Raw genomic sequence first — 129729 nt, 5'->3', positions numbered from 1 at the left:
TTCTCTCTCCCCTCCCCCTCTCCCCTCCCTCTCTCCCCCGTCTCCCCCCTTCTCCGCCCCCGTCTCCCCCTCTTCTCCCGCTATGTGCTAGTTTGCTTATCCCAATCTATATGAAAGTTTAGATTCTCCATTAAAATTACCCAGCTTTTGCTGCATGCTTGTCTAATCTCTGCACTTGTGCAATCTACCATCTCACAGCAACTAACAGTAGGCCTACACACCACTCTCACTGCAGTTTTAATCCTTTTTTGTTTCTTAATTGTACCCATAAAGACTCCACTGCCTGCTTACCTCTTGTTATATCCTCTCTTTATCAGAAAGTGATTTCATCCTTAATCATTAAGGCTACTCTTTCCCCCACTTCCATTTTCTCTAACTTTCTTGTAGACCTTATAACCTGGTATATTTACTTCTCAGTCCTGACCGGCTTGCAACCATGCCTCCATAATGGCTACCATATATACCTTCCAAGTTGAATTATGCCTGAAATTTATTCAGTTTGCTCCTTATACTCCGAGCGTTTGCATAAAGAGTGCTTATTTGGGCTACAGAGGAAATAGCTTTCTCTATCTAGTCTATCAAAACCTCTCATCATCTTGAAAACCTCTGTTGGATCTCCTCTTAACCTTCTCTGTTCCAAGGAGAACAGTCCTAGCTTTTCCAACCTCTCCTCAGCACTGAAGTTCTTCATCCCTGGTAACATTTTGGTAAACCTTCTTTGTACTCCGTCTAATGCCTTTGCATCTTCCTGAAGTGTGGAGCCTGGAACCCAAGTAACCCATATACTTTTTTAATCACCTTATCAACTTGCTCTGCCACCCTTTTAAAGATTTATGTATATCAACACCAAGGTTGCTCTGCATACTGTCTTTCCATATTAACACTCTCAAAATGCAGTATTTCATACTTCTCATGCTTCTTGAACTCAACTTCCATGCTTCTGCCAATTTTACCATCCTGTGATCATCATTCTGAAGCCTATCTTTATCATGATCTACTTTAGCACTTTTCAAATCATTTGCAAACGTTATAATGCTGCTCTCTACACCAGAGTCTAGGTTGTTTATAAAAATTGCAAAGAGTAATGGAACCAAACTGACCCTTAGGGAATACCATTGCAAACCATCTCCCAGTCTGAAAAACATCCATCCACCGTCACGCTTTGCTTCTTGTCACTGAGCCAATTCTGTATCCAAATCACCATGTTCCCCTTAATTCCAGGGCTTCCCTCTACATAATAAGTCTCCTGTGTGGCACTTTGTCTTTTCTGCCTTCCGAAATTCAATATATACATCTACTGCACCACCTTGATCAACCTTCCCTGTTATCACATCAAAGAATTCAGTCAAGTTAGTCAGATATGATTTTCCTCTGACAAATCCATGCCGGCTCCCCTTAATTAACCCATACCTTTCCAAATGAGAGGTTATTTGTCCCTGATAATGATTTCTAGTAACTCCCCCCACCATCAATGTTAGGCTGACGAGTCTGTAGTTTCCTGGTTTATCCCTCTCCCTTTTCTTGAATAGTGGTATAAAATTAGCAATTTCCAGGATTGAGAGATTGTGACCAATTCCTGTGCTATTTCTACCTTTGCTTCTTTCGGCAACCTGGGATTCATTCCATCTAGATCAGGTGGTTAACCAACTTTCAGTCATGTTAATCTTTTTAGTAAGTCTTCTCTATCTATTATAATATTGCCATAACTTTGTCCATTTTAGTGTGACATCATCGACTTTCTTTGTGAAGACAGATGCAAGTATTCATTTAATACTTTTGCACTGTTCTCACCTCTCCATGAAGATTTTTCTTTGGGTCTTTAATAGGCCCAAACTTTTCCCTAGCTAACTGTTTACATTTTATGGGCTGAATTTTATTGGGTTGCTGCCATCCACGGCGGTGCCCTTTGAACTCGGCGGGCTCCCGCATTCGCCAGCCGCTGCCAAGCTGCCACGATATTAATCACGGGGACTCATTAGAATCACGACGCCGAGCCGCCCTCCCCATATTACGCGGGGTGAGGCAGGACATTTGGCGCAGTGAGAGAGTCTTTGACAGCTGTGCTGCAGGTGCTGGGGCCCTATTTTAAGCGATCCAGCACTTGCTTCCTGACAGCTGTCAAAGAATACTTACCTGACTGCTGAAGATTGGGGCTGCTGTCAATCTGGCAGCAAAGCAGAAAGTGCTGCAGAAATCCAGCAGGTCAGGCAGCATCTGTGGAGTGAGAAGCAGAGTTAACTTGTCCAAGTTCACAGACCTGGAAGTTAACTCTGCTTCTCTCTCCACGAATGCTGCCTGACCTGCTGAGTTACCCCAGCACTTTACGCTTTGCTGCCATATACTTACCCTGCTATGTCCCACTGTCCTGTGAAGTTGCGATCCTCTTCCACTCAAGTGTAACATTCCTTCTTGTAGGCGAGCCATACTTGGGTGAATAATCTTAAATTTGCACATTCCAGGACGTGAGACTTAAATAGACCATAAAAGGTATTACAGAGGTTTACAGAGAACACACTGACGCAAATGGGAATGTACAGGTGTCACAGCAATGTAAATACGTCTTTCACTAAATGTTCCTCATCAACATGTGTGTCTTATTGTCTGTCGGAATGATGTGCGCCAGCATGTAGTGCCAGTGTCACATCCCTGTGCACCGTTGGCCCTTCAGGTGAGCCAACGTATGCAATAACAGCATTGCCATACCACCATTACTCATGAGCGTCTCCATAGATTCAGTGACATGGACATTGGCTCAGCCAGCTGCTATCTCTAATGGTTTGCACAGGGATGCTGCAGATGTAGACTGGTGCACAGCAGGTGAGTGAGGGTGATGTGTGGCTTGCAGGGCTGATGTCAATTCCTATGGAGCAGACAGCCTTTGTCTGATAATCCACTTCCGTACATCTCTAGCTCACTGCTAGCCCTACCTGTAGAGCCTGGGTGCCATCCCATGCGTCTTTCACGTTGTAGGTCTTCAGAGTCCGAGGAGGAATCCTGTTGATGTCTCTCCTCATCATGCAAGGCCTGGCCCCTTTTGGGTGTGTAGTTGTGCAGAGCAGCAAAGAAAGGAGCTGGCCTTTTCTGCCCGTAGTACAGGGCATCACCCTATTCATACAGGCATTGGAGGCGCTCTTTCAGCATGCCGATCTCAGGCTCAATGGTGGCTCATGTAGCTCGGTGGCTGGCGTTGTATCTCTCCCCTGCAGAAGTGGTGGAGTCTCTCACTGGTGTCGAGAGCCATGTCTGCAAAGAATAGCCCTTCTCTCCAAGAAGCCATCCCTCCATCTGAGCCAGTTCAGTGAACAGCGGTGGCAGCCGGGACTGACACAAGACCCAGGTGTCATGGCAGCTGCTTGAGAAGCGGTCACACATTCGCTGGAAGCAGCTGCAGTGTTCGCATACCAGCTTTACCTAGATTGAGAGGGCTCCTTTAATGGTGATGTCTGCAGGTGGTAGCCTGGCAGTAGGCCTGATGGCCACATGAGTGCAGTCTATGAACATTATAATCTATGGTTCTCCAGCATTGGTGCCAGAACCACTGGCCCTCTGGGACTGGCTGTGAGAGTCCCTCCTGAAGCGGACATCCTCACTGGCCCTCCGGTGAAGGGCATTGGTGACCTACCTGATGCAGCGGTGCACTGCTGACTGTGTGACCACACAAAGGTCTCTGGTGGGCCCTTAAAAGGCTGCTGAGGCATCAGGCGTGAGAACCGCTGCCACTATGAGGAACAAAGGCATGGGGTGTCCACTGGAGCCCATGGGCAGCAGGTCACCCTTGAACAGGGCACAGAGACCTGTCACCACCCTCTCTATATGCGCAATCTCCTCTGACACTGGTGCTCTGACATCCGATGGCATGTCATGTTGGTCCTGTAGATGCACGGCAACTATTATGGCGGGATCCCCTTGGGGGCTGCTGCTCACGACCGGGGGCCTCTACATGGATTGTACCTGCCTGTTGGTATTGCCTCTGGCGCACACGCATCTCACGAGCAGGGGATCACACAATGTAGGATGAGCCATATCTATTTCCAGGTGATAAATAAAGTTGAACCCTGACTGTATTTGAAGGTTCCTAACAGCACAGTGTTGACGGTACATCAGTTGCTTTCCTGGGTCAACTATGTGGCGTGCCATGGCATTGCCCATCTTGGCCAACACTCAGAGTGGCACAGCATGACCACATCAAGATCCTATCAGCTGAATCGATTGCCCCTACCATCTATTTAACCTTAATGCTGCTGCCCTTTCTGGCACCCTCCCCACACACAGGGTGCTTAGTGTGCCATTGCCCCCTCACAAACACAGAGCGTACACTGTTTAGGGTGGCACAGTGGCGCAGTGGTTAGCACCGCAGCCTCACAGCTCCAGCGACCCGGGTTCAATTCTGGGTACTGCCTGTGTGGAGTTTGCAAGTTCTCCCTGTGTCTGCGTGGGTTTTCTCCGGGTGCTCCGGTTTCCTCCCACATGCCAAAGACTTGCAGGTTGATAGGTAAAGTGGCCATTAGCAATTGCCCCTAGTATAGGTAGGTGGTAGGGAAATATAGGGACAGGTGGGGATGTGGTAGGAATATGGAATTAGTGTAGGATTAGTATAAATGGGTGGTTGATGGTCAGCACAGACTCGGTGGGCCGAAGGGCCTCTTTCAGTGCTGTATCTCTAAAACTAAAACTAAAAAAAAAACTGTTGACGGAGGGATGGTACACGGTACCTCCCTTCATGCCAGTGCAGTTTTCCATCCAATAATCCCAGCCCCCCCTCCTTTCAGAATGCAGAGTTAGACCCCTGTGTATCCCCCTCCCACCCTCCTCCCTTCTGTAATGCAGAGTGAGGACCCCGGCGGCTTTTCATATCGTGAACGGGACGGCCGACCGTTCACCGAAAAATCTGGCAGTGTCAGTGGAGAGGCGGTGGGCTGCATAATCAGCATAGTTAAGTAAGCATTACCATATACTAATTGTGGTGCTGCCGCCGTGTGGCGAGGGGGTCCATACCAAGGTCCCACCGCCAGCGGTAAAATGCGATGGGCCCGTCTTGACGTCTCGGTCCTCTCCCCGCAGCATTTTAGCAGCCCCACATTGTGACCCGCAGCATCGAGGGGCCGGTAAAATTCATCCCTATATGTTTATAAAATTCATATGCTTTAGGGTTCAATTTAATGTTACCTGCTAATCTTTACTCATAATCTCTCTTTGCCCTCTCACATTAACTTTCTCAATTCTCTCCTGTACTTTCCATAATCTTCCTGGTTCTCACTCCTGACATTTTCCATAATCTCCTTTTTCAGTTTTATTTCAGCTTTCATTTTCCTTTGTCATCCAGGGCAGATTTCGCTGTGGATGCTCTACCTTTTCCCTTCAAAGGAATATGCCTAGTTTATACCAGAACTGCCTCGTCTCTGAATGCCCTACATTGCTGCAGAATAATAGAAAAGGAAAAAGAGGAGGGGGAAATAGTAGTATTGATTAAGGATGATATGATTTACTAGATGGTTCTAGTTTTATTTGGCTTGAGGTGAGAAACGGAGGAGGAGCTGTTATACCTTTGGGAGTTTTTTGTTATAAAGCTCCGAACAGTGAGAAGGAGATGGAGAAGAAAATTGGTCTGCAAATTTCAAAGGTGTCTAACAAAAATATTTGAAGACGTTAATTACCCTAATATAAACTGAGAAAACATAGCGTTAAGGTTAGTTAGGGAAGGAGAGGAAATTCTGATATGTGCACAGGAGAACTTTCTTGATTAATCTGTCTCCAGTCCCACAACAAAGGAAGCAATATTACAAGAGCAAAGTACTGTGAATGCTGAAAATCTGAAGTAAAGACAAAAAGTGCTGGAAGTGATCAGCAGGTCAGGCAGCATTTGTGGAGAGAGAAACAGAGTTAATGTTTCGGATCGATGACCTTTCATCAGAACTGGGAAAAGCAGGAAATATAATAGGTTTTAAGCAGGTGAGATGGGGGAGCATGGGAAAAAGAACAAATGGGAAGATCCGTGGTTGGGTGGAAGACAGGAAAGATTAAATGACAAAAGAGTTAGTCATGCAGAGCCAAAGGGAGTGGCAATGGGACAAGAAAAGAAACAAAAAATGTGCCTAGAGCAGTTGTGAATGGCAGAATGATGAACAGCTGCTGTCTGAAAACAAAAACAAGCCATAAACCGAAACATGAAAAAGAAACAAAATGGGGGCAAAGATTATGGTCTGAAATTATTAAACTCAGTGTTGAGTCTGGAAGGTTGTAAAGTGTCTAATCGAAAGGTGAGGTGCTGTGCCTTGAGCTTACATTGAGCTTCATTGGAACACTGCAGGAAGCCGAGGCCAGCGTGAGAGTAAGGGGGAAAATTAAAATGACAGGCTACTAGTAGCTCGGGACCATGCTTGTGGACTGAACGGAGGTATTCCGCAAAGCGGTCCCCCAATCTGCGTTTGTTCTCCCCAATGTAGATCAGACCACCTTGTAAACAGCGAATACAGTATATTAAATTAAAGAACTACACTAAAATCGTTGTTTAATTGGAAGGAGTCTTTGGGGCCTTGGATGATAAGGAGAGAGGAGGTAAATGGGCAGGTGTTGCATCTCCTGCACTTGTATGAAAAGGTGCCATGGGAAGTGAAGGGGGTATTGGGGCTTATTGAGGAGTGGACCAAGGTGACACTGATGAAATAGTCCCTTCAGAATGCTGAAAGGGGATGGGAGGGGAGGTGAAGATGCGTTTAGTGGTGGCATCACGCTGTAGGTGCTGGAAATGTTGGACGATGATCCATTGAATATGGAGGCTGGTGGGGTGAAAGGTGAGGACAAGGAGAACGCTATCATGGTTCTGGGAGAGCAGAAGTGCAGGAAGTAGAACGGACATGGGCGAGGACTCTCAACCGTGGTGGTGGTGGTGAGGGATGGGGTTGGCGGGAATCCTCAGTTGAGGAGAAAGGAAGGCATATCAGAAGCGCTGGTATGAAAGGTTGCATCATCAGAACAGATATGACGGAGGAACTGGGAGAGCCCCAATTTTGTTAATTAGCCTTTTATGTAGTACTTTGACATCGGCTTTCTTAAAATCCAAATCGACGACATCCATTGCTGTCCCCTCATAACCTTTTCTGTTACTTCATCAAAAAAATCAAGTAGATTAGTCAAGCACAATCTGCCATTGCCAGTTCTGTTGAAGGGTCACTGACCTGAAACATTAACTCTACTTCTCTCTCCACAGATGCTGCCAGACCTGCTGAGTATTTTCCAGCACTTTTTGTTTTTATTTCTGCCTTTTACAAATGGCTCTCCCTAATTAACTCAAACCTCTCCAAGTGCCTGTTGATTTTTTTTCCCTGATTATTGTTACTCATCACAGATGTTAAACTGTCCGGCCTTTAGTTACTCGGAATGTCCTGCCCCCTCTCTTGAATAAGGATGTCACAATTGATACTCTCCAGTCCTCTGGCATCTCCCCCATATGTAGGGAAGATTATGGCAAGCCCTTCCACTATCTCCACTCCCACTTGCTTTGGCAACCTGGGATGCAAGCCATTCGGATCAGGTGGCTTATCCGCTCTAAGCATAGCCAACTTTCCAATACATCTTGTCTATCAATTTTCACCTCATCCATTATCTTTACCATCTCTGCTTCTACTGATATTTTATTGTCATCCTCTACTGTAGTAAATACTGATTCAAGTACTCAGTAAGTATTCTAGTCTTGCCTGTGCCTCTAAGCATATATCACCCTCTTTGTCCCCACCCCACCTCCTACAACCTGCTTACTATTTACATGCCGGTAGAGGATTTTTGCGTTCCCTTTTATGTTGACTACCATTCTATTCTTATATTCTCTCTTTGCCAGTCGTATTTTCCTCTTCACTTCCCCTCTCAACTTATTGTATTTAGCCCAGTTCTCGCTTGAAGAATTCAATTGACATGAAATATACACCCTCTTTTTTTGTTTCATCATATTCTTTATCTCCCTCATCATCTAAAAAACGCGTTTCCTGCATGACAATAGTGACTACACTTCAAAAAGTAGTTCATTGGCTATAAAGCGCTTTGAGATGTCTGGTGGTCGTGAAAGGTGCTATATAAATGCAAGTCTTTTCTTTTCCAAGGATTCTTGGTTTTGGTTCCCTTACCTTTTGCTGTTGTTGGAATGTACCTAACCTGTACCTGATAGATCTCCTCCTTAAAGATCACCCATTGCTTCGTAACAGTTTTTCCTGCCAATTTTTGGTACTTTTTTAACCTGGCTAGATCCCCTCTTATCCCATTAAAGTTAGCCCTCTTCCAATTTAGAATTTCTTCTTATTCTTCTCCATTGCTGCTCCGGTTCTGGACTTGGTTTTACGTAATGAAGCTGAGCAGGTGGAAGGAGTGGCAGTGGGAGAGTATTTTGGTGGTAGTGATCATAATTCAGTTAGTTTTAACTGAATTATGGAAAAGGACAGAGATAGAACAGGAGTTAAAGTTCTAAATTGGGGTAGGGACAATTTTACTAAACTGAACGCATACTGTTAATCCGACTGCTCACCGCCTCTGGTCCAGTACACCTACTCAGCATCTATGCTCCAACACTCTGCTCCCCACCTGAAGCTAAAGACCAGTTCTACGAGGAACTCCATAATATCATTAGTAGCATCCCCAATACCGAACATCTGTTCCTGCTGGGAGACTTTAATGCCAGGGTTGGGGCCGACCATGACTCATGGCCCTCCTGCCTTGCGCGCTATGGCATTGGAAGGATGAATGAGAATGGACAGAGACTGCTTGAGTTCTGTACCTATCATAACCTCTGCATCACCAACTCGTTCTTTCACAATAAACCCTGTCACCAGGTTTCTTGGAGGCACCCAAGATCACGTCGTTGGCACCAGCTGGACCTCATCGTCACAAGGCGAGCCTCTTTAAACAGCGTTCAAACCACACACAGCTTCCACAGTGCAGACTGCGACACCGACCACTCCCTGGTGTGCAGCAAGGTTAGACTCAAACCAACGAAGCTGCATCACTCCAAGCAGAAGGGCCACCTGCGCATCAACACGAGCATAATTTCTTATCCACAGCTGTTACAAAAATTTCTAAATTCACTTGAAAAAGCCCTTCAAAACACTCCCACAGGGGATGCAGAGACCAAGTGGGCCCACATCAGAGACGCCATCTATGAGTCAGCTGTGACCACCTATGGCAAACATGTGAAGCGGAATGCAGACTGGTTTCAATCTCACTTTGAAGAGCTGGAACCTGTCTTAGCCGCTAAGCGCATTGCACTGCTGAACTACAAGAAAGCCCCCAGTGAGTTAACATCCGTAGCACTTAAAACAGCCAGAAGCGCTGCAAAAAGAACAGCCAGGTGCTGTGCAAATGACTACTGGCAACACCTATGCAGTCATATTCAGCTGGCCTCAGACACCGGAAACATCAGAGGAATGTATGATGGCATTAAGAGAGCTTTTGGGCCAAGCATCAAGAAGATCGCCCCCCTCAAATCAAAATCAGGGGACACAATCACTGACCAACGCAAGCAAATGGACCGCTGGGCTGAGCACTACCTAGAACTGTACTCCAGGGAGAATGTTGTCACTGAGACCGCCCTCAATGCAGCCCAGCCTCTGCCAGTCATGGATGAGCTGGACGTACAGCCAACAAAATCGGAACTCAGTAATGCCATTGATTCTCTAGCCAGCGGAAAAGCCCCTGGGAAGGACGGCATTACCCCTGAAATAATTAAGAGTGCTAAGCCTGCTATATTCTCAGCGCTCTACAAACTGCTTTGCCTGTGCTGGGATGAGGGAGCAGTACCACAGGACGTGCGCGATGCCAATATCATCACCCTCTATAAAAACAAAGGTGACCACGGTGACAGCAACAACTACCGTGGAATTTCCCTGCTCAGCATAGTGGGGAAAGTCTTCGCTCAAGTTGCTTTAAAAAGGCTCCAGAAGCTGGCCGAGCGTGTCTACCCTGACGCACAGTGTGGCTTTCGAGCAGAGAGATCGACCATTGACATGCTGTTCTCCCTTCGTCAGATACAGGAGAAATGCCGCGAACAACAGATGCCCCTCTACGTTGCTTTCATTGATCTCACCAAAGCCTTTGACCTTGTCAGCAGACGTGGTCTCTTCAGACTACTAGAAAAGATCGGATGTCCACCAAAGCTACTAAGTATCATCACCTCATTCCATGACAATATGAAAGGCACAATTCAGCATAGCAGCACCTCATCAGACCCCTTTCCTATCCTGAGTGGCGTGAAACAGGGCTGTGTTCTTGCACCTACACTGTTTGGGATTTTCTTCTCCCTGCTGCTCTCACATGCGTTCAAGTCTTCAGAAGAAGGAATTTTCCTCCACGCAAGATCAGGTGGCAGGTTGTTCAACCTTGCTCGTCTAAGAGCGAAGACCAAAGTACGGAAAGTCCTCTTCAGGGAACTTCTCTTTTGCTGACGATGCTGCATTAACATCTCACACTGAAGAGTCTGCAGAATCTCATCGACAGGTTTGCGGCTGCCTGCAACGAATTTGGCCTAACCATTATCCTCAAGAAAACGAACATCATGGGACAGGACGTCAAAAATGCTCCATCCATCAATATCGGCGACCACACTCTGGAAGTGGTTCAAGAGTTCACCTACCTAGGCTCAACTATCACCAGTAACCCGTCTCTCGATGCAGAAATCAACAAGCTTCCACTGCTATGTCCAGACTGGCCAAGAGAGTGTGGGAAAATGGCGCACTGACACGGAACACAAAAGTCTGCGTGTATCAAGCCCGTGTCCTCAGTACCTTGCTCGACGGCAGCGAGGCCTGGACAACGTATGTCAGCCTAGAGCGACGTGTCAATTCAGTCCATCTTCGCTGCCTCCGGAGAATCCTTGGCATCAGGTGGCAGGACCGTATCTCCAACACAGAAGTCCTTGAGGCGGCCAACATCCCCAGCTTATACACACTCTTCGCTGGCGGGCAGCCATAAAGTCAGCGCGGAAGTGTGGCGAGTCGAAGAGACTTAGCAGTCGGCAGGAAAAAAGACAGAAGCGCAAGGGGAGAGCCAACTGCGAAACAGCCCTGACAACCAATTTTATCTGCAGTACTTGTGGAAGAGTCTGTCACTCTAGTATTGGCCTTTATAGCCACTCCACAAACCACTGACCACCTCCAGGCACTTACCCATTGTCTCCCGAGACAAGGAGGCCAAAGAAGAAGAAAGAAGGAAAAGCGATTTAGCAAAAGTGGACTGGAGTCAGCTACTTGAAGGTAAATCAGTGCCAGAGCAATGAAAGGCATTCAACGGGGAGATTCAGCGGGTTCAGAGTAAACATGTTCTCACAAGAAAAAGGGTGGAACAGACAAATCTAGAGCCCCCTGGATGTCAAGGAGCATACAGTGTATGATAAGGCAGAAAAGGAAAGCTTATGTCAGATACCTAGAACTCCATTCTACAGAAAGATGAGAGGAGTATAGAAAGTGGGGGCTGAAATCAAAAAGGAAATTAGGAAAGCAAAGAGAGGGCATGAAAGAATATTGGCAAATAAAATCAAGGAGAACCCAAAGATGTTTTATCAATACATTACATTCAGAGTAAGAGGATAACTAAGGAAAGAGGAGGTGGAGGTTGTGGGTATGGTTCTTAATGAATACTTTGTATCTGTCTTCACAAAAGAGGGTGACAATGCAGACATTGTAGTTGAGGAAGAGTGTGAAGTATTGGATGTGATAAACATAGGGAGAGAGGAAGTATTAAGGGGATGAGCATCCTTAAAAATGGTTAAATCACCAGGGCTGGATGAAATGTACCCCAGGCTATTAAAAGAAGCCAGGGGATAGACTGAATAATTACAGGCCAGTCAGCCTAATCTCGGTAGTGGGCAAATTATTGGAATCAATTCTGACAGACAGGATAAACTGCCACTTCGAAAGGCATGGATTAATCAAGGATAGTCAGCATGCATTTGTTAAGGGAAGATCATGTCTGACTAACTTGATTGAATTTTTTGAGAAAGTAACAAGGAGGATTGATGAGGGTAGTGCAGCTGTTGAGGTCTACATGGATTTTAGCAAGGCTTTTGATAACGTCCCACATGGCAGACTGGTTAAAAAATAAAAATCCATGGGATCCAGGGGAATGTAGCAAGCTGGATCAAAATTGGCAGGAAACAAGGGTAATTGTTGACGGGTGTTTTTTGCGACTGGAAAGCTGTTTCCAGTGGGGTTCCACAGGGCTCATTCCTAGGTCCCCTGCTTTTTGTGGTATATAGTAACTATTTGGACATAAATGTAAGGGGAATGATCAAGATGTTTGCAGACAACACAAAAATTGGCCATGTGGTTGATAGTGAGGAGGTTAGCTGTAAACTACAGGAAGATATCAATGGACTGGGCAGTAAAGTGGCAAATGGAATTTAATCCAGAGAAGTGTGAGGTGATGCATTTGGGATAGGTCAAACAAGGCAAAGAATACACAATAAATGGGAGGATACTGAGTGGTGTAGAGGAAGTGAGGGAACTTGGAGTGAATGTCCACAGATCCCTGAAGGTAGCAGGACAGGTCGATAAGGTGGCTAAGAAGGCGTATGGAATCCTTTCCTTTATTAGCCGAGGCATAGAATATAAGAATAGGAAGGCTATGCTGGAACTGTATAAAACATTAGTTAGGCCAGAACTGTGCGCAGTTCTGGTCTCCTCATTACAGAAAGGATGTAATTGCACTACAGAGGGTACATAAGAGATTTACGAGGATGTTGCCAGGACTGGAAAATTGCAGCTATGAGGAAAGATTGGATAGGCTGAGGCTGTTCTCCTTGAAACAGAGGAGGCTGAGGGGAGATTTGATTGAGATGTCCAAAATTGTGCAGGGCCTAGATAGAGTGGATGTGAAGGGCTTATTTAACTTCGCAGAGAGGTCAGTGATGAGGGGGCATAGACTTAAAGTGATTGGTAGAAGGATTAGAGGGGAGATGAGGAAAAATGTTTTCACCCAGAGGGTGATGGGGGTCTGGAACTCACTGCCTGAAAGGGTGGAAAAGGCAGAAAACCTCATCTCATTTAAAAGGTGCCTGGATGTGCACCTGAAGTGCTGTAACCTGCAGGGCTATGAACCAAATGCTAGATAGTGGGATTAGGCTGGGTGGCTCTTTTTTTTCAGCTACGCAGACACGATGGGCCAGTGGCCTCTTTCTGTGCTGTAAACTGTCTATGATTCTATTGCTAATATAAACCTTATAAAATGATCACTCTTATCCAGTGGTCCCCCAACAGACACTTGGCCCACCTCATTCCCCAGCACCAGATCCAGCAATGCCTCCTTCCTAGTTGGAACAAGGACATACTGGTCAAGGAAGTTCTGAATCATTTCAGAAATTCCTGCGCTTCCTTATCCTTTATTCTAACATTATCCCAATTGATATTTGGGTAATTAAAGTCCCTCAATATCACCACTCTATAGTTCTTGCATATTTCTGTGATTTCCCTGCAGATTTGCTCCTCTAGCTCTCTCTCTCACTATTTGGAGCCTGTAGAATTACCCCAGTAACGTGATCATCCCTTTTAATCTTCTCAACGCTAACCAAATAGATTCTGTCTTTGCCCCCCTCAAAGACATCCTCTCTTTCCAACACTACAATGTCTTCCCTAATCAGTACTGCCACCCCACCTCCCTTTTTCCTTCCCTATTTTTTCTGAACACTTTATATCCTTTACTATTAAGGACCCAGGTCTCACCATTTTTTAGCCACATTTCCATTATTGCCACTACGTAATATTCCCACACTGCGGTTTGTTCTTGTAGCTCACCAATCTTATTCACCACACTTTGTGTTTTTATATACATGCATTGTAAACCTGTCTTTACATTCCTCGTAGTCCTTCTTAGTCTTCTCCTGTCTCATATGGTACTACTTCCTTCTCTGGTACTGTTCACCACTCTCGCTCCTTTATGCACATTATTCCTCTTTTCTATTTCTATATGCTGGTGCCCATCCCCCTGCCAATTTGATTGTAAATTGCTGGTTCCTGGTCAATCTGTAAACTTCCTTCAGCAACTGTGAGCACGACATGGCTGGAATTTCTTCTTTTTATATGTATTTTTAATATTGTTCAGTTGTGATTTTGTTGATTCATCCAATGTGTGACAGATTCTGACAATATTTATATAAGAAAATAGATGTGTTCCTTAGAAATTACATTTTTGTGAAACAAGTTTGAGTATTATGATTTGGGTTGCCTTGCTGCAACTGCTGTGTGCTGTTCGCAACTTTTCTATCAGTCAGCTTTAGTGTCTGAGCCTTTATCAGTCTGTGTGGATTAGCAATTAATTTATTTAAGTTTTAAAGCTCAGTCCCTCACAAATTTAGCTCATTGACTGTGAACTCTGAACTACCACAGGGAGAAGAAGTGGGTGACGGTGGGCGACACGTCACTGCGGATATTTAAATGGGTACCAGTGACTGACCCCAAAGAGGTGGGTAGAGATGAAAAGTCATGCATTTATAGCTCATGATAATTCACTTTAATCGATGTAAAAATTGAAGTCTGTGATGTCAAGGTTATATGAGAAATCGGTTTAGGCAATCTCGATGCAGTTTCTGGTGGGTTTGGACCTACAACTCAAAAATGCCCCTACTTTAACATTAAATGCCATGGTGCACACAAAATTTCAGAGTGTTGATGTTGGGGCTAAGGTTCGTTGTTTCGATAGGGAGCTTTCATCTAAGTGTGCTGTACCTCACCTGTGAGTGGTTGATGCTGACACTGGGTGCTCAAAATATGAAAGTGTTCAATTTCTCAGCAGAAAATTCACAAAGCAAAACTTAAGTTGCACTAAATGTGTATTATCACGACCACTAGCGGAGTGGGGGAGAAAGATACTTCACTTTTTGGATATAATTGAGATTGCCATTTTTCTTTTTAACTTGTTTCTCTTGTTTTGTTTTGAGTGTTCTGTGGATGCTGGAAGACTTACTGAAAGAAACTGGTTACTGAACTTAACAGTATGATATTCATTTCAACTGTGTGGTCCTTTGCCCCAAACTCATGAAATTCCCAACCACTCATTTTCTGTCCTGGACTCTTGTTTTGACTTTCTTTTTCACAGACACTATCCGCCTCCCTTCCAAATATGCTTTCATCATGCCCCTCCTCCAAAAAACCCAATCTCTGGCCTTGCAAACTATTGCCCCATCCTCTCAAACCCTGGATGTGTTATCATATACCAGGTTCATCCTTATCTCTCGCACAACTCGGTTTGAATTTCTGCAACCAGATTTCTGCCTCCTATATTACCAAAGTCACAAACCACATTGTGACTGTGGTGCTTTATTCATCCTCATCCTTTCTGCAGCCTTTGACATGGCCATCCACAGTATCCTCCTCCAGTGCCTCTCCTCTGTTGTCATGCTAGTGAGACTGCTGTCACTTGGTTCTATACTAATCCCATTATAGCCAGAACATCTCTACCAATGACATCTTGGCCCTTTCCTCTACCTCATCTACCTGCTGCCCATTTGGAGCCATCATTCACAGACATAGGTCAGCTTCTACATAAATGCTGATGACAGCTATCTCTATCTCTCTACCATATCTCTCCTCCAACATCAACTTCCTCCATTGTCTTTGGCCCCCACCACAAACACTTTACTGTTGCCGTCGACTTCATCCCTGACCACTGTCTCTGTCTGAATCAGATTGTTCGCAACCCTGTTATCCTATTCAACCCCAAGCTGAGCTTCCAATGTCATATTCTATCACAAATGCTGCTTACTTCAACCTCTGTAATGTCACCTGCCTTTGCCCCTACTGCTGCCACTGAGACCCTCATTCTTGCCTTTGTTACTTCCAGACCTGACTATTTCAAACAAAAACAAGAAATGCTGGAATCACTCAGCAGGTCTGGCAGCATCTGTGGAAAGAGAAGCAGAGTTAACGTTTCGGGTCAGCGACCCTTTCAATGTTCTTCTCGTTGTCCTGCCATCCGCCACTCTCCATAAATGTCAATTCATCTAAAACTCTGCTTCCTCATATACTATTCTGCACCAAGTCCAGCTTGCTCATCACCCCTGTTCTTGCTAATCTATGTTGGTACTTGGTTTTTTTAGCAGCTCAAGTTAAAAACTTTCATCCTTGAGTTTAAATCCCTTCATGGCCTCGTCCCTCTGCATCTCTAACCTTCTCCAGCTGTCAACCACATTCAAATTACCCCTTTCTTGACTCCTGCCTTGTGCATCTCTGCCCTACACCTCCCATTTCCATTGTTCTATTATTGATGCTTGTCCTTTCAGCCTTTTTCTTTACGCATTTGTGAAGCACCTTGGAACAATTTTTCAATGATAAAGGTACAAATATAAGTTAACTCTAATCCCTCACACTGGACTCAGTAATTCCTTAAAATCAGTCAGTCTTAGTGATAGCAGTCACTAAAGAAATAATTGTTATAATTGACAATCTTTGACTCTCTTATTTTTCTCTTTTTTCCCCCAAAGGACATCCGAGCTCCCCGAATGGCTCAATTGGTAAGTGTATTGACCTGTGTAGAACCAGGAAGGTCCCAGGTTCACTTCCCAGTCTGTGCTGAATTGGCTGATTTCAGCTCAGCTTCTTTCAGAAATGCTACAACTGACCTTAGTGAGCTTGTGTTAGCAAGGGTGTTAAAAACCATCCTGGGTTCTCACTGTGATCATTATCCAGTGACTCCTGCTGAGCTGGGTATTGGTAAGGGCAGGGACTGGTTTGACTGTTTCTCCCACTTGGTTGAATTGCCCCCTTCATCTGTTTAAATTCACACATGAAGAATGGTCACTTAGTGATACCATACTTCAGTGCGAGTTAATGCCTTTGCTACATCTGCAGGAGAGGTAGGAGGAAACCTAGATGAGAAGGGAAAGACAAAAGGACAAATGTAAGACTCCTTTGGGGTCACCCCAAAGATGGGATTGGAAGCCGGGTTGGGGGGGCGGGGGATGGTCCCAAAAATACTAGCACTAGGCAGCGTGTCAATTTCAAGGCGCCGATCTTGACGTCGGCAATAATCAGCAGTGCTGGGAGTTGGGGGGTGCGGTGGTGGTGGTGGGTCAGGAATCCTGCTCTCCCTCCAATTTAGGATAATTAACATAGTTTAGAAGCTTGTTCAGAGCTTGTAAGGGGTTTAAGTTCTAACTTCTAAAGAGGTGCAAAGGTAAGATACGCCTTCTGAAACAGATCGGCTGGGGGAAGGCAGGTACACAGTGGGAAATCAGTCATGGTTCCCCCAGGGCATCACCCCGGTCCCATAAGAGGGTCAGCGGGGCAAAGGGGTACTCAGCACTTAATAAGACAGAGCTACCTGGAGATGACCGAGACCCATTTCCGCAGGAGACTGCGACTCTCGAAGCAGATGGTCACAGAAGACCTCACACCTCGCAGCACTGGTCAACAGAGAGGTGCCCTTTTTTATTTCCAAAATATACTTTATTCATAAAAAATCTGTAAAAAAAAAAAATACATTACAAAACAGTTCCAAAAAGCACCAAGTCAAACAATACAAAGAGTGCAAAGGAGATCAGTTCCCTTCAATACAGGAGTGAGTTGCCTCACAACCCTTCCATTTCATTTTACATGCCATGTACATTTTACAGCAAACAAATATTTTCTGGATACAGTTTGAGGGGTTTCCCATGGATCCAGCCCCTCAGTTCACCTTGGTGGGGGGACCTTACACAGTGGTCTTTCCCCATTGAGCCTTTGCCGCGACTGCCCCAAGCTTTAGTGCGTCCCTCAGCACGTAGTCCTGGACCTTGGAATGTGCCAGTCTGCAACATTCGATCGTGGACAACTCTTTGCACTGGAGAGATGCCCTGCTGCATGACATGGTGGTGTCCTCCTGCCACCCTCCGGGAAGAGAACCTCTCTCCACTCCCTCACAGCCCCGTCAGTGGCTGTCAAAGTCACTGTGACCTTGAACCTCTTTGCTTCTGTCTTCTTCCAGAAACAGCTGCAGACCTTGGTGGCATCTCAAAAACAGCTGCCACCATTACATCTCACTGATGCCCTCTGACAGAGCTGGACAGCACATTCATTTACTGACAGATATGGCCTTGCTGAGACAGGGCATTGGGTTTCGCCTCCTATCACCAAGTGCATAGCATTATCAATTTGCATCCATGTGGTCATCAAGGCACCAGCGACCGGCCAGTGAGATCTGTCAACAGGAAGAGCATCCAGTCCCTCAACGTGCAACTGGTCCGCAACCACAACAGGAGCTTCCTGCATGTGTGTGCTTGCTTTCCTGGCAGCTGCCATGACTCCTTCATCTTCTGCCAATCCTAGCTTTCTCAGATCTTCACTCCAATCCCAAGTGCGTGGATGGATCAGAGGGAATAAGGGATATCCCTCGAAGAGATGGCTACTGGCCCCAGATAAAGGCACAGAGGCAATACAACCAATGCCACCTGCTCCCTAGGACAACCATTGAGCAGGCCATTGCGCTTGTGAAGATGCGGTTCCGGTGCGTGGACCGGTTGGGTGGTTCCCTCCAATACCCACCTGCAGTGGTCTCTGTCATTGTGGTGGTCGGCTGCACTCTCCATAACCTGGCTCTCCTGAGATGTGTGGATCTTGAGGACAATGAGGCCCTGGAAGGAGTCAGCTCATCAGGGGAGGAGCAGGCGTCGAGAGGAGGCGGAGGGAGATAACACTGAACAGAGAGGTTCCCCTCCTGCACGACATGGTGGCGTCCTCCTGCTACCCTCCGGGAAGAGAACCTCTCTCCTCTTCCTCACAGTCTCCAGTATTAGATCGAGGTCAGCATCGATGAAGCGAGGGGCTGCCATGTCTCAGGTGCCAGGCTTCCGCTTCCCCTGTGACAAATTGCTTCTCTCTGGTGCAGTGGAAGGCTTTGACAGATCTTTCCCTCAGCACAACCAGCAACCTCATTGATGGCTGGCGTGGGATTCTAAATGAGTCTCACACTTCATCATCTGACCCGCCTCTGTTCCCACCCCCACTAGCTCTTAAATGGAAAGGAAACCCGTCTCCATACCAGTTAAAGGCTCACCCCCATGAAAATCTGAACTTTAAGCAGTTTCCTACCAGAGGTGGGTTTCCGACCCAAAAACTGACCTGGTTCCTGTTTCCTGCTTCTGTGGCGAGAATTTAGCCCCATGTGTCAAGAAACAAATAATGGATCAGACGTGTCACCAGTGACACCAACTCTATGTATTTGTGTGTTCCAGTGTTGTCACTAGTGTTAGATTAGATTAGATTAGAGATACAGCACTGAAACAGGCCCTTCGGCCCACCGAGTCTGTGCCGAACATCAGCCACCCATTTATACTAATCCTACACTAATCCCATATTCCTACCAAACATCCCCACCTGTCCCTATATTTCCCTACCACCTAGTGACAATTTATAATGGCCAATTTACCTATCAACCTGCAAGTCTTTTAGCTTGTGGGAGGAAACCGGAGCACCCGGAGAAAACCCACGCAGACACAGGGAGAACTTGCAAACTCCACACAGGCAGTACCCGGAATCGAACCCGGGTCCCTGGAGCTGTGAGGCTGCGGTGCTAACCACTGCGCCACTGTGCCGCCCCAAAGTGGTACCAATATATTATAGGAAAACCAAATGCCCCTACAGCTCTCTGCAGAGACATGTTTATAAGGGCATATTTTACAATTATATCATTGAATACTGTCACAATTCAAGTGAACTTAGCACAAGACAACCACAGACAAATACAAGCTCCTTTTTGAGTCATGAGAGAGGAAATAGCTGTGAATTCATACAAGTCTGTCTTAGCTTCAAAGTTTTTTAAATTGGAAAATCTGGGGAAGGGCCAAAGTGCAGGACACTGGCAAGGTTGCAAAGAGATTGTAGGAGGGAGTGAAGACTGAGGGAGGCAAGGAGTTCCACAGTTTTGATGTCCTGGAAATCATCAGTTATAGTAGGAGACAAAGCTGTGAGTCTTAAATTCAACACATGGAGGGTGCAGAAAATGTAAGGTGGCATATTTGTAGCTTAGGAGAAGCAAGAAAGAACAATTCAGAAAGCAATGATCACAATGATAAAATAGAGAGATCACAAGGTTAAAGGCTGTGAATGAATCAAGGCTGATTTATTTAGACTATTATCCCCTTCCCACTTTCAGTACTTAGAAAGGAGTTTTGTTTGGAATAAAGAAACAATGCATGGTAATGGTATCAAATGCTATCTTAATTCCCAGGCAGCTTGTGTTGAAAAGTGATATGGGAAAATGTGGCGCCTATGGCCTTGCCTGTCCCTATCTCTAACCTGCTCCAGCCCTAGAATCCTCAGAGAACTGTGCGTTTCTCCAACTCTGGCCTCTTGTGCATACTCCACTCGTTTCTCTTCACCTTCACCTCGCTGCGCCTTCAGCCATTTGGGTCCTGCACTCTGGAATTCCTTGCCAAAACCTCTCCATCTCTCCACCTCTTCCTCCTCCTTTATGACTCTCCTTAAAACTTGCCTATTTGACCAAGTTTTTAGTCACCTGCCTTGATATCTCCTCCATTGGCTCAGTAGAAATTGTAATCTTCTTAAACTTCTTTGAAGTGCCTTTGGGTGTTTTAATATATTAAAAGTGCTATATAAATGCAACAACAACAACTTATTTTAATGTAATAAAACATCCCAAGGTGTTTCACAGGAGTGTTACAAAACAAAATATGACACTAAGCCATATAAGGAGATATTAGGTCAGATGACCAAAAGCTTGGTCAAAGAGGTAGGTTTTAAGGAGTATCTTAAAGGAGGACCGCGAGGTAGAGGGGCGGAGAGGTGTAGGGAGGGCTTTAGGGCCTAGGCAACTGAAGGCGCGGTCACCCATGCTGAAGCGATTAAAATTGGAAAAACTCAAGAGGCCAGAATTCAAAATGTTCAACAAAAATACATTCCATTGAAAAACAAAATCTCAGCAAGAAAGATCCATCTGTGGTTTACTAAGGAGGTTAAGAATAGTATTAGAATAAAAGAAGAGCCTTGTAATGTTGCAAAGAATATTAATAAGTCTGAGAATGGGAGTGTTTTAGCATCTAGAAAAGAGCCAGGAATACAGATTGTAAGAGTTTTTACAAGTATATAAAAATGAAGAGAATAGCTAAAGTAAACATTGGTGCCTTAGAAGCAGAGACAGGAGAAATTATCATGGGAATGAGGAAATGGAAGAGAGATTGAATAAATATTTTGTGTCTGTTTTCACAGAAGACACAAGTTACATACTAGAAATAGACGGTAACCTAGGGGCTAATAAGAGTGAGGAAATTAAGGTAATTAATATCAGCAGAAAAAAAGTATTGCAGAAACTTAAGGGATTAAAATGCAACAAATCCTCAGGATGTGATGGCCTACATCCTAGGTTTCTAAAAGAGATAACTGCAGAGATAGTGGATGCACAGGCTATAATTTTCCAAAATGCCGTAGATTTTGGAGCGGTCCCAGCAAGTTAGCAACTGTAAGACCGCTATTCAAGAAAGGAGGAAGAGAAAACGGGCAACTACAGGCCAGTTAGCTTGACATCAGTTGTCAAGAAATTGCAGGAATCTATTATTAAGGAAGTCTTAACAATGCACTTAGAAAAGCATAGTATGATCAGAACAAGTCAACATGGTTTTATGAAAGGGAAATCCTGTTTGATAAATTTATTGGAGTTTTATGAGGATGTAACTAGTAGGGTAGATAAAGGGAAACCAGTAGATGTAGTGTACTTGGATTTCCAAAAGGCATTAAATAAGGTGCCACACAAAAGCTTAATACACAAGATAAGGGCTCATGGAGTTGGGGGTGACATATCAGCATGGATCGGGGATTGGTTAATGGACAGGAATCAGAAAGTAGGGATAAATGGGGCATTTTCAAGTTGGCAGGCTGTAACTGTTGGAGTGCCACAAGGTTCAGTGTTGGGGCCTCAGCTATTTATAATCTCTGTTAATGACTTAGATGACGAGACAGAGAGTAATGCATCTAAGTTTGCTGACGATACAAAGCTAGGTGGGAATGTAAGCTGTGAGGAGGACACAACGAGGCTGCAAAGAGATATAGACAGGTTAGGTGAGTAGCCAACAAGGTGGCAGATGGAGTATAATGTGGGGAATTGTGAGGTTATTCACTTTGTTCATAAGATTAGAAAATGAGAATATTTTTTAAAAGGTGTGAAACTTGTAAATGTTGTTCAGAGAGACTTGGGTGTACTCATACAAGGAACACAAAGTTAGCATACAGGTACGGCAAGCAGTTAGGAAAGCAAATGGCATGTTGAACTTTATTGCAAGGGGATTGGAGTACAAGAATAAAGAAATCTTGCTACAATTGTACAGGGCTTTGGTGAGACCACACCTGGAATACTGTGTGCAATTTTGGTCTCTATATTTAAGGCAGTACAGTGAAGGTTCACGAGTTGGTCTCTGGGATGAGAAGGTTGTCCTATGATGAGAGGCTGAGTAAATTGGGTCTATATTCTCTGGAGCTTAGAAGAATGAGAGATGATCTCCTTGAAACATTCAAGATTCTGAAGGGACTTTACAGTGTCGATACTGAGACATTGCTTCCCCTGGCTGGGGAATCTAGAACAAGGGGGGGACAGTTTCAGAATAAGGACCAATCATTTTGGACTGAGACGGGGAGAAAATTCTTCACTCAGAGGGTTGTGACTCTTTGGAATTCTCCACCCCAGAGGGTTGGGGATGTGCCATCATTGAAAATATTGAAGGCTGAGACAGCCAGATTTTTGGTCTCTCAGGGAACCAAGAGATATGGGGAGCAGGCAGGAAAGTGGAGTTGAAGCCCAAGATGAACCATGATCATATTGAATGGTGCAACAGGCTCGACAGGCCGTATGGCCTACTCCTGCTCCTATTTTAAAAAAAAATTAATTAGATATCTTGGAGCATTGTAGGGCTGGAGGAGATTGCAGAGATATGAAGGGGAAAAGCCATGAAGGGATTTGAAAACAAGGATGAGAATTTTAAAATCAAGATGTTGCTTTACGGGGAGCCCATGTAGGTCTGTAAGCACAGGGGTGATAAGTGAATGGGACTTGGTACAAGTTAAGACGCGGGCAGTAGAGTTTTGGATGACCTCAAGTTTACGCAGGGTAGAATGTGGGAGACCAGCCAGGAATGTGTTGGAATAGTCAAGTCTAGAGGGAACAAAGTCATGAATGAGGAATGCAGGTTGCTGTTGTTGAATGGGCAGTGAAGAATGCTGTAGTTGCTTAAATATTTGCATTGTTTTACTGAAGAGCAATTGAAGAAACCTCTCACCTTTTGCTTATATTAGACAAGTTCAGAAATAAAATGTTTAATGCATTTTTCTCTGCCTATTCCTATTTTATTTGAAAACGAAAGTCTTTTGTCACCATGGTGTTGCCATCACCTCAAGATCCTCATGATTATGCAGGCAACTAATTGCACAATAGCCAAGGTGCAACCAGATGTAGGTTCTGGTTCTACATATATGCCTGGTGGTTGGGGCGGGGTGGGTGGAGATGTCAGAAGATGAATCAGGGCAGAGAAAGGAAGTATCTACAGGAATGGCTTTCATCATCCTCAAAAGCACTTTCTGTTGACTGCAATAAAAATACCTGGAATCACTTCGAACTCTTCTGGTGAAAGAATGTGTGAGGTTCAATTTCTGTATGGATGGAAGGAAGGTTAAGAGGAATGAGTATAAAGTGCTTTGCTTTACTTTGCAGTCCTTGTTTGCTTTTCTTTGCTACACCCTCTCTGTTCCACTTAGGAGAAATCAAAATCGAAGAACAGTCTTGAAACAAAAGGTACAAAGGGAGATAAAGGATTTCCGCTGATGCCTGTGTCTGACAACAGCTCCTCTCCCATTCTCCTGGAGCTGAATGGTGAGTGTATTTAAACTCTGTTAATTGGTACTCTGAGATGACCCAGTGCACTTGATTTATTTTGTTTATCTTTTCTTTGGGTATAAGTAATGCCGGGGAGGTTGCATTTATTGTTATCTCTAGTTGCCCTGAGAAGGCAGTGGTCGGCTGTCCCCTTAAGAGATTTATTTAATTTTTTTTTACACAACTGTGGCTTGCATGTAGTATGGGACAGGAGTCACATATAGGCCAAGCCTGGTACATATGGTAGGTTCCCTTCCCTGAAAGATATCATGAAACCATTTAAGTTTTTCATGTCTTTTTTTTCCAGTGTCAGTCCACATATTATGGAATTAAACTTCCCAACTTGCCATTTGAGTTGCTGGTCAAGTCCTGTACCATAACCACTGTACTACTGTACCCCTAATGCTAACTGGTAAAGAACTGTGCAAAATCTTAGCATTTTATATTTTCATGTGTAATGCTACATTGCAATAGGGCATTCCTATAATCAACTTACTCCTAGACATAAAAACTTTGTTGTCATACAAACATATGAATTAGGAGCAGGAGTCCACTCAGCCCCTCAAGCCTGCTGTGCCATTCAATAAGATTGTGGCTGATTTGATTGTAACCTCGACTCCACATTCCCACTTACCCCTGATAACCTTTCACCCCTTTGCTTATCAAGAATCTATCTACGTCTGCCTTAAAAAATATTTAAAGACTCTACTTCTACCGCCTTTTGGCGAAGAGAGTTCCAAAGACTCATGACTCTGAGAGAAAACATTTCTCCTCATCTCTGTCTTAAATGGGCAAGCCCTTATTTTTAGACAGTGGCCCCCAGTTCTAGATTCTCCGACAAGAGGGAAACATCCTTTCCACATTCGCCCTATCAAGACCCCTCAGGATCTTATATGTTTCAATCAAGTCGCCTCTTGCTCTTCTAAACTCCAGCGGATACAAGCCGCGCCCGTCCAACCTTTACTCATAAGCCAACCCGCCCATTCGAGGTATTAGTCTGGTAAACCTTCTCTGAACTGCTTCCAATGCACTTACATCCTTCTTTTAAATAAGGAGACCAATACTGCACACAAGTAGTCCAGATGTGGTATCACCAATGCATATAACTGAAGCATAAGCTCCCTACTTTTGTATTCAATTCCCCTCACAATAAATGATAGCATTCTATTAGCTTTCCTAATTACTTGCTGGTCCTGCATACTAACCTTTGCGATTCATGCACTAGGACACCCAGATCCCTCTGCATCTCAGAGATCTGCAATCTCTCACCATTTAGATAATTTGCTTCTTTTTCATTCTCCCTGACAAAATGGACAATTTCACATTTTCCCACATTATACTTCATTTGCTAGACCTTTGCCCACTCACTTAGTCTATCTATGTCCCTTTGTAGCCTCCTTATGTCCTCTTCACAACTTACTTTCCTACCTATCGTTGTGTCATCTGAAAATATAGCGACCATACCTTCGGTCCCTTCATTTAAGTCATTTATATAAATTGTAAGAAGTTGAGGCCCCAGCACTGATCCCTGTGGCACACCACTCATTATATCTTGCCAAACAGAATTTTTTTAATTTTTATTTAGGAGGAAGGTGGCGTTGTGGTAATGTCACTGGATTTATAATCCTGAGGCTTATGCTAATGCCCTGGGGACACGGGTTCAAATCCCACATTACAGCTGGTGGAATTTAAATTCAATTAATTAATTTCGGGCGGCACAGTGGTGCAGTGGTTAGCACTGCAGCCTCACAGCTCCAGTGATCCGGGTTTGATTCTGGGTACTGCCTGTGTGGAGTTTGCAAGTTCTCCCTGTGACCGCGTGGGTTTCCGCCGGGTGCTCCGGTTTCCTCCCACAGCCAAAGACTTGCAGGTTGATAGGTAAATTGGCCATTATAAATTGCCCCTAGTATAGGTAGGTGGTAGGGGAATTGAGGGAAGGTGGGGATGTGGTAGGAATATGGGATTAATGTAGGATTAGTATAAATGGGTGGTTGATGGTCGGCACAGACTGGGTGGGCCGAAGGGCCTGTTTCAGTGCTGTATCTCTAAATAAATAAATAAAAATAAATAAATAAAATGACCCATTTATGTCTACTGTCTGTTTCCTGTTAGCTAGCCAATCTTCCAACCATGCCAAAATGTTATCACCTACACCATGAGCTTTTATTTTCCACAATAACCTTATCAAATGCCTTCTGGAAATCGAAGTACAGTACATCCATCGTTTTCCCTTTATCCACAGCACATGTTACTTCTTCAAAGAATTCCACTAAATTGGTTAAGCATGATTTCCCTTTCTCAAAACCATGTTGTTGACCTCTGCCTGATTGCCTTGAATTTTTCTAAGTGCCCTGCTATAACGTCTTTAATAATAGCTTCTAACATTTTCCCTAGGACAGATAACCTAACTGGCCTGTAGTTTCCTGCTCTCTGTCTCCCTCCCTTTTTGAATAAAGGAGTTACATTGGCTATTTTCCAATCTAATGGAACCTTCCCCAAATCTAGAAAATTTTGGAAAATTACAACTAACGCATCAACTATCTCACCAGCCACTTCTTTTAACACCCTAGGATGAAGTCCATCAGGACCCGGGGACTTGTTAGCCCGCAGCTCCAACAATTTGCTCACTACCCTGGTGATTGTAATTTTCTTGAGAGTTCCTCCCTCCCTTCCATTTCCTGATTTACAGCTATTTCTGGGATGTTACTTGTATCCTCTATAATGACCGATGCAAAATACCTGTTCAATTCATCTGCCATCTCCTTATTTTCTCAGACTCACTTCCTATCGGACCAATGCTCACTTTGTTAACTTTTCTTTTTAAAATATCTATAGAAACTCTTACTATAAGTTTTTATATTTCTAGCAAGCTTTCTCTTGTACTCTAATTTTTCCTTCCTTGTCAATCTTTTAGTCATTCTTTGCTGCTTTTTATATTCTGTCCAGTCTTCTGACCTTCCACCCATCTTTGTACAATTATTTGCTTTTTCTTTAAGTTTGATATTATCTTCAACTTTTTTAGTTAACTAGGGATGGTGGCTCCTTCCCTTGGAATTTTTCTTTCTCGTTGGAATGTATCTATTCTGTGTATTCTGAAATATCCCCTTAAATGTCTGCCACTGCATCTCTATTGACCTCTCCCTTAATCAGCTTTGCCAGCTCACTTTTGCTAGCTCTGCTTTCATGCCCTCATAATTGCCCTTATTTAAATTTAAAATACTAGTCTTAGACCCACTATTCTCTCCCTCAAACTGAATTTAAAATTCAATCATATTATGATTGCTGCTGCCTAGGGGCGCCTTCGCTATGAGGTAATTAATTAATCCTATCTCGTTGCACAATACCAGGTCTAGTATAGCCTGCTCTCTGGTTGGCTCCAGAACGTGCTGTTCGGAGAAACTTTCCTGAAAGATTCTGTGAGCTCCTCATCTGGGCTACCTTTGCCCATCTGATTTTTCCAGTCTATATGTAGATTAAAATCCCCCATGATTATTGCCATACCTTTCTGATGAGCACGCATTATTTCTTCCTTTTATACCCAATCCTACTGTGTGGTTACTGTTACGGAGCCTGTACACCCACTCCCACAAATGACTTTTTGCCTTTATCATTTCTCATCTCAACCCAAACCACTTCTACATCCTCTCTATTGTGCTAATACTATCATTAATTAACAGAGCCACCCCTCCACCTTTTCCTAGCTTCCTGTCCTTCCTAAATGTCATGTACCCTTCAATATTCAGGTTCCAATCTATGTCATCCTGCAGCCAAATCTGTAATTGCTATCAGATCATATTTATTTCCATTTGCGCTATATGTGCATTCAGATACAGAGCCTTTAGTTTTGTCCTTTTATTATTTTTGTAACCTCTAGCCTTATCTGTTGATTTACTCTTCGATTTGTACACTCAGTCCCTTCCTGTCATGGTTTGTTTATCTTTTCCCATATTAATACCTTTCTTTCTTGCCTTGTCTGTACTCTTTGATTTACCACATCTTCCCAAATTTGATCCCTTACCCCCACTATTTAGTTTAAAATCCTCTTTACTTCCCTAGTTATGAGGTTCACTGGAACACTGGTCCCCGCACTGTTCAAGTGTAGACTGTCCCAACGTTACAGCCCACACTTTCCCCAGTACTGGTGCCAGTGCCCCACAAACCGGAACCCACTTGTATCACACCAGTCTTTGAGCCACACATTAATTTCTCTAATCTTATTTGCTCTACTCCAATTTGCATGTGGCTCAGGTAATAATCCAGAGATTATTAGTTTTGAGGTTCTGCAAGGAGAAGCAGTGCCATTGCAAAGAAAGATTGGAGCACATGCCACTTTTGGATTGTGTAGCACACTTAAGGTGGCTAATTGTAGAACAGTACAGGTAGAAGTGTTGGGGAATAATGCACGATTGAAGTAATAATTGGAAATATGGAATGGCTGACCTCCAGTACAACTAGTGCTGTGACCTTTGTCACGTTCACCACGAATTAAATAATTAATTGACTATAATTTTTTAAAATAGCAATACCATGTGAGTAAATGCACTGAATGTCACTGACTGTGTATAGAACCCAAAGGTCGTGGATTTAATTCTTGCTCTGTATCTAATTAAATGGTATTAGTGATGTCAGGGTGCACTGGTGTGTTTGGTCATAAAGTCCTTGGGCTAAGAAGGAAGAAAAATTGGGTCGGATTTTTCTTACTGATTGACCAGGAACACCTCTATTTTTTACTTTTCCCTCCCCTACCCTCCCTCACTGAAAAAGTGCAGGAGTGGACACCAAGTGAGGGCAGGGTTTGGGTTGGTTGTCATAGCCTCCACTGTCATCTGGGCTGCCAACACTGACTGGCTATACTTACGGAATCATCTCTAGACTTAAGCTCTTCCCTTAATGGAGAGAGGAGTAGACTCCTCTAATGGGACCAATTGATAAGAGCAGCATTCAACTGAGCAACATACCAGCAAGTGCCAGGTTTGCTTCCCAGCAGGTATTGAATTACTTAATCTGAGTGATGGTGGCAGTAGTGCTGTATGATGAGTCTTAACGTCCCTGGGCTAGGGATGGAAAACTGTTGGATTGGATGAGGACAGAGTTGGGCTTGGCTCTGATGCCATGTGTAACGGAACAGCTTGACAGTATGCACTGTCTAGCCTTGCACATGGAGAATGGTCACTAGGAACAATAGAGCACCCTGGACCTGTATCCTAGGAGGAGTCAGTGCCTCCAGGGGAGCAGGGACAGAAACTAGGGAAAGAGATTTTAAAAAGCTTGTTGATGACACTAATGGGGACACATTGGACTTAAACTTTCGGATTGTTTTTCTCCTTCCTAATCATTTCAGATTAATTTAAATATGTCTTTCATTCCTGATCTTTCAGATGAGACTAGTAATCAGAGCTCCTTGTCAGATGCCTACCAGGTAAAAGTGGACAGCAGTACAAACTCGAGCCCCAGCCCGGAGCAAAGTGAACCTGTCAGCCCAACGCTTCTGTCTGATTTTAAAGCAGATGACTCTCAGCCTCCCATGCTTGGGCAGGAAAGCATGGAAGGTATGGAGAGCAATAGGAATTATCTTTACTGTTACTGTGTAATCAGTGTGAACTTTCAGAACTATTATTGAGCAGTTAATGGGATGAGAGTTCAGAGCAGTATGCAGAGAATGCTGAATTGTCAGAGGGGCCATTATTTGGTTAAAATGTTATCCTTCCTGACTGCTCAGGTAGTTGTGAACATTTCTGTGTCACTTCAAAGAAGAGCAAGGAGTTCTCCTGGTGTCCTGACCAACACTGTTCCTGCAATCATCACCACCAGAAACTGAGTAACTGGTCATTCATCTCATTGCTGTTTGTGGGATCTTACGATATAGAAAAACGGCTGCCACATTTGCCGAGATAACAACAGTGACTGACTAATTATGTGTGGTGTGCTTTGAAATGCTCTGAGATGTGAGAAGACACTATACAACTGCAAGCTCTTGATCACAAAAGCAATGGCCGTGATATACTGACCTGTAGAACATGAAGTATGTAAGAATAGGGCTCACTGCAGATTTGAATGTGTCTCAGTCAGAGCCCTATGTGAGGGTCACCTATCCCCATTGTGACCATTTATCCCGTGCAGCTCAAATCAATTTTTTTTTTTCATTTTAAACCTGCCCATAGTGACGACCTTAAAAATTAAAACAGATCCCTGGTTGCCATCTAAATTTGGTAAATGGTGAGAGTGGTTGCATGGATGGCTAACATTGCTCATCATTGACAAAATTGCACGTGAATGTATGAAGGAGAACTAGATTTGTGTAGCCCAATTCATTTATCTTCTAAACAGAAATTTTAAAAGAAGAGAACAAGTTAGTCTGGCCAACCCCACACTTAAGCTTATGACACATTGTTCTGAAGTCCTGTGGGAAAGTTGGCCAGACTAATTTGTTTTCTTTTTTATAAATTTCTGTTTAAAAACATGCAGACTGCAAACGTGTTGGGATGCGTATTTTACATGCAGACAGTGTGCACATTGTTGGGATTTGGCTAGCACAAAAGGGAATTCAAAGGTATTCTGTAGACGTATTAACACTAAAAGGTTTTCAGAGGAGTTGTGGGGCTGATTATTAGTGGAGGCAGAAGGCATGGCTGAGGTACTAAATCTATCCGTGTTAAGGAAGAGGACTTTGCCAAAGCTACAGTAAGCAAGAAGGTTGCCGGGATACTGGATGAGATGTATATAAATAGAGGGAGTACTAGAAAGGCTGGCAGTACTTAGAGTGGATAGGTCACCCAGGCCCGATAGGATGCATTCTAGGCTGCTGAGGGAAGTAGGGGTAGAAATTGTAGAGGTACTGGCCACAATTTTCCTTAGATATAGAGGTGGTACCAGAGGACCGGAGGATTGCAAGTTCAAAAAATGTTCAAAAAATGGCAGAAGGATAAACCTGGCAGTTGCAGGCCTGTCAGTTTAATGTCGGTGGGGAAGATTTTGGAAACAGTTCTCCAGGAGAAATCCCGATGAGCATGAATTAATAAAGGAAGGTCAGCATGGATTTGTTAAGGGCAAATTGTGATTGACTAACTTGATTGAGTTTTTTGATGAGGTAACAGAGAGAGTGGATGAGGGCAGTGCAGTTGATCTTGTGTACATGGACATTCAAAAGGCATTTGATAAAGTACCACAAATAAGCTGCTTAGTAAAATTGAAGCCCATGGGATATAAAAAGGCACTAGCAGCATGGATACAAAATTGGCTAAGGGATAGACAACAGTGTATGGTGAATGGCTGTTTCTTGGAAAGGAGGGAGATATACATTTAAGGTCCCCAAGGTTCAGTACTAAGAGGTATAAGAACAGAGAGGGCGGGGGGTGTGGTGGTAGTGGGGGCAGTGTTTGTGCGCGAACCTTTAAATGTGGCAACATGGTTAACAAAGTAGTTAATAAATAAAATGGGAACCCGGGCTTTATAAATAGAGGCATAGAGTACAAAAGCCAGAAAGTTATGCTAAACCTATATAAAACACTAATTCGACTCCAGCTGGAGTCTTGTGTCCAATTCTGGGCACCAGACTTTAGGAATGACATGGCTTTGGAGAGGGTACAGAAAAGATTTATGAGAATGGTGAGGGATTACAGATATGTGGATAGACTGGAAAAGCTGAAATTCTCCATAAAGCAGAGAAAGCTAAGAGAAGATTTGAGACAAGTGTTTAAAATCGTCAAGGGTTTAGGTAGAGTAAATATACAGAAACTGTTTCTAATGGTTGAAGGATTGATAACTAGAGGACACAGATTTAAAGTGATTGGCAAATTAACCATAGGCAACATGAGGAAAAACTTTTTTTATGCAATGAATGGTTAGGCTTATGAATGCATTGCCTGATAGGGTGGTGGAAACAGTTTCATTAGCAGTCTTCAAAAGGGAATTGGATAAATACTTGAAGAGGGATATGAGGAAAGAGCTGAGCTTGTGGGTCTATCTGGTTTGCTCTTCGAAAGAGCCAGCGCAGACTCGATGGGCCAAATGCCCGCCTTCTGTGCTGTACTATTCTATGATTCTATGTTATGTATTCTACATGCAGACAGTTGGGATATGCAATCTCCATGCTTCTAGCTGTAGGCACAGCGAGGCAACGAGTGTTCTTTTTCCTTTACCTACATTCACGAACACAAGTATAGATAAAGGAGATCAGTCATCCCATTACTGTCCATCCTTCCACAGAAATCTACAATTTCCCCCTCCACTACCTCACCTGGAAGACTATTTCAGGTATAACTCTCACATTTTTTGTGAAGAAATGCTTCCTGACATGAAGCCAGAACTTGCCTTTTGTTAGTTTATACCTATTGCCCCCTGTCCTGCTGTTGTGGTTTAATTTGAAACAGTGTTCAGAATTGACCGTTTCTATTTCATTTAGAATCTTGTATACCTTTTATGAAGTCCCCTCTTATTTGCTTACTATCAATGCTAAAGAGTCCAAGTTTTTCTAACCTTTGCTCATAACTAAGCCCTTTAACAAAGACCCATGGTCCTTCTTTATATCACATAGTGTAACTATAAGAAGCTATAAGAACCTAAGAAATAGAAGCAGGAGTAGACCATATGGCCCCTTGAGCCTGCTCTGCCATTCTGTATAATCATGGCTGATCTTCTGCCTCAACTCCACTTTCCCCTCTAGTTCCCCTTATCCCTTGATTTCCTCAAAGACCATAAATCTGTCTAACTCGGCCTTAAATGTATTCAATGATGGAGCATCCACATCCGCTGGGGTAGACAATTCCAAAGATTCACAACCCTCTGAGTGACTGCTGGAGGTCGTTTTCCAAGACCATCTGCAGTCTCCTCCAATGAAAGTCAGCAGCCTTCCACCAGCCATTGTGCAGCCACTTGAGTGCCACTGCATAGGAGCACGAGGACAGGCAGTAAGGGAATGTGCGAGAATGATTAGTTGACATTTGTAAGCAATAGGTCATAATTTCATTTATAAATTTGGTTTAGAATGTTTATTTTGTGGTGGCTTTTATCTTTTCATTGTGGCCAAGCGGATGCTGTGATAACAACAAAAGAACATAAGAAATAGGAGCAGGAGTGAACCATGTGGCCCCTCGAGCCTGCTCTGCCATTCAATACGATCATGGCTGATCTCATGCCTCGAGTGCGACTAGGTGAATTGCTCTTGCAGGGAGCTGACACAGACATGACGGGCTGAATGGCCTCCTCCTGTGCTGTAACCATTCTATGATTCTATGAAATTTCTCATCTCAGTCCGAAATTATTGACCCCTTATCCTGTGAATGTGCCCCCATGTTCCAGATTCCTCAGCCAGGGAAACAACCTCTGTGATTACCCTGTCAAGCCCCTTCAGAATTTTGTCTGTTTCAATGAGATCGTCTCTCATTCGTCTAAACGTCAGAGAGTAAAGGCCCAAGTTCCTCAGTCTCTCATCATAGGACTACCCTCTCATCCCAGGAACCAATACAGTGAACATTTGCTGTACCGCTTCCAATGCAAGTATATCCTTCCTTAGATATGGAGACCAAAACTGTGCACAGTACTCCAGTTGTGGTATCACCAAAGCCCTTTACAATTATTAGCAAGGCTTCCTTAGTCCTGTACCCTTGCTATAAAGGCCAACATATCATTTACCTTCCTAATTGCTTGTTGTACTTGCATGCAAACTTTCTGTGTTCCTTATATGAATATAACCAAGTCTCTGTGAACATCAACATTTAGAAGTTTCATGCCTTTTAACAAACATTCTGCTTTCCTATTCTTACTACCAAAGTGAATACAGTGCAGAAGCTTGCAATTTCAACTTCTGTCTATGCTGAGTTAATTGATCTAATTGGCCTCACAACACACACACTCCTGTGGTGCCATTCATGATGAATAGCTTGCTGACACCAGCAAAGAATGTCTAGAGCCATGTATGAAGAGTAATGGTTTGGGAGAGGTACTGGAGAGTATTTGGTTTACATGGAATTGTACCCCAACAGGAGCCAGCACATTTCTGAGAGGAGGGGATAACAAAACAAGTGTTCCAATGTATGTACACAGTAACAGTGACACTGTAGACCTCATAGTTAGTAATCAGCTTTCTTATCCTCCCTGCAGAAAACACTGAGTCCCACTCGGGCACAGTTTTACTAGACTGCAGGTCTCCCATTGAGTAGCTTGTCTTAATAGTCATTTTGAACACTAATACCAATTGTACTGCTCCAATGGAGATCATCGAACCCAGCCTAGACCATGAATATCAGAAGGCTATTCCATCGTCACTGTATAGTAAATAGAGTGGGAGCCCTGGCTGGTTATCCCCACTCCCTGTTCAGGGCCACTGAAGCTAGTTTGTAGTGTTCTTTCTATTGCATCAGTATTGAATTCAGCAAGCTCTGTATAAACAAGGGAATAGTAATTCTCCTTCTCCCTAGGCAGTTTCCATTTAATTTATTAAAATATTTTCATCCTGATAGCTTTTTATACAGATGATTCAAAGACTACTTTGAAGAAAGTGCAAACTGGTGTTCCAATTTCCTAGTTATTTCAGTCAGGGTTTCACTATTCTTTCTCCTCTTGCGAGAATCTTTACCATTTCTCTGTCTGTTATTCAGCATGTGGATGGTATGGTTATAGCAGTTGTAATTTCTCAATTCTCTCTCACAGAACCTTCCCTTCCTTCCTCAGAAGTAGGAGATGACCCTCCAATGCTCACAAAGGAAGAGCTGGTTCCCTTGCAGCCTCAGGTAAGCCAGGAACACATTGTACACCTACATTCAGGGAAGATTGAGCTTATATGTACATTTTTAAGTAGTTAGAGCAGAGCATACATTTGAGTTGAGTGCCAAACCCATCTTTGAACTCTTTAAGTGGCACTTCTCTTACTTGGGTTATTTAGCTCCGTTTGAACATGTAGGAGTCAAACATGCACATCCCAGAATTTTATTTTAGAAAAATTTTAGACCAATGAACGAAGGATAGCCTTAGGCTGTGTGTGCATATTGCCATTTTCATCTTGCTATAAATGTCCCTGCTTCAGTGCCAGGTCAAATATCGGGCTGAATTTTATCAGCGCGCCGTGCTGTGAAAGCAGCGACCTGCCAACACAGACACGCTGTCGTCGAGCCGCCATGATATTGCGCGCGGGGGCTCATTTAAATGGAGGTGGCCGCTGCGTCCCTGGTAATGGCGTCCGGCACCACCACACAGGCGCCGGCACCATTTTTAAAGGGCTTCAAACCCTTCAGTAACATTATAATATTTAAAGGTCCCGGTCTCCGGGAAATAAAAATAAAATTTTATTTCAACTCTAAATCCCGTCTCCCAACCCCCAATGGGTAATTTATATATAAATTGCCCTCTCCCCCTATAATAAATTTTCATTGATATCCTGAACTTTCCCCCACGAAATTTGTTCCCTTTGACCCTCAACCCCTTTCCACCATCCCTGCAACCAATAATATGTTTTGCCTCCCCGCCCTGATAATTTTATTCCTCCCCCCTCCGCACCAGTGTCTCGCCTCAGAATTCCAACGGAGTTCCAAAGGCGTGTGAGTCCCATCTGGTTAGCCGTAAAATCGGCATGGGATGGCCGTCGTTGTCAGGTAAGTTAATTTAAATGTTAATTTGCCTCATTTTAATATTTTAATGAAGGTCCCACCGCCAAGTGGCGGGGGGGAGTGCCACACCGAGGCCTTGCTGCCGCCGCTAATATCCAGTGGGGCCTTCTCAGCGTCATGGGTCGAGGCGGGCCGCTCCCGCTGGCATTTATACAGGCCTCCCCACCGCAACCCACGGCGTCGAGGGGCTGATAAAATTGAGCCCATCATGTAGCCACAGTGGAAGAGGAATGATTAATTCCTTACAAACACATGGGCGAAACTGGTTCGAGCAATTTTAACCATGGTGCAGGAGCATTGGTTTATAAATTAAGATAGCAGATGCCAACACCTCTACTGCTAAAGAGAATAATAAAGCTGTAAAAACTTTTATATAGAATAGTTTTATAAATGCTAAAAAAAAATTGAGTTTTGTGACTGTAAACCTCATACTTGGGCTTCCTGGTGATCTAGTGGGTAAAAATGACAGTTGGGAAGCTATAGTTGCCCTTAGTTATGGAAGGAAAAAATCATAAGTTCCTGATCACTTTTCCTGTGATCTTTGCTGTAAAATTGATATTGGGTAAGGACAGGCAGGGTCAAGCTTGCTGTGATGCTTTTCATGGTCAGTTTGCTTGCAGATTCCCTGTCTTTAGGCTTGTACATGTATGGCCACTTTGGTAAGGTGTGGGAAGTGGCTAACCAGCTAGGATCAATGACTAGTAGAGCAGGATAGAAATTTGGAAAGAGGGAGCTCCCTGCAGTGTTGATCCAGAGAGCTGAACTAAAATTCAGTTTGGAGTTTAAAAATTATTGCTATCAAACCCAAACTAAAAGGTGGTACTCGTAACTTTCAGAGTACAAGGAAGTGCAGTCTCTGTGGCTGTTTATCTCTAAAATGTTAAATTCCACTGGCATTAAATTGGTTTGTGACCATCAAGCTGATTCATTGAACCATTCAGAATTTTAAAAATCATTTCATTTATTAATTCAGTGGAAGAATATTCAGGCAGGAGGCTGAAAATCTCACAGGGCTACAGAATTTTACTGGGAAAAGAAAACTTTTGTACTTAGCAGCAGTGGGATTTACATTTTTCCAGTGTTTATTTCATAGGAATCAATTTCAGAATGTTAATTCAGATGTTTTACAGTGAATTTTGGTTTAAATCAAAATTTTGTAGCTATAATAGGACAGACTTTCTGAAAATACTTTTTGATTCTTTGTATCAACTCTTTATATGATTTGTTAACAGGTTGTGGAAGAGGAGGATGACGAATATTCAGGGGCACCACCACTGAAGAGGGTTTGCACTGGACAGAATGCTGTGACCCAGCCAGTAACTGAGAGCTAACCCAGAATCTCAGCTTGGCTCTTTCCCATGGTACAGTCTGACTTACCATCACATGACTGACTGACTTTGAAGAATGTGATATTTATTTTCTACTTTTAATGAATTGTGATGGTTGTGACTTTGAGTCCGAATTTAAAATGTTTCTGTATTGCAGGATGGTGTATCTTTTGTAATGCAAAAGGTTGGGTGTGGTCTATGGCTCCACAGGGCCTTCCTAGTTGAAGACACTTTTATATTGATAGTGTCAAAAGCAGCACTGTAATATAAAGGAAATGTCCTGCTCAACTCTTAATTATGTCCAGCATTTGGCTTTTCATGGGTCTTAAGAATACCTATTGGAAATAAGAAAACATGAGCCTCCTTCTTATTGACCTTTGACAGATACCGGCTGCACACTGGTACAGTACAAAAGATGGAGCTGAGACTAGGGCTGCTCTTATGGAGCCCTAGCATCAATATGAAAGTGCCTTGACACTGAAGTGCCTCCAAGTCTTAATCAAGGTTAAGCGAGCTGACTGACGACAGATTTATGTTGATGTTGATTCTTGACTTTATCCATAAATATGTAGTCATCTTATTCATTATACAAAATTGGGCTTTGTCATCTGCAGCCAAGGAAGGCACAATAAGGTGCAGTTCTATAATCAAATTGTTGAAGTTGTATGGAAATATTTAGTACATAAGAAATAGGAGCAGGAGTAGTCCCGATGACCCCTTGAAACTCAGAACATAAGAAATAGAAGCAGGAGTAGGCCATTTGGCCTCTAAAGCTTCTCCGCCATTCAATAAGATCATGGCTGATCTGATTGTGGCCTCAACTCCACTTTCCTGCCTGCCCCCAATAACCCTTGACTCCCTTGTAGATCAAACATCTGTCTAACTCAGCCTTGAATATATTCAATGACCCAGCCTCCACTGCTCTCTGGGGAAGAGAATTCCAAAGATTAACAACCCTCTGAGAGAAGAAATTCCTCCTCATTTCCATCTTAAATGGGAGACCCCCTAATTTTGAAACTGTTCACCCATGTTCCAGATTCCCCCATGAGGGGAAATATCCTCTCAGCATCTACCCTGTGAAGCCTCCTCGGAATCTTATATGTTTCAATCAGATCACCTCTCATTCTTCTAAATTCCAATGAGTATAGGCCCAACCTGCTCAACATTTCCTCATAAGACAACCCATAAGACAAGTATTTTTTAATGACTTGCATTTTCTGGAGTTCATTATAATAAATTTACTTAAGCAAAAGAGATTGAAAAATTTGTGGAGGAGCAGGTTGCATCTTTAAACTATATTGGGTATTTGCTGTACCTTTTGCAGATTGCAGAAAATTATGCACTTGTTTTCAGTGACACTGGACCAATTTTCTGTACCTTGTTAACCAGGACTTGCGATTTTTTTTTCTGGGGAGAACCCTATAGTGGCACACCGATGATTCAGATTTGCTAAGAAAATAAACATTCTGTTTTTGGGCTGGAGTAGTAGTTGTGTCACTGTAATTGCCCACAGTGGAAAACCAGCCAGGGTTCCTGCTCCTTATGACTATGTCGTTAGTACATATGTATAGACGACATGAGGACTGGATTGGATTTAACTGTAATTCCCTTGAATAGTCTGTTGGCACTGACTGCATATGCTCACACATGAAGAGTGACCACTTTAGCAGAGGGCTGCCGGCACCCATGGAACAGTATCCCAGGAAGGAGTGAGCACGTTGAGAGGAGGAGGGAAGAAAATTTCCTCCCAGCCACCAAAATAAATCACATCCTTTTACTTTGGTCATTAAATCAAACTGTCAACTGTCTTCTGCAGCTGATTTTACTTGAAACAGGCTGGTTTCTAACTGGAGACGATACTAGATTAAATGCCAGCTGCGTAAAATGGCGTGTAATACTGATCATTCAACCAGTTTAAGAATAAACAATCCGACAGTTTTATGAAAATCCTTAAACATGGTCATGATCCCAGTGTATTACACTGGTTAGCATATGACTACATTTTAGTATTTATTGAAAATATCACTGTTTAACTATGTTAATTATTACCTGAGATATTGTCAACAGATGAGTATTTTGTGAAAACACATTGGGCTTACATGAAGAATTAAAGAGTGTGGGACCAGAGGTCTGCAGCGCGTGTGGACCATCCCCAACCCCTGCAAGAGTCAACGCCTTCAGAAAGGAAGAAAGTTGGCAAAAATAAAACCTGGGCTTCTGTTGTACTGAATTTATTTTGTCCCATTGTGTACCTCTCACTTCCCAAAATGTTTTTTCTGTACAATTTCCTTATTGCCTGTTTTGGCACAAGAGTGCAGGAAATTCATTTATCAATTGAACAATAAAAAGACATTGCATAGTAATGTGTAATAAATATCTTATTATACACATTATCCTTGGATTGTGCCCTTCCTAATGGAAGTTTTTCTCTGCATATAGTGCTCCTGCCTAAGCATCACCTCTTTCTGCCCTTCACAGACAACACAAAAACTTGTGTTCTCATGATGTCCCCCAGTTAAGCCCTGCCCCATGTGTGCTTGCTACCTGGCCTAGCTGTGAGTACCAGTGTTTGTTCGGGATTTAATTTCTCATCCTGACTTGCTGTTGTCCTCATTCTATTTTAGACTTTTCTATTTAGTGAACATGATCCTCCCCTCTTTTATAGATCAACCCATCTACAAACCTTCTCACCATGCGTCTCAAATTGGGTAATTATAACTTTTATCACCATGCGATAAGCGGGTAATATTGAATCGGCAGCCCATTTTAAACCTGTCCGATTTTCATTTCTACTGAAGTCCATTGAAAAGAAAATCAGGTGAGATGTAAAATGGGCAGCTTATTCATTATTGCCTGTTTTTCACCTTGCAATTGAAGTTCAAAGTACCCTACCCCATCTCTTCTTTACAGAAGTGCATCTAATTGCATTTGTACACCATTGTATTGTCTGCTTCAGTATCTCGCCCTTATATTTTATTTCACAGCTCTATTACTCTTTGGGTGAAAAAGTTCCACCTGACTCTACTTCTTACTCCTAACTTCCTAATTTTTAACTTGTCACCCCAGTGAACAATTTGTATGTTTTAACTTTATCAATTCATTTTTATGATCTTGAAAACATTAAAATGTATTAATATTTGTATGAATAACAAAAATATGAACTTTTTAGTATCAGATTAAATGGTGTGGCCTCCCACCCCTAACACCCCAGTGGAGATTCAATATCCCTTGCTGCTGTGGATGGTGGATCTTTTAACCACGGGGTCTTCTTTCAGAATCTCTGGAGAGCAGAGATTTCCTAATTACAGTATGGACACACCTATCTTGCTGATAAAGATTTTGCTTTTCATGGAAGTGAAGCCAGGAAAATGTGAAAAATATTAAAAGATTGTAATTTCAGAAGAAAAAATGCATAAGAGATATATTTTTGAATACAAAGAGCTAAATAGACTAATCGATTTGTACGTTGAATATTTTTCTTTTAATTCCACTTAGCTTACTCTTTTTGAAGATTACCGTCATTTTTGCTACTGTTTGTTTTTGGTCCAGGACATTACATCAAAAGTTTGCTTTGTATGCATGGAGTGTTGTGCAATGGAATGGAAACCAGCCAGAATGTTCTGGGGCATTCAAACAGGCTCACACTTTTTTCGTAACAAAGTTTGAATGGTAATAAGTGAATTTTCCTAGGATATAACGGGCAGTTCCTTTTTTGGTGCTGTAATGGACTATAAGTCCTTGAGTTTTATACTGATAGTTCTGATTTGTAACTCGTTTTTTTCAATCAATCTCAGACTACACAAATGTAGAGGAGGGTTTCTAAATGTCTGTATGGAAAGCTTTGACCATTATTGGATCAGTGAGGCAATAGGCAATGCTTAAAGAAGGTCTATGTACACAGCTTATTGCACACATGTGCGTAGCAACCAATATTAAGAATTAATTCACGAGTCACTTGAATTTTTAAGTGTTTTAAATGGATCAAAAATGTAATTAAGTTTCTTTCATAATTTAAAAAAAAACTTTGTTAGCTTTATTGCAAATATTGTTTCTGGTTTTTTGTGCCTCAAGTGAATTTGTCCAGGCATTAAAGAGAAATTGTCACAATTTAGTAGTGTGACATTCCAAAGAAACCTGATTTGAAGGGTAAATGTTGACTGTCAAATTGAGGTCTGGTGCCTAGAATGCACTCTAGTTACGATAGCAAACTTTACACACACCATTTATACAGCACTCAATTTTACAAAATGACTAGTTTGATTCTATTGCACAGCCCAAATTCTAAACAATGTTTTTTTTCAGTTAAGTGTTTGATTTAAATGTTTTTCATGTTTATATTTCCTTTTTAAAACTTTGAAAAGGTAAGCACCAACCTTGGCAATCGGTATAAGCACATTGTGTATATTTTTAAAAGTATTTGTATATTATGGCCATTTGCATACTCTGCTTCTGTTTAGGATAAAATGCTTAGTGAAAGTTATTTACTGGGGCACCCCAGAATGGGTGCTGATCCTCTCCTATTGCCTTCACTGTGTTATTGACTCTAAAATCTGCCTATTCATGAATACTAAGACAGAAGCAAACAATGTATAAATCATTGGTGCATGCCTCAGTGATAGAAATTTGCTGACGATGCAAACCATAATGTCAAAAAATACTTTTTTTTACCTCAGAGGTTAAGTGTTGCCTTTCATATTGTAAAACATGAACGACTATTTAGATTGTTATTCAAAATGCTTGTGAAAATAAAGTGTTGCGATGGATTTTAAAAAACACATTTTACTTTGACTTTTTATATTTATAAGTGATAACACACCTGGTATCAGAGTAGCGATTTGTAGTTTAAGTAACACCCCCCCCCCCCCCCCCAAACAGAAAGAGTAGGCAAGGTTTAATGCAGTAGGTGTAATATACTTGGGTTCTCAAAAGGCCATAGTAGACTCGTGACTAAAGTGGGGTCAGGGGATAAATAGCAGGATGGATAGCAAGCTGACTACAAAACAAGAAACAAAGTCGGGGCTAAAGATTCAGACTGGTAAGGTGAGAATTGCTGTTCCGCAGGGACCTGATCATTTACATCAATACTTGCCACCAAATTGGGGGTTTAGTCAATGCTAATAAAGATTGACGAAATACAAGAAAATGTTGACTTGCAGAATAGCCATGTAAACAGCAAATGATTTTCAATGTAGATAGGTGTGAGGTGGTACATTTTGGTATGAGGAATAAGGAGACTTCCTACTTGCAAAATAAAAGTAAATATACAGATTTACAAATCATGAAAGTAACAACGTAGGTTAACAAGGCTATAAAAATGCAAACAAAGCACGGGTTCGTTACTAGATGAATGGAATTGTAAAACAGAAATTACGTTGAACTTGTACAGAAACTTGGTTAGACCACACTTTGGAGTACTGTACATATTTCTAGTCTCCACATTACAAAAAGGATTTAGAGGCACAGCAGAAGGTGCAAAAAAGATCTAAAAGGATGATACAAGAACTGAGTGGTTACAAATATCAGGAAAGACTGAACAAACTGGGGTTCTTTTCTCTAGAAAAGTGAAGGCTCAGAGGTGACCTGATAGACATCTGAGGTTATGAAGGAGCTTGATGGGCTAGAGGTAGAGAAGATATTTTAACTTGTGGAGGAATCGAAAACTAAGGCACATGAATATAATATAGCCACTAATAAATCCAGTGTGGAACAACAGCAATAATAATAAAAACAAAAAATGCTAGAAATACTCAGCAGATCTGGCAGCATCTGTGCAGAGTCATGATCCTGTCTTTTTTTTTTCTCCGGGAAATATGTGGTGTGTCTTTAAGACAGCAAAGGAGTCATATTGCTTTAAGAACCAGCAAGCCTCAGGAGTTCGAGAAAGTGCATTTTGGTTGCCGTTAGATACAAGCATATGGAGAGGGAACCAACCAGCTTCAAAGACTGCATCCTGGTTACCCAGCAATAGCCATTCAGGGACCAAGGACTGAATATGTTGCAATTATCTTTTGAACTGGCTTTTTAGTTGAAAACGTACTATTCTAGCTGGGGACACAGAGAGACAGCTATGTGTTAGCACCTGAAAGAAGAGCTCACGGCCCATTTCAACTGAAGGAAGAGAATTTAGTCTGTTTATTTATTATTCTCTCTCAAAATTCTTTTTTTTAAAAAAAGTCAAGCCAAAACAGAGATCTCTGATCATTTAAACTGAAGGAAGGGAAGTTAGACTGTGACAATCTTTTATCCCTCAAAAACTCTAAATTCAGATTGATTCTATTGAGAATGTTTGCAAGTTATTAATTGTTCAAATTCATCGCTGGAGAAGGAAAGCAGCACTTACTGCTGAAATTAGACTACGGACTGTTCTACCATTGAAGAACCTTTTTCCTCCATCAGACGGCTGTGAGGACTTCAAGCAACATTGGACTGTAAATTTGCAAGGACTCTATTTTTTTCTATTTTAAATGTTGTTTATGTCTTAGGAGTGTTTAAGAATTTAGTTTTTCCAATTAACCAATTAATTTGTTGATTTAAAGACACCTGGTTTAGTTAGCCTCATTTGGGGATTAATAGATGGTACAATTTGGCTGTGTCTTTCTTTAATTTGGAAAGCTTAAAATGATATGTTAGGCGATCTGTGGAAGGACAGGATTGAATTAACAGTGCATTTCTCCCCACCACAATCAGAATTGTATATTATGATTGGGGGCTTTGACTGGAGCGGTCGGTCGTAACAGGAGAGAGTAGCAGTGGAACAACAGCAACCTGACTGAGAACACCAAACTGCAATTCTATCAAGCCTGTATCCTCAGTGCACTCCTCTACAGGAGTGAGATCTGGACAACTAATACTAGACAGGAGAAAAGGCAGAACATTTTCCACTTTCAATGTCTCAGATGTATCCTCGGTATCTCTTGGCAGGACAAGGTCACCCAACTCCGAGGTCCTGGAGCATTCTAATTCCATCAGCATACACATTACTAAACCAACGACATCTGCGATGGCTTGGCCACGTTCATCAAATGGATGACCGCCGTATACCCAATGATTTTCTGTATGGTAAACTGGCCACTGGGTCACGACCTTCCGGATGTCTATACCTTCCGCTACAAGGACACCTGCAAGCGAGATATGAAGATGGCAGACATCGACACAGAGAACTGGGAGACAGCCGCCAACAGCAAGGACCTCTGGAGGCTGACTGGATGGGCATTGGAAGAGGCAAGGAGAAATGGAAAGCTCAACTGGCTGAGAAGGCAGCCCAGAGAAAACAGAGGTCAGGGAATCCTGCACCTTCTCAGCCCATTACCTTCATCTCCAGCAACTACAGCAGAGGCTGCCATGCCAGAGTGGGGCTCCTGAGCCACACCAGGCGATGTTTAACAGTTGACAACCAAGGCGCAAACCATTGTCTCACAAACACTGCTAGACTAATAAATCCAATAAGAAATTCAGGAAAAACTTCTTTGCCCAGAGAGTGATGAGAATGGAGAACTTGCTACCACATGGAGTAGTTGAGGCAAATGGCAAAGCTGCCGTTATAGGGTATCATAGAAAGTTTACGGCACAAAAGGAGGCTACTTGACCCATCATGTCTGTGCCAGCCGAAAAACGATCCACCCATTCTAATCCCACCTTCTAGCGTTTGGTCCGTAACCCTGCAGATTATGGCACTCGAGGTGCATATCCAGACTTCTTTTGAATGAGTTGAGGGTTTCAGACCCCCACCACCCTCTGGGTGAAAAATCCTTTCCTTATCTCTCCTCTATTCTTTCTACCAATCGCTTTAAATCTATGCCCCCTAGTCACTGACCTCTCTGCGAAGGTATATAGGCCTTTCACCTATACTCTATCCAGGCCCCTCAAAATGTTGTACATTTCAATCTGATCTCCCCTCAGCCTACTCTTCTCAGGAGAACAACCCCAGTCTATCCAATCTTTCCTCATAGCTGCATCTTTCCAGTCCCAGCAACATCCACGTAAATCTGTTCTGTACCCTCTCTAGAGCAATTACATTCTTTCTGTAATGAGGTGACCAGAACTACACCATAGCACTCAAGTTGTGGCTGAACCAATGATTTATACAGTTCCAGCATAACCTCCCTACTGTTATATTCTATACCTCGGCTAATAAAGGAAAGGATTCCATATGCTTTCTTAACCACCTTATCGACCTGTCCTGCTACCTTGAGGGGTCTGTGGACATTCACTCCATTAATCATGTATTCCTTTGCCTCGCTTGACCTCCCCAAATGCATCACCTCACAATTCACCAGGTTGAATTCCATTTGCCACTTTTCTGCCCATCGGACCAGACTATCAATATCTTCCTGCAGCCTATAGCTATCCTCCTCGCTATCTACCACACGGCCAATCTTTGTGTCGTCTGCAAACCTCTTGATCATGCCACCCACATTTACATCCAAATTGTTAATATCCTTTTTGGCTTCCTTGTCTCGAGAGACAATGTGTAAGCATCGAGAGGTGGTCAGCTGTTTGTGGAGCAGCGTCTGGAGTGGCTATAAAGGCCAATTCTAGAGTGACAGACTTCCACAGGCACTGCAGATAAAGTTGATTGTCGGGGCTGTTACACAGTTGGCTCTCTCCTTACACTGCTGTCTCTTTTCCTGTCAACTGCTCAGTCTCTTCGACTCGCCTCTCTTCAACCCCACATTAAGAGCTGTCCGCCAGCTCTGGCGATGGCTGGCAACTGGCTCCCAAGACTTGTGGTCAATATCGCAAGACTTCACGTCGCGTTTGCAAACGCCTTTAAAGCGGAGACATAGACGGCCGGTGGGTCTGATACCAGTGACGAGCTCGCTATACAATGTGTTCTTGGGGATCTTGCCATCTTCCATGCGGCTCACAAGGCCAAGCCATCTCAAGCGCCGCTGGCTCAGTAGGGTGTATATGCTGGGGATGTTGGCTGCCTCGAGTACTTCTGCGTTGGAGATACGGTCTTGCCACCTGATGCCAAGGATTCTCTGGAGGCAGCGAAGATGGAATGCATTGAGACGTCGCTCTTGGCTGACATATGTTATCCAGGCCTCGCTGCCATAGAGCAAGGTATCGAGGACACAGGTGTGAAACACTCGGACTTTTGTGTTCTGTGTCAGTGCACCATTTTCCCACACCCTCTTGGCCAGTCTGGACATAGTAACAGACGCCTTTCCCATGCACTTGTTGATTTCTGCATTGAGAGACAGTTGCTGGTGATGGTTGAGCCCAGGTAGGTGAACTCTTGAACCTTTTCCAGAGTGTGGTCGCCGATATTGATGGATGGAGCATTTCTGACGTCCTGTCCCATGATGTTTGTTTTCTTGAAACTGATGGTTAGGCCAAATTCGTTGCAGGCAGCCACAAGCCTGTTGATGAGTCTCTGCAGACACTCTTCCGTGTGTAATGTTAATGCAGCATTGTCAGGAAAGAGGAGTTCCCTGATGAGGACTTTCCGTATTTTGGTCTTCGCTCTAAGACGGGCAAGGTTGAACAATTTGCTATCTGATCTTGTGTGGAGGAAAATTCCTTCTTCCGAAGACTTAAACGTGTGAGAGATCAGCAGTGAGAAGACGATCCCAAACAGTGTGGGTGCGAGAACACAGCCCTGTTTCACACCACTCAGGATGGGAAAGGAGTCTGATGAGGCATCGTTATGCTGAATGCACTACCTCACACTTCTCCATGTTGAATTCCATTTGCCACTTTTCTGCCCATCTGAACAGACTATCAATATCTTCCTGCAGCCTACAGCTATCCTCCTCGCTATCCACTATACGGCCAATCTTTGTGTCGTCCGCAAATCTCTTGATCATGCCACCCACATTTACATCCAAATCGTTAATATATACCACAAAAAGCAGGGGATTCCCCTGCCGCTGGGCAAAAAAGTCATTAACATATTTAAATAAAGTATAATGACTGCATAATTACATTTTCACTAAGTCCATTCCACGCCGATATTCGGTTCAGAGATCTGAGGTGCAACACAGGCCAGGAGGCAGGAGTGAAAATTTCAAGGTGGGGAAGAGTGGGGAAAACTCCTGTTGGCTGAGGGGATGGTGGGAAGAGGTTGAAGGGCAAAGGTAACAAAGTTTGGAGGGAAAATTGGGGATGGGAAAAAAATGTGTGGAAAAGACATGGAGTGGTGGGAGAGGGACTTCGATCTTTTATTAAAGTTATAACTGTAAATGTTCCAGCCATTTCTGTTTAAATATTTAAATTGACGGTAAGGTCTTGAAGGCCTTGATTTTGAGCTCGGGTATAATAAAAACGGAAAGTACTGGAAAAGCTCAGCGGATCAAGCAGCATCTGTGGAGAGAGAAGCAGAGTTAACGGTTCAGGTCAGTGACCTTTTATCAGTATTTTGCTTTTATATTGAACTCAGGCCTCTGGAGTAGGGCCTATTTTGATAGAATGACCCTCTGATCCAGAGGCCACTGAGCCACGGCTACGTTTCTATCAATATCTAACCGCCGTGCCAACATGTCCTATCGAGGTGAGAGGGTATTTGCACCGACAGGAAAGCCGCTGCTTCCGACGAGCTCACCGAGGCCTTGTCCGTTACCAAGGGAACCGCTGACAGCCGAGGTTCTGGGACTGAGGCCCCGCCCCACGTTCCCCCAGTAACCGGACAGGGGCGGAGCGAGAGGGCATGGCGGCCAACTGCGGCGGTGACAGGGTGGAAGCCATTTACCGCACTCGGGATCCGGTGCAAAACCTCCGGATCCGGTAAAAGCACGATTCCGAACGCATCAAGGTCCGCGGGGGGAGGGGGATTAATGGGGGAGGGTCTGCGGGGGATTAATGGGGGGGGGGGATTGATGGGGGTCCACGGGGGAAAGGGGATTAATGCGGGGCCCGCGATGGGAGGGGGATTGATGGGGGGCCCGCGGGGGAAGGATTAATGTAGTGTCCGTGGGGGGAGGGGGATTAATGCGGGGTCCATGGGGGAAGGGGAGTTAATGCAGTGTCCGCGGGGGGAGGGGGATATATCGGGGGTCCCTGGGGGAAGGGGAATTAATGGGGGGCCCGCGCGGGGATTAATGCGGGGTCCGTGAGGGAAGGGGGATCAATGGGGGGCCCGCGCGGGGAAGGGGGATTAATGCAGTGTCCGCGGGGGCAAGGGGGATTAATGCGGGGCCCGCGGGTGAGGGGGATTAATGCAGGGTCCGCGGGGCGGAGGGGGATTAATGCAGTGTCCGCGAGGGAAAGGGGATTAATGCGGGGCCCGCGGGTGAGGGGGATCAATGCAGTGTCCGCGAGGGAAGGGGGATTAATGCGGGGTCCGTGGGGGAAGGGGGATTAATGGGGGGCCCGCGGGGGGAAGGGGGTTAATGCACTGTCCGCGGGGGGGAACGGGAATTAATGCAGTGTCCGCGGGGGGAGGGGGCTATATGGGGTGTCCCTAGGGGAATGGGGATTAATGCGGGGTCCGCGGGGGGAATGGGGATTAATGCGGGGTCCGTGGGGGAATGGGGATTAATGCAGGGTCTTGGGGGGAGGGGGATTAAAGCATGGTCTGGGGGGGGGGGGGGAAGCGAGACTATGCAGGGGGGAGCGAGATTGATGCAGGGTCTGTTGGGGGGGGGGAAGTGACATTGATGCAGGCTCTGTGGAGGGAGTGAGATTCATGCAGGGTCTGTGTTATCACGGAGTGAGGTTAATGCTGCGTGTGTGGGGGTGGTGGTGCTGAAGTGAGATTAATGCAGGATCTGTGGAGGGGGTGCTGAGTGAGATTAGTTTCGGGTCTGTGGGTGGGGAGTAAGATTAATGTGTGGTGGGGCATTCAACTGTGCCACTTTACAGAATAAAGGACGTAAATGTGAATAATTGCTTTGAGGCTTCAATGCAAGAGGACACAGATTCAGGGCTTTGGAGAAAAGAACATAGGAGAGACACGGGAAAACCAGCAACTGAAACCTTTGTTAGATGAGTAGTTGCCCAGGTCGTTCAACTCATTTAAAAGCAGCTGGATGCTAAGATGGGAAGGCTAGATTCCTAAAGGATGAGATCAAATGGGCTCTCTTTATCTGAATCTAGCCTGTGAAATGTTATTATTTCCTGAACTTGCCCCTTGCTGAAGGTGTGTGTTTATTCCAGTGTCCCTCTGTCCTGCCTACTAGCAGGTTTTAGTGGTATTAATGGATTTAACATCTGCAACCCAATTAGAATAATTGAAATCCAAGGTTTTATCAAGGGAGAAATTAAGTGCATTTAATTTTTTTTAAGGATATGGCTTCACCGGGTAGCCCCAACGGCACTCTTCACTCAGCATGTTCTGCAACCAGGAACTCAACAGGAGAAAAGTCTTATTGAAATGACGACGTTTGACACCTCGACTTCAGAGGGCGAGACCAGTAAGCTCCATATTTGTCACATATATTCCTTTTGGGGTGCTTGCTTTTAGAACTACAAGTTTTGTTCCAAAGTGAGTTTGACATGAGATTAGAGCTATAGGCCACTGCAAGTAATAACCATTTGGCTGAGAATGCGTAAATGTGTTTTGCTGCAGAGCATTTGAGAGAGAAGGCTTTTATCCCTTCAGTCAACTGTTTTTTAAGAATTTCTATTTTTCCCTCCCTTTTGGTATAGTCTCCCTATTCTCCAGATTGGCTATACATTGAGCAGCTCTGCTATATAGCTGGGTGATGGAGGGTGCCCACAGACTTTCTCTTTCTCTGAAGACCAGTGCCTGGTTTGCCCTTGGCTCTGCTCCACAAAGTTAGTGCTGTATTGAAAAGTGCCTTTGAACAACTGTGGGTATACTTGGTTTACTCTACATGATACAACTGTGCAAAAGGTGTCTGAGTTGTGTTGGACATAGTGAAAAGTGCTTCCAAGCCAGATTCAGCACTATTAGGGAAAAAGTCAGCTGTCCAATAACCTTTGAAGTTTGTGTCTATAGGTGTCTCTTGATGACAGGACTGAGCTCAGTTGTGGCATCTTTACAGTCTGCTCATGCTTGCTATCTATGCTTATACATGAAGAGTGGCCACTTGTGAGATGTCCCTGAAGTTTCTAACACCTGCTGACAGCACAGTTAGTGGGTGTATCCCTGCAAGAGTTAGTAGCTTCAAGTGAGATGGAGAGAAAGTGCTTCCAAATGTTGTAATAAATAGGCAGTGAAAGTGGAATAGAAATGAGTTCCATTGCAGGAAGGCCCCCACCTCAGTCAAGGAGCTACACCAGCCTAAGGTGAGAGGAGGTGTAAACGCCATGAAGCCTCACAAGTACTTCTTGCTGTGTGATCATCTCCATGACTGCATCGCCCTATCTAGTGCAGTGTCTCTGCCATATGTCTGGCATATTCCTCACTCTACCATTATCATCAAGCCAACCCTGGACCAAGATGACCAATCCTGGTTCAGTGAGGACTGTAGGAGCATGCCAGGAGCAGCACCAGGTGTCCCCAAAAATGAGGTGGCAACCTGGTGCAGCTACAGCATACGACTATATGACAGCTAAGCAATCCCAACACCAACAGATGAGATCAAAGCTCTGCAGCCTTGCCACATCCAATAGTGAATGGTGGTGGACAATTAAGTAACGAAAGCAGGAGGAGGAGGGCTCCATTCCTATCCTCAATGATGGCAGAGCCCAGCACATGAATGCAAACGACGAGGCTGAAGCATTTGCAGTGGTATTCAACCAGATGTGCTGAATGGATGATCCACCTCAGCCTCCTGAGAACCCCATCATCAAAAAAGCCAGTCATTAGCCAATTTGATTCACTTCACATGGTATCAAGAAATGACGAAGCACCTTGGGTATAGTAATGGCTATGGGCCCTGAAAACATCCTGGTTGTAGTGCTTAAGACTTGTGCTTCATAACGAGCTATGTCTCTAGCCAAGCTGTTCCAGTGCAGCTGCAACACTGGCATCTACCCGACGATGTGGAAAATTGCCAGTTATGTTCTGCCCACAAAAAGCAGGACATAGCCAATCCGTCCAGTTACCGCCACAACAGCCTGCTCTCAATCATCAGCAGTGTGACAGCGGGGGTTGTTGAGTGTGCTACCAAGTGGCACTTAGTCATAAATAACCTACTCACCAATACTCAGTTTGGATTCTGCCAAGACCACTCGACTCTAGACCTCATTACAGCCTTAGTACAAACATGGCCAAAAGAGCCAAATTCCAGAGATGAGGAGAGAGCGACGTGGGCGGGACGTGGAGAGAGCGAGGGGGGACAGGCCGGGAAGTGGAAGAGAGAAAGGGGGCGGGACGGGGAGAGGGAGAGAGAAAGGGGGCGGGACGGGAAGTGGAAGAGAGAAAGGGGGCGGGACGGGGAGAGGGAGAGAGAAAGGGGGCGGGACGGGGAGAGGGAGAGAGAAAGGGGGCGGGACGGGGAGAGGGAGAGAGAAAGGGGGCGGGACGGGGAGAGGGAGAGAGAAAGGGGGCGGGACGGGGAGAGGGAGAGAAAGGGGGCGGGGCGGGGAGAGGGAGAGAGAAAGGGGGCGGGGCGGGGAGAGGGAGAGAGAAAGGGGGCGTGGCAGGGAGAGGGAGAAAGAAAGAGGGTGGGTCGGGGAGAGCGAGAGGGGGCGGGACGGGGAGAGGGAGAGAGAAAGGGGGCGGGACGGGGAGAGGGAGAGAGAAAGGGGGTAGGTCGGGGAGAGCGAGAGGGGGCGGGACGGGGAGAGGGAGAGAGAAAGGGGGCGGGACGGGGAGAGGGAGAGAGAAAGGGGGTGGGTCGGGGAGAGCGAGAGGGGGCGGGACGGGGAGAGGGAGAGAGAAAGGGGGTGGGTCGGGGAGAGCGAGAGGGGGCGGGACGGGGAGAGGGAGAGCGAGAGGGGGCGGGACGGGGAGAGGGAGAGGGAGAGCGAGAGGGGGCGGGACGGGGAGAGGGAGAGAGAAAGGGGGCGGGACGGGGAGAGGGAGAGAGAAAGGGGGTGGGTCGGGGAGAGCGAGAGGGGGCGGGACGGGGAGAGGGAGAGAGAAAGGGGGTGGGTCGGGGAGAGCGAGAGGGGGCGGGACGGGGAGAGAGAGAGGGGGGTGGATGGGGGGAGAGGGGGTGTACTGGGAGGGGTGGGAGAGAGAGAGAGAGAGGGGGCAGGACGGGGAGAGAGAGAGAGGGGTGGACGGGGGAGAGAGGGGGTATACTGCGGGGGGTGGGGGAGAGAGAGAGAGAGAGTGGGTGGGGATGGAGCGGATGGGTGACGGATTGCGGGAGAGATGGGGAGAGAGAGGGGTTGGGCAGAGATAGAGAGAGAAAGAGGGAGCGGGAAGGGGGGAGTGAGAGTGAGAGGCGGGCGGGGGGGTGGGTCAGGGACCGAGAGAGGAGAGGAAGAGCGAGGAAGGGGACCGAGAAAGTGAGAGGGAGGGAGACGAAGGACACACGAATATACGAATTAGGTGCAGGAGTAGGCCACTCGGCCCCTTGAGACTGCTATGCCATTCAAAAATTTCATGGCTGAACTGATTACTCCACGTTTCCACCTTCCCCGATAACCTTTCACCCCCTTGCTTATCAATAATCTGTCTACCTCTGCCTTAAAAATATTTAAAGACACTGCTTCCACTGCCTTTTGAGGAAGAGTTCCAAAGACCCACGACCCTCTGAGAGAAGAAATTTCTCCTCATCTCTGTCTTAAATGGACGACCCCTTATTTTTGAACAGTGACCCCTAATTCTAGATTCTCCCACAAGAGAGAAACATCTTTTCCACATCCACCCTATCAAGACCCCTCAGGATCTCATATGTTTCAATCAAGTTGCATCTTACTCTTCTAAATTCCAGCTGATACAAGCCGAGCCTGTCCAACCTTTCCTCATAAGACAACCTGCCCATTCCAGGTATTAGTCTAGTAAACTGCCTTCAACGCATTTACATCCATCCTTCAGTAAGGAGACCAGTACTGTACACAGTACTCCAGATCTGGTCTCACCATTGCCCTGTATAGCTGAAGCATAACCTCCCTACTTTTGTATTCAATTCCCCTACGTGATAAACGATAACATTCTATTAGCTTCCTAATTACGTGCTGTACCTGCATACTAACCTTTTGTGATTCATGCATGAGGACACCCAGATCCCTCTGCATCTCAGAGCTGTGCAATCTCTCACTCTTTAGATAATATGCTTTTTTATTCTTCCTGCCAAAATGGACAATTTCACATTTTCCCACATTATATTCTATTTGCCAGATCTTTGCCCACTCACTTTACCTATCTATATCACTTTGTAGCCAACTTATGTCCTCTTCACAACTTACTTTCCTTCCTATCTTTGTGTCATCAGCAAATTTAGCAACAATACCTTTGGTCCCTTCATCTAAGTCATTTATATAAATTGTAAAAGGTTGAGCCTTAGCACAGATCCCTGTGGCACACCAATCGTTACGTCTTGCCAACCAGAAAATGACCCATTTATGCCTACTCTCTGTTTCCTGTTATCTGGCCAATCTTCTATCCATGCCAAAATGTAACCGCCGACACCATGAGCTTTTATTTTCTGCAATAACCTTTGGTGTGGGACCTTATCAAATGCCTTCTGGAAATCAAAGTACAATGCATCCACCGATTCCCCTTTATCCACAGCACAGGGCGGCACAGTGGCGCAGTGGTTAACACCGCAGCCTCACAGCTCCAGCGACCCAGGTTCGGTTCTGGGTACTGCCTGTGTGGTGTTTGCAAGTTCTCCCTGTGACCGCGTGGGTTTTCGCCGGGTGCTCCGGTTTCCTCCCACAACCAAAGACTTGCAGGTTGATAGGTAAATTGGCCATTGTAAATTGCCCCTAGTTTAGGTAGGTGGTAGGAGAATGGTGGGGATGTGGTAGGGAATATGGGATTAATGTAGGATTAGTATAAATGGGTGGTTGTTGGTCGGCACAGACTCGGTGGGCTGAAGGGCCTGTTTCAGTGCTGTATCTCTCCATGACATGTAACTCCCTCAAAGAACTCCAGTAAATTAGTTAAACATGATTTCCTCTTCACAAAACCATGTTGGCTCTGCCTGATTACCATGAAATTTTCTAAGTGCCCTGCTATAAAGTCTTCAATAATAGTTTCTAACATTTTCCCTAAGACAGCTGTTAAGCTAACTGCCCTGTAGTTTCCTGCTTTCTGTCTCTCTCCCTTTTTGAATAAAGCAGTTAAATTTGCTATTTTCCAGTTTAATGGAACCTTCCCTGAATCTAGGGAATTTTGGAAAATTAGAACTAACATAGAGTCATAGTCATAGAAAGATATACAGCACTGAAACAGGCCCTTCGGCCCACCGGGTCTGTGCCGACCATCAACCACCCATTTATACTAATCCTACATTAATCCCATATTCCCTACCACATCCCCACCTTCCCTGAATTCTCTGACCATCTACCTACACGAGGGGCAATTTACAATGGCCAATTTACCTATCAACCTGCAAGTCTTTGGCTGTGGGAGGAAACCGGATCACCCGGCGATAACCCACGCCGTCACAGGGAGAACTTGCAAACTCTGCACAGGCAGTACCCAGAACCGAATCCGGGTCGCTGGAGCTGTGAGGCTGCGGTGCTAACCACTGTGCCGCACCACTTGTATCCTCTGTAGCGAAGACTGAGAGAGGGAGAGGACGGAGCGAGAGAGAGGGAGGGAATGAGGGGGTAGGGGGAGGGAAGGGAAGGAGGGAGGGGAAGAGATGGAGAAGGAAGAGATGGAGAGGGTGGAGCCGGTGTGGGAGGGGGCAGAGTGTGCGAGAGGACGAATAGAGAGAGAGCAAGAGGACAAATAGCGGGGGGTTGGGGAGGGAAGGAACAGAGAGAGCCAGAGTGTCATAGAGCAATTTATTTATAGTTGAGAAGGAGGCCATTCAGCCCATTGAGTCCTTGTCGGCTCTACACGAAGCTGTGCAGTCAGTCCCACCCCCGTCTCGATTCCCGTAGCCCTGCCAGCCTATGTCTCTCAGGTGGCCATCCAACTGCCTCTTGAAGTCATTGTTTGTCTCCGCTTCCCGCACCCTTGTGGGTGGCGAGTTCCAGTCATTACCACCTGCGGCATAAAAACTGCTTCCTTCCCCCTGCATCTTTTGCCCAAAACTTTCAATCTGTGTACCTAGTTCTGGGGGTTGAGGGGGTGGTGATGGCGTTGGGGAAAGAGACACAGAGAGAGCACAGGGAGAGGGGGTTGAGAAATCAAGGTCTCTCTTGACAGATGGAAATCTATCTAAAATAATCTGCATTGCTACATCAGGTGTGTGGGCAGAGATTGACTACTTATGCAAGCAAAAACAATGCCAGGTGTATCACTAAATCAGGTTTCAATATAGTGATGAGAAAGTAAGTCAATAAATTAGTCTTCTCATTTAAAGCTTCATCACAGAAATGCACATTAGTTAGTGTTTTGATTGGAGGGTAAATTTTTAATAGCTTTATCTTTCCAAAATTTGCTCACCGGACCCCTATGTAGGGCAAAAATTGTAATGTGGCCCCCACATGAAAAAGTTGAACACCCCTGACCTAGAAGAGGGCAGCAGGCACATGGGAACATCACCACCTCCAAGTCGTATACCACCCTGACTTGGAAATATATTCCCATTTCTTTATCGTCACTGGGTTGAAATCCTACTACTCCCTCCCTAAGCCATGTGGGAGTGCCTTCACCACATGAAATGCAGCAGTTCAAGAAGTTGGCTCATCACTACCATCACTTTCTCGAGGGCAATGAGAGATGGGCAATAAATACTGTCCTTCCCATCAATACATACATCCCTTGAATGAATAAATAATAAAGGTGCTGTTTTCCTTATGGATTATTGTACACTTTGGCAGGAAGTCATATAAATCAGAAAGGACCTTATTTCAATCCCTGATCTCCTGTGTTTTGCTGAGTCAGTGAAATGTCCTGCGTCAAATCACTGCACATTCACTCCTGATGGTAAGTGTAGTATAGACAACATCAGGCTGTTATAGTGCCCCAAACCAGCAAGCCTGCCAAATAGCCTCTAGATATTGTCCAGCCTCCCACTTGACGTCATACCATTGGGTATTGTAATATGGGGAAGCCAATGCCACAATCCTGTATATCCTGCTTGAAAATCTGCATATTTTGGCTGTTGGATGAGGGCAGGATTAGTCTGAGTTGTGATGCCCTCCACACTTGAATAGCCTGATACTGGCTGTCCATATTCATGTGAAGTAGCAGTGGACGTTCAATCCTCATCGAATCATATGAGTCACTGTCATCAGGAAAGGAAGGTCAGGGAGAGAAATAAAGTAAATATTTATCCTTGCAGAGAACTGTGTGAGTGAAATGTAGTGGGATTGAAGTGTTAATCTGTACCCACCAGATGCAGATGAAACTCTTCAAAAAGAATGCAAACTTCCCAAAATTCTTGCACACAGAAAGGGGAAAATATTGTGTGTCTTCTGTCACATATTAATGTGGAAATAATATAAACTTTAGATTATAAATGATCATGGTGAGACTTGTATTCCAGGTTTTTGGGTTGAATGGTGAAGGGTCTGTTACAGCCCTTATATGAACATAGGAGCAAGAAAGGACTAGTAGGCCCAACAACCAGTCTCTTTATAATCTCATTCCCAACTTGTCACCATATCTTCCAATGTTGCCACAATTCAAACACACTGGCCCAGTTGCTTCTTGAACCCTTTAAGATGGGGCTGATTAATGCCCTCTTTTAACCTGGCCTCATTCTATTCTTACCTCTACTGGGGTATTGCCCCACCCTATTACCACCAGTGCTGGAGTGTTTCCACATTTATCAGTGGCTTTGAAGTACTTTGGGATGTCCAATGTGTGTGAAAATTGCTGTATAAATGGACATCTTTCTCTTTATTTCCTGTGTTGAGGTGTCCCTTATTTTATCCTATTGCCCATTCTGAAGTTTTCCTTCATTTTATCCATGTGTGTACTGATGCATTTCATCATTCTATCCTTATCCATGGTGAGGTATTCCCCATTCCTTCTTATCTGTGCTGTTAATGCCCCATCGTTTCCTTACCTGTATTGAGGTACTCCCTCACTCTATCCTTTCCTATGCTAAAGTATTTCCTAATTTCATCCTTGCCTTGGGAGACCACCCGTATTTGTAATTTCCTTCCTTACTCTTTCAGCTGGTTATCGGACAGACGACCAAGAGGAGGTTGTGGTCAGTTGGCAGGAGAAACTATTCAGCCAGGTAACTTGTCTGACATTCTACTATAAAGTCAGAACAGCAGTGACTGATTTTGAAGCATGTCTATTCAGAGGGAAGGATACTCTTTGAGGGAGTAAATGCAAAATACTTGTGTTTACACTTTTGCTATACAATTTGTTTTTTTTAAAAACAAACAGCTGTAGCTTACGTATTAGAGGCAGTCCCATCCAAACCACCAGGTCCACAAAATTCAAACAGCACAAACCAAAAAATCAGAACTAACAAGCAGAAATTGGACAAATGCTCAAAGTGGGGTTGATGCATTAACTTTCATATTTAGGACCTGGGTTAGAATCCAACCCAGTCTAATGGGAAGAATATCTCCTTACTTTGCTCCTTGTCATAGAGAGATATACAGCACTGAAACAGGCCCTTCGGCCCTCCGAGTCTGTGCCGACCATCAACCACCCATTTATACTAATCCTACATTAATCCCATATTCCTTACCACATCCCCACCTTTCCTCAATTCTCCTTCCACCTACCTACACTGGGGGCAATTTACAATGGCCAATTTACCTATCAGCCTGCAAGTCTTTGGTTGTGGGAGGAAATCGGAGCACCCGGCGGAAACCCACGCGGTCACAGAGAGAACTTGCAAACTCCGCACAGGCAGGACTCAGAAGCGAAACCGGGACGTTGGAGCTGTGAAGCTGCAGTGCCAACCACTGCGCGACGGCTCTATTTGAAGTGAGCTTAGATGATCCCATCTGAGTCATAAAGCTACCCCTGGTTCAATACTAAATGGGCATTGTTATGACCAAGGCTGGAATAATGCACTGACAATTCAGTACCATTACTCCACAGGTCATAGCATATTATTAAAGTTTTCCCGCCTATTGGAAATTAGCCAAATTCCACACTTTATTAACTCTCCAGAATAAAAAAGACCAAACCAGGTATATTTAAACAACAATAAATTAACTATTTATTAATAAACTAAATCTTAAACGCTATTGCGATAAACCTATGTCTAAAAGACTTTATAACTTATTTTATCCAAACCTTCATGCACACACACACATACATTCAAAAATCAACGGTTAACTGGTTTAAAAAATTATGTTTCTTAGGAGTAAATAAGTAACTGGGTTGTAAGTCCTGGTGATTTACGTTCCCGGTTGGTGAGGTCCCAGAGTAGAATAATCAGATGCCACTTGAAGTCTCCAGGCGAATTTGACGAACAGTCTTTAAGGGATAGGCATTCAAAGCATTTTAGTTTCAGCATACATCACACAGTACTTACAACAAAGTATAGCAACAAGTCTGTTTGGATTTTGTACTTGGTCGTCTTTCAGTAGAAACTTTACTGAGAATTCCAGCAAACACAGATACTGAGTCACTTCTGAGGCAAAGACCTCTTAGAGTTTGGAAGTACAAGGAATTTGCTACCTCCAACAATACAAATGTTCTTTTCCGGGGTTTTTCTCTCCTTGGGCAATACAGAGCCTGAAGATAAATGTAGATTTTTCTGCTAAGAGAGAGGGTTACTTCCTTCAGTGTAGAGCACGCTTCGTTAGTCTCCAGTTCAAATCGGTTATAGCCAGTCTTTACACACAGTCAAAAGTTACAATACACCATGTGACCTCTCCTGCTGTTTCCTAGGAAACGAGTACAGCTGCTGGTACACTGTGCCCCTTAGTTTTTAAAGGCACACTGTTTTTAAACATAAGAGAAAGAAAACAGTACAATGCAAAACAGAAACTGAAAAAAAAAACTCTAAACATATTTTCACATTCATGCCCTCCATTCACTTGACTGATAATTAACAGAATGTTTCTTTGCATCTTTGCAATTCATTTAACTTAAGGTTACATTTGTGACAAAGTGTCAGTGACAACATTGTCCTGCCCCGAAATATGTACAATCTTCAAATGATAAGGCTATAGCAATAAACTTCATCAAAAATTATAATTTACATTTTTTTAAATATAAAGCTTGTCCCATTCAGCCCATTGCAACCTTCCAAACAGAGTCTCCCAGTTGTTTCATGTTTTCCTTCCAAGTGTTCCCATAGATGATCACCTCAGCCAGGTGAACTGCACAGTTAGGAACACTGGCCACTACTGGGTTCACTATTCTCTGAGATGTTTCTTGAGTACACATTAACCTGTGTGGTATCACTTGATACTGAAAAACCCCATCCAGTGTAACAAAAACTGACTCTTCCTTATCTTGGGGTGTCAAAGGAATTTGACAGTATCCCTTCAACACGTTTATCTCGGTAAGACACATGGTGTTGCCCACTATGTCCATACAGTCTTCTAAACAAGAAATTGGGTAGGAGTCTGCCTTCGTTGGCGCATTGGCCCACCAGGTTTAGGCACCAAGACTACCGGCGAATTCCAGCTGCTTTCACTAAGCTGCCCTCCAGCATGCATATGACCTCTGCTTTTGCTTGGACCTGTTTGTCTGGAACCAAGCGGTAAGGATGTTGTTCTAAAGGAACGAATCCCCTTATATGCACATCATGTGTGGCTAAGGTTGTACATCCCGGCTTATCCCGACAGACTGTTTTAAATGTTGTGAAAAGCCTGGTTAGGTCTTCATGTTGTTTTGCATCTAAATGCAAAAGTATGTTGTCCAATTTTCCTAGCCATTCTGTATTTGCTAACTGGATAGTTGGAGGTTCAATCTGAGAATTTCCTAGGCCGCCTTCTGCCTCATCCTCACTATTCTTTTCCTTCTCAACAATCCCCATTACCTGACCTACCTGTACTGGCTTATCCTCCTCCCTGCGATAATATTGCTTTAACATATTGATGTGACACAACTGGTTGTTCTTCCGACGATCAGGGTGTCAATCAAGTAATCTACCTTACCCACTCTTTTGCTCACTTTACATCGGCCACTGAACCGTGCTTTTAATGGTTCTCCCTGTAACGGTAACAACACCAATACTTCATCCCCTGGTTGAAAATCGCAGGTCTTTGCATTCTTGTCAGACCATTTTTTCATGTTGATTTGGGATGCTTTAAGGTGTTCCTAAGTCCTACAAAATTGCCTCACGTCCTTTTTAAGGCCTGGCCAGTAATAATGTTGACTTATACGTGATTTAGTCTTCCGAATCCCCCTATGATTTGCAAAAGAAATGTCATTTGCTGACCTTAATAATTCCAGGCGATAGTTAGGTGGTATCTGTTGATCTGTTGAACAACTGTCCAGTCTTCGTCCGCAGTTCTACGAGATGGTCTCCATTTCCTCCTCAAAACTCCATTTGCCATATAATAGCCTTCTGGAACTCCTTTCACCTCAGCTTCTATCTGACCCGTCTGTACTATTCTGGATATCTCTGGATCAGCTTGCTGTGCTGCAGTTAGAGAAGATCTGTTAAACATCTCATTTGGATTATCTGAATCCCCAAATAAGGTTTCAGATACTCGGCTATCTGTTTGTGGTGCCACTTTTGTCTCCGACAATGGAACCTGTTTAGCCATTGCTCGGGTGACTACACATGTGGGAAATATTCCTGGAACTTGTTCCTGTAATTGTTCTGTTTTTCTAACTTCACTTGGTTTCTCTGTAATTATAGGAGAAACTTATACTTTTGATCCAGCCAAATTATTTCCCAGGAGTAGATCAGTTACCTCGACTGGCAACCTGTGGACAACTCCTACAGTTACCATCCCAGATATTGGGTCACACTCTTAAGTGTACTTTATATAAAGCTACGGGTATATACTCCCCGCCAATTCCATTAACTAAAACTTTAGTATTCAGGGCACTCTCTGGTGGAAACGTTATACCTTTCTCCAGCAAGAGGGTTTGGGTTGCTCCTGTATCCCTGAGTATAATGATAGGTTTTCCTGCCTCACTTAAAGGATGTGGAGTTACTTTTCCCTTTGAGAAGAATTCATTATAACTTTTGGGTATTTTATTCTAAACCTCTGCACTCACTTTAGTTTTTGTGTCTGGTTTTACAGCCACCGTTGAAGCTGCAGCCTGGTCTGCTGTACTCTCCATCAGAGCTCTTTTCTCTGCATTAGCTTTGTGTACCCCAACAAGTCAAAGAACAAACAAAGAACAGTACAGCACAGGAACAGGCCATTCGGCCCTCCAAGCCTGCGCCGATCTTGATGCCTGCCTAAACTAAAACCTTCTGCACTTCTGGGGTCCGTATCCCTCTATTCCCATCCTATTCATGTATTTGTCAAGATGCCTCTTAAATGTCTCTATTGTACCTGCTTCCACCACCTCCCCGGGCAGCAAGTTCCAGGCACTCACCACCCTCTGTGTAAAGAACTTGCCTCGCACATCCCCTCTAAACTTTGCCCCTCTCACCTTAAACCTATGTCCCCTAGTAACTGACTCTTCCACCCTGGGAAAAAGCTTCTGACTATCCATTCTGTCCATGCCGCTCATAACTTTGTAAACCTCTATCATGTCGCCCCTCCACCTCCGTCGTTCCAGTGAAAACAATCCGAGTTTATCCAATCTCTCCTCATAGCTAATGCCCTCCAGACCTGACAACATCCTGGTAACCCTCTTCTGTACCCTCACCAAATCCTCCACGTCCTTCTGGTAGTGTGGCGACCAGAATTGCACGCAATATTCTAAGTGTGGCCTAACTAAGGTTCTGTACAGCTGCAACATGACTTGCCAATTTTTATACTCTATGCCCCGACCGATGAAGGCAAGCATGCCGTAGGCCTACTTGACTACCTTATCCACCTGCGTTGCCACTTTCAGTGACCTGTGGACCTGTGCGCCCAGATCTCTCTGCCTGTCAATACTCCGAAGGGTTCTGCCATTTACTGTACACTTCCCACCTGCATTAGACCTTCCAAAATGCATTACCTCACATTTGTCCAGATTAAACTCTATCTGCCATTTCTCGCCCAAGTCTCCAACCAATCTATATCCTGCGGTATCCTCTGACAATCCTCATCATTATCCGCAACTCCACAAACCTTTGTGTCGTCCGCAAACTTACTAATCAGACCAGCTACATTTTCCTCCAAATCATTTATATATACTACAAAGAGCAAAGGTCCCAGCACAGATCCCTGCGGAACACCACTAGTCACATCCCTCCATTCAGAAAAGCAGCCTTCCACTGCTACCCTCTGTCTTCTATGACCGAGCCATTGCAAAGATTTCTGTCAAGGCCCCAGCAATTTCTTCCCTTGCCTCCCACAGTATTCTGGGGTAGATCCCATCAGGCCCTGGGGTCTTATCTACCTTAATGCTTTGCAAGACACCCAACACCACCTCCTTTTTGATAATGAGACGACTGAGACTATCTACACTCCCTTCCCGAGGCTCATCCGCCACCAAGTCCTTCTCTTTGGTGAATACTGATGCAAAGTACTCATTTAGTACCTTGCCCATTTCCTCTGGCTCCACACATAGATTCCCTTCTCTGTCCTTGAGTGGGCCAACCCTTACCCTAGTTACCCTCTTACTCCTTATATACGTATAAAAAGCCTTGGGATTTTCCTTAATCCTGTTTGCCCATGACTTTTCATGACCCCTTTTAGCCTTCCTGACTCCTTGTTTAAGTTCCTTCCTACTGTCTTTATATTCCTCAAGGGATTCGTCTGTTCCTAGCCTTCCAGCCCTTACGAATGCTTCCTTTTTCTTTTTGACTAGGCTCACAATATCCCGCGTTATCCAAGGTTCCCGAAACTTGCCAAACCTATCCTCCTTCCTCACAGGAACATACTGGTCCTGGATTCTAATCAACTGACGTTTGAAAGACTCCCACTTGTCAGATGTTGATTTACCCTCAAACAGCTGCCCCCAATCTAAATTCTTCAGTTCCTGCCTAATATTGTTATAATTAGCCTTCCCCCAATTTAGCGCCTTCACCCAAGGACTACTCTTATCCTTATCCACAAGTACCTTAAAAATTATGGAATTATGGTCACTGTTCCCAAAATGCTCCCCTACTGAAACTTCGACCACCTGGCCGGGCTCACTCCCCAATACCAGGTCCAGTACGGCCCCATCCCTAGTTGGACTATCTACATATTGTTTCAAGAAGCCCTCCTGGATGCTCCTTACAAATTCTGCCCCATCCAAGCCCCTAGCACTAAGTGAGTCCCAGTCAATATTGGGGAAGTTAAAATCACCCACCACTACAACCCTGTTATCTTTACATCTTTCCAAAATCTGTCTACATATCTACTCCTCTACCTCCCACCGGCTGTTGGGAGGCCTGTAGAAAACCCCCAACATTGTGACTACACCCTTCCTATTCCTGAGCTCCACCCATATTGCCTCGCTGCAAGACCCCTCCGAGGTGTCCTCCCGCAGTACAGCTGTGATATTCTCCTTAACAAGTAATGCAACTCCCCCACCCCTTTTACATCCCCCTCTATCCTGCCTGAAGCTTCTAAATCCTGGAACATTTAGCTGCCAATCCTGTCCTTCCCTCAACCAAGTCTCTGTAATAGCAACAACATCATAGTTCCAAGTACTAATCCAAGCTCTAAGTTCATCTGCCTTACCTGTTATACTTCTCGCATTGAAACAAATGCACTTCAGATCACCAGTCCCGCTGTGCTCTGCAACATCTCCCTGTCTGCTCTTCCTCTTAGTCTTACTGGCCTTATTTACCAGTTCCCCCTCATTTATTTCACTTGCTGTCCTACTGCTCTGGTTCCCACCCCCCTGCCACACTAGTTTAAACCCTCCCGAGCGACGCTAGCAAACCTCGCAGCCAGGATATTTGTGCCCCCCCAGTTTAGATGCAACCCGTCCTTCTTGTACAGGTCCCATCTGTCCCTGAAGAGATCCCAATGGTCCAGATATCTGAAACCCTCCCTTCTACACCAGCTGTTCAACCACGTGTTTAGCTGCACTATCTTCCTATTTCTGGCCTCACTGGCACGTGGCACAGGGAGTAATCCCGAGATTACAACCCTAGAGGTCCTGTCTTTTAACTTTCTACCTAACTCCCTAAACTCCCTCTGCAGGACCTCATCACTCTTCCTGCCTATGTCGTTGGTACCGATGTGTACCACAACCTCTGGCTGTTCACCCTCCCCCTTCCTGTCTGTTCAGAGACATCCTTGACCCTGGCACCAGGGAGGCAACATACCATCCTGGAGTCTCTTTCACGTCCACAGAAGCGCCTATCTGTGCCCCTGACTATAGAGTCCCCTATAACTATTGCTCTTCTGCGCTTTGTCCCTCCCTGCTGAACAACAGTGCCAGCCATGGTGCCACTGCTCTGGCTGCTGCTGTTTTCCCCTGATAGGCCATCCCCCCCAACAGGATCCAAAACGGTATACTTGTTAGAGAGGGGGATAGCCACAGGAGATTCCTGCACTGACTGCCTGCCCCTTCTAGCGGTCACCCATCTATCTGCCTGCACCTTGGGTGTATCCACTTCTCTAAAACTCCTGTCTATGACGCTTTCTGCCACCTACATGCTCCTAAGTGCATCCAGTTGCCGCTCCAACCGAGGAGCTGCAACTGGGTACACTTCCTGCAGATGTAGTCGTCTGGAACGCTGGAAGCGTCACGGACCTCCCACATCTCACAGGTGAAGCACTTCACCCCTCTAACTGACATTTCTAGCACTAATTAATAAATTAATTTAAAATAAATAAATACTTATTAAATCCTTACTAAATTGTTATAATTAACAATATGGTCCCTAGTGCTAGATTCCTTCTATAAATATTAAATGCTAACTAAATACAGTAATCTCCCTCGGGTTTAGTTACTCTACTTATTAATTAGTTAATTAGGGTTTTAATCAATTTTTATCAAGTCCTATGGGTTTACCTCGCAATTTCCAGAATTCTGAACGAAGATGACCTGTTTTGTGGCAATGATAACACTTCGGCTTGCGGACCTCACTCCTACCCTCAGCACCTTCCTTTCTGGCCTAATTACGTGATCCTGGGGCATTCCCAGCTGTTTCTTCTTGTGCCCGGCTACTTGCCTTCCTTTCACTCTCCTGCTTTCTATCCTTCTTGGGTTTATGGGGGTGATGGACAAAAGGTTTTGGCTTATTCACAAGCTCAAAATTATCAATTTCTGCTGCTTGCCTAGCTTTCAAAACTTTCAGGTTATCTACATGAGTTCTCACGACTGAAGGAATTGAATTTTTAATCTCTTCCAAGAGAATCAATTCTCGAAGGTTCTCATGTGGTTTCCATCTTTAATGCTCATATCCAACAGTCAAAATTAATTTGCTTCACCCTCTCAAATTCTGCATACGACTGTCCAGCCAATCTCCGTACGTTACAAAGCTTCTGACGCTAAGCTTCAGGGCCTTACTTATATGCAGCAAGAATAGTCTTTTTTGCCATCTCATCATCTGCAAAAGCCTCTTCAGGAAGCATGGCATAAACTTCATGAGCTCTGCCTATCAACCTACTTTGCATCAGCAGTGTCCAGCTTTCCTTTGGCCATTTCATTTGTTTGGCTGTTTTTTCAAAAGATATGAAAAGATACGTCCCTTTCCTCAAACTTAGGAAGAGCTTGTATGAATTTAAACAACTTTTCACTGGGTCCTGGGCTGACTTCAGATTCTTCCTGACCAGAACTTTCCCTGGATTCAAGACTCTTGTCTCAGTTCCATCTCTCATAATTTAAATTCCCTTTCTTTCACTCTGAAATGCTCTCTCTTTCTCCTGTTCAAGTTTTCTTAATTCTTTTTCAACTTCAAGTTTTTTCGTTTCTAACTGAATCCTAGCCAATACCACTGTATCACTCTCTGGCTTACTATCTTCTTGTTCCTTGTCTTCTAATTTTAAATGTTGAGCTATTACATCAAATATCTCTGCTTTTTTAGTACCTGATTTCAACTCTAACCCCAATTTTGCTGCCAGATCTTTTAGTTTATTCTTAGTTAAAGTTGTCAAATCACTGAGGGACACATTCTCCTTTCCCAGAAACTCTGCTGCAACTGCTGATGCCATTCTGATAATACAGCCTTTATCCTTATGTACAAGAAACCTGGTTCCTTTTATATTTTTCTTTCAAATTATTACTCTCTTTATAATTCATGTAATTGGCGTTAGATTTGGATTGGATCCGGACAATCGAGTACCCAATTAATATGAGCCCAGACGCAAGAGTAATTAATGTGATCCCAGACACGAGCCCCCAATTAATGTTATGACCAAGTCAGGAGTAATGCACTGTTAATTCAGTCCCATTACTCTACAGGTCATAGCATATTATTAAAGTTTTCCCACCTATCGGAAATTAGCCAAATTCAACACTTTATTAACTCCCCAGAATAAAACAGACCAAACCAGGTATCTTTATAAAACAACAAATTAATAAACTAAATCTTTATTGCTATTGAGATAAACCTATGTCTAAAAGACTTGAAAACCTATTTTATCCAAAACTTCATGCACACACACATACATTCAAAAACCAATGGTTAACCGGTTTAAAAAATGATGTTTCTTAGGAATAAATAAGTAGCTGGGTTGTGAGTCCTGGTGATTTACGTTCCCGGTTGATGAGGTGTCCCAGGGTGGAATAATCAGATGCCACTTGAAGTTTCCAGGCAAATTCGACGAACAGCCTTTAAGAGATAGGCATTCAAAGCACTTTGTTGCAGCAGGCGTCCCACAGTTCTTTTCAACAAGGAGTATAGCAACAAGTCTGTTTGGATTTTGAACTTGGTCGTCTTTCAGTAGAAACTTTACTGAGAATTCCAGCAAACACAAACAGACAACAGAGAGTCACTTCTGTTTTTAAGACAGTTGGAGAAAACCAGCCAAGAGAGCAGCCACCATCAGCTCACCCTCTTCCATCTCTTTGAAAACGTCCTGACAATTAAGTGTAAGAAATAGAGAAACTGATGCTGTATTCGTAAGGGCTGGAAGGCTAGGAACAGATGAATCCCTTGAGGAATATAAAGACAGTAGGAAGGAACTTAAGCAAGGAGTTAGGAGGGCTAAAAGGGGTCATGAAAAGTCATTGGCAAACAGGATTAAGGAAAATCCCAAGGCTTTTTATACGTATATAAAGAGCAAGAGGGTAACCAGGGAAAGGGTTGGCCCACTCAAGGACAGAGATGGGAATCTATGCATGGAGCCAGAGGAAATGGGCGAGGTACTAAATGAGTACTTTGCATCAGTATTCACCAAGGAGAAGGACTTGGTGGATGATGAGCATAGGGAAGGCAGTGTAGATAGTCTCAATCATCTCATTATCAAAAAGGAGGAGGTGTTGGGTGTCTTGCAAAGCATTAAGGTAGATAAGTCCCCAGGGCCTGATGGGATCTACCCCAGAATACTGGGGGAGGCAAGGGAAGAAATTGCTGGAGCCTTGACAGAAATCTTTGCATCCTCATTGGCTACAGGTGAGGTCCCAGAGGACTGGAGAATAGCCAATGTTGTTCCTTTGTTTAAGAAGGGTGGCAAGGATAATCCAGGAAATTACAGGCCGGTGAGCCTTACGTCAGTGGTAGGGAAATTATTTTTTAGAGAGGATTCTTCGGGACAGGATTTACTCCCATTTGGAAACAAATAGACTTATTAGCGAGAAGCAGCATGGTTTTGTGAAGGGGCGGTCGTGTCTCACAAATTTGATTGAGTTCTTTGAGGAAGTGACAAAGGTGCTTGATGAAGGAAGGGCAGTGGGTGTTATCTATATGGACCAGTAAAGCCTTTGACAAGGTCCCCCATGGCACACTGATACAAAAGATGAAGTCACATGGGATCAGAGGTGAGCTGGCAAGATGGATACAGAACTGGCTCGGTCATAGAAGACAGAGGGTAGCAGTGGAAGGGTGCTTTTCTGAATGGAGGGATGTGACTAATGGTGTTCCACAGGGATCTGTGCTGGGCCCTTTGCTGTTTGTAGTATTTCTAAATGATTTGGAGGAAAATGTAGCTGGTCTGATTAGTAAGTTTGCGGACGACACAAAGGTTGGTGGAGTTGCGGACAGTGATGAGGATTGTCAGAGGATACAGCAGGATATAGATCGGTTGGAGACTTGGGCGGAGAAATGGCAGATGGAGTTTAATTCGGACAAATGTCAGGTAATGCATTTTGGAAGGTCTAATGCAGGTGGGAGGTATACAGTAAATGGCAGAACCCTTAGGAGTATTGACAGGCAGAGAGATCTGGGCGCACAGGTCCACAGGTCACTGAAAGTGGCAACGCAGGTGGATAAGGTAATCAAGAAGGCATACGGCATGCTTGCCTTCATCGGTCGGGGCATAGAGTATAAAAATAGGCAAGTCATGCTGCAGCTGTACAGAACTTTAGTTAGGCCACACTTAGAATATTGCGTGCAATTCTGGTCGCCACACTACCAGAAGGACGTGGAGGCTTTGGAGAGGGTACAGAAGCGGTTTACCAGGATGTTGCCTGGTCTGGAGGGCATTAGCTATGAGGAGAGGTTGGATAAACTCTGATTGTTTTCACTGGAACGACGGAGGTGGAGGGGCGACATGATAGAGGTTTACAAAGTTATAAGCGGTATGGACAGAGTGGATAGTCAGAAGCTTTTTCCCAGGGTGGAAGAGTCAGTTACTAGGGGACATAGGTTTAAGGTGAGAGGGGCAAAGTTTAGAGGGGATGTGCGAGGCAAGTTCTTTACACAGAGGGTGGTGAGTGCCTGGAACTTATTGTCGGGGGAGGTGGTGGAAGCAGGTACCATAGAGACGTTTAAGAGGCATCTTGACAAATACATGAATAGGTTGGGAATAGAGGGATACGGACTCCGGAAGTGCAGAAGGTTTTAGTTTAGGCAGGCATCAAGATCGGCGCAGGCTTGGAGGGCCGAATGGCCTGTTCCTGTGCTGTACTGTTCTTTGTTCTTTATTTCTCCTGAAAAGCCTACCAGAAACCCCTGATGCCGCATTTCTCCTGGAAAGCCTACCAAACTGATCCTCCTCAACATCGCCTGAAAAGAACTGCTCTAGAAAGATCCCAGTGACAGCCGTCTATGCATATTTGGGATGCCAGACCAAAAAGGGACAACTGACCTCTTTCTATATCTTATCTTTATTTCTTCAAGAATTATTAAGTGTGAGTTTGTGTGTGGGGAATTTAAAGAAGGAGCTTTCATATTTCAATCTATTTGTGGATACTTTACTTCGTTACTGGTTAAGTCTTGTTTTATAATAAACTGATAATTTTGTTGTTTATTTAAGAAACCTGGTTGGTGTATTTTATCCTGGGATAAAGAGTAGAGTATATGATTGACTGCATTGGTAACTGGGCAAACATTGAAGTGTATGTTGTGACCTGTGGAGAAGTGGAACCAGAAAGGAGAGTGCACTCCTCTCATCTCAGTCATAACAGCCGTTAGAGCAGACTGAGTGGCCTTAGTCTTTTCTATAGATGGTCTGTAATCTCTGCACAGATGACATTGGGCAATAAAAATGGAGCTGTGTTTGTCCCAGTGTAGATGTTCCTTATGTTGATGGATACAATTTCCACTCCCTCTCCAGTGTCCAGATGGGATACACACATTTCAACATCAAGTCAGAGCAGGATTTGGAAGAAGCTGAAAAGCACAGGGATTCTTGAACATTTAGGGGAAAGTGGGAGGAGGACAGATGATTGGAAAAGAGCATCATAAAATATCTCCTTTTGTTTCTAGTTTGAAATCGATCTGTTCAAGAATGAACATGCCTGCCAGAGTCCTCTGGACTTGCAATACCATAATGAGATCCTGCGTCTGGAGGAAGCCGAAGAGAGAAAGAACTTCAGAATCTTCACCTATACTGACTTTGACCGATACACCAGCATGAAAGAGGTACTGAAACTCAATAATCGCTGCTTTTTTAATAATAACAGGTTTAACAAACAATTCAGACCAGGGTTCAAATCAAATGACTAAAATAGGTTAAGGTAGACAAATGGTGATCTTTCAGTTACTAGAAGCACTGTGCTTTGTCAGGAACCTCATGACACCAGGTAGTATCGTGTTCACAGTACTAACCATAAACGTCTGATGGTGTATATTTCTCTGGTACTGTGCATCGAGAATAAGTAAGTGAAAGGGGTTGAGGAGGGGACAATCTGGAGTACATACCCATATTCTACATGTGACATAGTGTGCTATGCTGTTGTTTAACGGAAGAAAAGCAACTGTGCACGTTTCCAGAGTAAGCAAAAGAATCCATTGTGGTTGGCTAATGAGGGGAGCGATGGCTTGGTAGCTAAGTTTGCAGATGACACAAAAATAGGTAGGAACGTATGTTGTGAAGAGGACATAAGGAGGTTGCAGACCGATATAGATCGGTTGAGTTCTTCTTTGGCCTCCTTATCTCGAGAGACAATGGGTAAGCGCCTGGAGGTGGTCAGTGGCATGTGGAGCAGCGCCTGGAGTGGCTATAAAGGCCAATTCTAGAGTGACGGGCTCTTCCACAGGTGCTGCAGAAAAATTTGTTTGTCGGGGCTGTTACACAGTTGGCTCTCCCCTTGCGCTTTTGTCTTTTTTCCTGCCAGCTGCTAAGTCTCTTTGACTCGCCACACTTTAGCCCCGCCTTTATGACTGCCCGCCAGCTCTGGCGAACGCTGGCAACTGACTCCCACGACTTGTGATCAATGTCACAGGACTTCATGTCGCGTTTGCAGACGTCTTTGAAGCGGAGACATGGACGGCCGGTGGCTCTGATACCAGTGGCGAGCTCGCTGTACAATGTGTCTTTGGGGATCCTGCCATCTTCCATGCGGCTCACATAGCCAAGCCATGTGAGTGAGTGGGAAGATATCTGGCAGATTAAGTATAATGTGGGAAAATGTGAAGTTGATCACTTTGGCAGGAAGAATAAAAAGACAGAGTATTACTTAAACAGAGAATGACTGCAGAATTCCAAGGTGCAGAGGGATCTAGGTGTTCTAGTGTATGAGTCACAAAAAGTTAGTATGCAGGTACAGCAGGTCATAAAGAAGGCTAATGGAATGCAATCCTTTATTATGAGAGGAATTGAAAATAAAAGTAAGGATGTTATGCTTCAGATATACAGGGCATTGGTGAGACCACATCTCGAATACTGTGCAGTTTTGGTCTCCTTATTTAAGGAAGGATGTAAGTGCGTTGGAGAGGGTTCAGAGGAGGTTTACTAGATTGATACCTGGAATGAGGGGGTTGTCTTATGAGGAAAGGTTTTACAGACTGGGCTTATTTTCACTGGAGTTTAGAAGAGTGAGGTGAGACTTGATTGAAGTATGTAAGATCCTGAACGGTCTTGACAAGGTAGATGTGGAAAGGATGTTTCCTCTTGTGGGTGAGTCCAGAATTAGGGGGCACTGTTTTAAAATTAGGGGTCGCCCTTTTAGGACAGAGATGAGAAATTTTTTCTCTGAGGGTTGTGTGACTTTGGAACTCTTTGCCTCAGAAGGTGGTGAAGGCGGGGGTCATTGAATATTTTTAAGACGAGGATGATAGATTCTTGTTAAGCAAGGGAATCAAAGGTTATTGGGGGTAGATGGGAGTATGGATTTGAGACACAAACAGATCAGCCATGATCTTATTGAATGGCCTACTTCTGCTCCTAATTCGTATGTTGGTAGGTGATCCTCTTGAGTATTGAGGCACAACTACTGGTGAGAAAGAGAATTGAGTATAGATGGGGACTACCCTCAGGAGCAGTTGAAGAGGTATCATCTAGTGAGTTCTATTTTCCAATGGATAATACCTGGGGAATAGTACTGAGAACCTCCACCATTCTGCCTACCTCGCCTGGCTCCAGCTTTTTTAGGTCTTCTCTTATATACTTCTTATGCACAATAAATGGTGATTTGTTGTCTGTGATTGAATAGAAAGTATTGTTGATATTGTAGTAACCCACAGAGTTAACAACAATCTTACTAATTTCTTCACTCAGAGGGTGGTGAACCTGTGGAATTCTCTACCGCAGAAGGCAGTGGAGGCCAAGTCATTAAATATATTCAAGAAGGAGATAGATATGTTTCTTAATACCAAAGGAATCAAGGGATATGGGGAGAAAGTGGGAACAGGCTACTGAATTAGATGATCAGCCATGATCTTTTTTTAATGGTGGAGCAGACCTGAATAGCCTACTCCTGCCCCTAATTTTCGATGTTATATTTGATAGCAGAAGAATATCACCAGATATTGCGATTTGAAATGCAATACATATCAGTAACTTTCACAAGCATTGTGCGTTTGCCATTTTGTCACACTTTTCTGTTTTGACATTGTGGAAGAGGAAGTTTAAAGTTTTGGAGGAACATTTTATTAGGAGTCTTGGCTTGTTAAATTCTAGAACCCTTAATATTAGACCAGTATGGCTGGAATTGTGCAGATCGCCCAGGAATAGAAAACCTCCAGTGCAGCATGATCCTGGGATTGCAATTTAAGAGTTGAAAATCAGTTTATCCAAAAGTTTTGAGATCACCTGTTGCAATCCTGGGTGCAATAGCATAGTGGTGATGTTACTGGACTAATAATCCAGAGGCCTGGACTAATGATCCAGAATCATGAGTTCAAATCCCACCATGACAGCTGGGAAATTTAAATTTAATTAATTGAAACTGAAATTTGGAATTGAGAAAAAAGCTGTATCAATAGCAGTGACCATGAAACTACCAGACTCATAAAAACTCATCTGGTTCACTAATGTCCTTTAGTAAAGGAAATCTGCTCTTACCCTAGGTATAGCCTATATGTGACACCAGACCTACAACAATGTGGTTGATTCTTAGCTGCCATTGGAAATGGCCTAGCAAGCCACTCAGTTGTACTTAAGACGGTGGCTTACCACCACCTTCTGAAGGGTAATTAGGGATGGGTAGTAAATGCTGCCCTTGCCAGTGATGCCCACATCCTGCAAATAAATAAGGAAATTGCAATTTAGTGTCACAAGTTTTGTTTTCAAAAGTTGCTTTGAGTTGATTTTTGGTCTGGAACCAGAAATTTACAAGCATTTTCCAATCTACAAACAGCAGTTAAGTACAGGTTGACCTCTGGACTGATTTAGACCATTTTCCCCTTGGGTGTACCTGACCAGTGACCTTAAAACAGCAGGTCAAGTTGGCAGCTAACCAGTCACAACTGTGCTCCAGACCCCAGAGTACTCATGAGCAATGCCACAGGAAATCTAGTAGTTACAAAGTTTGATGGTAGTAAGATTTCTGTTACAATGCATAGAAAATAATTAATTCCGCAGCAATTATAAATTAATACTGGTCCATCTCCTGTGGGAGGAGTAAAACTGTAGGCCTTGGGTGAAGTAGGCTTCTCCTTCCTAGGCAGTCCCTTGGGATCGAGGATGACATGCTTCCACTCCGGGTTCTGAGATGGCTGGTAAGTCCAATGTGTGATCTGCAGACTCTGCCACATGAGGGGCAGATGGTGCTTGAAGGGTCAGGCAGATGAGTAGTTTGGATGTTTGTGCACTCCCTCAGACACCTTGACTTCGTCTCTGCATGTTCCTGACAAAGTCCCTCAAAATGTATGATGCCTCCATCTAGGACGGTCGAGAGCCAGGGACTCCCATGATGGGGATGTTTGATCTCTTCAGAGATGCTTTGAGGATACCTCTAAAGTGTTTCCGCTGCCCTCCTGGGAGTCTCCTGCCACGACCAAGTTCTGAGTAGAACAGCTGTTTCGAGAGTCTGGTGAACGACATGTCCCACCCAGCAGAGCTGGTTTTGGGTGATTCTCACCCTGATGCTGAGTAGGTTGGCTTGGGAGAGGACGCTGCTGTTGGACCGCCTTTTTTGTCATTGGATATGGAGAATCATGTGGGGGCGCCTCTGGTGGTACTTCTCCAGTGGTTTGAGGTGCCTGCTGTAGGTTGTCTAAGCCTCCGAAGCACATAGAAGCACAGGGATCACTGTTGCCTGGTAAACCATGATCTTACTCTTGGGATTGAAATCCTGATCCTCAAATACTCTCTTCCTCAGTCGGCCATAGGCTGAGCTGGCACATTGGAAACGATGGTGAATCTCGTCGTCTGTCTGCCTTCGCTGAGAGGAGGATACAGTCTCTGGAACGGGCCGATTGGCAAAGAAGGAGTAGGGAAAACAAACTCCAACAGAATCCTCCTTCTGACAAAATGCCTTGAGCATGACCTCATTATAACTAACACCCTGTTACGCCAGCGAGACAAACAGATGACCACATGGAAACACCTGCGGTCCAAACACCGGCACCTACTCGACTACGTCATCGTTCGAGCGAGGGACCGCAAAAGTGTCGATATCACCCGCGCCGTGACAGGTACAGACGACTGCTGAGCCGACCACTGCTTTATTCGATCTACCATTTCCATCGGCCTAGCCCCCAAGCAGTGGAAGCAACAAAAACAGTGCTGCAAGAAAATTAACATTGAAGGCTTCAAAGATCCTGCTAATGCAGCCCTTCTCAGTCAGTGCCTTACCGTCAACCTCCAACCACCTGGAGCCCCTGTGTGCCATTAATGCCTGGTCGACCTTAAAGGCCACCATGACAAGCATCTGTAAAGAGGTCCTTGGCTTCTCCACCAGGAAGCATCCTGACTGGTTTGCTGAGAAAGACCAAGTAATAAAGGACCTAATCAAGCATAAGTGCAAAGCCTTCGCAGACTGGAAACTTCACCACACATCCAATGCGAAGAAGCAATCCTACAGGCTCCTGAAGGCAGTGGTGCAGCATAAAAAACAATTGGTGGGCAGAAAGAGTGCAAGAGATCCAGCAACTTGCGAACACCAATGATGTGCAGTTTCATCAGCGCTGTCAAGGCCCAAACACTCGAGGGCCCACCTCATTGAGAGCCAAGCATCCAGGAGAACCCAAGTCAGGGAAGCAGTTAGTGTTTGCTGGAAGCTAGGAGTGGGGAGAGAGGTGGGAAGGGACATGTTGATGGTAGGCAGGTGAGATAGGAGAAGATGATGGTTGGTAAGAGGTGGGGAGAGCAAAATTTTTACTGACAGTGGAAGTTCTGATTAAAAGAAGTCAAGTAACCAAAAATTATGGTTAGGCTGGGAGGCCGGGTGCTTGTATGGAGGCAGGAGATGTTGAAAGCAGAAGTTGCAGCTCCAGTTCAGGTGCAAGGACGGGCAGGAAGCCCCACAGAAAAAAACAGAAATTAACTTCTGGGTAAATATGACCTGCTGGGCGAGAAATAACAAAAATTGTCAGTTTATAAAGTTAAACATAAAATTTAAAACTTAATAACTCTAACTTAGTGACAATGGTAGGAATCCAAGAAGATACAATTCGAAGTGATTTGGATTGAAAGATTCGAATCCTGAATGGTGGTGTCCAGTAGCCAGAGAATGGAACTGTGTGCTAAAGCCTGGCTACCCGACCCAAACCTGACTAGACCCGACTACATGTGTGGTGGTCGGGTTGGGTCTATATTCCGAGTCCAGCATTCGGGCTTGGGTCGGGTCAGGCTGGACAGTGCTGCCTTCGGGAACTCACGGGATCAGGATTACCCAACAACAAGAATTCCCCACAACTCCATCTGCAGGAATAGCCTGTTGCTGGAATGGATGAACAGGATCACAAAGTATTACCATTTGGACAAGATAGAGCACAATAACATGTTTGATATCATTAAATTTATTGCGATATTCAGGTCGGGTGTGAAAAAAATTAAAGGACTCTGGACCTGGGTCGGGTTTCAATTTTATACCTGAGCAGGCCTTTACTGTGTGCAGACCAAAGCAAAATATTAACAGTAGTGGTTCTCAACCTTTTTGCTTTTGAGGCACCTCCCACTCTTTTCCCCCCCCACCCCCCAACCCCTACCCATGTTAGAAAAATTCCACCGACCCACTGTAATAGCACAGTATTTTTTCTGTATAAAAATTAGTTATATAATTAAACATATTTATTACTTTTTGTTTTACTTAATGTGAAACTTGAATGGTTGAATTAAGGTGCGCTGAATAGTTTGTCTCAATGTATTTATCTTGATCTTGTGGAAAGACCCTAGGACCACATCTTGTTATCACTAAATCAGTTCAGTCAGACTTGTAAGTGGTGGTTGCATGGCATTCAAAGATCAGGCTGCAGGGCACTTCTGGTACACTATGACCTTAAAATTTCTGAGCTTGCGGCAGAACGGGAAAACGTGCCAAGGAATTTTCCCTGGCTTTCATCATAAAATGATAGATAACGTATCCCACAAAGCTAATGTTTCTAAACCTACGCAGCACTCTCAACATAAGCGGAGATGTCTATAAAAATATTAATACTCAACATCTTTTGAGTTCGGAAAAAATCTAAAAATTCCCAAAGGTTTTTGTTAACTATTTAATTGCTGGAAATTTTGTGACCAACTTTTGAACGGGATCATGCAGCAGGCCCAGATGTGGTATAAGAAGATGGCAGCTAGCTTTGCAGCAGCAAAGGAAACACATCTTCTACTGCAGTCAGTTAAATAAATATTTCAGTCTTTATTCTGTTTTCTTTCCAGTAGTTATTAAATTGAAATATAGTTTTAATAACAGTAGCATAAAGTGATGCAATGGAGTCTTTCAAACGTCAGCTGATTAGAATCCAGGACCAGCATGTTACTGTGAGGAAGAAACACAAGTTTGGCAAGTTTCGGGAAGCTTGGATAACACGGGATATTGTGAGCCTAGTCAAAAAGAAAAAGGAAGTATTTGAAAGGGCTGGAAGGCTAGGAACAGATGAAGCACTTGAGGAATATAAAGACAGTAGGAGGAACTTAAGCAAGGAGTTAGGAGGGCTAAAAGGGGTCATGAAAAGTCATTGGCAAACAGAATTAAGGAAAATCCCAAGGCTTTTTATACATATATAAAGAGCAAGAGGGTAACCAGGAAAAGGGTTGGCCCACTCAAGGACAGAGATGGGAATCTATGCGTGGAGCCAGAGGAAATGGGCGAGGTGCTAAATGAGTACTTTGCATCAGTATTCACCAAGGAGAAGGACTTGGTGGATGATGAGCCTAGGGAAGGGAGTGCAGATAGTCTCAGTCATCTCATTATCAAAAAGGAGGAGGTGTTGGGTGTCTTGCAAAGCATTAAGGTAGATAAGTCCCCAGGGCCTGATGGGATCTACCCTAGAATACTGGGGGAGGCAAGGGAAGAAATTGCTGGGGCCTTGACAGAAATCTTTGCATCCTCATTGGCTACAGGTGAGGTCCCAGAGTACTGGAGAATAGCCACTGTTGTTCCTTTGTTTAAGAAGGGTGGCAAGGAAATTATAGGAAATTAATCCAGGAAATTATAGGCCGGTGAGCTTTACATCAGTGATAGGGAAACTATTAGAGAGGATTCTTCGGGACAGGATTTACTCCCATTTGGAAACAATCAAACTTATTAGTGAGAGACAGCATGGTTTTGTGAAGGGGAGGTCGTGCCTTACTAATTTGATTGAGTTTTTTGAGGAAGTGACGAAGATGATTGATGAGGGAAGGGCAGTGGATGTTGTCTATATGGACTTTAGTAAAGACTTTAACAAGGTCTCGCATGGCAGACTGGTGCAAAAGGTGAAGTCACATGGGATCAGAGGTGAGCTGGCAAGATGGATACAGAACTGGCTCAGTCACAGAAGACAGAGGGGAACAGTGGATGGGTGTTTTTCTGAATGGAGGGATGTGACTAGTGGTCCGCAGGGATCAGTGCTGGGACCTTTGCTGTTTGTAGTATATATAAATGATTTGGAGGAAAATATAGCTGGTCTGATTAGTAAGTTTGCGGACGACACAAAGGTTGGTGGAGTTGCGGATAATGATGAGGATTGTCAGAGGATACAGCAGGATATAGATCGGTTGGAGACCTGGGCGGAGAAATGGCAGATGGAGTTTAATCCGGACAGATGTGAGGTAATGCATTTTGGAAGGTCTAATGCAGGTGGGAGGTATACAGTAAATGGCAGAACCCTTAGGAGTATTGACAGGCAGAGAGATCTGGGCGCACAGGTCCACAGGTCACTGAAAGTGGCAACGCAGGTGGATAAGGTAATCAAGAAGGCATACGGCATGCTTGCCTTCATCGGTCGGGGCATAGAGTATAAAAATAGGCAAGTCATGCTGCAGCTGTACAGAACTTTAGTTAGGCCACACTTAGAATATTGCGTGCAATTCTGGTCGCCACACTACCAGAAGGACGTGGAGGCTTTGGAGAGGGTACAGAAGCGGTTTACCAGGATGTTGCCTGGTCTGGAGGGCATTAGCTATGAGGAGAGGTTGGAAAAACTCGGATTGTTTTCACTGGAATGACGGAGGTGGAGGGGCGACATGATAGAGGTTTACAAAGTTATGAGCGGCATGGACAGAGTGGATAGTTAGAAGCTTTTTCCCAGGGTGGAAGAGTCAGTTACTAGGGGACATAGGTTTAAGGTGAGAGGGGCAAAGTTTAGCGGGGATGTGCGAGGCAAGTTTTTTTACACAGAGGGTGGTGAGTGCCTGGAACTTGCTGCCAGGGGAGGTGGTGGAAGCAGATACGATAGCGACATTTAAGAGACATCTTGACAAATATATGAATAGGAAGGGAATAGAGGGATATGGGCCCCGGAAGTGCAGAAGGTGTTAGTTTCGGCAGGCATCAAGATCGGCGCAGGCTTGGAGGGCCGAATGGCCTGTTCCTGTGCTGTACTGTTCTTTGTTCTTTGTACACAACAATTGTAGCTCGATGTGAAGGTCAGCCTGACAGTGGTCCCTCACCCCAGCAGTTGGATTGATTACTACATGTGCCATTAGGCACTTCACCTGCAGATTTCCTTTGCCTCTTGTTGCATTCTCCAGGCTCTGTAACCTCTTTCCTAACTTTTAATATGTGTGGATGGAATCTGCCCAGACCAGAGGTTTAATCTCAAGTTTGATTACTTGGTCAATTATCTCCTTTTTTTAAAATCTGAAATGTCTTTATATCCTTTTTGATCTCTTCTAATGTCATGTCCAATATGTTAGTTTCTCTTGTAAATACCAAGCTAAAGTAATTAACATTTCGCTGTCATTACCTGTGAGTTTATCTTGTGCATCCCTTAGTGGCCCTGTCCCTATCTTGATTTTTCTGTTGCTTATGTGTCTTTGGGTTACTACTTTTAATATTCCTCGGTAATTTAATGACCAAGTGTGGACATAGTTAACACATGAAAACTCCACTGGAACTGTTGACTTAGGACTTTTATCAGAAAGATTATAGGACTTACCGATTTTAATATATAGAAAGAAAAGCATGGTGCTTCATCCCTTACTATGTGGATAAGATGTGTTATTGTAATTTTCGGTGTAATGATCTAAGTTGCAATCTATAAGTAAAACTGCTTTTTAAAACATTTTTTGGGTTTCTGGTGCATTATCCATCCATTTTTAATGCAAGAGTCTATACAGTGAATGTCAGCAGGCTATTTGACCAGGGCCATCACAGTCAAGACCAATACTTTTCTACCCCAACATTTGCACTCACCTTCCAGCAGAGTTACTGGTTGATTTTTCTAATGTCTCTCCTTCCTAATCTGAGGACACTGAGGTAAATGGCCGAGATCAGCTACTGCGAATCAAATCTAGGACTTATATGACTTGTATGTTGAATGAATACCATAAAATTATAAATTCATGCAGCACAGAAGGAACCCATTCAGCCGATCATGCCTGCACCAGCTCTTTGAAGGAGCTACCCAATTAGACCCACTCCCCTGCTGTTTCCCCATAGCCCTGATTTTTTTTTTGTTTTTGAAGTATATAACCTTGTTCCCTTTGAAAGTTGCTGTTGAATCCATTTCCATCAACCTTTCAGTCCTGGAGCAAGCAGTCATTGGCCCACAGAGGTTGGTATCTGCATAATGTCTCCGCACCACATATTGTATCTGGCTAAGAACACTTAAGCTAGTGACCCAATATAGAAACATAGAAAATAGAAGCAGGAGTGGGCCATACGGCCCTTCGGGCCTGCTCCGCCATTCAAAAAAGATCATGGCTGATCGTCTAATTCAGTACCCTGTCTCCACCTGCTGAGTGGTTCCAGCATTTCTTGTTTTTATCCCTGTTTCCACTTTCTCCACATATCCCTTTATCCCTTTGGCATTAAGAAGTATATCTATCTCCATCTTGAATATATTTAATATATTTAATGACTTGGCCTCCACTGCCTTCTGTGGTAGAGAATTCCATAGGTTCACCACCCTCTGAGTGAAGAAATTTCTCCTCATCTTGGTTCTAAATGGCATACCCCGTATCCTGAGACTGTGACCCCTGGTTCTGGACTTCCCAGCCATCGGGAACATCCTCCCCTCTGCATCTAGACTGTCTAGTCCTGTTAGAATTTTATAGGTTTCTATGAGATCCCCTCTCATTCTTCTGAACTCTAGTGAATATAGGCCTAGTTGACCCAATCTTTCCTCTTACGTAAATCCTCCCTTCCCAGGCACCAGCCTAGTAAATCATCTTTGCATTCCCTCCATTGCAAGAACATCCTTCCTCAGATAAGGAGACCAAAACTGCACACAGCACTCCAGATGTGGTCTCACCAAGGCCCTGTATAACTGCAGTAAGACATCCTTGCTCCTGTACTCAAATCCTCTTGCAGTGAAGGCCAACATACCATTCGCTTATAGGCTTATCTCAATGATCATGTAACACCTGCTACAGAGGGATGTGTATGCAGGACCAACTGAATCTGTGCCAGTGTTGGCAGTAAACATACTTTCTGTTTTCCAGTACTCTCAGACTCTGACCACATCGACAATGGAGACTCCATCATACCTGGCAGAAAGGATGTCACACGTTCGGCGTAGGAGGCAGGAGCGCAGAATTAAGTAAGGGGAAGGGGTGGTGGGGAGGCAACAAGTATATATTTGATAAACCAGTGGAAATATGTTGAGATTTTTGTTATAAACAACGATACAATTTAATTATCTCAAAATATGGAGTATCCTGTGCCAGCTGTATATAATCCTCAACATTTTGCTTAAATCATTTTGAACTCTTATTCAGGACTGTATATTAGTTCTGGGAGTGGAGTGGTTTCCAACTGTGGGCATTCTATGCCTGATCCTGAGTACAGCTCCTTCTACCCAGCTGCAACAATGTTCCTCAGTAGCTGCAAATGCAGGAAAACATTTCTCATTGCACTTTTGCTTCCCTCTATCTGGAGCAAGCAGTCTGTTTTGATTTTCTCATTATCTTTCTATCTCCTGACTCTTGCTTGTTCTATGGTTAGTGAGTGTCCTCGTCTAAGTGGGGACCCTTAATGTAGAAGCTTACATATTGAGCTTGGCTGTGACACCACCCACAATCAAATAGCTTGCCAGTGCTCAATCATGTTCTTACCCATGCACTATCCTGCAGGGATCACTTGAAAGCGATTAGCACTGGGGTGGTAGAGTTGTGAAATAGAAGCCCATTGATAGGATTAGCATGAGTAGGGGATTGAAGAAATTGGAGGTAAAAGGGATTGATCTGTCAAAAAGGGATGGACTTGCTGCATCTGTTCTTCCTTCTTGATTTTCGTTGCAAACTACTGTACATCTGTATAGGGTAAAAAAAATGACCATTCTTATGTTGCTTTTATTTTGTTACCTTAATTTAATGTGCGCACCAGGGCTCTTATAAATGGAGTGATATAGGTGTGTAGACATACTTCTCATTCTTCTTCCTTTAATAACATTGCTTTTTTTTTGGGTTACTTGCTGCCCCTGGTACCTCACCCATATGTGGGGCTAGACAGTGACTGTGGCAAAATATTTGAGGGTAAGTAAAGATACACATCACAGATGAGCCTGATCAGGACCTGCCTGTGCCTTTTCCAGCAGGAGTCATTGGATAGTGATCAGGCTGATTTTTCCAGTTTGCACTCCTGTTGTAAGAAGTCTGCTGCTGCCAGCATGGATTCGATGAGCCTCCTGTGCCGTTATTACTCTGTCTTGGATTCAGATCCACTGAGTCAGTTTAGGCCCAAGAGTTAAACCTGAGGCCTTCTCGCCTTTCCGGCTTTGTGCTGTGCTACGTGGCATTTTAAACTACTTGGGTCATGGAGGAATTGATACTTTTTCAACTAGGTATTAATTAGATTAACTATATCGTTATTCCTCTTTCATTGAACTGCATAAATTTTGTCCCTTTGAAATAATTTTCTTTACCCCACTTCCTATATTTTTTGGTGAATTTAATGCTTATTGTAGTATGGGGTGACTGTCTTAAGGAACAGAAATATTTTACCCACTTGCCCAAACTCGGCATGTTTACCCCAGATTAGGTAACGAATAAAGCTCCCTCTATACTGGACTCAAAAAAGCAACTTCGACTGCACAAGAGTGAGTTTTTTTCTGTTTCCTCTGGCTTCTCTGGGAAGAGAATCTATTTGGGCCAAATTTAAGGCTTCTTTCACAGAAAGCCCTGGACAGCTGCAAGAAAAAGAGCAGCCTTTTTATTTAAACTCTTTGTGCTTATCAAAGTAAGGGATGTTAGTGCTGAGGTCCAGGCCCCCTTAGTCAGCATGAAGCATTCCAGGTTAGGTTGACATGGTTAGATGCAAAATGAAGCTCCTTTACTGTGCCCAAACAATGTTCCTCGGTCTGAGACAGAGATGAACATCCCGACTGCACCAGCGCAATATTGCTTCCATTCTATACTCTCTCTGAGTGCAATTGCAAATCAGTGGCCGTGTGATACTGTAAGCCCATGTCCCCTAAGAACTGAAATGAAAGGGCCCAAGCCCATTTCCAGTTAGACCCTTGCAACCAGCAGACAGATGAAACCTTCATCCTCTCTTTTGAAATCAACTTCCGGAGATGAAAAGCCTAACTCATTGCATTGTCAGGTTCCCTAGAGAGGACACTTCAATTTGCTATCTGGGTGGGACTGAAACCCAGAGGCGTCAGTGGTGGTCTGATTGGTGCTATCCAAATTCCCAAAAGCAACACATGACTTCATTTCTGTTCAATGGTCTGTCGGCCCACTGAGTTTTTTTACCTCGGTCGTGCGACTATGGGGAGACATACAGCGTGGTGAGGCAAAAGAATGGGAAGAGGAGTTGAACAGTGGGTAACTGCCCAATCTCTCAGCTGCAGCAAACATGTTGGCTAAATAACCTGAAATTGGTGGGGTTATGAGGGGATAAACAGCATCCAATGTCGGGCTTTTGTTTCTTTCCACCTCGTGCTGCGACACCAATCACCCTTCAGTATCTCATCCAAGTGCCCATTCGTTAAATATGAACTGAGATATAAATTCAACTATGGGGGTGTTAGACCAAAATCTGATCCTGTCCTCCCCTGATCTCCCCCCCCCCCCCCACAGATGCAGGGGTCACTGGTTGGGAAGGTTGACCGACCCACTTTTGGGGGCCCAGGGGCATCCTGTTATAACACTTTCTGCTACTGCCGCTGATGAGATCAGCTAGCTCCATGTAGACCAAGAATTGAACCTGGGACATATTGGTCAGTGTGGAAATCAAACTGTAATGCCTCTCTCTTACCTTTACATTGGCCTTTAGGGAAGGGAACATTCCAAGATCGCGGATCATCACCTGGGAGCCGACTGAGGAGTTTGTGAGGAACAACCATGTCCTGAACAATCCCATGCAAACCATGTACATTATGGGAGACCTGGGGCCCTACGGAAAGTATGTTTTTCACCTCCTATTGAGCACCGTTTCAGACTGAAGTTGGTAAGATTGGTTGCTGTTTTAATGGTGAATTCTGTTCTGTGTGTTCAGGCTGGGGCAGCGTGAGAACGAGTACATATTGTGTACCATTAAAGTGGACAACAATGGAGTTTTCTCCATAAAACCAGACTTCAGTTGCATCAAACCAGCCTACAGGCAAGTACTGTATTCTGACATCTCTGTGTGTTATGCTGCCAGTCATTGGCATTAGTGTTTATCACTATCTGTATTGAAAATATTGCCACTGCATTAGAGTTTGAGATACTTGAAGCCATCTCAATGATGAATGTTCTGTTCATGAATTCTCGGCAAAGCCACTCCCTTTGTTCTGCATTCCTCCATCAGAGGAAATAATTTCTCTCTTTCTATCCTATTGAATCGCTTTTGTAATTTCACATACCTCAATAGATCATCCCTCAGTCTTCTAAACTCAAGGGAATACAAGCAAAGTTAATGCCACCTTTTCTCATAATTTAACTCTTTACGTCGTGGTATATACTGGTGAATCTTTGCTAAACCCCTTCCAAGGCCAGTATCTCCTTTCTGTGGTGTAGTGCCCAGAACTGAATGTAGTACTGCAGATGGACTCTGACCATGGCTCTGTACACCTGAAGCATAACTTACTTTCTTTTGTTTTCCAGAACCCCTCAAAATCAAAGCCAACATTCCATTAGCCTTTTTTCATCACTCTTTATATTTGTGCACTAGTTTTTAGAGATGTGTGTACACAGATAACTAAACCTCTTTGCTCCTTCACAGCTCTGTTTCTCGCCATTCAGAAAATATTCCTATTTGTCTTTGTCAAATCCAAAGTGAATGCTCTCACATTTATATCTAAACTTAAAACTAAGCACTGGAAATACCACAGGTCATTCAGCATCAGAAGGAAAAGGTGAAGAGTCCAGATATGAATTACTTTTGCAGGCATCTGAAGCATTTCAATAAACAGGTTTGAAATATTGGAATGGGATTAAAGTACTTTTCTCTGTACAAGGGCTATCCCATTCATTTGTTCCCCCTTCTGTTTTAGAGCAGCAACTGACTATCCCTAATGACTCTCTAGCTTTTGCCTGCATATTATACCCTGTCTGAGACAGTCTCTGCAGTTTACAGCTGTTTCTATTGTATTAAAATTCATTGCTGAGCTATTCAACAACATGTACTTCGCATTTAGATAGCACCTTTAAAGCAGAAAACTCTCACGATACTTTTAGGGGACGGGAGTGGGTTTAAAAAAAAAATACAGAAACAAACAGTGCCGGGCATGTCATAGTTAGCCCTTTATAACAAGGATATCAGACCTGTGGCCCCGAGCCCCATTAACCTAGCTCTTGTAGGCTAGGCCATTCAGTTGTATTTGACCCTTGCACTTTTGTTTGTTCTGTTTGGAAAAGGCTATTCTTTGCGCTCTTTAATAGACTTGTCTCATTGGTGGATAAATCCTGAATCAGCCCACCATGATCTGTTGGTATCAACTATGTGATTTATATGCAGTGGAAACAGGGACCTAAACTATATATATATTATATATATATATATATTAAAAATGTGTATGTGTAGGCATCCTCTGCTATTTACATTTTGTGTCTGCCATGGGTCAGTTAGTGGCACTCTTGCCTCTGAGTCAGAAGGTTATGAGTTCAAGTCCCACTCCAGGACTTGAGAACAACAATTAAGGCTGACACTTCAGTGTAGTACTGAGGGACTGCTGCACTGTCGGAGGTCCTGTCTTTTGGTGACATGTTAAACTGAGGCTCTATCTGTGCTCTCAGGTGAATGTAAAAATCCCAAAACACTATTTCGAAGAGGAGCAGGAGAGTTATTCCCAGTGCCTGGCTAATGTCTATCCCTCAATCAACATCACAAAAACAAGAGTATCTGGTCATTATCACATTGCTATTTGTGGAAGCTTGCTGTGTGCAAGTTGGCTGTTATGTTTCCTACATTACATCATTGACTATACTTCAAAAAGAACTTCATTTACTATAAAATGCTTTAGGATGTCCGATTGTCCTGAAAGGTACTTTATACATGCAAGTATTCCTTTCCTTCTTTCATTCCTTTTTCTTTAAAGGAGGCCTGGTCATTGGAGTTCGGATGAAGAATTCTATCTGAAACATTAACCTTTCTCTTTCAGATGTTAATTGCCATGCTGTGCATTTCCAACATTTTTGTTTATTTCTGAAGTCTTAAGTTTTTTCAATCAGATTTTTCCTCTTTCTCCCTTCCACCTCCAGTCCAGTACTGAGTCTGTATGTTGATCTGACAGGCTTATTGCAGAGTTTCTTTTTTTAACCCTTCATTTCTTATTTCTGATCTCCATTCTCGCTATGAATAGGATTGAGACTGAAGGAGAGAAGAGGGATCTGTGGCTATACACAATTAACAACGTGTCCGTCAGAGCTGAGCAGGAAGAACAGGATAGGGAGAAAAATCTCTTCAAAGACGTAAGAAAAAGTTGCTTTACTTAATGAGTTGATGATTGTTTTCTTCCGTCTAACCTCCACCCAGGCCGCATGTGACTGTCTGATTGGTTTGTTGGGTAGAGTTGAAGCCTCTCCCTGTCAGCACAATGGTTTAAGATGTACTGAACAGGCCAGCAGGAAAACATTACTCATTTTCTCTCCTCTTTGCACCGTGGCTTGGTAGGGTATGGTACCATAACATCAGCCACCTTTGTGTACCTTACCCTTCATTATTTTTGAACCTAGATGACAAATATCTGCAAATGCTCAAAGCTCCAAGCGCAGCAGTTCCCCAGACAGGAAAGCCAGGAGCATTGGTTAAATGTCCCACTCCCCAACCGAACCTTCCCTAGCCTAAAGCCTGCCAGTGTGTTACACCAGCTAACTCTGTGCAGACCGGGGATTGAACCTGGGACCTTGCTGCTCCATACTCATGGAAAAGCCATGAGCAACACGGACCTTCCCGTTCACTAAGACTTGAAAAACATACCAGAAAAGCATTTAAAATTGGACTGGCCATTCTGGGAAACAGTTAACATTCTTGCAGATGGTATCAACTCACTATCCCAGGGGTCTGCAATCTGCGGCTCCGGAGCCACGTGCCAGATCTTTAACGTCTCATTCGTGCCTCCCAACCTCTTCCAGTTGGATCTCATGAAAAAAAGGAAAGAAATTAAGTCAAGGAGGTGCTGTGGGCCATCAGCAGCAGCAGAATTGTACTCAGCCACAATCTGTAACCTCATGACCCGGCATATCCCCCACTCTACCATCACCATCGTCAGGCTGGGTGACCTACCCAGGTTCAATGAAGAGTGCAGGAGGGCATGCCAGGAGCAGCAGCAAGCATACCTCAAAATGAGCTGTCAATCTGGTGAAGCTACAACCCAGGACTACCTGTGTGCCAAACAGCGTAACCAGCATGCAATAGAGCTAAGCAATCCCATAACCAACGGATCAGATCTAAGCTCTACAGTCCTGCCTCATCCAGTCGTGAATGGTGGTGGACAATTAAACAACTAACTGGAGGAGGTGGCTCCACAAATATCCCCATCCTCAATGATGGGGGAGCCCAGCACATCAGTGCAAAGGATAAGGCTGAAGCATTTGCAACAATCTTCAGCCAGAAGTGCTGAGTTGATGATCCATCTTGGCCTCCTCCTGAAGTCCCCAGCATCATAGCCAATTCGATTCACTGCGCGTGATATCAAGAAACGACTGAAGGCACTAGAAATCACAAAGGCTATGGACCCTGACAACATTCCGGCAATAGTACTGAAGACCTGTGCTCCAGGACTTGCTGCGCCCCTAGCCAAGCTGTTCCAGTACAGCTACAACACCGGCATCTACCCAGAAATGTGGAAAATTGTCCAGGTATGTCCTGTACAAAAAAAGGCAGGACAAGTTCAACCCGGTCAGTTACCACCCCATCAGTCTACTCTCAATCATCAGTAAAGTGATGGACGGTGTCCACCTTCAGCCAGTACACCATAAGTAGAAGGAACTTGATTGGGTGCAAGGCCCTGTTTAATCTACACTGTACTAATTGCCATTGTGATGATCATGCAACGGGTGGTATGTAGATTCTCATCTGCAACTGTGTATCCTGTGTCTGTATTGCCTTTTATTCAAATATCTGTAACCACTGATAAGTTAGTTCTTACCCTTTTTGATGACAGCTGTACAACAGACACAAAGAGTATCTTAACACTTTGGTTGGAGAAGAATTTGAAACTGTAAGTATTTTTTTCTGCCTTCCAGCTTTCATTGTCAAGAGGAGCAATAATTTTATATATATGCAAATGCTTTAATGCAGCCCATAGGATCTGTTGGCTGCAAGGATCCTTTGCAAAATTGATGTGTGCTAGGTTCCTAGTGGGAGCAAGTCTGCAGCGTAAAATTACACACAGTTCAACCCAAAATTGGCACTAAGCTGCCCGTTAGACTCAGAGTAGCGTGGTGTCATCTTTTGAGGTCGGAGTTAAGACATGTTGTTTGTGTGGACTACAATTTTCTGCCAGCAGTTGCCACTTTTGGCGTCAAATCGGCTTCACTGCTGCTGTCTCCCCAGTAGATGACACAGCTGCACTTTATAAGTTGCTTTGCTAGTAGTCTGGTAGTAGTTCGAAACATAGGAATCGGAGTAGGCCATTTAGCCTCTCGAGCTTGTTTCATCCTGCAGTGAGATCATGGCTGATCTGCGACCTAACTCCATACAGCTGCCTTTATCAAATGCTTTCTGGAAGTCCATATAAATAATATCCATGGAAATTACCCTGCCCGCTACTTTAGTCACTTCTTCAAAAAATTCAATCAGATTTGTCAGGCATGACCTACCTTTTACAAACTCCTTGCTCGCTCTCTCTCATCAGCTGACAATATTCAACGTGTTCAGTCCTGAATTTGTAGACTAGAGCAATTCTCTGACAATACATGTTAGGCTAACTGATCTTTAATTCTCTGGTTTCTCTCTTTCACCTTTTCTCAAATAGCACAATTTTCCAATCTAAAGGAATAGTTTCTGAATTGAGAGAACTTTGGGTGATTATAGTTAGGGCAACTGCAATGTTATCACCCACTAAAAGACAGATTTACTTATACATTTATTCCTATTGTTCCCCTTTCCCTCAATTATCTACCCCGAAGTCTCTGCTGAGGTAGAGTTCCCAAAGCATCTTTTCAGTGCCTCACACAGTTCATCACTTCATCAGATGTAAGCTTTGGCAGGCTATTTGTTCATTTGTGGAGGACATTACAGCTGAGCCTTCGCTCATTCTTGTCTTTGCTCAGCAATCCCATCCAGGCATTTTCCAGAAGATGTCACTGGATGGCAATCACGAGCAAGAACCATTTTGTTTTTGTCTCCCTAGGTGAGGCTAATTATGCTTACTGTCCCAGTTAAGATCAGTGACTGGGGCATGGAACCTTCCTAGTCTGTATGGGTAATTCCCACATTGTAGTTACCCACTGAATCATCAAGGGGGTACTATGTAGTTGTTTCATCATTAATACAGTATCAGGTCCCAATCTTCCGTACTGAGTCAACTGAAGTCGAAAGTTCTCCAAATGGACAGGAATGTCTGAGCCTGTTGTGTTCCTGGGACACTTAGGTTTGTACATGGAGCCTTACAAACTAGATAGAGTTTAAATTCTTGTTCCTGTTAATTTAAAGGAATGGTAGCATAGTGGTAATGTTACTGGACTGTGGTCCAGAGGCTCTGGGGGCATGCGTTAAAATCCCAGTATGGCAGCTGCGGGAATTTAAATTAAATTAATAAATCTGACATAAAAAGGTAATGTTGGTAATGAAGCTACCAGATTTCCCTGGTTCATTAATGTCCTTCAGGGAAGGAAATTACCATCCTGATGTGGCAGCACAGTGGCATACAGTTGGCAGAGAGGGTAGGGGTGGGGGGGGGGGGGGGTGGGTGCGCGGGGAGGTGGTGGAATGGCCCTGGGAGTCCTCAACATTGACTCCAGATCCCATGAAGTCTCAAACATGAGCAAGGAAATATCCTGCTGATTACCACCTACCACCCTCCCTCAGCTGATGAATCAGTGCTCCTCCATATTGAACATCACTTGGAAGAATCACTGACAGTAGCATGTGCACAGAATGCACTCTGGTTGGGGGACTTCAATATCCATCACCAAGAATAGCTCAGTAGCACCATTACTGACCAAGCTGGCAGAGTTCTGCAGAACATAACCGCCATACTGAGAGAACCAGCAAGACGGATAAACCGACTTGACCTTGTCCTCAGCAATGTGCTGGGGTGATGAAGGGATTTGAGATAGACTAATAGAGTAAGACTAATAGAGTTAGAGTAATCTGTGATGACACCTAGTGGCAGATGTGATTTAATGTGCACAGTCCCTCACACCAAGGAGGTTCCACTCACACCTGTGGCCTCGAGTAGAGAGCAGAGGCTGGACATTTCTCTCTGATACCAAGGTGCATCTGTTGTATGTATCCTACAGCCTGGTCTCATCACATTGATGAAAACCCAAGAGTAAGATGCTTCCTCAGTCCTCCTTAGTGCATGGCACAGAGAAGTCTTGCTAAAGGAGAAGAGTAAGTCTTGGAGAAGAATGGGAAAATATTGGAAAAAGGAAGTAGAAGATAAAGTAAAAATTCTAATTTCACATCAGGAGTTGTCAAACACAATTTGAAGCATTTTTCTCCTTTTTAAAGTTGTATATTGTCCTTTTAAATTTTCTGGTACCACATACAGTTAACCTGCCTGGAGCAAAACACCCCTGCCATTGCTGCTCTTCCTAGGAACAGGAATTTGCCATTCATCCCCTTGAGCCTGCTCTGCATTCAGTTAGACCATAGCTGATCTGTGTCTTAACTCCATCTACCTTCCTTTGACCCTTACCCCTTGATTCTTTTACCGAACAAAAAATTCTCAGTCTTAAAAGCTTCAATTGTCCCAGCATCTACAGCTTTTAAGGGAGAGAGTTTCAGATTTCTACCACCCATTGTGAGAAAAAGTGCTTTCTGATTTCACTCCTGAATGGCCAGCTCTGACTTTAAGATTACGTCCCCTCATTCTGGATACCCCATCAAAGGAAATATTCGAAGGGTGGTAAAAGGAGGAGTGGGGCCGATTTGGGACCAAAAAGGGAATTTGTGCATGGAGGCAGAGGGCATAGCTGAGGTATTAAATGAATACTTCGTATCTGTCTTTACCAAGGAAGAAGATGCAACCCAGGCAATGGTGAAAGAGGAGGGAATTCAGACACTAGAAGGGTTTAAAATTGAAGATGAGGAAGTATTTGATAGGCTGTCTGTACCTAAAGTGGATAAAGCACCAGGACCGGATGAGATGCCTCCAAGGATACTGAGGGAAGTGAGAACAGATATTGCAGAGGCACTGGCCATAATTTTCCAGTCTTCCTTAGAGTCGGGAGTGGTGCCAGAGGACTGGAGAATTGCAAATGTCACACCCTTGTCAAAAAAGGGTGTAAAGACAAGCCCAGCAACGACAGGCCAGTCAGTTTAACTTTGGTGGTGGGGAAACTTCTAGAAAGAATAATTCGGGACAAAATTAATAGTCATATGGACAAATGCAGGTTAATTAAAGAAAGCCAGCAAGGATTTCTTAAGGGAAAATCATGTTTAACTAACTTGCTGGAGTTTTTTGAGGAGGTAACTGAGAGGGTTAATGAGGACAATGCTGTTGATATGGTGTACATGGACTTTCAAAAGGTATTTGATACAGTGCCACACAACAGACTTGTGAGCAAAGTTATAGCTCATGGAATAAATGGGACGGTAGCAACATGGATATGGAATTGGCTGAGTGACAGGAAACAAAGAGTAGTGGTTAATGGATATTTTGCAGGCTGGAAGAAGGTTTGTAGTGGAGTTCCCCAGGGGTCAGTGTTGGGATCCTTGCTTTTCCTGATCTATATTAATGACCTAGACCTTGGTGTACAGGGCATAATTTCAAAGTTTGCAGATGCTACGAAACTTGGAAGCATTTGAACAATGAGGAAGATATTGTAGAACTTCAAAAGGACATAGACAAGTTGGTGGAATGGGCAAATAGGTGGCAGATGAAGTTCAATGCAGAGAAATGTGAAGTGATACATTTTGGTAGGAAGAACATGGAGAGATATTATAAAATAAAGGGTACAATTCTAAAGTGGGTGCGGCAGCAGAGGGACCTGGGTGTGTATGTGCATAAGTTATTGAAGGTGGCAGGACAGGTTGAGAGAGCAGTTAACAGGCATACAGTATCCTGGGCTTTATTAAAAGGGGCAGAGAGTACAAAAGAAAGGAGATAAAAACAAGAAATGCTGGAACCACACAGCAGGTCTGGCAGCATCTGTGGATAGAGAAGCAGAGTTAACGAAACGTTAACTCTGCTTCTCTTTCCACAGATGCTGCCAGACCTGCTGAGTGGTTCCAGCATTTCTTGTTTTTATTTCAGATTTCCAGCATCCGCAGTATTTTGCTTTTACAAAAGAAAGGAGGTTATGTTGAACTTGTATACGGCAGTAATTTGGCCTCAGCTGGAGTATTGCATCCAGTTCTGGGCGCCGTGCTATAGGAAGGATGTGAAGGCGTTAGAGAGTGTGCAGAAAAGATTCACAAGAATGATTCCAGAGATGAGGAGCTTCAGTTAAGTAGATAGTCTGGAGAAGTTGGGACTGTTTTCCTTGGAGATGAGAAGGCTGAGAGGAGATTTGATAGAGGTATTCAAAATCATGAGGGGTCTGGACAGTGTAGATGGAGACAAACTGTTCCTGCTCATGAAAGGATTGAGAATGAGAGGGCACAGATTTAAAGTCATTGGCAAAAGAAGCAAAAGTGACATGGGGAAGAACTTTTTCATGTAGCGTGCAACTAAGGCCTGGAATACACTACTTGAGAGTGTGGTGGAGGCTGGTTCAGTCGAGGCATTCAAAAGGGAATTAGACTGTTATGTGAAAAGGAAGAATGTGCAGGGTTACGGGGAGAAGGCAGGGGAGTGACACTAGGTGAAATGCTCATTAGGAGAGCCGGTGCAAACATGATGGGCTGAATGGCCACCTCCTACGCAGTAACAATTCTGTGATTATCTACTTTATCAAATACTTTTCACACTTTAAGCACCTGAGTCAGATCACTCCCCAATCTTCTAAGCTCAAGAATCACCAGTGGTGACTCACGCCCTTGTCCCTTCCTCCATTCCAGTATGAAATATCTGTATTTGCTCATCACTTTCCTCTCATCAGCTCTGTTGCAGTGATGAACCTGGAGATCGCAACTCGCTAGCATCTGTTTTACACAATCGCACAAAGTCAAGATCTACCCCACTATCCCTTTGAAATGTTACATTAATAAAATTTGCTTTTAAAAACCTCATTTAACTTTTATTCAAAGAAGCATATTAGTATTATTTTAGATACTGTATATTAACATACCTCATCCTACTTCTCCATGGAGTACCCAGTTGGAGCAGAGCACTTTGTCATCACACATTGCATAGTTTTTCTGTTGGTCAAATTGTCAACTGTTCAAAAGTATAAAAAGGTGGATGGTTTGTGCAATAAATATATTTGTATTGTGATTGATTTCAGTTTTAAACTGCATTCCATCTTTATACCTGCAGCCTCCTCTTGGTGTTCTTCAACTGTTTGTGAATGGTGAAATTGGTAAGTTTATTCTGATCTTGTTTTTAAACCTGTGTGCTCTCACTAACAAGGTTTAATACAGGAGACCTGAAGCCCCACAAGTAATAGTGTGCAATGATGACACTTGGTAAATGTACCACCTGGTGCAGTACTAAGCCATGTGAATCAGGAAGTGCCTGGGCTGACCCATAGTCTGTGAAGATATGAAAGATATAGGACAGGAGAAAAGCAGCTGGTCTATCGAGCATACCCCATACAACCATGATGCCCTGAACATTGAGATTTACAATACCTGCCAGCCACCATGTGATCTCATGGGAGAGACAGAAAAACAAATTCTTTTTTCAAAACAAAAAATCAACTCAGAGAACCAAATCTGGAAAGTTCCTCTCTGACTCCCAAAGGAAATCCATACTAGTCTAGGCAAAGACAATGGCTACGATCTCCATCGCTTATTATTCCTCCTACTTTTTATATGCTGTGACCTGCACCCTGACCAGGGTCCGGTCCAGCTCTCTTTTAAAGGTAAGTGATTCTATGCCCACCTAGCAGCAGCTAGTTCCATAGATCTACTGTCCTCGAGGAAAGCAAGAGCTCCTCTCCTGTAACCTATTTCTACTCTTGCACAACTTGAATGCATAACCCTGATCTTCTAGACCTATCTAATTGAAATAATGGCCTGGATTTTGCGTTGGGGTTGATGGCCAAAGGCTGCACTGTGCCCTGCATCTCTCTCCCCCCACCGCTCCCCTGCCCCCAGAGCCAGCAATCATGAAATCAGTGAGAACTTCAAAGTTCCTTCTCCTACCTCACTGTTAGAAACCCCATAAAAAGTTACAACTTGTTCAACTGGGTGTAACTGAGTTTTTAATGGCGATGTCATTAATAAAACAAAGCGATTCCTGACGATGCAGTGGCCCGCTGACATCAACAGAGTGCGCCAAGCTGCGCACATGCGCAGCTACATCTTGCCAGGACTAAGCGGCGCGTGCTTGGGATGGCGTCATGGCACAGCGTCAACGTCATCGCGTATCTGCGCCTGGTCCATCTTCGCGCGCGCACAATAAAGCATCATTGGGTATCCAGCCCCCCACTCGGCTGGAGGAAGCAGCTGAATGGGAGACTTTGAGGCTGGAGCTGTCGCCCCCCGCCCCTCAGCAACTCGCTCCAGGCCTCGACGCTTCCTCCTCTCAGCCGCTTGCTCCAGACCTTGCTGCTCCCTCCCACTCCCCTGTCCGATTGTTCCTCGCTTAACGCTACCCGCCCCTTCAGCCGCTCGCTCCCAACTTCCCCGCACGCCCCCGCCCCAGCCGCTAGCTCCAGGCCGCGCTGCTTCCGTCGTCTCGGCCACTCGCTCCTACGTCACCCCGTTACCCCTTAAGCGGGAGTGAGCGGCCGGAGAACGGGTGGAGTGAGCAGGGAACAATCTGCCATGGGAGTGGGGGGGGGGTGGGCAGCGAGGTCTGGAGTGAACGACTGGGGGGGGCAAGTGGCCTGTGGGGAGAAGGGGGAGAAAGCGAGTTGCCGAAGGGCAGAGCGGCCAGCGGGGCGGGAGCTAGTAGCTGCGTTCAGGTGAAATCAGTTCTGGTCAGTCATATAAACGAATCACAATAACAAATTGGTAGCACATTTTATACTCTGCCCGATTTTCGAGCGGGGTGCCACTTCATGATCTTCTGATTGAATTTCCATCATAAAATTCCTTTTGTATTTAATCGGATTGCTGGAATATTAAATGGATCTGAGGATTACAGTTAGTATCCTATAACTCCATAGTAGCATATTACTGGGCTTCCATCCAACTTAATGTAAGGTTGGTTTGCTAGAACGATCCAGCCATAAGCATTTCCTGTGATAAATTGAGCAGCGCCATCTTTAATCCTGGCAGCTGCCTGAACATCGCAGACACTGACATTCCATTTGAAGAGCCTGCATTTGTGCATGTGCAAGTACTGCGCCACCTAGTGATTGTGTTGTCAGCAAACACAGCCTTAATAAAATTTGAACAACAGAACTGGCCCTGAAAAGAGAATTTTATATTCATGGTGTGCTATTAATTGATTAATTAGTGGATTTTAAAAGTAATTTTAATTTTTTTTTTAAAGTTATTTCAGAATACTTCAGCTTCTACCTTCACTTCATGTGTATGTTCCTGTCTTTAATTTGCTCCAGAGAAAAAAAAAATTATTTTATTTTGCCGCTTTTAGTTTTCTGGTTGGGTGTCTGTGAAAATCCTTTAATGTGATTGACTGTTTGTACAGCCTGATTTTTTTTTTAAAAATTCTTTCATGGGATGTGGGCGATGCTGGCAAGGCCAACATTTATTGGACATCCCTAACTGCCCTTGAGAAGGTCTTGGTGAGATGCCTTCAACCCCTGCAGTCCATCTGATGCAGATACATCCACAGTGCTGTTAGGAAGGGAGTTCCAGGATTTTGACCCAGCAACAGTGAAGGAATGGCGATATAGTTCCAAGTCAGGATGGTGCATGGCTTAGAGGGGAACTTGCAGGTAGTGGTGTTCCCACACATCTGCTGTCCTTGTCCTTCTAGAAGGAAGAGGTCATGACTTGGAAGGTGCTGTTGAAGGAGGCATGGTGAGTTGCTGTAGTGCGTCTTGTATATAGTCCACACTGCTGCCACTGTGCGTCAGTGGTGGAGCGAGTGCATGGTTATGGTGATGGATGGGGTGCCAGTCAAGCGGGCTGCTTTGTCTTGGATGGTGACGAACTTCCTGAGTGTTGTTGGAGTCGCATTCAGCCAGGCAAGTGGTGAATATTCCATCATACTCATGACTTATGCCTTGTAGATAGTGGACAGGCTTTGGGGAGACAGGAGGTGCGTTACTTGTGCAGAATTCCCAGTCTCTGACCTGCTGTTGTAATCACAGTATTTATGTGGCTGTTCCAGTTCAGTTTCTGGTGCATGGTAACTTCCAGGTTGTTGATAGCGGGGGGATTCAGTGATGGTAATGCTATTGAATGTTATGGGGAGATGGTTAGATTCTCGCTCATTGGAGATAGTTATTGCCTGGCACTTGTGCCGCGTGAATGCTCCTTGCCATTTATCAGCCCAAGTCTGAATGTCATCCAGGTCTTGCTGCATATGGACATGGACTGCTTCAGGATCTGAGGAGTTGCAAATAGTACTAAACATGGTACAATCATCAGCGAACATCCCCACTTCTGACCTAATGAAGAGAATGTCATTGATGAAGCACCTAAAGATGCTTGGGCCTAGGACACTACCCTGATGAACTCCTGCATCAGTGTCCTGGGATGGAGATGGCCTCCAACAACCACAACCATTACAACCATCTTCCTTTGTGCTAGGTATGACTCCAACCAGTGGAGAATTTTCCCCTTGATTCCCATTGACTTCAGTATAAAAACAGAAAGTGCTGGAAATACTCAGCAGGTCTGGCAGCATCTGTGGAGAGAGAGAAACAGAGTTAGCATTTCAGGTCTGTGATCAAGTGAAAAGCAAGCCTTCCTCAAAGCCTGTTACATTTCTAACCTTTGCCAGTTCTGATGAAAGGTCACAGACCTGAAACGTTAACGCGCTCTCTCTTTTTCTCCCCATAGATGCTGCTAGACCAGCTGAGTATTTCTAGCACTTTCTGTTTTTATTTCAGAATTCCCTAACCTGCAGTATTTTGCTTTTGTTTATCCCATTGACTTCAGTTTGGCTAGGGCTTCTAGATGCCACACTAGGTCAAATGCTGCCTTGATATCCAGGACAGGCATTCTCATCTCACCTCTTGAGTTCAGCTCATTTGTCTATGTTTGGACCAAGGCTGTCAAGAGGTCAGGAGCTGAGTGGCTGAGCGTCAGTGAGCAGGTTATTGCTGTTTAAGCGACGCTTGATAGCACTGTCAACAACACGTCAATCACTTTGCTGATGATGAAGAGTAGACTGATGGGGCGGTAATTGACCAGATTGGATTTGACTTGCTTTTTGTGGGTAGGACATACCTGGGCAATTTTCCACATTGTTGGGTTGATGCCACTGTTGTAGCTGTACTGGAACAACTTGGCTAGGGCCATGGCTAGTTCTGCAGCACAAGTCTTCAGTACCACAGCTGGGATGTTATCCGGTCCTATAGCCTTTGCAGTATCCAGTGCCTTCAGCCGTTTCTTGATATCACGTGGAGTGAATTGAATTGGCTAAAGACTGGCATCTGTGATGTTGGGGACTTCAGGAGGAGGCTGAGATGGATCATCAACTTGGCACTTCTGGCTGAAGATAGGTGCAAAGGCTTCAGCCTTTTCTTTAAACTGATGTACTGGTTCCCCCATCATTGAGGATGGGGATATTTGTGGCACCTCCTCCTGTTAGTTGTTTAATTGTCCACCACCATTCACGACTGGATGTGGCAGGACTGCAGAGCTTTGGTCTGATCCTTTGGTTGTGGGATTCCTTAGCTCTATCTGTTGCATGCTGCTTCCGCTGTTTGGCATGCAGGTAGTCCTGAGTTGTGGCTTCACTGGGTTGATGCCTCATTTTTAGGTATGCCTGTTGCTGCTCCTGGCATGCTCTCCTGCACTCCTCATTGAACCAGGATTAATCCCCTGGCTTGATGCTAACGGTAGAGTGAGGAATATGCTGGGTCATGAGGTTACATATTGCATTTGAATACATTTCTGCTGCTGATGGTCCACAGCACCTCATGGATGCCCAGTTTTGAGCTGCCAGATCTGTTCTGAATCTATCCCATTTAGCACAGTGGTAGTGCCACACAACACGATGGAGGGTATCCTCAGTGTGATGACGGGACCTCATTCTCACAAGGACTGTGCAGTGGTCAGACCTGCCATTACTGTCATGGACAGCTGCATCTGCAACAGGTACATTGGTGAGGACAAAGTCTAGTAGGTTTTTACCTCTTATTGGTTCCCTCACCACCTGCTGCAGGCCAAGTCTGGCAGCTGTGTCCTTCAGGACTCAGCCAGCTCAGTCAGTAGTGGTGTTACTGAGCCACTCTTGGTGATGGACATTGAAGTCCCCACCCAGAGTACATTCTGTGCCCTTTCTACTGTCAGTGCTTCTTCCAAGTGGTGTTCAACTTGGAGGAGTACTGATTCATCAGCTGAGGGAGAGCAGTAGGTGGCAATCAGCAGGAAGTTTCCTTGCCCATGTTTGACCTGATGCCATGAGACTTCATAGGGTCTGGAGTCAGTGTTGAGGACTCCCAGGACAACTCCCTCTCGACTGTATACCACTGTGCCTCTGCCGGTTGTTCAAGACGTACCCAAGGATGGTGATGATGTCTGGTAAAGGCCTGCTACCTGACCCGAACCCGACGGGACCCGACAACATGCTGAGTGATTAATTATAAAATATACAGCCTTTATATAAAAAATATAAAATGATCACTGTCAGGACTCTAGTCTACACATATACAGTACAGTATGTGTGTAGACTAGAGTCCTGACGGTGATCATTTTATATTTTTTATATAAATACTGTATATTTTATAATTAATCACAGGACCTTCTTGGTCTCTGCATCTCAGCTGCTCATTGGATAAACTTGCAGCAAGTACTTCAATCTGTAAAGCAGGAGTCTAGGTAACGTATAATATTTTCTGAGCCTTCGGGCAATTGCTGTGTTTATTTTAAGCAATACAGATACTGGTACAGTGTGGCACAACCTGTCTGGGCACAATTCCATGGGTTTCTGTTTGACTCGTGACCAAACAATCACTGACTTCCTGGCTCCAATCTTCATCTTTTTAAACAACCTTTCAAGTCCAATTACAGTTTTTGTTGCTTATCCGTACAAACTGAAAAAGTGAAAAACTGATTCGGAATCTGAAGATAGGTGAAGTGAGCATTTTGTTGGTCAGGTCGGGCATGGGAAAAAATGAAAGGACTCGAGCCGGGTCAGGCTCTGGTCCGATGTGGTTCTGTTGGGTTCGGGTCGGGTTTTTTTTTCCAGACCCGAGCAGGCCTTTAGTGTCTGGGACATTGGATGTAAGGTATGTTTTCGTGAGTATGACTATGTCAGGCTGTTGCTTGACTAGTCAATGGGATAGCTGTCCCAATTCTGGCACAAGCCCCCAGATGTTAGTAAGGAGGACTTTGCAGGGTCAACAGGGCTGGGTTTGTTGTTGTCGTTTCCGGTGCTGAGGTCAATGCCAGGTGTTCCATCCAGTTTTATTCCTTTCCAACTTTTATGTAGCGATTTTGTACAACTGAATGGCTTGCTAGGCCATTTCAGAGGGCATTTAAGAGTCAACCACATAACTGTAGGTCTGGAGTCACATGTAAGCCAGACCAGGTAAGGACAGCAGCTTTCCTTCCCTAAAGGGCATTGGTGAACCAGATAGGTTTTTACGACAATCGGTGGTTGTTTCATGGTCAACATTGTTGACTAACTTTCAATTCCAGATTTTCATTAATAATTGAATTTAAATTCCATCAGCTGCCTTGGTGGGATTTGAGCCTGGATTACTAGTCCAGTGACATTACTACTGTGCCATCGTCTCCCCATGAATTATGTGCAATAATACCAAGATCTCTTGCATTCTCAACAGACTGAGTACTTTACCCTGTAGCCTATAAATATATTTAGCATTGGTCATGCCAGCATGCATAACACTACATTTAGCCAAGGTAAATACCATTAACCAAATACAGCTCAGTTCCCCATTGCATCAAGATTCAATTGGAGTAGTTTATTCCCATCTACAGTCCTAACTCTGCCCCAACACCTCTTTCCAAGAGTTAGCTGGTCACGACCAAGGCGTTAGTAAGGGTACTACAAAAACATCAGTGCGCCAGGCAATGGAGGAGAAGAGCCAGCCAGGATTCCTGATCCTGATCAATATCAGGGTGGGTAAGTATTCAGCTTGTGGTATACACCTGCTAAATAGTCTGCAGAACTCATTGGAGTCATGTATGAAGTAAAGACACAGTGTTAGACGGGTGAACTGACACTGTAAAAATGGAGCACTTGGGGCTTCTTACTAAGAGCTTAGGGGGTGGCACATGATTCTTTGTGCAACTAATTAAAGTAATTTTTATACAAAAATGAGCTGCCCCTGAAGTTTGTAAACTCCTTGAGAATGGGAGCATTTCCCCATCCCCATCTTTCTCCCTCTCTGGGAAACCCTGACCATTACTACCCAGATATGAGTTGGGAATCATCGCTACAATCCTTGCTGCTCTTAAGGGTTCAACATAGTGTCCAGCAGCATGCTGCCATAATAATCAGTTGATAAACATTGGTTCATCAAGTAATAAAACTAAAATTTGTATCTCAAACTTTTGTTTTATGATGTAGGAATGGCATTTGTTTTTTAAAAAAGTACTCATCCCAATGTATCCAAGTTTCTGATAAATTAGAAAATTCCTGATTAAACAGGTTAGCAGACTGCGATTCCTCATCTGGTGAGTTTGATCTTCCCCATTACCTAAGGGAAGGAGGGATAATTACAAGCCAGATCCTCCCAGCCCAGTCTTATATAAAAGCAAAATACTGTGGATGCTGGAAATCTGAAATAAAAACAAAGTGCTGGAAAAACTCAGCAGGTTTAGAATTAGTTTAGAGATACAGCACTGAAACAGGCCCTTCGGCCCACCGAGCCTGTGCCGACCATCAACCACCCACCTATACTAATCCTACACTAATCCCATATTCCTACCACATCCCCACCTGTCCCTATATTTTCCCTACCACCTACCTATACTAGTGACAATTTATAATGGTCAATTTACCTATCAACCTGCAAGTCTTTGGCATGTGGGAGGAAACCGGAGCACCCGGAGGAAACCCACGCAGACACAGGGAGAACTTGCAAACTCCACACAGGCAGTACCCGGAATTGAACCCGGGTCGCTGGAGCTGTGAGGCTGCGGTGCTAACCACTGTGCCGCCCTGGCAGCATCTGTGGAGCGAGAAGCAGAGTTGACATTTCAGGTCAGTGACCCTTCTTCAGAACTGGCAGATATAAGAAATGTAAAAGATTTTAAGCAAGTAAAGCGGGGGGGCGGGGGGGGGGGGTCAAGAGATAGAAAACAATGAAGGTGAACAAGGTAAAAGAGACAAACAAAAATCCTGTCGTAAAGAAGAGCAGAACTTCCAGGAATGCCTACCTTGAAGAAGTTCTGCTCTTCCTCAAAAGGCAGTGGAAGCAGAGTCTTTGAAAATTTTTAAGGCAGAGGTAGATAGATTCTTGATAAACAAGGGGGTGAAAGGTTATTGGGGGTAGGCAGGAATGTGGAGTTGAGGTTACAATCAGATCAGCCATGATCTTGTTGAATGGTGGAGCAGGCTTGAGGGACCGAGTGACCCACTCCTGCTGCTAATTTGTATGTACGTATGTAAAGGAGTGAGAAGTCCTTTGTGGGAATCTGGAACAAAGTGATAACTAACTCATGTACTAATGAACTTTTCCCTGTGTGTTTGGTGGATCTGGGTATACTCCGTGAATGAACTAGATTGTTTGTTTCTAGAGGTTGGCCTTATTTAGTGTTTGGTGATGCTGATTTTATTTTTCATCTTTCAGTGTCAGCTCAGGGTTACGAATACGACAATCTGTATATACAATTCTTCCTTGAACTTCCAGACTGTGAGTATGCTACTGTTTATTCTTAGTGTGCACGTGTACACACAAATATATGTACCTATTGTTCCTGCTTTCTCTCATATGTACATCTCACGGTCTCTCACTGTCTGTGATTTCTCCTTTTCCTTCACACCTTTCCTTATCCCTTGGAACCAATTGTTGATACTTCGGTTCTTATTTGGCATCACAAATGAAGGGAAATTCCCACTGGCTACTGTTCCCCTGTTGGTCTATCAGCATGATCAAGGATTATTTATTTATTTCCAAAAATATTGAAACAGTCTTCCTGAATAGTGTATATTTTTTAGCTATGTCCTAAATCTTTTTTTTTGAAATCCAGAATCCTGTGGTAGGGAAGATAATCAGGCTACAGAGAGATGGGAGGCATGTATAAGTACTGGGGAGGTGGGGGGTGGGCGGGGGTAGGGCTGGGATGGTGGTAATGTGGCTTGGGAGTGTGGGGAAAAGGTGGAGCCAGTGGAAGGAGAGTGGTATGGGAGTATTGAGGAGGAATGCATCTGGGAATAATGCGAGGAAGGATCTGGGAGCGGTGTAAGCCTTCGTCATTTCCTCGCACCTTTTTTTTGATATGTTATAGCACTGATTTCCCATGATACTGATTATACTGTAATTATAAACACATTCTTGTGCTCTAAATAACTGTCAGAGCCTTTCCAGCTCAATTCTGGAAACAACAACTTGTATTTGTATAGCACTTGTTATGTAATAAAACTAGCTACTTCACAGGACTGTAATTCAACAAACTTTGACACCAAACCACACAAGATATTGGGGCAGATGACCAAAAGCTTGGTCAAAGTAGGCTTTAAGAAGTGTTTTAGAGGAGGGTAGAGAGGAGGAGAAGTTTATGGAAGGAATTCCAGAGCTTAGAGCCTAGGCCAGGGGTCTGCAACCTATGGTTCTGGAGCCACACGCAGCTCTTTAACATCTCATTTGTGGCTCCCAACCTTTTCCATTTGGATCGCATTAACATGAAAAAAGACTAAAAGCAAAAATTAAGTCAAGAAAAGTGCTTTTATTGTGAGGATAAAAGGCTAATGATTATGCTGCACTTTACAGTATCAAATGATTATTTTAATGAAAAACATCATCATGCTCTAAATAAACCTGTTCAAATTGTATTGCTACATCAGGGTTGTAGATAATGCCTTTGATTTGAGGAACAGGTTTTATGGTTGCAACCATTATTGTTTCTACTATAGATAAGATGATAGATTATTCCAAATGTGTTGTTAGAAGCATTTTTTATCACGAGAATCAACAGCCGAAAAAATTGTCTTAGAGTCACAGAGTCATTTACGGCTAAGTAGGAGGCCATTCGGCCCATCAAGTTCATGTAGGCTCTTCACAGAGCTCTGTAGTAAGTCCCACTCCCTGGCTTGATCCCCTGAAAGTCTGTTTCTCTCAGGTGGCCATCTAACTTCCTCTTGAAGTCAGTGATTGTCTCCGTTTCCACCACCCTTGTGGGCAGCGAGTTCTAGGTCATTACCACCCGCTGCATTAAAAAAAAGTGCTTCCTCTTATTCCCCCTGCATCTCTCGCCCAAAACTTTCAATCTATATCCCCTAGTCCTTGTACCATTTGTTAATGAGGACAGTTTTGCCTTGCCTAACTTAGCTAAGCCTGTCATAATCTTGTACATTTCTATTAAATCTCCACCCAATCTCCTTTGTTTTAAGGAGAACAAATCCAGCTTTTCCAACCCAACCTTGTAACTGAAACACTCCATCCCTGGAACCATTGTGATAAATTGTCCTCTGCACCCTCTCAAGGACCCTCATGTCCTTCCTGAAGTGTGGCGACCACAACTGGATGCAATACTCCAGTTGCGGCCTTACCAGAGCTCTATAAAGGTTCAGCATAACTTCCCTGCTTTTGTACTCAATACCTCCAATTTATGAAGCTCAAGATCCCAAATGCCTCACTAACCACTCTCTCAATATGTCCTGCCACTTTCAAAGATCTATGCACATGCACCCCGAGGTCCCTCTGTTCCTGCACACTCTTCAGAACTGTGCCGTTAAGTATGTATTGCTTTTCACTATTCCTTCTGCCAAAATGCATCACCTCACATTTGTCAGCATTAATTCCATCTGCCACCTGTCTGCCCACTCCGCGAACCTATCTATGTCCTTTTGCAGGCAGTTCATCTCATCCTCACTGTTTGCCGCACCTCCAAGTTTGGTGTCATCAGCAAATTTTGAGATTCTACTCTGTATTCCAAGACCCAAGTCATTTATATATTGCAAAAAAGCAGTGGTTGCAGCACTGACCCTTGGGAAACACCACTGTCCACCATCCTCCAGTCTGAAAAGCAACCATTTACTACAAATCGCTGTTTACTGTTCTTAAGCAAATTTTTTATCCAGTTGGACACTGACCCTCCTATTCTATGTATCTTAAATTAAAGTTTGTGTCAAAGATGACTTTACTGACAAAGTTATAATTAAAAAATGGTAGAAAGCACAATAATTCAGTTAGGCCTATTTTAATTTTGATTGTTTTTTTCTCTGTGGATACTGTTATGACCAGGTGAGAAAGGGGTCTAAGGTTTCCTCTCGGCCTTAACCTGGTCTTACCGTAACAGGGTTTAATTTTAAACACACCGTTTTCTTTTTAGCTCCTCCTCAGTGAATCCTTGTTCGCTAACTTCCAATTATACGGCAAAGAAACTAGCCAAACAGGTTTTCTTAGGTTTAAAGAAAAAAGGTTGAACTTTATTAAACTTAAACTGTAATTCAGTTAACACCTACAGATACGCAACGCACCCACGCTAGGATGTATACGTGATATGCGCATGCAGATAGAGACAGAAAAGAGCAGAAGAAATAAAGTGGAAAAGTTTGATGCAATATCTGAAGATGGTTTTGGTTACTGTTCTTCGAGCTCGCTGTAAAGTCCTTGATTGTAGGTGGGTCTTGCTTTTCGTTGGGGCCCAGTATTCTTCTTAAACCTTGTTCGATGTGGGAGACTTTTCTCTCTTGAAGTTCATGTGTCCTCAGTGGGTCCAGAGGCTTGTGAGATAGAGATGGGAGCAGACAGGAGCGGTCTTCTCACTCTAGGAGCAAACAGTCTTTCTCAGTTCAAACTCTTTGTACAATTCAGAAAAACCCAGGTTGCCAAGCAAGTTAGTCATGTGACTAACTGGTCTGACCACGTTCGTTTGTGGATTCTCTTGTCTTAGCCGACCCTGGAATGTCTCTTCTTACTGTCATGCTAGGCCCCCACCTGCCAAGAATGAGGCACATAAATTTTTTCGTGAACATTGATTTTAAACTGTTACTGCAGTGAAGAAAGGACTTGTTAAGCAGATCAGCCGTGGCATATTAACAAACGGTGATTGGAAGGACAAAGGACCATTCCCTGACCCATTCAACCCACAATGGACCTTGATTACCAGGTATTGTGTGTAAAAGGAGCATTCCAGAGACTGTTCCAGAGGATTGGGAATTTTTTTAGGAACCAGCACCGGGTGACTAAAAAGTTAATAAAGTGGGAGAAAATTGATTATGAAAGTAAATTGGCAAGAAATATAAAAACAAACTGCAAGAGCTTCCACAGGTATATAAAAAGAGAGTAGCCAAAGTGAGCGTGGCATCCTTGGAGGATGAAATTGGAGAATTGATAACGGGGAACAGGGAAATGGCAGATAATTTAAACCAATATTTTGCATCAGTCTTCGGTGGAGGACACTATAAACATCCCACAGATATCAGATAAGCAAGGAGCTAATGGGAGGAAAGATCTTGTAACAGTCTCGATCAAGAGGGACAAAGTATTTGACAAACTAATGGGACTAAAGGCAGACAAGTTGCCAGGACCTGATGGCCTACATCCAAGGGTTTTAAAGGAATTGGCTGCAGAGATAGTGGAGGCATTGGTCGAAATATTCCAGAACTCACTGGATTCCGGGAGGGTCCTAGCGGATTGGAAAACCGCTAATGTGATGCCCCTGTTCAAGAAGGAAGAGAGACAAAAAGCAGAAAACTATAGGCCAATCAGCCTAACATCAGTCATTGGGAAAATGCTAGAGTCCATTATGAAGGAAGAAATAGCAGGACATTTAGAAAAGTTTAATGCAATCAAACAGAGTCAGCATGGTTTTGTGAAAGGGAAATCATGTTTGACAAGTTTGCTAGAGTTCTTTGAGGATGTAACATGCTGAGTTGATAAAGGGGAACTGGTAGATGTAGTGTATTTGGATTTCCAGAAGGCATTCGATAAGGTGCCACATAAAAGATTATTGCACAAGATAGGAGCTCACGGTATTGGGGGTAATGTATTAGCATGGATTGAGGATTGGTTAACTCACAGAAGACAGAGAGTCGGGATTAATGGGTCTTTTTCAGGTTGGAAAGACGTAACTAGTGGAGTGCCACAAGGATCAGTCCTAGGGCCTCAATTATTTACTATCTATATTAATGACTTGGAGGAGGGGGCAAAGTGTAATATATCCAAATTTGCTGACGATATAAAAATAGGTGGGAGGGCATGTTGTGATGAGGACATAAGGAATCTGCAAGGGAATATAGATAGGTTGAGTGAGTGGGCAAAAACTTGGCAGAAGGAGTTCAAATTAGGCAAATGTGAGGTCATGCATTTTGGTAGGAAGAATCAAAAGGCAGACTATTATTTAAATGGGAGAGACTTCAAAAAGGTGCAGCACAGAGGGATTTGGGCATTCTTGTGCATGAAACCCAAAAAGTTAGCATGCAGGTGCAGCAAGTAATTAAGAAGGCAAATGGAATTTTGGCCTTTATTGCACGGGGGTTGGAGTTTAAAAATAGGGAAGTCTTGTTACAACTGTACAGGATGTTGGTGAGGCTGCACCTGGAGTACTGTGTACAGTTTTGGTCCCCGTATTTACTGGCATTGGAGGCAGTTCAAAAGAGATTCACTAGGCTGATTCCTGGGATGAAGGGGTTTACTTATCAAGAACGGCTAAACAGGTTAGGCCTTTATTCATCAGAGTTTAGAAGAATGAGGAGTGATCTTATTGAAACGTACAAGATTCTGAGGGGGCTTGACAGGGTAGATGTTGAGAAGATGTTTCCACTAGTGGGGGAATCTCGAACTAGGGGACATAGTTACAGAATAAGGGGACACGCATTTAAAATTGAGTTGCGAAGGAATTTCTTCTCTGAGGGTCGTGAATGTCTGGAATTCTCTACCGCAGAGAGTTGTGGAGGCTAGATCACTGAATGTATTTAAAGAGGAGGTAGATAGATTTTTGAACTATGGAGGAGTTGAGGGCTATGAGGAGTTGGCACAAAAGAGGAGTTGAGGTCTGGGGCAGATCAGCCATGATCTTACTGAATGGCGGGGCAGGCTTGAGGGGCTGAATGGCCTACTCCTGCTCCTAGTTCTTATGCTCTTATGCTAAGGTGATACAATCCAAGATGTGGTCAGACCAGTTAGTCGCATGACTAAGCTGCTTGGCAACCTGGGTTTTTCTGAATTGTACACACAGTTTGAACTCAGAGAAAGACTGTTTGCTCCTGGATTGAGAAGATCTCTCCTGTTTGCTCCCATCTCTTTCTCACAAGCCTCTGAATCCACTGAAGACACATGAACCCCAAGAGAGAAAAGTCTCCTACGGCGAACAAGGTTTATGAACTGGATTCCAACGAAAAGCAAGATCTACCTACAATCAAGTACAGTGAGCTTGAAGAACCATAACAAAAGCTCTTCAGATATTGCCTCAAACTTTTCCACTTTATTTTTCTTCTCTTTTCTGTCTCTGTTTGCATGTATGTATCATGTATGCATTCTAGCGTGGGCGCATCGTGTATCTGTAGGCGTTAACTGAATTAGCGTTTGTTTAATAAATTTAAATTTTTCTTCTTTAAACCTAAGAAAGCCTGTTTGTGCTGGTTTCTTTGCCTTATAATTGGAAGTTAGTGAACAAGGATTCACCAAGGGGGAGTTAAAAACACGGTGTGTTTAAAATTAAACCCTGTTACGGTAAGACCAGGTGAAGGCTGAGCGGGAACCCTGGACACCTTCCTCACCGGGTCGTAACATTACACACAATACCTGGTGCTCAAAGTGCATTGTGGGTTAAATTGGAACAGGGAATAGCCCCTTTGTCCCTCCAAGCACTGTGTTAGTATGCAAATGTTTTTTTCCAGCCACAGCTCATCTGTTTAACTGGTCATTTCCTCTCCAGCAACAGTTTAAAATCATTGTTCATATGACAAAATTAATATGCCTCATTCTTGGCAGGTGGGGGGGGTGGTCGGCGTGACAGATACATAAATTCAGTACATGTATTTTATTTATATAGGTAAATTATGCATTGTACCAGAGACACTTGGCAATTTGCCAAGTATTTGGTTTAGAAAAGCCAAATTTTAGTTTTGTAGCTCACGGTAGTTTTTATTTTAGGCAAAGTTTTTTTCAAAAGCTCTTCAGGTATAAAAGGTTGCCAACCCTTGGCTTCGATGGCATGGCCACCACTGGTGGAATGATTAAAATTGAAGATGCTCAAGATGCCAGAATTGGAGGAGTGTAGATATCATGGAGGGTTGTGAGGCTGGAGGAGATTACAGAGATAGGAAGGGGCAAGGCCATAGAGGGATTTGAAAATAAGTATGAGAATTTTAAAATCTGAGTGTTGCTTAACTGGGAGCCAATATAGACGAGTGAGCAAAGGGGTGATGAATGGAACTTGATGTGAGTTAGGACATGGGAAGCAGAGTTTTGGATGACCTCAAGTTTACAAAGGATAGAAAAATTCCTTGGAATACGAGGAAGTATTACAGCAAGTACATGCTTTATGCAAAACTTGTAATATATGTAGCTATGGATGTTTTAATGATTTTGATATGGTTTGTACAATATAGTGCAGTACCATATAGTACCAAAAAACAATTGAACAGCAAAAATGTTGAAATAAATGAGTGGGAAAGTCTTACTTGAAGTAACTGGAGGATCTTTATACTGTTGGCTGTTTACTATGCTCTTTCTGTGATCGGAGTTTTAGTGCCAGTGTAGATTCAGTGACGTGTGCACCACTTCACACACTGGTGTGTGGTGCCTACAGAACCTAAATAAATGTTTCATTTTTTAATGTCTAGATTGGTTCTGTCCTCCAAAGCAGCAGTTGTCTGGAGTGACGCAGACTTGCTCCACCAAGGTTGAGGACCGGGTAAGGAGACTTCAAAAACTATGTTTGAACTGTGGTAATTGACAAACTAAAAATAGAGATAGGAAAGTCACTGAATTCTGTATTATTTTTGTTTGTTTATGGGATGTGGGCATCGCTGGCAAGGCCCGCATTTATTGCCCATCCCTAATTGCCATTGAGAAGGTGGTGGTGAGCCTCCTTGATCCGCTGCAGTCCATGGGGTGCAGGTACATCCACACTGCTGTTAGGGAGGGAGTTTCAGGATTTTAACCAAGCAACAGTGAAACAATATATTTCCAAGTCAGGATGGTGTGTGACTTGAGGGGGAGCTTCCAGATGGTGGTGTTCCTATCTGCCTGCTGCCCTTTTTCTTCTAGATGGTAGAGGTTGCGGGTTAAAAGGTGATGTCAAAAAAACCTTGGCAAGTTGCTCCAGTGCATCTTGTAGATGATACACACTGCCACTATTGTATGCCAGTAGTGGAGGGAGTGAATTTTTCAGGTGATGGATAGGGTGCTGATCAAGCAGGCTGCTTTGTCCTGGATGGTGTCAAGCTTGAGTGTTGTTGGAATTGCACTCATTCAGGCAAGTGGAGTGAATTCTGTCACACTCCTGAGTTGTGTCTTGTCGATGGTGAAAAGGCTTTGGGGAGTCGGGAGGTGAATCACTTGCCACAGATTACCCAAACCTCTGACCTGCTCTTGTAGCCACAGTATTTACCTTGCTGGTCCAGTTAAATTTCTGATCACTGGTTATCCCCAGGATGTTGATGGTGTGGGATTCAACAATGGTAAAGCCATTGAATGTCAAGAAAGTGATTAGATTCTCTCTCGTTGGAGATGGTCAATGCATGGCACTGAGTGGCGTTTATGCGACTTGCCACTTATCAGCTGAAGCCTGAAGGGTGTCTAGGTCTTGCTGCATGCGGACATGCACTGCTTCAATTTCTGACGAGTAGTGATTGGAACTGACAACTGTGCAGTCATCGGCAAACATTCCCACTTCTGACCTTATGGAGTGAAGATCATTGAAGCAGAAGATGGTTGGACCGAGGACATTGCCCCGAGGAGTTCCTGCAGTGATGTCCTGGGGCTAAGATGATTGGCCTCCAATAACCACAACTGTCTTCCTTTGTATTGGGTATGACTCCAACCACTGGAGAGTTTTCACCCAATTACATAAAAGCAAAATACTGCAGATGCTGGAAATCTGAAATACAAACAAAAAGTGCTGGAAATACTCAGTAGGTCTAGCAGCATCTGTGGAGAGAGAAGCAGAGTGAATGTTGCAGGTCAATGATGAAAGGTATCTGACTTGAAACATTAACTCTGCTTCTCTCTCCACAGATGATGCCAGATCTGCTGAGTATTTCCAGCACTTTTTGTTTTTATTTCCCCCGATTACCATTGACTTCAATTTTACTAGTGCTCCTTGATGCCACACTTGGTCAAATGCTGCCTTGATGTCAATGGCAGTCACTCTCACCTTACCTCTGGACTTCAGCTCTTTTGTCCATGTTTGAACAAAGGCTGTATTGCGACCTGGAGCCTAATGGTCCTGGCGGTACCCAAACTGAGCATTGGTGAGCAGCTTATTGGTGAGTAAGTGCCACTTGATAGCACTGTCGATAACCCCTTCCATCACTTTGCTGATGATTGAGAGCAAACTGATGGGTGTTAATTGACCAGATTGGATTTGCCATGCTTTTTGTGGAGGGATATACCTGGGCAATTTTCCACATTGTTGGGTAGATGACAGTGTTGTAGCTGTACTGGAACAATTGAAATTTTCCCATTAAAAAGCCTATAACTCTACAATATACAGTAGGTCCATCTGCATTTGAAAGACAGATTAATGTTCAGGATAGCTGCTTCTCTAAAGTTAAATAATTTGTTATTCTCTTCAGATGCCGATGGGTCTGGTGTTCAACACTTTTCTGTTCTTTTATATTGTTCAAATATTACCTTCAGCTGAAGTCTGCAGAAATGCCACATTGGAATCCGTACATGCATTTTTAAGTACAAAATATTTCTTACTAGTTCTTAACCTTAAAATAGCAAATCTAGGAATTATTTTTAGTGTAATTTTGGCTAAGCAACAACACTCTCCCCACCAAATAACAAGATTGTGTATTGTAATGCCACTCTGGGAAGTTCAGTGCACAAGATAGGCTGATACTTCAGTATAGTACCGAGAGTGCTGCAACATTGGATGTGTTGTATTTCTGAGTAGATATTAAACTGAGGCCTCATCTGCCTGCTGCGATAGATGTAACAGATCCAATGCCACTTTTCGAAGAGGAGCAGGGAACTCTCTTAATGCCCTGGCCACATTCTTCCCTCATCCAACACAACTAAAAGCAGATTAACTGGCCAATATTCTCATTGTTGTTTGTGGCATCTTGTGTGGAAGTAGTCACATGGCTGCCATGTGTGGCCATTTCAAAAGTAATAAATTTGCTGCAAATGTTTGAGGAGATTAAAAGCATTATATAAATGCAAGTTCATTCTTTCTTCCATCATTAAACTCTACGTGATTGAAATTTTCAGACTTAATTCTGTTGACATCCTTTCTGATCATAATGGTTTTTTAATGGCTGCAAATTAAATTGTCCATATCCTTCTTATCCAAATAGTACCACATAATTCAATGTAATGGCTGGTGTTTTGCTATCGTTTAGGTAGGTGGGAGTGGTAAATATGTGGTTGTTAGCAAGAAAGACTTCCATTTATATGGTGCCTTGCACGATATTGGGAAATTGGTAAGTGCTTTACAGCTAATAAAGTACTTGGTCACTGTTGAAATGTAGGTACCTTAGCAGTCAACATTTTGCACAGCAAGGTCTCACAAACAGCAATGTGATAGCAACCAGATAATCTGTTGATGTTGTTTGAAGGGTAAATATTGGCCAGGGCTAGGGTTGTCAGCCATGACTCAGCGATAATACTCTCACCTCAGTGTCAGAAGGTTGTGGGTTCACGTTCCACTCCAGAGATTTGAGTACAAAATACAGACTGACACTCTTGAGTGCTGCATTGTTGGAAGTGCCTTCTTTTGGATGAGACATTGAACTGAGGCACCGTCTGCTTTCTCAAGTGGACATAAACAATCCCATGACACTGTTTCGAAGAACAATAGGGGAGTTATCCCAGTGTCCTGGCCTATATTTATCCCTCAATCAACATCACTAAAATATATTATCAGTCATTATCACATTGCTGTTTTTTGGGACTTTTCTGTGTGCAAATTGGCTACTGCATTTCCAACATTACAACAGTGACTACTCTTTAAGGGTACTTCATTGGTTGTAAGTGCTTTGGGACATCTGAGGTCATGAAAGGCATGATGTATATGCAAGTTTTTTTTATTTTTAGGACACCTGGGAAAGCTCCCCTGCTCTTCAAAATGGTGCCATCGGATCTTTTGTGTCCATTGTCTTGGCACAGATATGGTTTAACATCTCATCTGTAAATTGGCACTTCCAACAGTGCAGCAGTTCCTCAGTACCACCCTGGAGTGTCATCCAAGAGTTTATGTTCAAGTCTAGGGAGTGGGAATTGAATCCACCAACTTCTGATTCAGAGGCAATGCTACCACTAAGCCATGGCCAATACCTTAGATACCTAATCTTGAAAATGATTTTTAAAAAAGCAGATCAGTGCCAGAGCCCACAGAGTGGTATTGTAATAAGATCTCAGTGTACTTCAATTTTAGTGGTTCTCACCTGCATTTTCTTTAAAAGAAAATCTTAAGTGCTGGCAGTTAAAAGCAAGCCCATGTTTAAGGGGCTAAACATCAGTGCTGAGCTCTGTGTCTTATTGTAATTACTGTTATTATTTTGAATAGGAGTATGTGGCCTATTTTTCATTCCCATTCAACTTCGAAATGACCTTAAGAAGCGAGAATCAACCTGAGGGTGAGTTTCCCATTTTCCTTATGAAGCAACAGGCCTCTCTTGTATCAGATGGGATCTCAGAAATTCCACATATGTCAACATGCTGAGATTCCCATCTCAATTTTGCTTCAGTAATTTTAAGGGTTTCCCTATATCTGCAGAATTGTAAAGTGCTAACCAGTCTGTTCTGTACACTAACAGTTACAGAAGCTCTTGGGTTGATTCCTTTTTCTGTGAAGGTCCCAAGTGCATCTAGTTCTTTCCCAAGCCCAAATTCATGCTGCTTACAATCTGCGTGCCTGAGATGGTGGGCAGGTAACCTCTGTTGATGCTACAGAATTGTCCTTTGAAAGGATCTTTGGTGAGGGAGTAGCTGATCTCCACACTTCCTTGCATTGAAAAGACTAGGATCAGGATGATGTGGGTGGGGAAGGAGGGCTTATAGTCATGAGCTTTTGTTCTAGCTTTTTACTCTGCCATGTAACTGCACATTTATTTATTTATTTAGTGTTTTCTGCCCTATACACCACCTCATCTGGGACTAGCATCATCAAGAAGGGGTGGATGGGGGTGGGGTGCTAGAGACAGTAGGAGAAATGGAGTAGCAGTCACCCCAAGTTGCTATCTGGGCCATCCAGTAACTTGTTTTGGGCCTTTCTGTGCTTTAAACTTTGGCATGGAGGATGGTAAGCCAAAATGTTTGCAGAGTAATGCAGATAGCACTCTGTAACCAAATACCAAATGAAGGAGAGCAACCTGGGGCCACTGACATTCAGATCTTATTTCCCCACCAATTCCCATTCTCTCCTCCTGTCGCCTCAGAGTTCCACAGGGCCTGAAGCCCTGCATCTTGGAGGAGATGTCATTAAATAACAATTGGGAGTAGTAATTCTGACTGAATTGTCTTTTCAATTTATTCTTTTCCCTTATACCCTTATTGTGCTAAGCTCGCTGCCATCCCAGCTATGGATTAGGGATCCTTCCTGAACTTGCTATGTTGGAGAGATTAAACGGGGGGGGGGGGGGGTAGAAAATTTTCAAGTGAAATTTGACCCGATAGTCTAAAGGGTCAGCAAACTTGGCAGCCTTCTGCTGTGAGTCAGAGGATCTACAGCTCCGCGTATCTGCTCCCAGGTCCTATCTAGCAAACAGAAACAGCTAAGTCATCACAATCATTTCATAATCCCTACGCTCGTGAGCTCTGTGCAGGGATGAGGACATATTTACTAGCAATAGCTGGTAAATCTTTTTTCACATAGTGTTGATCAATTGGCAGATATCCATACACCAAAATCAGGAAGCAGGAGACAGTCTGCGATCCACAACTGTTTTATTCTCAATCCACAGTTCAGTACAAATACCAGTTTCCACTCTTTCTTTCTGGACTAACTCCCTGTCTGGAAGTAACTTCCCTGACTGAGGAAAAACCCAGCCCTGAAATACAAACTGCAATGAGCATCACCTGCTCTCTAGTAACTCTGAAGTAAGCCCTGATTAGTTAAAGGTACCAGCATTTTCAACATTGTCAAGTGTTACTCATTTCTTTATATAGAGATGAACTGCGAGGGGACCCAGCCAAATACTGAGAACTGTCTTAGATAGTTTTTCCTGTTAGCTTCATAAAATTTAAATCAGTGGGTTTAATGTTATGAGCTGAATGTGACATCGAACTAAAGAATGCAAAATGTTTAAGACTCTGCCTACTTTATCTCTTGTGTTATGTCTCTTGGTACCCTTGAGCAGGAATCACTTGAATTTTGAGATTAAATATCAATATCTTTAAAGTTTTTTTGGGAGCCTAGATATTAAGGGCAAGACATCAGTGCTGAATTGTGGTTTTTTTTATTGTCAGCCAGGTGTCTGACATGTGCAAATCTATCCCAATCTTTAAATGTGTTCACACCAGGTAACTGATCCACGTGGGTCGAGTTTTTATTGGTCAGGTATGGAGTGCATACTCTCTTCCTGTAGAGTGACACTTCACTTGGGTAATTGCAAAGAGCTTAGACACAGGCTGAGAACCTCAGTGTATGTAGAATACTGCTGGAGTTTAGCTAAAACTGCTCAACATGCCATCATAAAACACCAGGAAACTTACTGCTGCTTGTCCACCCTACCTGCTGGTACATTGGCTTGCAGGTTATCTTGGAGCTGAATGGCAAGAACCCCTGTCTCTAGTATCTACTAACTCTCCAGTTCCTATCAGTGAGCCAGACTGGGTGGTCAGTCATTCATAGTGCTCAAGAATACTGCTTTCCTGCCTACAGCCAGGCACCAATTACCAGTCAGCCGCAGAAGGTTTTCTCGGATCAGATCTTCCATTGCGGAAGCACCTCGACTCCAAAGAGAGCCTGCTTAACCCCCCAACAACGCTGAATGGTAATAGCAGTATATGGAGGGATTGGTGGTGTATATTTTACACACAATGTCAGCATCTGAGGTAGCACTCTGCTCTGATGTGACTGTGATTATAAGGTTAAACGTTGTTTAAAAGCTCTCTAGTAATTAGATGCAAGGACTAATTTGAAACTAAAGATTTTTTCCAACTTCCTCTCCAGCTTTCTTAAAGGCACTGATTCCCACAATTTCCTCTCTCCTTAAAGGCACTGATTCCTACAGTTTCCTCCCCCCTTAAAGGCACTGACTCCTACAATTTCCTCTCTCCTTAAAGGCACTGATTCCTACAATTTCCTCCCCCCTTAAAGGCACTGACTCCTACAATTTCCTCCCCCCTTAAAGGCACTGATTCCCACAATTTCCTCTTTCCTTAAAGGCACTGATTCCTACAATTTCCTCCCCCCTTAAAGGCACTGACTCCTACAATTTCCTCCCCCCTTAAAGGCACTGATTCCCACAATTTCCTCTCCTTAAAGGCACTGATTCCTACAGTTTGCTCCCCCCTTAAAGGCACTGATTCCTACAGTTTCCTCCCCCCTTAAAGGCACTGATTCCCACAATTTCCTCTCTCCTTAAAGGCACTGACTCCTACAATTTCCTCTCTCCTTAAAGGCACTGATTCCTACAGTTTCTTCCCCCCTTAAAGGCACTGATTCCTACAGTTTCCTCCCCCCTTAAAGGCACTGATTCCCACAATTTCCTCCCCCCTTAAAGGCACTGATTCCCACAATTTCCTCCCCCCTTAAAGGCACTGATTCCCACAATTTCCTCCCCCCTTAAAGGCACTGATTCCCACAATTTCCTCCCCCCTTAAAGGCACTGATTCCCACAATTTCCTCCCCCCTTAAAGGCACTGATTCCCACAATTTCCTCCCCCCTTAAAGGCACTGATTCCCACAATTTCCTCTCTCCTTAAAGGCACTGATTCCTACAGTTTCCTCCCCCCTTAAAGGCACTGATTCCTACAGTTTCCTCCCCCCTTAAAGGCACTGATTCCCACAATTTCCTCCCCCCTTAAAGGTACTGACTCCTACAATTTCCTCCCCTCCTAAAGGCGCTGACTCCCGCAAATTCCTCCCCAGCTCTCCTGAAGGTCTTTTCTTCCCCCAACTCTTCGATGGCGCTGATTCCTGCTTAGGAACAGTTCAGTGATGCCTACCACCTTCTAGTGCTGTGTCCAATCTTTGTGTAGGAGCCTAGACAGTATGTGTTGGCCAGCTGTTCAACCACAGGAAACATCAAAGTCAGATTCTGCCCATTTGCTATCCACACATAATGCCTTCCAGTATGGGTCTCTAAGTGGTAAATAGAAGAGGGAACACCAGCTGGTTTCCTTCCCCTCCTGATCCTGAACGACAGGCCAGTTGTGCTGTCCCTACCAAACCCTAACCCACCATAATTAACCTGGAATCTTGATTTTTATTTAAATCAGCCCAGTGAACAGGTTCTCAAAGATTTCAGAGGTTGCTATAGGTGAGGGGACCAATCAGTTTTTCTGGCTGATCTTTCATAAAGACCCCTTGATTTCCTTTCATCACAGTAACAGCCTCTTGAATGACCTTTGCCTCTGCTATCCTACCCATTCCCCAATCCAGGTATTATTTTTGTGTATTGCCTTCTGTCATCAGTCCCGAACTTTCCTTTTCTCCATTTGTTCTTGTGTCCCCTTTTCCTGAGGTTTTATTTAAATTAGTGCTCAGGATTCACCTTATCCTATAGAACCATGAATATAATCTTATTGAATTTAACAACAATAATAAACAAATACTTGGAGCAGTATCCTGCCATTGGTGTTAGAATAACTCTTGACACAGTAATGCCTCACTTTCACATATTCTTCCCCAAACCAAATAAGCACGTGCCTGCCCATTCATGATACCACCAAAAGAAAGTTATTTTTCTGTTATTTTAATTTGTGCTCCCCATTCTTTGTGAAGTTCACCTGTATCTCAATGCTCCCTAGGCCTTTTTGTAAGGATCTCCTGTATCTTGGTGCATCTCAGCAATACTATGTTGTTAATAGTGAGGGATGTTTAAGTCTTGTTATGAGTCCAATATTTTCTGGATTTTGCAGGCTTCCTGCCACAGTGGCCTGTGCTTTACTTTGGGGTGCACTCTTGTGATTTCTGGCAGAGATACCGCATTGAGGGATACGGCTACATCAGAATCCCTGACAATCCTGGTAAGGAAACACCTCTAATCTGAACCAAAATCAGAAAATGCTACAAACGTTCAGCAAGTTAATCAATTGTGAAGCGAACTGACAAGGTAACTGTGTTCTGATGAAGAGTTAAACCCGAAGCATTAATTGGTCTGTTCTCTCTACAGATGCTGAATGTGTCTAACATTTTCTTCTTTTGTTTGATTTCCAAAATTTGCTTTTTTTAATGTGTATTTTATTTACTTATGGGTTCCCCTGCCCTCCTCCTCCTTGGCATTGACTCCTGGTGGGGAATGGTTCCATGGGTGCCCATAGTGCTCCTCGACCATGCTGGTGCAGTCATTCTTAATCTGAGCCAGGACAGTGAGTGTTCGTGGGGATATTGAAGGATTGGTGACCATCAGTGCCAAACTGATCCAGTCTTTTTGTCATCTCCATGAGCATGGGAAAAAGAAACACCAGACTTATTCTTGCCCTGGTTGAGATCAGCACAGACTGCAAATTGAATTGCTTTGTATGACTGAGTCTGCAATGGGCATGGATTTAATGTCTTTAATCTCCTTCACCTCTCAACTCTGAACTTTCTTGTTACCAGCCTCACCTGAGATATTGGACTGGTGTCTGTCTTCCAGAACTTTGGCAGTGCCATTTTATATCCAGTGCCCAGGACCACTTCCTTTACACCCTTCTCTTGTTTACGTCTCCACAAGGAGTCACTGTGCCTCTGCTCTGCGACTCCCCACAACAGTGCAAGTGAGAACTTGAACTTGGCATGCTACCAGCTGATGTCCCTGCCAGTTGGAATGCAGGGACTAAGACCAATCAAACTACTCCAGCCTCTAAATATGTGTAGCTCCCATCACAGCCATGATAACAAACCTAATGCAGCGATTGCAGTAGCAATGTACCTTACCTCAAGCACCAAGTGATCAAAATAGTTCCAGCAAAATGTACAACTGCAGGTAAACTCTTAAAGCTTAGCTTACAAAATTTTAAGTGCGGGCAACAAGCATGTCCTAAGATCTGGTGTCTCCGTGTGTTATGATTCGTATGTCACTTGCCTTTCCCTGGTATGGATATTGTTTCATGATGAATCAACATGCATGGCCATTTCAATTATTAGGAAGATTTTTGTGTTTATAAGTATATATTTTGTGTTCATCAAGTAACAGTGTTAGAGAATGGAACATGTTTCTTTTCACTATCTCATGTCAGCATTAAGAGCTCCCAGGTCAAGTTCAGCACAGTTAAATGCAGAATAAAGCTGGTTTTACTCTGCCTCCAACAGCATCCTTTGCCCTAACCTAAGAAGAACACTCCTAACTGCGCCAGTGTGACATTTTTCAGTTTCCCACATCAGCCGTCTGTGATTTTTAACTGAGATTAGAAAGATTACCAACAGATAGCTTTGTGATGTGGGTTCACGTAGACTGGTAATTGGATTGAGACTGCTGAGCTCATTTCACATAGCTAGTCTGTCAGCATCTGGAAAAATAGATTCATATTTTGGATATTTGACCCGAGACTTCTGCAGCCTGAGTATTTTTCCAGTAGTATTTTAGATTTTAAGTCTCTTATCTCATTTTATTTTGGACCTTTTCATCCTATTTGTCTGTTCTGGAATTAAAGCCAGTTGCCAAAAGTGATAGGTAGTGACTAACCCAGTTACTTTCTGCCCCATATGTCTGCTTTTCATTTAATGTAGGTCCTAATCCTGTAACATTTTTATGTTCAGGTAGCTATACAATGACATGCCAGACCTGGAGACCAATCCTGCCTGGAACATCAGCAGAAATGCGGAGATTTTTTGTTGGCGGTTCCCTCGAGCTTGAAGATATGACTTACATCCGGACCCCAAGTACATTCAAGGTAGATGTGAAAATTACTGGAGGGGGATGTGGAATTCTCAAGTAGCAAAATGTTTCCCCCCCCCACCAATGACTCAGATCGTAAGGCCACCATGTGTGGCATTGAACTGAAGAGCAGGAAGGTCCGAGTTTGGATTCCTAGCTTGTGCTGAAGCAGCAAATTTCAGCCAGGATTTTGCTTGGGGTGCTCCAGTTAGCCTCACTGTCCTAGGCGAGGGAGAAGAAAGATGAGTTTGAATTCCTGCTTTTGATTGCTGTCCACCAACCCTTGTTGGAGAAAGCATACATTGTAGGTCAGTATTAGATTAGATTAGCGATACAGCACTGAAACAGGCCCTTCGGCCCATCGAGTCTGTGCCGTCCATCAACCACCCATTTATACTAATCCTACACTAATCCCATATTCCTACCAAACATCCCCACCTGTCCCTATATTTCCCTACCACCTACCTATACTAGTGACAATTTATAATGGCCAATTTACCTACCAACCTGCAAGTCTTTTGGTAGATAGGATCGGGTTTGACTCTGCAGACATTCGCTATTGGGGCTTATAAATGTCAAATTGTCATTTGAGTGCCAAACCCGAGGCTAGCTGGTGTTTGTTATCTTATAAGGAAAGGTTGGACAGTTTGGGTCTGCATTCATTGGAGTTTAGCAGGATGAGAGGTGATCTTATTGAAACATACAAGATCCTGAGGGGACTTGACAGGGTGTATATTGAAAGGATGTTTTCCCTTGTGGGAGAGACCAAAACTAGGGGGCACAGTTTAAAAACAAGGGGTCTCCCATTTAAGACAGAGATGAGCATTTTTTTCTCTTCGGATTGTGAGTCTGTGGAACTGTGTTCCCCGAGAGCAGTGGAGGCTGGGTCATTGAATGTTTTTAAGGCAGAGGTAGACAAATTCTTGAAAAACAAGGGAATCAAAGGATATCGGGGTTAGGCAGGAATGTGGCGTTGAGTCCACAAACAGATCAGCCATGATTTTATAGAATGGCGGAGCAGGTTTAAATGGCTGAATGGCCTACTGCTGCTCCTAGTTCGTACGAATGTGAAACTGAGTTGCAATAAGGAATCTGGTGCCTTCGATAGAAAAAGGAAGAAAATGGGCTGCAAAAAAAGGAGAAAAATCTAATCCTTTAGTGAGAGGCCAATCTCTGGATCTGATTTGATTTTTGTCATAGGGAAGGGACATTCAGATGCTAGAACAGATTTCCATCTTGGGCTGCTGGTCTGCTTCTGCCCAATGTCTGGCTGCTGGTTTGCATTTCTTCTGTTCATCGGCTCCAAGCTTTGGTGACTTTTTCAAGCTCCTTTGCAGTTCACAGCTGGAACCTTGCATGAATTCTTTTTATTTTAATTTTACTGTTTACATTTTTTTTTAAAAAAGAAAGAGACTGTGCAGGATTTCAGGCATGAGTTTCAAAGTTTCAGTAAAGTTTGGTGCAGGTGCGTGGGGTAAGTGGGAAAAGCAGGAAAGCGAAACAAAAGCATTGAAAGTGAAGCATGGTGACTGGGAAGGTGAATAAGGAATCAAACAATTCAAAGAAGTTCAGCAAGAAGAAAGCAGGAAAAAAGGTAAATCTAAAATGCAAAAGGGAAAGAGCAGCAAGGAGAAGAGGAATGAAAAGTGAGGAAGAGGAATGAAGAGAAGGAAAAGAGGGGAATCTGGTAAAAAGTTATTAAAGGGACTTTGACGCGGAGATCCTGTGATGTGTGATGGATAGGACATGAGTAAGTGTCAGCAAACAGGTGGAAAAACTGATCAGTTGTTTCAGTGGACCAGGGATACTCCACTCCTCCAGCAGCCTGGCTACTTGCTAGGGTGTGAGTAGGTGCACCTGGATCAGCCCAGTCCAGAGAGTTGAGCATGTACTCACTGCTGGTGTTGGGAGCAGGCGCCTGCCAGAGCTGGAAGCACAACAGTACAAAATGTATGCCATCTCTCCTAATAGCATATCTGGGTTGAGAGGGTTATGAGGAAAGGTTGGCCAGGTTAAGGTCTATTCATTGGAGTTTAGAAGGATGAGAGGTGATCTTATTGAAACATATAGGATCCTGAGGGGACTTGGATGTTGAAAGGATGTTTCCCCTTGTGGTAGAGACTAAAACTAGGGGCCACAGTTTAAAAAATAAGGGGTCGCCCATTTAAGACAGAGATGAGAATTTTTTTTCTCTGAGTTTTGAGTCTGTGGAACTCTCTTCCCTGGAGAGCGATGGAGGTAGGGCCATTGAATGTTTTTAAGGCATGGTCGTATGTCACAGGTACCTATATGACCTTGTAGAATGGTGGGGCAGGCTTAAGGGGCCGAATGGCCACCCCCTGCTCCTAGTTCGTATGCTTGTATGTCACAGGTACCAATATGGAACAGGTATGAGACACCAGTTCTAGTACTTGGCAGGACAGCTTGGGCTATGTGAGACACACAAGAGTTTGGGGGATGGGGTGGCAAAATGATCCCGAGAGAAACAGTGTTTCATCCCTGAGTACTAAATCCTTCACTGTTAGCCAATTATTGCCATGAGTCATCCCAGATTAGTTACTATGGAGTGTGTCGAGTTCAATCAGTAAATAGGTTTGGTCTGACATTGGGGTCTGCTTACAAGTATCCAACTAGTTATTCTCAGATGCTGCAAGTCTACATTATATAAATAAACAGAATGAAAAATTCTATCCTTCATTCAGTGGCAGGCAGTTATTGAGTGAAAAATGGTGTTTTGTTCCCTTCTGTCTGGCTCTTAATAGTAAAAGCATTTCAAATAAATAAAGATGCATCTCGAAAAGCCATTGCCTGAAATATTGATTTGGGGGAACAGGAAGGAGAGATGATGTGGCATGCAAAGTATTAATATAACCCTATGTGGACCTTTATTTTGGATGTTCCCTTTGGCATTTTTTTTGCTTATATATAAATGACTTGGAGCTTGGAATACAGAGTAGAATCACAAAATTTGCTAATGATACCAAACTTGGAGGTGTGGCAAACAGTGAGGATGATATGAACCACCTGCAACAGGACATAGATGGCTAGCAGAATGGGCAGACAATTGGCAGATGGAATTTAATACTGACATGTGAAGTGATGCATTTGGGCAGAAGGAATAGGGAGAAGCAATATAGAGTTAATGGTGCAATTCTAAAGAGTGCAGGAACAGAGGAACCTGGGGGTGCATGTGCATCGATGCTTTGAAGGTGGCAGGACATATTGAGAGAGTGTTTAGCAAAGCATATGTTGGTAGGTAAATTGGCCATTATAAATTGTCACTAGTATAGGTAGGTGGTAGGGAAATACAGGGACAGGTGGGGATGTTTGGTAGGAATATGGGATTAGTGTAGGATTAGTATAAATGGGTGGTTGATGGTCGGCACAGACTCGGTGGGCCGAAGGGCCTGTTTCAGTGCTGTATCTCTAATCTAATCTAATCATATGGGATCTTGGGCTTCATAAATAGAAACATAGAGTACAAAAGCAGGGAAGTTATGCTGAACTTTTATAAAGTCCTGGTCAGGCCCCAACTAGAGTATTGTGTCCAGTTCTGGTCACCACACTTTAGGAAGGATGTGAGGATAGGATCCTTGCGAGGTTGCAGAAGAGATTTACCAGAATGGTTTCCAGGGATGGGGAATTTTAGATACAAGGTTAGGTTGCAAAATTTGGGGCTGTTCTCCCTGGATCAAAGGAGATTGAGGGGAGATTTGATAGAAGTGTATAAGAATATGTGAGGCTTAGATAAGTTAGACAAGGAAAAACTGTTCCCACAAACTGACGCAGGTTGAAGGTTTTGGGCAAGAGATGCAGGGGAGATGTGAGGAAGAACTTTTTTACGCCGTGGGTGGTAATGACCTGGAACTCGCTGCCTACGAGGGTGGTGGAAGCGGAGACAATCAATGATTTCAAAAGGAAATTTGATGGGCACTTGAAGGAGATAAAATTGCAGGGCTATGGGGATCAAGCGGGGAAGTGGATTGCTCCACAGGAGCCGGCATGGACTCAATGGGCCAAATGGCTTCCTCCTATGCCATAAGTGACTGACTCTATTGACTAGCTTTGACAGAACGTTGATTCACAGGTAGCAATACCTGGACCCTTATGGAAGTCTCCCTGCCTGGCTATGCATTCCACCTGTCCAAACTGTTATGTGACCCCCAGCCTCGCCTTTTCCCATCTCCTCTAGCAGCTTCTCCACTTTCAGACGCTTCACCTTGTGCCACCCATCTTGCCTCTTTTAAATCTTTGATGTCTACCCTCTCCAAGACCACCCGTGTTTCTCCCCGAGACGGTCTTCCTTCTTAACTTAATCTCTGCACTGAGCAACTCCTCATCCTTGCTGCTATCTCGCCTTACCCTGTCTTCCCTGATTCATTGCCTTCCCTAAACTTCTTCCTGCACCTCTGCAGGACTTCTCTCAACCTCTTCATCTCTGTGTTGTCAGACTGCTTGTCTGGGAAAAAATTCTGGAATTGGGGGAGGCACCATTTCCTTCAGCTAAGTATTAGGAAGACCAAAGTAGGTCTTTTCAACTCTTGCAACAAATTCCATCTCCCTCCTCGGCCACTGTCTCAGGCTAAGCCAGTCTGTTTGCAATTCCTCATTGTATTTGATCCCAAGCTGAGCTCTAAATCACAAAGACAGCCCTACTTTCACCTTCATAACATCCTCCATCCCTATTTCAACATATTTGTTGATATCCTCATTCTTTCCTTTGTCATCTTCTGATGACTTGATTATTCCAATGATGTCCTGGACTGTCCCCCTTCCTCCACTCTTGTTAAACTTTGGCTCATTTAAAACTCTGTCCATATTCTGTTCTGAATCCAAATCCTCTTCACCCATCACCCCTATCCTCACTGACTTAGATTAGTTCGATTCACCAATGCTCCAAGTTTAAAATTCTCATCCTTGTGTTTAAGTGCCTTTGTGGCCTCCGTCCTCCCCATCTCTGTAACGTCCTCCTGTCCTACAACCACGCTTCCCACCAAACTGTCCATTCCTCTGATCCTGGCCTAAAACACACCTCTTTTGCTGAGATTTTGTTTGCCCCTTCTAATATCACCTTCTTTGGCTTAATGTCCATGTTGTGATTACACATCAATGAAGTGCCATTTGGACATTTTTCTACATTAAAGGCGCTGTATAAAAGCAAGTTGTTAACTGTGGAAGGAGAAGGATGTGGAATGTGAACGATTAATGTGACTAGAGCGGGGGGATGTGAAATATGAAAGATTGATATAATTGGATGGTGGAAGGATATGGAATGTGACCAAAGGATGCAAATGCAACTAAATTATCTTGCTTACATTCAGGGAGAGAGACTGAGTCGCTTTGGTTTCAGAACGGAAAGCACAGGAACTGTTACCATCAAGTTTCATTGCATGCAGCAATGCAGGTGAGTGAACCTGAGAAGTTTGAACACCAGACTAGCTGGGTGACTTGAGTCACTTGACTGGGTAAGTATTTACCGAGTGGGAGCTGGTGTCCCTTGTCACCAGATCTGGGGAGTTATCGACCCAAGTGCGGAGTGCATGGACTGGGGTAACCAGTCACCAGCGCAAGTGAGTAAGCTGAGGAGTCAGCGCCCCAGCTGAGTGCATTCTGTGATTGGGTGGGGCTGGATGGAGACATTCCAAATGAGTGGAGTCTGCAAAATTTAGAGCAAGCAGGGATAGAAGTTTTTTAAATTAACAAAACATTTTTTAAGGCTTCCTTGCTGTTTCAGTTGGGTAAGGCACAGCTCTGAAAAACTGAACCACACAGATCAGGAAATCCCAGGTGCAGTACCTGCTCTGTACTGAATCTCAACATCTCAGCCAGAGCAACTGTTAGGTCACTATAATGGTGTTAACATCCTTGGCTAAAAAGGGGCAGGGAGGGGTGGATCAGCTTTCTGATTGCTAATCTCATAATTCTGAAAAATGGAAAAGCAAAATACTGCAGATGCTGGAAATCTGAAATAAAAACAGAAAATCTGTTTCAATCTTCAGCCAGAAGTGCCGAGTGGATGATCCATCTCGGCCTCCTCCTGAAGGCCCCAGCATCAAAGATGCCAGTCTTCAGCCAATTCAGTTCACGTTGCATGATATCAAGAAATGACTGAAGGCACTGGATACTGCAAAGGCTATGGGTCCTGATAATCCAGCAATAGTACTGATGACCTGTGCTCCAGAATGAGCTGCACCCATAGCCAAGCTGTTCCAGTACAGGTTGGTGTCCTAGGCCCAACCATCTTCAACTGCTTCATCAATGACCTTCCGTCAATCATAAGGTCAGAAGTGGGGATGTTCGCTGATGATTGCACAATGTTCAGCACCATTCGCAACTCCTCAGATACCGAAGCAGTCCATGTAGAAATGCAGCAAGAGCTGGACAATATCCACATTTGGGCTGATAAGTGGCAAGTAACATTCGCACCACACAAGTGCCAGGCAGTGACCATCTCCAACAAGAGAGAATCTCACCATCTCCCCTTGACATTCAATGGCATTACGATCGCTGAATCCCCCACTATCAACATTCTGGGGGGGTTACCATTGACCAGAAACTGAACCGGAGTAGCCATATAAATACCGTGGCTACAAGAGCAGGTCAGAGGCTAGGAATCCTGCGGCGAGTAACTCATCTCCTGACTCTCCAAAGCCTGTCTTCCATCTACAAGGCACAATTCAGGATTGTGATGGAATACTCTCCACTTGCCTGGATGGGTGCATCTCCAACAACACTCAAGAAGTTCAACCCATACAGGATAAAGCAGCCCCTTGATTGGCACCCCATCTACAAACATTCCCTCCCTCCACCAATGACGCACAGTGGCAGCAGTGTGTACCATCTACAAGATGCACTGCAGCAACGCACCAAGGTTCCTTAGACAGCACCTTCCAAACCCGCGACCTCTACCAACTAGAAGGACAAAGGCAGCAAATGCATGGGAACGCCACCAACTGCAAGTTCCCCTCCAAACCATACACCATCCTGACTTGGAACTATATTGCCATTCCTTCACTATCAATAGGTCAAGATCTTAGAACTCCCTTCCTAACAGCACTGTGGGTGTACTTACCCCACATGGACTGCAGCGGTTCAAGAAGGCAGCTCACCACCACTTTCTCAAGGGCATTTAGGTATGGGCAATAAATGCTGGCCTAGCCAGTGACGCATACATCCCATGAATTAATTTTTAAAAATGCTGGAAGTACAGCATCTGCTCCCAGACCTGCTGAGTATTTCCAGCTTTTTCTGTTTTTATTTTTGAAAAGTGGATTTCTTTTTATGTTCCTTCACGGTATATTTGTTTAAATTGAAGTTTATGCTGTGTGTGAATCTATTGAGTTTTGTGTTGTGATGTTTTGATAGAGCTTTTCTGAATTCAAGCATGGCAAGGAAGAGATCGAAGAATGTTCTGGACCACATGGGAGGACTTGCTCACCAGGCCTCCCTCCAGTCTGTGCTGTGTATGTAACCATTCCAATGCAGCTATATTACAAGACCGTGCATGTCAGGCTAGACTGAAAGTTGTCATATCATTGTTTGATCAGTAGAGCAGTAGGTTTATTCCTGACACAGGGAGTTACTGCTTAAATATCTGCTGGTTTCTTCATTATCTTTACTCTCTGAGTAGTCTGTGCTATGATATTACACCACTGTGTGGTACTCATGTTTTTCCCCTGTTGGTGTAAAGCACCAATTATTCTGGGGCCTGGATATGGTATTGTAATAGGAACTATTCCGTCCTGTCTGGGACATAGGATTGAATCCTGGCCAGTTTGGCTTGGGATGAAAATCTCTTCTGTCTGCTGGCTGTAGGGGTCCTCGGCAATGTTGCTGCTAAGTTGCGTAGCTGCACCGTAGCCGATACGTACCACACAGGCCTTTTGCTGTGAGAAATAACGCGTGTGCATGGTCACGCAATGAGGAGCCACACACAACAACCACATTATAAAGGGAACATTGATCCCAGCTGAGAAGAAATTGGGCAATCCCAACCCAGTTTCTCATGGCCAATGGCCCAGCATGTAAATGTTCCAAATTTGCACTAAGTTGACAGTCTTACTACTCTAAGACCTCAGGATGGTTAATGTGGGAAATGTAAAATGCCTGAGTAGCACAGTGGTAAGTACTCTGCTGAGGTTGGGATGAGGCACTTGCAGCTTTTTCTTTCCTCTGTCCAGGCGATCTCATTGTGCTACTGCCTAATTAGGTGGAGGGAACTTAGTTTGGAGACAAGCCTTCTTTGCAGTTTTCTCCACTGTACGCTTTGTCTTTTCTCCACTCAGCGGCGTTTGGACGAGCTCAGCAGCGTATGCATGAAGCACGAGAGAGCCTTTCAAAAGACCTGCTGCACACCACTACGTTTCTGGAGCCCGCGTCAGCAGCTTTATAAGTCAAACTCAGTCGCACCGGCCTGTGATATTGTGGACCAAGAAATTAAAGCGACCTAAATCCAAAAGACATCAAGACTTGGAGGAACAACCTTAGGAGCTGGCGTTCAATTGAATTAGCTCTGGAACGCTTTGCTGCTCTTGGCTGTTCCCTGGCCAAGCTTTGCGGGTCTGCATATATTTCAGGCAATACTGTGAGTGAAGTAATACTTCATTGAGACAGCTGTAGAGTAATAGTCAAGAGTTTGTCATCTGGGCTGGCACCTGTACTATTCAGAGTCAAATAGAAGTCATGGTAAGGGAAAAATCAAGTCCAAGCTCAACTAAACCATGCTGCAGAATATTCATTGTCATTAACCCCTGACAATACTGTTAAATACTTACTGAAGAAAATCGTTTACCCATGGCCCTGGAGTACAGACACTATCCTGTGTAGTACATAGCTGCAAAAACCAGAAGGTATTAAGTTTGATTCCCAATTAGTGCTAACCAGCTGATCTCATTAGCAGCATTAGGGGCAGTACAAATGGCAAAACGACTGAGGTGAAGAAGGAAATTCAGATGGCTCCCCCTTCTAATTGTGGTCCAAGAACCCTCCGTGAAGATGTACACATGTTTGAATGTTAGGTAAACACAGGATTGGTATCTGCTATGATGCCTTCTGTGGTATAAAGGCCTGCTAACATTCACCATCTAAGCTCACACCTGAAGATTGGTGAGTTGGGAAAGGTTCGAAAGGCTGCTGGCAAGAGTCAGTGCCAACAGGAGAGGAGGGGGAATAATTTACAGTGGACTGACCAGTGTGCAGGTTCAATTCTTACCTTGCACTCGCTTGGATTGCAGATCGTCTTAATGGTTGTGGAATTGTTGAGCACTTATAACATATCCGTTTGAACTGCGAAAATGGACTCAGCTATACAATTATCAACTAAGAAAAGAACAAACCACGAAAGACTTGTAGTATCAGACCAGTCCAAAAATTCAGAATAATCCCCGTAGTATATTCTGTCTCTTGTATACTGCTCAATCACTTAACTTGTCGAATACCTTTTGAATTTTCTGATACTATCTACATTTACTCAAAGCCAGTGGAAAAAGAACTGAATTATAAAATGTGATTCGCAAAACATCAGTAAAAATTTCAATCTCTTTGAATAAATCAAATTCTGTTTATATCATTTTAAATCAGTGACTCTATTAATCTATTTGTTTTACATATTTTATGCCAGGCGCGTATCCATTGTCTCTCGAGATAAGGAGGCCCAAAAGATTTAGGTTAGGTCTGTAGAGAGTAATTTAAACTCTGTAATACTGGGATGAAATAGTCATAGGTTCAGGGTTGCTACTAGCAGAAGGTGAATTTGAGTAACCTGCCATTCCATCCAGCTTGTACAAGGTATTGAAGCTTGTCTGTGGACAGTATTCCTTCAGAAAGAATGGATGAGGAAATTGGCAACAAAAAAAATCGATTATTTTGATTTTGAGGTATTTGTAAGATTCAAAAAGACTTGCAAACCAGACACTTCGCCAGGTTAAGAATCCTATGAAGCTGCTGCAGTTTTTGATTATGCCTGTTTATTTCGCTCTTCATGTGAGTGGGTCCTGTGCTGGGTGGGGTTTTTTCCTCCAACCTGTGGATGACCACAACTTTAGCAATGCAGCCAAGGGAGGTGATGTGTTCCTGTTAATTCATTTGCGAATAGAGAAACTTTAATGTCACTAGATTATATTTAGAGCTTGACTGTTAATATAAATGTGTACAGAATCTATATATTTCTGAGCATAGAAAATAAGTTGTATCTCCTGTACAAAAACTCAATATAAAACTGGAACTGTAAGAATGTCCTTAACTATTACAAGAGTGAGGTACTGCAGATGTTGCAAATCTGAAATAAACACAGAAAATGCTGGAAATACAAGAGGAAATTGGATTATTATCTGAAAAGGAAGAATGTGCAGGGCTATGGGGAGAATGCGGGAGAATGGCACTAGGTGAATCGCTCCTTTAGAGAGCTAGCTAGCACAGACACGATGGGACGAATGGTCTCCTGTGCTATAACCATTCTATGATTTTGCAAAACCTGTGCCAAAACCCATTGCTGCTTATTCACACACACACACACACACACACACACACACGTCTTCAATTCACACCTGCTCTGATTTTGGCTGAAATTGGAACTAGTAATTTTTCTCGTGTTTTAAGGGTTTTTTTTTTCATTTTTCCAACGTTTCTCTAGAGGCTTCACATTATTTTCTGTATCTTTGAATGCATCTTCATAGCATAAGAATGATTGTATTAAAAATTCAAAAACTTCTACAAATGTTTTGAAGGTTTCAAACTTTATTTCTCATCCATAGAGGGACGACT

General features: G+C 43.8%; 2 protein-coding genes across 7 annotated transcripts in view; both read left to right on the top strand.

Annotated features, from left to right (window-relative positions):
* Positions 1 to 41521, top strand: part of LOC137346617 (B-cell CLL/lymphoma 7 protein family member B-like) — a 59935-nt gene extending 18414 nt beyond the window's left edge. The window contains exons 2-8 of one of the 4 annotated variants that reach the window (XM_068010207.1): positions 14358 to 14433; positions 16451 to 16480; positions 23703 to 23817; positions 29199 to 29369; positions 34468 to 34547; positions 36653 to 36781; positions 38816 to 41521. In XM_068010207.1, the coding sequence (XP_067866308.1) occupies positions 14358 to 14433; positions 16451 to 16480; positions 23703 to 23817; positions 29199 to 29369; positions 34468 to 34547; positions 36653 to 36751 (571 nt within the window). In that variant the 3' untranslated portion in view covers positions 36752 to 36781; positions 38816 to 41521. Of the gene's footprint in view, positions 1 to 14357; positions 14434 to 16450; positions 16481 to 23702; positions 23818 to 29198; positions 29370 to 34467; positions 34548 to 36652 lie in introns of all 4 variants that reach the window. The other 3 variants (XM_068010208.1, XM_068010209.1, XM_068010206.1) reach the window with 3 other exon arrangements.
* Positions 41522 to 47362: 5841 nt separating this feature from the next.
* On the top strand, positions 47363 to 128543 carry mks1 (MKS transition zone complex subunit 1). 3 transcript variants are annotated; one of them, XM_068010203.1, is made up of 18 exons: positions 47363 to 47476; positions 48977 to 49104; positions 56801 to 56865; positions 69418 to 69573; positions 80405 to 80502; positions 83181 to 83309; positions 83403 to 83507; positions 85690 to 85798; positions 87493 to 87549; positions 92920 to 92962; positions 101453 to 101515; positions 108613 to 108683; positions 112509 to 112578; positions 117029 to 117136; positions 118851 to 118984; positions 124290 to 124372; positions 126334 to 126431; positions 127254 to 128543. In XM_068010203.1, exons 1-18 carry the CDS (start codon positions 47400 to 47402, stop codon positions 127358 to 127360), a joined length of 1701 nt encoding a protein of 566 aa, XP_067866304.1. In that variant the 5' UTR covers positions 47363 to 47399; the 3' UTR covers positions 127361 to 128543. The 3 variants fall into 3 exon arrangements, with proteins under 3 accessions (XP_067866304.1, XP_067866306.1, XP_067866305.1); XM_068010204.1 differs by having other exon boundaries at positions 47429 to 47504; XM_068010205.1 differs by lacking the exon at positions 56801 to 56865 and having other exon boundaries at positions 47423 to 47504.
* Positions 128544 to 129729: the final 1186 nt, after the last annotated feature.

This window comes from Heterodontus francisci, chromosome 30 (assembly GCF_036365525.1).
Source record: "Heterodontus francisci isolate sHetFra1 chromosome 30, sHetFra1.hap1, whole genome shotgun sequence".
In the NCBI taxonomy this organism is placed as follows: Eukaryota; Metazoa; Chordata; class Chondrichthyes; order Heterodontiformes; family Heterodontidae; genus Heterodontus; species Heterodontus francisci.
Note: the sequence above shows the minus strand (reverse complement) of the source record. Positions and strands in the feature narration are given on the sequence as shown.

What these genes read in the sequence shown, in the direction of transcription:
- mks1 (XM_068010203.1), top strand. Translation starts at nt 47,400, where the DNA reads ATGGCGGCCAACTGCGGCGGTGACAGGGTGGAAGCCATTTACCGCACT. An exon ending in GTTTGTGAATGGTGAAATTG is followed by an intron (nt 92,963 to 101,452) that starts GTAAGTTTATTC and finishes TTCATCTTTCAG; the next exon opens with TGTCAGCTCAGGGTTACGAA. An exon ending in AAGCGAGAATCAACCTGAGG is followed by an intron (nt 112,579 to 117,028) that starts GTGAGTTTCCCA and finishes TGGATTTTGCAG; the next exon opens with GCTTCCTGCCACAGTGGCCT.